We start from the raw sequence: 144179 nt of genomic DNA on the forward strand, positions 1-144179 counted from the left end.
CCGCATCGTAAATCCAACCCTGAATCGGATGCTGCTTTTATTGCATCTTGCAACCCACTAGCATCCCATCAGGGCGGTGACTCTCGCGATTAGCGCAGTCTGCTTGTTCCGAGAATGTATTACTTAAATGTATTGTACCAGAAAATTGTTCGCCAATGACAGTAGTTAAATTAGGCTCAAAAGATAACCTAAATATATTCATTTTTAGTAAAATAAAGATAAAACAATTTTGTTTTTAAAGGCTTATTTAAAAATAAAATTCTACTTACCGGTATCAAAGATACACAAGCTTCTTTATCAAGGTAAAATTTACAAACTAATTCTATCCTATTTTATTTTAACAGCGATTACTAAGTATTACATCGAACATATGGAGCTCATTAGTCAAGTCTTTTTGTCATGGGTACGATTTTTAAAACTAGTTAGGAGTAGAGTAAATATGTGCATGTATATTTGGATAATTTATAGGGCGCCTTTTTTGTTAAAATCACCTCTAGGGCGTTGTACAATAAATAAATATTCCAGCACGTCTTGCAGCTACAGAGCGCATGGACAGTTGAGATTCTTGTTTTTCGTCTCCAATTATGATATATTACAATTATGATATTTAGGAGTCAGAAATCAGCACGTCTTGCAGCTACAGAGCGTGGACAGCAAGAAATCTAGCCCCGATTCACATATTTTTTAATTTTATTTTATTTGACAATAAAGTTTAGAGCTTAAGTGATATTTTAAAAAATGAAATAAAAACAAATTTAACAATTTTACCAAAAAAAGGAGGTATTGTATGTTTAAAATGTATATGTTATTTTAAATAAATAAATTGAATTAAAGTACTTTTTCAACAATATTTTGAGTTTGTCCAAATTTTTGTAGACAAGGACTGGATTCAACCCCCTGTAGTTGCCTAGACTTCTATATTACCTGCTCTTAAATGTTCTTCATCTCTGTTGGAATATGTGAAGTACTTTTTATTTGTTTTTTTTTTGTTTTTTCTTATTCAGAATCCCTTTTGTAATTTCTTAGATTTATAATTTGTCTAATTATAAAATTTTGTTTTCAACGTGAAGAAAAATGATTTTCTTTTATATGATTTGCAAATTCAGAAAAAATATTATTAAGGCACCATAAGTATTCTTTTACTCTTACATCAAAGTTTCTTTTTGTTTTTCCAGTGTAAATTGAATCTCAATCATTAAAATTAAATTGATATGTGCCAGATTCATTGTATTTAGGGGCTTTATCTTCGTGATTTTTTAATAATGTTTTTTTATATTCAGTTGTGTAGAATGCAGGTTTAATGTTTGATGGTAGGGAATGAGATGATTGTCTAGAAATATTGTCATTTATAATAAGAATCCGCATCCATTGTTAACATATATTGTTTACAAATACATTTCTATTATTACAATTTTATTTATGAAATAACTTAAATGTATTCCTTTTATATGTTAAAGGCCATAGAAGGTATAAATAAATTATTTCAAAATTCAGTATTTAATATGATTTTCAGACAATGCCTTCACCTTAACATTGTTTTATAAAAGATAATAAACATCCCTATTGATTAATTGTTTGGGTAAGGTGTGGGAGGAACCACAGTAGCCACATCTTCTTTTAAAGAAATGAGTTCTCGGTCATTTCATTAAAAGAAATGTGAAATGGGCAAAGAGCTTTTAAACGTAGACGGTAAAAACTTCAACTATTTATAATTTTTTTAATTGTTTTTTGCGTAAACCCAAATATCTGAAAATACATATTTCTATCATCGGGCAACTAAAATAAAGTGCTAGGATGATAATAACAGTTTTTAAATGTAACCCGTGCATTAATTGAAATTCGGTGTTTTTCGTTATTTTTTTAAAACTTTACTGATTTTTTTTTTAACTTTAGGCCTTTAGCGCTATAAATGATGCAACGTGGAATTTTATTTGCATTTAGATACCGATGCGCAAATTTTTGGCCCTGTTTGAATTCAATTATCAAAAATCGCCGTCCAAAAAAACATCTTAAAAATGTGAGTTCCCGAAGGAGGTAACAGGAATATCTTATCTAAAATGCTATAAATACGACTTTTAAAAATATGATTATGATTTTCAACGTAATGTTTATAAAACTGTTTCATAATATTTCGAGATAACCATGATTTAAAAAAATATATAAAATACGGTTGCGAGAGGATGCTTTATGGCATCGCTCAGCTCTTTCTGCCACAAATTGAAAGGCACTGATCAAAAATCTCGCTACTAGTTGATGCGGCGATGCGCAAGGAGCTGGGAGCGGGAATGCATGTAAAATGTAAAGCACGAAATTCAGTTTTTGTGATTTTGGCTAGATACTTGCGCTTAAATAAAAAAAAGTACACTCGCGAACTGATCTTATATATCAAGGTATTATTAAACTTTAAAGCGATGAACTGTAATGTTTGCTGTATGCTGGGGAGGGGGGGGGGGGAGAATTCTGATTGAGGGGCAAAAGTAGTATAACTTTTTTTTGTTGATATTTTTTGCATTCCGAGTAATCCAAAAGGCAACATTTTAGGCCCCTTTCATTTCAAAATTCGGAAAAAAAACATCGGCACACCCTACGATACATGTATCGTCTTATTTTTTTTATCCACTTCCATTGGTGCATAGAGCACTTCAAAGACATTCCAATTGCAGAGTCAACCGATAATTATTTGTTACTTGGAAGGTAAAGTGATCTATTTCAAGCTAATATTTTTGTTTAGTAATATGTATCTTTTTTGTCCTTTTAGTCCTCGGCACTAGACGCTACAAAAATGACACGGAATGTGCAAACTGCGACACGGTACAAATAACTAGTAAAAAAGTACACAGTTTTTTCTACAAAACATTAAGTTTTCCCCGATGATTGCTCCTGCAATGGTATCCAAAACGTCGGAACGAATTCTTTTTACACGGGATCACCAAAAAAAAATTGATCATGATAACAGAAACCGTGAAAACCTACGCACCCATTATATGTTAAGTGGTTAAAATTAAAAAAAATAAAAAATAATGTGGTATAAAAATGTAAAAAATAAAATTTCAAAAGCTGTGTATATAAAATTATGCGAAGCACACCCCTGAATATCATCCCCTATGCATTTACACAAGCTTCCATTAGACTACAAAAACATTGTCTGTCACTCGAAATTCTGGCCGACATGCACACTGCATACTGTTTATTTCACGATGTGAATTTATGCTCACGTGGCTGATATTTTACTTAACTGCATAGGGAGAACCAAATATAAAAACATATATGAAATACTATATTTACAAGAACATTTTTTTTTGAATGAGAGATATAAAACACTTAAGAGAAAATGCTTTTTTAACTGCAATCTCTTTTGTTATAACTATAGTGTTGTGATGAAATGTAAGTTTCAAGTGTACATATATAGTTTATAAATGTTTATAATTAATATATATCTCAATGATAATTAGATATAAGTTAGGACATTTATAAATTATAATATTCATACTAGTTTAAGACCAAAAAAAAAAAGATAAGAAAGTAAGATAGAAGTCTAAGTTTACAGGTACAGAGCTTATAATCTGTCGTTGGCTGGTTTAAGCAGTCACTTTACATTTTGTAACATTGACCATCCTGCTTATATTTGAAAATCTTTGTTTCTTCAATTCTTCCGTCTATGATTGAAGAAATGCAGACGAAGTGTTTTTCTTAAATGATTAAGTCATTTTAACGATTAATTAGGAATATATCTCCTTTTTTTTTTTTTTTTATAATAATGGGGTCTATAGAGAAAAATTGTTTACTATTTTTACTGTTTATTTGTATTTCATTGCAATGTACTTATTCTTTATTTTTTTAATGCTCTGTTTAACCTCTTATGTATTGTGTAAAAAAAACAAAAAAGATTATAATAGTAGCTCAAAAAATATTTTTTAATTTATACGCCCCTATAACGTCTTCGTAACGATTCGGATAAATTTTAAACTTTGTTTGTGACGCTGTCACAGTTATCAAGACCTAACACGTCGCGTTTTGGTAGAGACATATTTTTTTTATTATTTATTTTTTTAAAGTTATGTATGAAAATATTTCTCAACAATGTATTTATAAATTTATTGCAAAAAAAAATACACATACTTTATTAAGTATTACTTTACCTGTTATTACAGGGAATCTATATAAAACCAATTAATGTAAAATGAAAACGGAGTGTTCTCTGTTTATGAGAGTCTCCATCTAACATGGCACAGTCTGTTCTAAGATGGAGATTTTTTATCTTTAGAGCGTAAGTAGTCCTATACTAATAAAACAATAACATAAAAAAGAAAAACTAAAACCACTTTATTATAAATGCCTAGCTAATCAAATGTAAGAAATTAAAAATCATTATTACACAAATATAAAGTAAATGTATGTGCCAAGAATACATGTTATTTAAACATAAATAATAAAGTATAATATATAGTAAAACAAATATAAAGCAATGAAATACATAAAAATATAAATAATATGTGTACCAATCATATAAAGTACTACGTTTATTGATTTACATAATTTTTTTTAAAAAATCTCTCGCTACACTATTTATATGTGCAGTTATTTTTATTTTAAAATTTGTTTTACATTTTGAGTCTTTTATATTTTGGCAATCATTAAATATTTTTGGAGCAATTACATTGTACTGCTTTTTACCAAAGGCGGTTGATACAAATGGGACAATACTGTTAATTTGTGTTGCTGAATGAGTGTTTATATTCTGATGGGTTCTTTTGACCTCACTTAATTTATCATAAAATTTAAGTAGTAGGCACCTTACAAACAATTGTCTTACATCCAATATCTTTAACTCAGCGAATAGATCTTCCGTTGAATACCTCAAGGGTTTTTTGAGAATGATCTTCATGATCCATTTTTGTGCTTTTTTACTGGTTCAAAGATTAAACGAGAGCAACCTCCCCAAGCTAAATTGCAATATGATATTTTGCTTTGGCAAAAAGCAAAGTAAATTTGTCTCATAAGTTGAGCATTCAAAATATTTCTTTGGCTTATATCAATATTGATTTTAAAAACATAATTTATTTTTCAAAATCCATTTCATATTTTTTTTTTGGTATTCGTAATATGTGATATTTTCGAATTTCGCTAATAGCACCTAAATAATATACTGAACCAAAATTCTGTCTCTATACCAGTTTTTCGTAAAGTTATCGCTCATTGCAAGTTTTAGTTTTAACAAAAAGAAACTGGTTCATATTCATCTTATTATTATCATTAATAATCATCATTCTCTTTCCGCACTTAATGGTGCATAGGGCACTGCATTGGTATACCAATCGTGGCGTATCTTGATCATTATGTCAAAATAAGATGACCTGTCTAACGCTTCAGGTACCAGTACAGGGACTATGAAATATTCTAGTGTAAAACCTTTTTCTTAAAGAAATATTTCGTGTTAACCATGTCGAGAATCAAACCCGAGACCTCTTGCATGGTAGGCAAACGCGCTGAACATTGCACCATAAGGCCTACATTAATCAAGTTCAAATATTGAAGAAACTTGTTCATCTAGTACAGGTATGAAAGCGTTTTAAAATTGTCGTGTAGTGTAAGAAAAACTATTATTATCAATATATAAAGATTTCATTGCGTTTTTTTTTGTGTTATGTCTATATTAATTCAAGCGTCCAAACATCATATCTTTTAAGGTCCGGTGGCCCTTGATTAGATCTCCGGTCATTGACGTCACTTCCTTCCCGGCGAAAATATAAGAACAATCAATACTTTTTGAAACATCGTAACGAACTACACACGAAAAACCGCATCCTAAAAATTGAAATGAGAAAACATGTCAGGATCAATAAAATAATCTGAAGTGCCAATAAAACGATCGAGTGCTATCCTGAAATAAGCGCCAATGGAAGGAAAATGTGAGTCCATATCATTTCATTTAATAATAGATAAGGGGTAGAAATCCTGTCAATTATTTTCATGACCAAAAATTGTGTTGCTTTTAATTGCCAAATATCTCATTATTGCTTTTATTTATATTTTATTTTTACTTTTTATGTTTTTTATTTACATTTGTTTATTTTTCTTTTTATTACTTTTATTGACACGTATGTTTATTTTTTAAATTATAAATATTCTCTAATTTATATTTGTTCTTCAATTTTTTTATTATTATCAGTATATTTTCAAATTAATATTTATGCTTCAATTTGTATTATTATCGGTATGTTTTCCAATTTTTATTTATGTTTAATTTCTTAATTAATTAGTTACTAATGCTTTATTTTATAATTTGTATTTATACTTAATTTTTTATTATTATGGGTGTGTTTTCAAATTTTAATAATTATGTCTCATTTCTTAACTATTATTGGAATATTTTCTAATTTATTTTTATATTGAACTTTTTTATGTAAATATTATTCTTCGACTAGTAAGCATCATTTAATGAAATAAAATATAAAAACACGTGTAAAAAAGAAGGTCCTTCCTACATTTCCTAGCTAGTCGGAACCTGAAACAAAGGAACTCTGTTCATTTTTAAACTGTGAAATACATAAATAAATAAATTTAATTTCTAAATCGGCACATTTATGATAGCGTATTTCAAAAACCAAACGAATGTAAATAATTTTCTTCAGACGCGTTTCGGGAAAATGTTCACAGTTCCAAATGCATCGAAAGAATAACGAACAAATAGTGTGCAAAAACTTATATTTTTTTCAAAAAAAAACATTAATTACACTATGATATAAAAATGGCCTTTAAATGCATACCAATGGTACTAACAATTATAATATCTCATGTACATATTATTATAGATTTACAAGTCCACTGGTCAATTTGATGATTAATGAAGCTGTTTATATGCATATTACTAGTGCAATGTTCTCGTTAAGGCGTGCTTAATATGTGAATAAATTCTGTTCACACGTTGCGTTCTTGTTACTTGAACATAGTCGCTCTTCACAGGACAAAATAAGGATATATCCTAGCTCGGTTACAACCCAAAGAACAGTACTAGACTACTTGATATGGGAAGATGTTGGTTCAGAGACCCAAACATTAACTAAACACCTGCTGTACCGTAAATTAACGGTTCTAACTTGTTAATACAATCACTCAAGTAACATATACTGTATTTACGTACGGATTTACACTAGGAAAATAATACTCACTTAAATAATATTAAAATCGTAAATTATTTTTCGATATTTTGAGTATGATAAGAAAAAGCGCCTAACTCGTACTAGCGCCTAATTTGTACCATTGTCAAATCTCTGAAACCATGCGACATGTGGCGCTATTTTTGATTGAAAAACATACTAGCCAGTCCGTCATTATGCAAGCTGGTAAATATCACCGTGAGTCATTGTTCGTGGGAAGAATATTCGATTGGTAAGTTTTTTGCAACATTTTTACGAATATCTTTGTTAACTTTGTAAGCTTATAAGTAAATATATATGGTTTTTAATGTAAATAGAAGTATACACCTTTGGAAGTTGTTACACAATGTGTAAAATGGTCACTTATACTTGCCAATAACAGGTCATAAGCCCTGTAATACTTAGACTTCCATATTCCCTTTAAAAAAATGTTTTCCCTTTGTGTTGCAACAAATTTAGATCAGAACATATTAGTTTCCCTTTTTTATGGATACAATATTATGTCTGTACATTTTTATTTGCATTACAGTTTACCGGGATGAACACGTTTAATATTTTTTGTTTTTTCCGTTCTTTTCTGGCTTTTTCAATTTTTATTTTTTTATGAAATACAGAAATAAAGACACGTTTTAAATAATAATAAAATATAGTAGGAACCAGAAGTATGCAAAAAAAACATTTATTCAACATTGTTTGGCGCCCCTCTAGCAACTGTCCGCCTCTCCCAGGTTAAAAACCGCTGGTATCAATACTATTTTATTGAAATTTATTAAAAAAATATTTAGCGTATTTCTCGGACCATGAGACATACTTTTTAACTATAAAAATTCAACTAAAAACTGGGGTGTGTCTTATGGTCCGATGCGTCTTATCGTCCAAAACATTTTTTTTTACTAAAAATGGATAGATACATTTTGGAATGCGTCTTATCGTGCGCAAAATATGGTACGAAGAAGCACAATAGATACGAAGATATTATTTCTATTTGTATTTATATTCTTTGCTTGCGGTTTTGTAAAAATTAACGAAATGAACTTAGTGAAAAAAAAATTAGAAAACAACCTTATCTTATCTTTTGTTGAAAAAAATGGTTTGTTGTCGGAGAACCAACATGGCTTCCGGGAGGGCAAAGGCACTGCCGACGCTATAACTGCTGTCACTCTTAAAATCACTCATAGTCTTGATAGTGGTAAAAGAGTCATCGCAATATTTCTAGATCTCGCCAAGGCATTTGATACTGTGTCTCATTTATTACTTGTAAAAAAACTCAGACACACTGGTATCAGAGAAAAGGCGCTTATGTGGCTAAAGAATTTTGTTACTTATAGGTCACAATCAACAAAACTCCAAACACCACAGGGAATTGTACGAAGTGAGGATTCCAATATCCTTTATGAAGTTCCACAAGGAAGTGTCTTGGGACCTGTTCTCTTAATTCTATATATAAACTCTTTGTGTGATTTGAGTAATGGCAGAAAAACTATAGCGTTTGCTGATGATACAGTTGTTTTGTTTGAGGCTAGTGACTGGAACTCTGTGTTTCAAAAAGCAAATTGTGGTATGAGAAGTGTCAAAAATTGGCTGAATGACAATCTACTAACGCTGAATGTGGATAAAACAAAAAATCTTACAATTAGTATAAGAGATGAGTCACCACCTGAAGCCAGTTTAAAGCTTCATACAAACTCTAGAAATTCGTGCCAATTATTGAAACCAGTTGATACTATAAAATATCTAGGCATTGTAATTGACAGAAATTTGCGATGGGAGACACAGGTTCAGTCCCTGGTATCTAGATTAAGAAAACTGTGTCATGTCTTTAGCTCACTCAGAAATATCCTGGACGTTAGCACTCTTAAAAATGTCTACTTTGCGTTTTTTCAATCGGTGGCTGTTTTTGGCATAATTGGCTGGGGAGGTTGCTCGACAGTTGTCATGAACCCCCTAATCAAGACGCAAAAACTTATTCTTAGAGTTATGTTTCGGTGCCCTCTGACATACCCATCTGAACCATTATTTCAATTGTTAAAAGTTCTTGATATTCGTCAAATTTATATCAAAAGTGTATTGACAGTTTTCTGGTCAGGCAACTATGGAAGGAGGTCCCAACTGCCAACAGAATGCCCGTACGAGGTTTTCGCGGAACCTAAACTTCTTAATACCGAGAACGCGTACGATGTTTGCTCGGAGACACTTTTCATATATAGCTCCAAGAGTGTTCAACGTCTTGGATGAACATATTAAGTTCTCCAAAACAACGTATTTATTTAAGATGAAGATCCATAATTGGATTGTATCGAGGGGTAGATACTACTTTATGAGATTGCTTCGGGAATAAATGCATAACATCGCTGCTGTTTTCATTATTATCCATATAAGTATATCGTATATGTATATGTCATCACTGTCATATGTATTATTATATAACTTTTGATTCCATTTTCGACATGTATTATAAATTTTTGTTATTTTTATTTTTCCATTATTATTTTGTATATTTTTCTATTATTATTTTGTATATTGTTTTGATTATTTTGGATATTGTTTTGATTACCTGTATATTGTTTTAATATGTAAATAAATATTTTTGATTTATATATCGAAGAGTCCGGACTTAACACGGAATTTTCTACCAAGTCGGGACATAGAAAACATATAATTGTGTTTATGTTAAATTTTGTATTTTGTGCATTAAATTAAATAAATTAAAAAAAAACAAATTGACAAAACGCTAAAAATATTTTGGTGCAACTGGGTCTAAGTGATATATATTTTTTATGTTTTAAAAGAACAGTGGAGCAGTACTCCGTTTATTCAAACTCCAGTCATTCGGATTGCAAAAATATCTGGATCGTTATCAGGAAATAAAAATAAAGGAGATATAAAATTAACAAATAAAAAGGGTCAACGAGTTTCTTGGAATAAGCAATTAACTTTGCTGGACATGGAAAGTATTTTTTTAATGTGATTCCAATTCGCTATATTATTTTAAAAATCTACAAAAAAGTGATTTTTGAGTAAATTTTGCGTTTGCGTTTTGCCTTGATTTAATGGTCAATTAAATTATCCAGATTTTTGAATATCCGAATGAAATCTGGCACTCGTTTTTTTAGATAATTGGAGTATAATTGTATTTATTAATTTATACTTAATTACATAATATTTGTCTAAGAATTTCTATTCATTCAGTAAATGATTTTTATACACTGAAAAATACCTTATATTTTTTAAATAAAAAAAATATTAGCATAAAACGGGCTGAGCCATGTTAGATAGACACTGACTTAAGCAGATTTTCTTGTTTCAATTTACTCGACCTATGGAATAGTTAGCTGGGGGGTTATGCAGCATCCATCACAAAGCATCTCATTGTTTGACATAAGTTATAGCTGAGGATCATATTCCGGTGCCCTCCAACATATCCATCAGAACTGTTGTTCTAGTGTATTAAGCTGCTGGATGTTAGAGAATTTTAGCTAAAGAAGTATTATGGTCGAGCAGTAAGTAAAGGTCTCAGGGGCACCTCGCACCGAAAGGTTAAATATTATGGATGAGCGTATTAAGCTATCAAAAACAAAATAAATTTTCAAAAAATACCGAAAACAAGTTTTATTTGGCAGAAAGACACTGCAATACAGTATATTTAAAATATGTAACCTAATAATATTAAAAATACTGAGTCAAATACAGGAGCGAGACGTATGCTGAAATGGAGGTTGATGATTTTTTTTTTTTAATAAGAAAAGAAAATAAACAATTTGCAATTAAAAAAAAAAAAAAAACAATTATTAATGTAGGTTAAGTATGAAACAATCGAAGCAATATATTTTAAGAACCCGCAGAAGAGTTGTATGCTTACAATTCAGCGGGACGTTTATTGTAAGATTATTGTGTAAATATTTTTGAAAAATAAATAAACATTTGTAAAAAAATATAAAACAAACAAAACGGTTCAAGGCTGGAATTTTTTTGGGGGATAGATTTAAGTTGGAAACTTCTTGGTAATTTCTTTTATTGTTAACAAAATGTTTTTCATTATTTGTTCTATCTATTATAGATTTCTGGATTTGCTATTTTTTTGTGGTGTTTTATTCTTTCCGACTCAAGACAGGACGTTAATCCCATGATGTAGTGACTTGTGTCTCAATAAATGCAAGTGAATAAATCATTTATGAATAAATAAATTAATAATTACAAAAAAAAAATCTTTTCAACGACGTGTAGATTAGTTACCAATAATACATACGGATTTGCAATTTTATTATTAATTTTTTTGTTTTATTATTTTATTTTATTCATGAAGCAAACAGTAAAATTACCTAGTTTTATAGTATTCAAAGTTATACTTAACTTTAATGGACCAGTGAAGTTTCCGTTTATATTTTCATTATTTTGAAGGTTATTAATTAACCATTTTTTTTTCCTATTCAAAAAAAAAAAAACAGAAATAATTGTTAAAATAAAAAAAAATCAAAGTAAAAAAGTTATTTTAGATGTTTGAAGTGAGTATTTACATAAATGGAAATAATATTAAAAAATAAGAAAAAAATTAGTAAAAGTAATCAAGAGGTAAGAATTAAAATAAGTTAGAAAAAAAAAACGTGCTTAAATGCAAAAAAATCATATTTATTAATACACATTTTAAGAGATAAAAAGAAATATATGACGCACAAAAATAAATAAATTATTTTTAAAGGTAATTTAAAGTAGTTTAAAAGCATTATAAAAATGTCAAGCGTAGCAGAGAAAAAAGAAAGAAAAACTCTAATTTCAAGTAATCTTTTAATAAAAAATAAAGTTTTTTTATGACCGATGAGTTAAGAAGTAACAAAGTTTATACCCGCCATTTTCTTGCATTAACATTCACAATTTTCCTATGTTTTAATGTTTTTCCAAACTGTTGATGTGACAGGCAATACTAAATTCCGTTAAAAACATTTTTCTAGTATCACTTCTCTCATATTACATAATTTAAATATATGCATTGATGTTACAAATTAAAATTGTTGAAATTGTTGACAAATGTTAGCAACAAGTCCGAGGGACAAAATTAGAAATGAAGAAATCGGACGCTGAACAAAAGTCGCTAACATGGTAGACCTTATCGCTAAATTAAAATGGCATCAGGCGGGTCTTGTTGCGAAACAGGGAAACGAGAAATGGACACCCAGAGTTCTGAAATAGAGACCGTAGGAAAACAAAAACCGAAAGGGCATCCCCAAAAAAGATGGGTAGATGATGTGATCCCAGTCGCAGGAAGGAATTGGTTTAAAAAAGCGCACTATAGAAAAAAATGGAAAATATTAGAAAATGCCCAATGCCCATATATAGCAGTAGAGAGATGGCTATCGTCTATGCACTCGCTAGCTGCAAGGCGTGCTTGTAATCTAGTTCCTATCTGTCATAATTGAAAGAGATCATCATTTGGAAACGAGGAATAAGAATCCCAATAGCCCATAAGATCTGTAGCTGAAAGACATGCTTGGATATTTATTTATTGTGTAACGCCGTTGAGGTGATTTTCACAAAAATGCCGCTGCATAAATTATCCAACCATAATAATAATAATGGTAAGGAGATGGATGGGACAGCTCAGTGAAAGTAGTGATGAGGAACAAATTATATGAAGAGGGTGGCACCATTTTATGAAGAGGGAATACAAAAACTTGTGCCACGGGATGACAAATGACTGCACCATGGTAAAAGTTATGTAGAAAAATAGTTTCAGATCTAAAGACTTTTTCAGATTTTTTTTTCTGAATATGTACTCGTTTTTTTTTACCTATCAAACTTGGAACTTTTAATCTGTATATATCTCGTATGTGCGCTGGTGGGTTTATTTATATAAATAATAACTTCCAGCATCCAAAAAACAGACTCATGTAAGCTGATCCAGGATTGTACTTGTCGATTTTCCAGCTGTTTGTTTAACAAAACAAATAGTAATGATGTAATAACTTATATGGAAATATAAGTTATTACATCATTACAATGGAATTCCATCAAGAATTGTCAATACATAATTTAAATGAAAAAATAGTAGTTTAAATACTAAATAAGAAGAAATAAATTATTGATCATTCCTTAAATAGCATTGATTTTAGAAAATATTTTATATAGATACACCTAAATTCTCAGTTCATTGTTATTAAAAATCAAAAATCCACATTTTTGTTTAGTAAATATTAGTGTTTGTTAAATCGAATAAAACGTTTGTTTTGATTCCCTTGATATAATTTTCGAAATGAATTTACAGTACATTCTGATATTTGTATAGAAAATTCATTTTGTTTGTTTGACATGGAATCTTGTAAGTATTTGATTTGTAATATTAGCTTCTATGGAAATATTTATTTCTTAGCTTATATTATTTGTTTGTTTGACTCTTCAAATACACGAGCGAAAAAATGTCTAAAAAGCGGTAAAAAATTCCCTAAATAATAATGTAAGTGAATGTATGACAGTGATGGTGAAATAAAAAAAAGATCCAAGCAATACTTTTGAGAAAGTGTATGAAATACTCACAGGAAATATAGCATAACACCTTTTAAGTAAATTTAAATGCAGATAATAGATAGACGTAGTTAGTATGAAAAAAATAAGAAGTGCTGTCAAATACAGGAAGAATAGAAAAACGAAAGGCTTTGATAATGTTGCTAAAGAGTTCATAAAGACGAGTGGTGAAATATTTTTTGTATATTAAGGAATTTCGATTATTTGAAATTATATAAACATGTGCTACTGTAAATGTTTTGTTTTATTGTGTTAATTAATCAATAAAATAACCAATTGAAAAAAAATACTGTCTGCGTAAGGAACTTGGAAATATAAATATATTTGTAAGTAATAATATAATGTATTTATAAACATTAATCGATGATTTATCTTTTGTTTCTTTCATAATTATTTTTACTTCAGAATATTTGAATTTCAGAATAAATAGTGAGCAATTATATCAAATTGAAATTTCCTAATATGTCTTAACAAAATATATAGGTTACAGTGAAAATTATTCGAAATATTTTGGTAAAGAAAAGCACAGAAAAAGTTTATAACATAATATGTAGCGTGAGAATCAAACCTTTCCTTTCTTGTCAATCCTTTCATATCAGAAACTCATTAGTTGTTTAGTTCTAACAAAGCAGCAAGGGGTAGCTTGTAATCATCCTTTGCTGAATTTACTGCCCCATGGACGCTAAACTTCTTCATTAACGCTGAATGCTGTTGATCAACTGACTTCATATTATAGGCTGTGTGTGACGTCAATTGAATAAAAAACCAATTTTACACAAAATGATATGGCTCCGAATTATGGAACAGAATGTCCATTGTTTCTATTTTTACTTACATATATTGTATCATAATTTATTTTCTATAAAATTAAAAGATTATTTTTTTTTAGTTATCAATTGAAATATACAATATTTCAGGATCTAACTTGGCCCTCTAGTTGCGTACAAAAACGTTCCACTTCAACTTTTGTAAAGCGCTCTTGAGGTATTATTTTACCTAAATGTCACTCTGTGAATTTGAAAACATTTTAGACAAAAAACAAAATGACATATAGGTACAAAAAATACTTTACTCAAAAAAAAGGTAAATTCCTAGCTAAGAAATTACCAAAATGAATATTTTTATCCACACTTTGTGCCAATCAATTAAAATACTTTTAGCGAAAATATTCCTTTAATTTTTAAATCATTTTCTTAAACCCGGTTACAATAGTTATCTGAAATTTTCGATAAAGTCAACTCGAGTTTTAATCGAAAATATGTATATTTAAACAAAGACTCGATCTCCAAAGATAAACTCGAACAATTTTTTTCACTTTGATACAGAAAATTCAATCGATGTTCATAGACAATAACTGTATTTACTTCCTATTGTAATCAGGGCCCTCGAATAAGTTTAAATACTTTGTTTTGCAAGGGACAAGTGTCAAATATTGTTGACTTTACAGATCCAATATAATTTTGTACACTTTTTGATTATTATTATTGTATTAATTTTTAAATACAATAGTAATATAAACCTAAATAAAAAATGACCGAATTAAGGAAAGATATAAATGAGTTAATAAAAACATTTTTTCTGTCTTGGGAACAAAAATAAGAAAAGGAACAATAACTTACCGAATATTTGAGCTTTTTAGATTAAACCAAGCATGTTTTGTTTGGTTTTTACCCCAGCGGATGTATAGAATAGAAGAAACTTCCGATAAAAATAAGAATATTTAACTTACTGATGTGCCTAAACCTTTCGATTGCCAATTCGAGAGATTGGATGGGCCAAAAAGAGTCACAAGGCAATCACGACTTTTTGTGCCTCTAACTCGAGATGGGAACCTTAATTGTGCCTCTGAATAAATTGAATTCCTCTCCTGCGGTAAGTGATTTTGGAGACAAAATGCTGAATTTAAATTTTTCTTTTTACTCTAACACGCTTTACTCAGAATGACAAGTCTAGATTATGGAGTACCGTTAAAATCAAAAAGATTACCATAAAAACTCGTAGCATATTATTTTAATACGAATTCACAGACTAACATTTCATAATTATTTAATGATTGATCAAAATACTCGTAGCAACAAATATGGAGAACGATTTTGAGAAGAAAATATGGAAGTCTACTCATTTAAAAGGCTTATGACCTGTCATTGGCTTTTTTTTTTCTTTTAAAAAAGAAATATTTGCGTTCTTATGATTTACCCAAATATTTCATTTTGAGGGCCATTTTCAACGAGTTGTAAATAACTCACTATTAGAAAATGGAATCAAGTTGGGGTAGAGTGGGATTCGAACCATGGACCTTTGGTCCGTGAGTCCGAGACACTAGCCACGGGACCACAACCCGATCTGAAGCTTGTTTAAGTGATTACTTTACACTGTGTAACATTGCTGCGCCACGGCGCGCCGCACACTGTTTCGTTTCATACAAGATAGACGCTATACATTAAATGTTATATTTGAAGCACTAATTTTGTGGTTATTAATTATAATAACATAAATGTAAAACAACTTTGTTTTTAATAACTTATTTCCATAGAAGTAGAATAGAAAAATAAGTGATTAAAAACAACGTTGTTTTAAATTTACTTTATGTTATAAATACACTTCAGAATTTTTGAAAGACGACATCATGAAAGGATTCCATGATAACCAGCTTGACACAAACATATTTTATTGGTATAACTTATTCAGGCGTTTACTTATGATTGCATCCTAAATAACATATATTTATCAGTGATTATTTAGTTCTTTTAATCGCTCGTTGTCGCGCTATGGTCAAGGTTCTATTTTTAAGTTTAAAATGTTTATTTTTATTTCACAAAAAAATGAAAATAACTTTAACCGACATGAATTATAGATTAATTTTCATAATTTATTTAGGAACATGATAGGTGCGAGATGTCACTGTAAAAAATGCACAAATTTGGTCATTTTCCGTCCATATTTTTTGCTTTTTTACTTCTCGAAAAGTTTAATTTTGTGTAATATACAGCAACTAATATTCAACTCAATCTATTATCGTTTTATGTAACTAACGTCACCCGTTTGATTTCTGTCAGTGGCAAAAAAAAATCAAGAAATATTTTTTCTCAATCGGTCTGGGTGTTGAGGATTTTTTTCATAATTTCCAACTAGTTCCCATTCACTGATAAGCTTTTTAAAAAGAGACATAGAGACTTACAACGGGGTATTTAAAAAAAAAAAAAAAAAATATGCCTATTTCAGCTATTTTTACATCTGATGCTTTTGTGCAGTAAAAAACTTGAACTTTCATGGATTTAGGTGAGATTTATCTTTCTGTAGAGGATAAAATCTAGTGTTTGTCTACAAACATTTTTACAGATCTAAAATCAAATTATTTTTTTACGTATAAATATGTATATTAACGGAAAAGCATAAAGTCTCTTTTGACGTTTGGACGCTTATAAAGTTCCTTGAACAGGCGCAATAGTGACGTACCGTCGCAGCTATAATTTGTTGAAAATTACACTATCGAGTTAAAATATCGACTGTTTATTGAATTCCGAATCATGTTTTTGTATTTTACTAGATAATATTCTTATTCTTAGTGTAGAAGTAAGTATTTTGGAGGCTCCTGACGTCACTGCAACCTATGAAGATCTTTTGTGACAGGTCCCAGCAAATACTAGATGAGTATTGATTGAACTAAATACTTTGTTTATTTTATTTTTTATTTCATTTTACAATACGTAGAACTGAGATGGACCTTATTTGCATTTTCAAAATACCTAATGCTTTAGGTGATATCTCATCTCTGTTGCAATCAATTTCTTTTCATGTTCCCAACCGTGTCACCAGAAGTTGAAATCTGCTATTTATAAAATCTTCTAAGAGCAACTTTGGTTTTTATGCCCCAATGTCCAGAATGTGTAGATTAGTCAATTCATCACACGACTTGTAATTCTTCGGGATAGATCTTCCGGCTTTTCGTAGATCTCTTTGCGACTTAACCGTGTGGGATGAAGTTGGATTGGCATGGTTTAGCTCAAAGCTTTTGATCTTTCGTTTTTTTTAATATATACTATTATTGTTTTGCCCTTGTTTGTCTTAGCTAAATAGTTTTATGTTCTTTTTGTTCAGTTTTTTGCGTTTATGTTTCTTCATGTAACTGTTGTAATTGACTTAGGCCGTATATATATAATAAATAAATAAATACGCTCAAGGGGCATTTACAAAAAAAATTACAGGTAAGTACAAACATAGTAAGTAAAAATTTTAAAGATAAACGACGCTTTTTTGTATACATGTTGAAACAATAAAAAGCATACTGCTATGCAAAATAAAAAGTGAAACTTTACATAGTAAAAAAGAAAAAAAATATTTATGGATATAAGAAAAGTAATTGAATTAAAAAGCAAATCGTAAATAACTGGTAAAGAATTTAAACAAAAAAATATATACATTAACATATACTTATACGTTTAAAAAAATGGTATTAACAAGTTATTGTTAAAAACAAATAATAAAAAATAGTTAACAGTAAGTATATATAAGATAACAACATAATATCTGGTACACAAAAATATTTGATACATTAATTTCAGAAAAAGAAAATAATATACAATAATACACATTAAAAATAGAGAAAAAACTGTTTGAAAAAGAAAATTTTATCACGACATTAATAATTATTTTCAAACAGTGCATTTAAGAACGTTTTAAAATGAATAATTGTCGTATTAAAAATGTCTATATCACTTAAAAAATGTCTATTCATTTATCCTGAAAATGGCTCCTGCAATGGTAGCCGAAACGTCGGAACAAATTCAACACACATGGTATCATCCAAAAAAAAACATATTGATAACAGTGACCGTGAAAACCTTCGCACTTATTTAACGGAAAAATGTTCAAATTTGAATAAATCGCTATGGAAAATAGAAAGAAAAAACCTGCCACAGAACTATTAATTGTTATCTGTAATAAGTACTTAAAATTCTTCTTTCTTTGAACTGTTCTATGGTCAATAGTGTGATATCCAAACATTTAAGGAAATACAAAAAAAAATATCTAAGACACGAAGTATATATTCTTACAAATTAATAAATTTACGAAATTAAAATCAAATGAATTAAAATTAAATATATTACTTATTATTTTATTGTTCAGCCCTGTTCTACAAGTTGTTTACACGTGATCCGCTCATTAAATGTTGTCAAATCTTTCGATAATTTGTAATAATTTTGCAACCTTGCAACAATAACTTTAATAAATTAAGGCATGTATCACTCGAATTTGGGTACTTTGCCGAGTTAAGAAAAAAAAAGTACCTGTAATATTTTATTTTTATATTATATTATTAAGACCCGTAAAAACAGTAATTGTTAGTTAAATCAGAAAAAAATATATGGGTATACAATATTAAAACAAAATAAACAATTTTATTTACAAATATTTATACTTAAGTTTCCCATTTCGTAAAAGAAAAAAAAGAAAAAAAAAACCAAACAACAACAACAAAACAACGAAGAGATGTGGCTTTTTTTTTAATAAAAATTACAAAAGTTGAATTTATTGTGAAAAACAAAAAAAATGCTTACACTTAACTATTGGTTTTTCCCATGATTTATATCATTGTACTCGTCCAGCATGATACGATAAGATATTATTTAAGTAACTTGACTTACATAACTGTATATGAGGACCATCAGGCTACTAATTCTTCACATTCGTTTGAAAATAGCCTAACAAGTCAAAACGATTGTACGATTTTTGGTTTAAAAAATAAAATAAAAGAAAATAATAGACTAAAATCAGTGCTTGATTTGAATTTCAAAGTCAAAATAATCTTAATAATACTAAACATATTTTGCATTTTAAGATAAATATAGGTATTCTAAAATCTCGTTCTAGAAAGTTCTTTGATCCAAGTAAATCACAGTACATCATTTAATATTACATTACAGTAAGCCAATCGCATTTCAGACTTCATAAACCATCCCTTAACTTCGGTCGGCGTCATTAAGTCTTCCTAAGAAAAGTTTGTTGCAAATCTAGTCACGTGATAAGCAACCCTTTCCCCGCGGATTCCTGGCACCCGGGGTTCGGTAAGCCGAGCTATTGGTAAAAGGGGTTGGGGAGGGAGTGACGTGGGGGTAGAGGCGGTAACGAACCGAAACCCTCGTAGAATAACCACTGAGGCAAATAATCCACGGCACGTCATATTTCTTAGCATCACAAAATCGGAAATCGCGAATGATGTCGATGTCTCTTGATTAATTGAATAAATTAAACTTAAAAAAATGCTCTTCCCTTAATTTTTTTATCCGCATTCAGCGGTTCATAGAGCACTCCATTCATACTGCAATTGTAGAGTGCTATAATTGTGTTATGCATGACGGCGAAATAATAAATATCAATTTAATTAAATTGGTGGTGAAAAAATACCGTACTCAAACATTCAAATTAGCCTGGAAAAAACCCTTCAGTTTCATAATTAGCGCCATAAATTTTGATTTGCATATAAGTTGGAAGACAGCAAATTGTAAACTTGATGTATTTTTGTAACATTGATTCGACATTTTGTTAGGGAATATAATCAATTAAGTCGTAATATTAGAAAAATTAATAATTTTATTACATTGAACAAAATAGTAACTAATAACGCATTTAAAAATTACAACAAAATAATTCTACGGGTATTTACAGTTCGAAAAAAAAAAAAAATGATAAAAATGTTTGTGATATAAAATGTAATATTTTTTTTCACCACAACAGGCCAAAAGGCTCAATAACAGCGGTGTATTACAACACAAAACACCCAGGATTGAGAAAAATCACATTTTAAATCTTTTTGTTCTCACCGGGAATCAAATTTGTAAATTTTTTTTTTTTTAACATTATTTTTATTTTATTAATTTTTCATGCCCATAAGGCTTTTATATACATGGTAATTATTTCAAAGACGAGTATATAAAAACAAGATAAGATTTTAAAAAATACATTTTAAAGCAATAAAAGATAAAACAGTGTTTAGAAATATCGTTGGGATAAAAAAAAAGATCAGTATATAGACAACATAAATTTGAAAAAATACAATGGAAAGAAATAAAGTATAGGAACGTTGTTAAGAAGTATGGTTGTTATAAAAATAAAAATTAAAAGATTAGTGCATAAACAACATAAATTTAAAAAAAATATAATATAAAGAAATAAAATATGGAACAGTGTTTAGAAGTACAGTTGATTTTTAGCAATGCATAAAATAAGTATACGTATTTAATAACAGGGAATCTACATAAAACTAGTGAATAGAAAATTAAAAAAGAGTGTTCTCTGTTTAGAATAGTCTCCATCTAACATGGCTCAGCCTGTTCTAAGATGGAGATTTTTTATATTTTAAAGTATAAGTAATTCTATACTCATATTACAATAACGAAAAAAAATAAAACTACTTAATTATTAATGCCTAGCTAATCAAATGTAAGAAATTAATAGTTGTTAGTGTACAAATATAAAATATACATATGTGCCAAGAATACATGATACTTGCACATAAATAATATAGTTTAACATATAATTAAAACAAATATAAAGTAATGCAATACATACAAATATAAATAAAGATACCAATTATATAAATTACTACGTTTAATAATCTAAATGTATTTTTTTTAAATCTCTCCCTACACTATTTATTTGGGCAGTTATTTTTATTTTAAATTTGTTTTACATTTTGAGTCTTTTAGATTTGGCATTAAATCATTAAATATTTTTGGCGCAGGCTTTTTACCAAAGGCGGTTGATACAAATGGGACAATACATTTAATTTGTGTTGCTGAACGAGTGTTTATATTTTGTTGAGTTCTTTTGACCTCACCTAATTTATCATAAAATTTAAGGGGTAGGCACCTAACAAACAATTGTTTTACATCCAATATCTTAAACTCAGCAAATAAATCTTCCGTTGGATACCTCAAAAGTTTTTTTACAAATGATCTTAATGATCCATTTTTGTGCTATTTTCACTGCTTCAAAGATTGAACGAGAGCAATCTCCCCAAGCTCAATTACAATATGATAGTTTGTTCTAGCAAAAAGCTAAGTTTATTATTTTAAGTATTGTTTTTTAGGTGATAATGAACAGTCTACAGATTGCCTTAACACAACCACCCCATCCCGTTATACGATATGTTGTCACTGATTGGAAGAGTGCAAAATATACATTATGAAGATTGTTGTGGTCTAACACATTTCTTGAATTGTAGAATACATATATTAGTTTTCTTGATATATCAGTTGTTGTGTCTATATGAGATTTCCAGTGAAGGTGTTGGTCAATGACTACTTCAAAATATTTCATGTTTTCTGTCTGATTTATCTGTGGACAAGAACAAGTGCCACTATAATTGTAGAAATTCAACATATCCTTATGACACGAATGCATTATTTATACCTATTATAAAAATGCTGTATCTAAAAAAATAGAGAAACTTCAAATTTTTAACCATTATAAATTATTAAGGGTCTATTGAAAATTTTCTAGTTAGCATAAAAAAATTGTAGTTATTAGTTGCATGTAAAACATATTTTTAATTTCCTCGAAAACGCTTTATTTGCATTAGCCACTCTCGTTACACGTCACGATTCGCATTTAAGTTTGACGTTTTGTCATTACAGCACGTACTTTGTGTAAAAAACCCGTAATTTATTATTTCATTTGCGTTTATTTACATATGTGTATGTATTTTACAACCTTTTTTTGTGGAAAAATACTGTAAAGTATCCAAGTGCACAACGCATATATTATTCATGTAAAATCCACGCGACAATAACGGTCTGTGAAAATAGTAAGCAAAAATGACAAATTTTGTAGACGTAACCGAATTTTAAAGTCACGAGTGGCATGATCGATCATGTCGCGTTTTCGTACAGGTGAATTTTTGAACAATTTTATTTTAAAAATTATGTACGAAAACATTTTTCTTTATTGATTTTGAAAATCAAATACTTTTTATTTTACTAAGTCCATTTGATATGATTTGTAGTATGTGGTATAATCCTGTTAAAAGAAATGACATACAGTGAAAAAATGTATTAACAAGATTGGAATTCCTCGTTATTCAAAGCAGAAAGTTTCTCTATCAACATAGATTTAAACATCTTTCTTATACTCAGTACAGAAAACCGTATTTTCTATTTTACATTTTGTTCTTCCACTTTCCGGATTGACTTTCTGAGATAAAACGACATTAGACTCCGTTGTACTACAAAGACAAAAGAAAATAATATATGCATGCATTTTCAAAGCTCACAGAGCGTATTGATTTTGTATTTCAATACTTTTTGTACTGTTGAAATGCATTTTTACATCGGTCATACAATACATTCTCAGCCATCTTATCCACGTTCCATCTAAAAACTGATATTTAACGACAAAAATTACAAATTTTTGCAGACACGGAATGGCAGACAAAAATATCGCAATTATATATAAAAATTTCTAAGGCCATAATTCATTATTGTTATCAAAAACATTTTTCACTTTATTGTATGACATTTTACACGTGACATTTTTTACATGTGTTTATAAATTTGTATAAACCAATTTAATTTTATACAAATAAATGTTTTCTTATGATATTTTATTTAACTACAAAGTTCTGCTGTCCCTATAAACACCTTGAACTAACAATATTTTGAGTTTGTCCAAATTTTTGTTGACAAGGACAGGATTCAACTCCTTTTAACTTTTTGACTTTACAAACATCAACAGATGAAAAAATTGAAGGAATATACATGCTCAAATATGGGCAGAATGGTGAATGTTACACAGTGTGTAAAGTAGCCACATAAACCAGCCAATGACAGGTCATAAGCCCTGTAGATGCCTAGACTTCTATATTCCTTTCTCTAAAACGTTCACCATCTTTTTTGTGATTTTTAAATTTTGGTATTCAATTGCTTTTGATTTCGTTTTAGCCAAATAAATAGATGGAGTCTAAGTGCCGACCCTGATATATGGAGCGAAGGTCGGTTGGTCAAACTTTAATGTTTCATTGTTTTCAGACTGCCACCCGAAGCACAGGACTGATCCATTTATTTTTATCTAACAGTAAAATAATTTATTTTTAAAGAGTTCAAAATTATATCTCTTTTGATTGCAAAATCGAATATATCAATTTATATGTAGTCAAGTCTATTAAGGATCTCGGAGTTATCATGGACTGCAAACTTACTTTTAATGAACATATTGATATTATAGTCAATAAATCATTAAAACTCTTCGGTTTTGTTAGAAGGACTTAACTAACATGTTTACAGTTAAAGCACTATATTGCTTACTTGTCCGTCCTTTTTTACAATATGCCTCCGTGATTTGGTATTCTTTCTATGCAGCCCGGATAAATCATATCGGTGGAATATCGTCTGCTTTGAAAATTAGCATGGGTGATTGGCCTGAGTGGTAACACTTATGCGCATTGCTCGATGTTACGTCTTCTCAGTACTTTTTTACGGCGTCGAAACGTGAAAAGATCGAAGCCTTTGAAATGTGGTGTTACAGGAGGATATTAAAAATCTCCTGGGTGGACAGAGTCCGAAATGATGATGTTCTCCGACGGATGGAAAAAGATAAAGAGGAACTGAAGACCATAAAGAAAAGAAAACTTGAGAACTTTGGGCATGTGATGAGAGGTAAAAAATATAAAATTTCACAAGTCATTCTACAGGGAAGGATTGAAGGAAGACGCAATGCGCAGGTAGAAGGCGCATCTCTTGGCTTAAGAACTTGCGCGACTGGTTCCATTGCAGCACTCAGTCTTTGTTCAGGGCAGCTGCCAATAAAGTAAGAATTGCAATGATGATTTCTTACCTCGGGGAGAGGAACCATAAGAAGAAGAAAGTAAGACTTACGTATAAATGGAGTCAATGTTAAAAATCTCAAGTCTGCAAAAACGTAAAAATAATATGAATTCTAAATTTGTGTTTAATTTTCTAAATAGCCCAGTAGCTGTACCATCGTTACTGGAACAAGTGGCATTCAATGTTCCAATCCACCGGTTGTGAAATAATAATGTGCTATTTCTTGATCAGCACAGCACAAACTATGGCTTGCATGCACCAATGTCCCGATTGTGTCACATTGTAAACTCGAGACAAGATCTAGACTGTTTTGGTGTAAGTTGTGGCGGCCTCCGTGGTGTAGTGGTCAAGACGCTTGATTCACGCACGGAAGGTTCCGGGTTCGATTCCCGGTGAGAACACAAAAATTAAAAAATGTGATTTTTCTCAAGCCTGGGTGCTCTGTGAATTACCAATGAATTACCTTTTGCATCACTGGGAGCGAATAGGGAAATAATGATGCGGATTTGTTAATTCTTTAACATCTAAATCATTTTTCTCAAAAATACAATACTAAAGCTTAGTTCTTGTCATCGCTGAAAAGAACAATGTATTTAAAATGCACTTTGCATTTTGCCAATCACATTGAATGTGAACTTAGATCCACTGCAGCTCCACATCTTAAGCGAATTATTGAAGTACGAAAAGGCATTATAGAACTTATTTACAAGGTCCCAAAAAGAACCCTCTCTCCAGAAATCTTAAAAGCCTTTGATGTGCCTGAGGTATGTCATTCGTTAAAATTATTCTGCTAAAATAGATATGTAGAGTTTGAGGTGGACATCGGCATCCCTCTGCCCAAGGACATAAATATGTAACAACGGCAAGAAATGACGTCACTGCCAATATTCTTCTCATTAATACAATATTTGGTCAATGCGTGGATTATTTTTTTGCCATATTGAAAAGTAATTTTTCAAAGTAGCCAGAGTCAAAAAAGATCGTTTTTATTTTAGTTTTATTCGTTATTAAAAGATAAAGTTTTTTTTTAAAAATGACGTTGTCTGAGTGATAGTAGACTCTGTCAAATCATATAAATACACTTTGGCAATTTGCCATCATCAACATTCTTATTGAAATAAAGGTTTTTGAAGGCATTTTGAAGAAATGTCCAAAATTTAAGGCAATTTAGTATCGGATTTTGCTTTCTTGCTGGTTATAATTGTGATAACAATGTTATTCTAACATTAAAATTTATAAATTTAGACTTTTCTACCCTTTGTAAAATCACTTTCAATTTTTTAAAATAAATTTCCTATTAATATAGTAAATTGATAACAAACAGTTTTTCAAAAGAGAAATCAAAACTAGGCAAAAGAAAAATTTGGGTAAAAGAAACGAAAAAATATTTGAATTGCATGTGAAATACGCAAATTAAATTTTGAATATCGTACAGTCTTTTTAGAACAGTGGAGAGGACTTTTAAATGATTTTTTAAATAAAAAATATTTCACATCAGTGGTACAATAATATCAGTCATTATTATTTTATTAAATAATACTAAACACGCGAGTAAGATTTGATAGAGGGAGAAAGGAAAGGTGCTCCTACCCAGTTGAAGGTTGACAAAAGAGAACGATGTAGGGGGTTGAAGTGTATTTATTACATGATGAATAAATAGACCACGGGAGAGAGTAGCTGCGTTAACGTTTTACTCAAGTCACTGAATACTGAAACAGACTACCCGGTGAAACTTGATGTGGCTGACCGAACTACATGTTCTAATTGAGTATATGAATGCCGAACTACCTGTTGTAATTGAGAATGTTATCACATATATCTGTGACTCAGAGGCAGATGGATGCAAATCCAGAAGTTGGTAAAATGTTATTCTGATTTTTGTATCCAGTTTATGATCATGTCCGTTGATTTTGTAAAATTTTAGGCCTTATAATAAAAAAAAAAACAATGTATCAGATGATGAAAATACAAATTAATGCTATTTAAGCACTTAAAGTTACATTTAATTTTAATAATTATCCTAGAACCACAGATTTATATAGAACAACAAAAATGCTCACTCTAGAGGAATTAATCTACACAGAAAAAATAAAATTGATATTTAAGATGAAAAAGAGTAAAATAAAGACAAATATTAAACTTAATTTTAACTACAAAATACATAAAAGAATTACAAGACCATCAAATAATTTAACTTGCGAAAAACCTAGGACCAACAGAAAAAAAAACTGTTTTTTGTATACAGCAATAAATTTTTACAATTCACTTTCTAATGACTTAGATTTGTTTTGAACATTTGATGTTTGGATTTGCATCCGTCTGCCTTTGAGGTACAGATATTGTCCTTTGTTAATTTTACTTTCTGATGAGATTTTGAGGTCATTTAGTAATTTCGTGTGTCTCAGCGATTTTATATTCACCAGTATCAGCAGTTTGTTAATAGTCAATTGAATGTTTCGATAATTACAAATACAGGAAAGGTGTGATTTTGTTTCAGCAATGTTTTTAATACAAAAGTAGGTCAGTTGACACTGAAAATTGATTTTTAACTCTCATTAAATATTTATTTTTGATATTTAAGACGCGGAACTGTTTAAAACAGGAAAATGCCAGGGAAGAAATATATGGTAATGCGAATGTATAGCTCCTTTTAATCCCACGAAAAATGTAAACACCAGAGTAAACCCCATATTACGGTGGAAATGGGGGTAATCAAAACAAATTTCTCTCTATTACGTAAACACAGTGATGGAAGTTTGTTTGAAGACTAGGAATGTTGAGTTCGGGCCTTAAACGTGGAGAAGATGTACGGTTATTATGTGTGTTATTTCAGTATTAATGATTTCATAGCCCCAAAGTAATTTTATTCTCGCCCACATCTATATTAATAATAATAATCATACATTTTATTCCAGCAAAATGGCTAAATAGTGCACAGCCAATTATACCTCTAATTCTATATATAATATAAAACAAAAACACCTTTCATTTTAATATAACTTCTTCTTCTTTTTAAGGTTTTTCTATTTAGTTTTATTATTTAGTTTTTCTACTTGCTTTTTCATATTTTTTTATTTTCTCTCTATCTATCCTCGCCTCTGTTGTATACACCATGATTTGGTCTGACACACGTTTTGTATATCCGAATTATGTTTCCAATAATCATGTGTTCATTGTACTATACGACATTTCTTAGGCATCCAGATGTTTTACTAACTGAGATGGATATGTTCTCATCATCACTATGGCAGCATCATCTGCATGGCATGTGATTTTAATGACCCTATCTCCCTTAATATATTTACTACTTTTTTTTTATTCTTAAAAGTGTTTTTTCATATATATTTATTTTGTTTGCGTAAGAAAAGGTTTGAGGCGTATATATATTGTTGTTGTATATTTAGTTATAAAGGTGCTAAACTTGCTTTGTTTCTTTGTTGTTCTCAATATGTGTTATTTTCTAAATGCTTTTATAATTTATGTCCTGAATTGAATTCTCCAATTGTCAGACTTCATCGGCATGGAAACGAGTATGGAGAAATTAATTTGTTTCGTTTTCCGTTTTCAGATTTTAGATTTAAGTACAACAAATTCTTGAAAGTGGTCATGTGAAAAGTCGGAATAATCGACGTGCGTGCATGAGAAGATGTGTGAATGTGAAGGAAGCAAAGGAAGTGTGTCAGGACAGAGTGGTGTGGCGTTCTATCCTCTCTGCCTACCCCTCCGGGGAAATGGCGTGATGGTTAGTTAGTTAGTTAGTTAGTTAGATTTTAGATTTAAAATTCTTACGGCGATAAAATCAAATTATTTGAATGTTGTAAAAATCACTGACTTTTTCTATTTTACGTACCTATCATCATCATTATTCCCTTTCCGCACCTTATGATGCATAGGACACTGTATTGGTACACCAATAACACCGGATCATGATCATTTTGTTACATAAAGATAAGATGATCCGTCTTACGCTTCAAGTACCAGTACTATAAAATATTATTGTGTTAAAATACCCTTTCAAATGAATATTTCATATTAACCAAGTCAGGAATCGAACCTGAGACCTCGTTCGTATACTTAAATAATATAACCTACACTTATCATGGTAATTACGTACTTAAACAGAAATACTATCTACTGTTTACCTAAGTTTCTTGCCTAAAACTATTGTAATTTCTGAAATTATTTAATTCTGTACCTACCTACTTTATTGTAATATTTTATATTTTTTATTTATGTGTGTTATATTTATTAAACATGATGTAATTTGATACATAAAAAAAATGTATTTATTTATTAGACACATATTTACTAGACCCCACGTATTGACTTTTGTAATAAAACGTTTCAATCATAATTGTATACCGGTCATCTAAAAGCCCACTGGGCATATATAATAAATAAATAAATACTATAAATCCAAATACGGCACATAAAATCGGTCACTTTTTTGGGTTTTTGTATGGTCTTAACTCCCGTTAGAAAAAATATCAAAAAAGCAAAATGATTGAGACACGCCAATAATAAATAAGTAAAAAAAATCACATCTGCCATAATCCAGGGAGAAAATACTGGACCACGTTTGTATCAAGAAAGGTGAGACCACGTTTCTTCTTGACGTTGATTTAATTAAATGGGTTTTAATTTGTTGATAATATGGAGTAGAAATTTCGACATTGCAAAATTTATTTTCGTTCCATAGAATTAACAAATTAAAAAAAAACCTTAATCAAACCCACCAACATTTTTTATGTTTAATCTGCTGAATTTGCTCTCTTGAACTCGAATTAATTTAAAAATCGGTCAATATTTGTACATTCATCATTGCGTATTTTTGAACTGTAAATACGAAAGAGGAAGTAATAAATACGTGTATGAATAAGCTTATTAGATCCAATGAAGACCCCAGAGCAAGAAGTTAATAACTAACATTTTTGAAGAAAATAAGTTTAAAAATCGGGTTGTGGTCCTGTGGTTAGTGTCTCGGACTCACGGACCAAAGGTCGGTGGTTCGAATCCCACTCTATCCCAACTCGATTTCATTTTCGTATTGTGAGTTATTTACAACTCGTTAAGAATGGCCCTCAAAATGAAATATTTGGGTAAATCATAAAAACGCAAATATTTTTTTAAAAATAAAAAAAAATCCGTCTTAGATAATTTTCGTATGCTCTTTCTAATGAAACCAAATTAAAAAATTGAAAATGAGAAGAATTCTTCAAATTATAGTCTTCTTAGTCGTTTGCCCTTGGCAGAGCAGTCATGGTGGCGTTGGCAGGAGGGAAGCACGTCACGTCGCGTCGTTACGATCCGCTTCCATTTTCTTCCATCTGCTTCAATATTCAGCGCTGAAAGCCTCCTGAATAGGAACACTAGTCGCTTCTGTCACCAAATCTGTCCATCTGGTAAGACTTTTTCAGCGAGATCTAGTTCCTCTATTCGTACATGAACCGCAATTTTTTCCATTTTGTTCCGGTTTGTAACGTAGCCAAAGTACCAAAGAACACGGAGAGCGTTACGTGACAACAAATGCCATATTGGTTTTGACTTTTGACATACGATGCATGACGTCTGACAAAACTTAAAGCACACAGTAAAAATTGTTTGGTTTTTACGGTCGTCGCAAACAAGCAACTTGTGTGGTTTGGGAAATGGAAAAAGTTGAATTTCGTTCAGCGATTAAGTTCCTTCACAAGTTGACATGGAAAATTCATATCGACAATTTAATTAGCAAAGTGGCGACATTATCGAGTTTTTTTTTTAAATCAAAAATTTCGTTTTAAAAACAGAAAAAAATCTAATGTATGCCTAAAAACTTAAATATGTTGTATGCATCTACTATGGAAAACATGATATCAAAATGACATAAACAGACTACAAAGACAACAAAATAAAATATTAAAGTTAGTATATGACCTCCCCTATCTAATTGCAACCAGATAACTATTTAAACAAACTAAACAATTAAATATAACTGAACTCTTTCATATGACAACAGAGATGAAGAACATTTAAGAGAAGGAAATATAGAAGTCCAGGCTCCTACAGGGCTTAAGACCTGTCAATAAATATTGTTGATAAATCCACCTGGTCCATGAAGAAGCATAGAAATTAAATAATAACGTTTTCAGGCGTTGCCTATTATGTAGGTGAAATATTTCAATTAGATGAATCTCACCCGCATAAATAAAGGTTTCAGCTCTTTTACTTCACAAACATTAACAGATGAAAGAATTGAAGGAATATAAATGTTCAAATATGCGCAGAATGGTGAATGTTGAAGGCGTGTTGGGATGTTCTTCGTATAGCGCTCTTGAGGTGATTTTCATGCAAATGGCTAACTTTCCGTCTAACGGCTTTCGTGCAGTAGAAGAAAAACTCTGTTCAATACCCAGTTTTCGGATTATAGAGACCTAAGTCCTATGAGCTGTCCATGGTATCCGAAACATTCTACGCCAGTCACTTTGGCTGTTAGTATTTGAAGGATTGCTGGTAGAGTTTATGAAAAGCCGGCTGTTTCTTTAAAAATGGGTTAAATGTCCAATTAAATTTTTTTAGCCATAAATGGTATTTTTTCATAATTCAAAGTTTACATTTGAAGCACTAACTTTTTGGTTATTCATTAACATTTTAAAATGCATTTTTTGTATTGTATAATATATTATTAACAAATTTTAGTTCTGGAATTAGCAATAAAACGAATTTTTAAAAGCAAAACGCAAAGGTCTAAATATCTCTAAATTACTTAAATATGAGTAAACAAGTTCCTGCCTTGGAGTTTTCAAATGTTTTTTGTTTAGGCGTAACACTTGAGACCGGTAGCATTTTTGAGATAAGTCGAGTTAATAATAAATAAATATGAATATTTTATCTAAATGGGGAAAAAAAGTTGCTTTGGCTAATAATGCTCTTTAACGTTATACCATTATACCTCTTTTAACAATGACCTATCTGCAAAGGCAAAGATAATTTCAATGACGTAAAATTAAGAAGATACGTCACTAGTGCAAAAAAGGTGGCATTTCGATTCGTGGGTAATTGCCTTTCGTTAGTTTATTCTCTAACGGGTTTCATCATGATAAGATGTCACGGCAATGCTGCGCAGAGATAAGAGCGTAAATAAAAAATACTTAAATTGCAATGCAACTAAAATTATAAATCGAAACCGACATTTTGTTTAATTTGTAAACACAATTCAATTTTTGGAATATGCACAAAATTTGCTATCCACATTTTAAAGTTGACTTTTTAACAATGTCTTAGTGTGTCCAAACGCCTGCAGACCGGCTGGTTTTCCTCCCTAAGGAGTTATTTATTTTAACAGAGAGGAAAAGCATTTGAACCAGCCAATGACCGATCATAAGCCCTGTAAATGCCTAGACTTCCATATTCCCTTCTCTCTGTTGAAATAAATTTACTTTTTAAAATTTCGAAAGCTGCCAGCTAGTGTCGCATCTATGTTATGAGGTACACATAAATAAATATGTGCCATATGTGTATCTTTTTTTCATCCTAATGTTTGTAAGTGTATCATATTTGCTGTCTCTTTATTTCAAATTGTTGAGGGCAACGCAATATTTGCTAAGTATTAGATTCAGTTACTATGGGAATAACGTGTTTTTTTGTTATATGTCAATGTACATATTTATATGTCTAGAAGTAAAAAAATCTAGATCGAGTCTGCAATGCTTTGGACATTTTTAAAATAAATTTAAGACATGTCACATTATTTAAATGTGTATAAAAGAGAGAATTCGGCTTACATTTAAGTTCAAAAGAAAATCTGATTATAATAAATTACACTCTATTTGCACGGATGGTTGAGTTTGTGAACTTTAGAACATTCGTGGAACGGAATATGGAACTATATATATATGTGTGATGTAACTTCATTATTTTGATGAGTTGGTAAACTTTGGGAGCTGTGCCCCATCTCTTATTTGCTAATCCTAAATTATAACTTACATACTTTGAAAATTGATAATAATTATCTTGTGAGAGTATAAATTACCTCGTTAATAAGGAAGTACAACAAACGCTTCTTGGACACCCAAAATATTGTAATTACAGAAACGTTTAGTGAGAGGAAAAAGATTTTTTACTGACCATAGCGTTTGAATACCATTAAACAGGTTTCGAGTTCAATTCCCGACATGAAATATTTATTTAAAAACTATGTGCTCCATTATTCTTCACGTGTTATGTCAGATCTCTCGACATTGACGACTACTTGGGAGAAAACTCCATGTAATAAAATCGTTAAAAATTATTGACGGGAAGTTTGAAACGTTTCAAAACAGAGTTATTCTGAAAAAAAGCAAATATAATAAAGTCGAACAAATGAGAAAAGATTTGTACGGGATAGAAATAAAAAAAGTCTATTGTACAATGTATTTGTATTTATATATAAAGAATTTAATAATCTGATGCCAAAGCATTTTATAAATGAAATTATATTAAATAGAAATGTACATAACTAACAAAACTAGAATTTTATTTATTTAAACGCCTTTTAGGCTTTTACATGTTTTACATACATACATACAAATAAAGACAGACATGTATTTGTAAAATCAAAGAATTAGCAAAAAATATATAAATGATTTTTAGAAGAAAAAGAAAAATATCAAAAATATCATCTTTACGTATTAGTATAAAAGTGGAAAGAACAGAAGTGCATTTTTAAATATGAAGACAGAAATTCATTTTACACAAAGAAAGGAGCAAAAATAAAAATGAATTAAGAAGAGAAAGAAAAATAAAAATTAAATAAAAAAATAAATAGAAATCATAACATATTAGTAGAAAATATATGAGGATACATAATAATACATACATATATTGTAGAGGAGAACAGGAGTACATTTTTGCGTATAGGTTGTATTAAAATAATCTTAAAATTAGAAGAAGTTCGAAAAATACTTATTTAGAATACATATATAAGTCAATAAACGGTAAACAATTGAAATAAACATAGTATTATTTAGGTATTACAATTTGAAGATAGTAAATTGATACACTGCATTTTAAAATTCAAAAGTGTTTTATTCAATATATCTACGTCATTTGCGTATTCATTTGCAAATGTATGAATTTTCCTTATTGGCGAGTGTGCACTGTGGTTTGTTGTAAATACATTTACATGGCATAGTTTATTAAATCGGGTAACCGATAAGGAAAGGAAAAGGATAAAGCTATAAAATAGCTGAATGTAAAAAAGTTTAATAATATACGATGCGATGCCTGAAAGCATGAACAATGAAGGAAACTTAAATGATTTAAAAAAATAAGTTACGTTTGTGGGGTTTATCACACACATGCTTAATCATTTTCGCTGAAATAGAGCGACGACCTATAAAATAAGTCATCGTTTGATATTTAACTCAGTTTCAGCATGTAATTCCAGAGCAGCCAACTAAGCAGTTCAACTCCTCGTCACCTTAATACTCGCGCAATATAATTAATTATTTATTAGCTATATAATAAATACGCATTAAACAGCAACTTCGTGTTTCTGTCAATCTCTAAGTATGGTAGGAGCTCGAACAACCTTCAGCAACCTAATTCCTACAAGTTTATTTAAATAATGTAGTATTGTAAAGTTAGTAGGTATAAAGTAAATGAACTTATTCTATACATCAGTTAATATACATGGTAGAATGAACTTACTTAAGGTAATAAATAAATAAAAGAGCCATGCGCTCCGATTACAACGAGCAATAATTAGTTTTCTTCTGCTATTCAAAGTAAAATCGAAATTTATGTACGAAAATCTGGATGAAAATGAAGTATCTTAGTCGGTAACCTGTAACTGAACATGTTTAGTGAAGTGAAGTTGTGACACTCGCTTGTTGCAAGATGTCGCTATTATGCTAGTTACGTGACGTGGAGGGAGTAGAACCACGTGAAACGTGGCTATTAGAAAAGTACTAAAGGTAAATCATGCTTAATTCAGCGCTCCCTAGCTATGTGACGTATTTCTTTATATTAAACTCTATCTCTACAATAACCCTCCTTTCTTTGGCCACTATCAAGTTATTCCATTAAGTAAAACAAATTGTTTACATATTCTATTTTTCATCCAATTTTTTTTATTCTACTTTATATATGAAATTGAAAGTAACTGTAAACTTCCCATTGTAATGTGGTCCTTTTGAAGACCTTGTGGACACCATAAATATATTAGACCTGGGAAGCGGATAGATATTATATATATTAAGGGTTGTGCACCCTGTCGACCTCTGTTAGAAAGTGTAGAAATTTTTGAATGCTTTTTAAAGGTAATGAAATCATTCATATAATTTAAAAATTCGACATCTAAATTGAATATACATTTTTTTTAACAACGAAGATGCTTCAAAATGTGATTAACTGTTTTTCCAGAATATCTTGTGGTTGATATCTTATTAAAAACAATAGGGAAATATCACGTTTTTTTAAACATTTTTAAAGTAATAATTAAAATATCGGGATCAATTATTGTCGACATAAAATATTCATTTTTAAAAGGTGTTTTTACAATAGAATATTTCATAATTCCTGGACTGGCACCTGAAACGAAAGACTGATCATCTTACCTTCATGTAACAAAAATGATTAATATACGCTGTGATTTGTGTATCAATGCAGTGCCCTTTGTACCTTTAGATGTGGAAAGGGAATGATGATTACAATGCTCTTAAAATCGTATATTGCTCTTTTTTCCGTTACAAATAAACGAACAATGTTACTCTTTGGTTAACTGTGAAGTTTTTGTAATTCAAGCAATTGTGATTGAGGTACTGTAATCTACTCATCTATATCTGCTGTATCTGTCTGCTGAATTGTCTTTGAATTATAACAGTCATCACTTTTGGTAAAGTTTGGGGGACTACTGTTCTATTTGTACCTTACATTGTTAAACCATCTTTGCAAACATTTTCAATGACAATAAAATAATGGAGAATATTTATTTTTGAAAATTATGTTCAATCTTAGTTATACATATTTCAGAAGTGGCTTTAGAAATTTAAATGCCAACAACAAATTTTTTAATTATAATAATTTCCACGTGCGGAGTTTGACAAGGATGTTGTTGGCAGCGTAGCACGTGTCACCAGAGAAATTACTCAATCTGCTAGGTAAACAAACTTGAATATATAATGAATTATTTATATGGTTGCTAAATTAACTTAACCAACTAACGCAGTTTATCATTTTGAGAGCACAAGTCAGCTGGAATTATTTTATAGAAAAATTAATGACAGAAATGAAATGCGAGTGATGCTTTTATTATGTGAAACTTTCTTTTATACAACTATTCATTAAGTACAGTTGTTCTTAACCGGTGCTTCGTTAATCACTGGTGGTACCTGAAAGCAATCAATGTGGTCCGTGAAGTTATATTTTTTTTTTCTAAAACAGGGAAAGGATGGCGTGCGTCTCGTGTCACACAGCATTAAATTTGCAGATCTCGGGATCCAAAAGCGTATTTTTTTTTTATTTGAAAATTTATTTATAAACCCTAACGGATTATTACATTCATTTCACAAAAATAATAAAAACCATTTTTTATTCATACTCTGTTGTTCAAAATAATATTTTTTACATCTTTTGAAAAGTTTGTCTGAGTCTTTTGTTTAGTTTTGTCTGGTAGTTTATAGTATAATTTCAGTCCCTGGTTTATTAGTCATGATTGTCCTTGTCTTGTTTTAGAAAGTTGCAAATTATATTCTTCTGATATTCTCGTATTATGTCCATGTTGACTACATTTTTTTACAAGTTTTAGTTCTTCGTCTACAATTACATTAGTGGCTAATATATGGATTAATTTTAATGATTTAAGTTTTACGTGAGTTCAACTGTGCACCTTTATTGGCTGTTGTTTTTTTTTAACAACGCTCTATTAAAGGTAGCCAATTCCGGTGATCAACAGTTATGATGAATTAACCATAGACTACGAGTCAAAAATAATAAATTATTTCTTGAAAACGTGTCGTAATTGCCCTAATGAATGTCTAATTGTTGTGTACATTTATTTTTCAGGATTTGTCAACTCACAAACGAATAAATTGTTGATTCTGTGCGTTCAAAAATTGTTTTACATATAATTAATCTTGCTTTGCTAAACTACTTTGCAAACTATACACGCATGACTGTCGAATCAAATATGTAAGTGTTTCTGCGTTATGATTAGCAAATAGCCTTTTGTATTAACTATAGCTAAGCTAATGCGTAGCTTCATTTTAGTCCCATATTATTTTATTCGGTCAAACCCCTGTTTTTATTGTAAGTACTACCTTTTGTACCAATAGTTTACTTTTTAAAAAAAAATGAAAGACCGAAATAAAAAAAATACATGACGGAATGACCTTAGTTTATGATATATTTTCCACCAATAAATATCTATAAGAAGTTGAAATATTTTGTAATTTCATGTATTTTCTTCTTTTCTCATAGTTCTTATATTTGAATTTGGAGCTTTAATTTATATTACAATTCAATGCAGGTCCTAATATTGTGAACACTGATGACTTGTATTCAAAAGATTCATTTTTTGTAAGTTTTTTTTCAGTCTAACTTTAATATCCTTAACTCGTAGCTTATTACTTCCTTTGCAATTTAATGCCGGAAAGTTTTAAAGATACGAGTAGTTACACGAAAATGATGAAAGTTGTGAAGTTTAAAATTTGTTTAAAACTTCTTTAGAGATTTGTTGACCATTTTTACCGATTGGTCATTTTATTGTGTTATCTTCCTACCTTCCACACAGGTATTCAATGTCCGATCCCTAATTATAATAACGTTAGCTATCCCGAACTTTTCTGACCAAATTCAAACGAATCACGAAAATATTAATGAATTTTCCAAAATTTATATTCAGTTATGAGTTTGCATTTACATTGTTTAATTTTTTTTAAACATGAAAAAAATAATAAAGTATCCAAAATAATAAAGAGCAGTTATTATTATTATAGATAACTTCGCTGACAAAATATACAAAAGCCGGGTTTTTCTTGGTAATAATCATTATTTTTAAAGCATAATTATATATTTTTTTTGCACCACAATAGGGTGGTTAACAGAACACCCGGGCTTTAAGCGTCTTAATCACTACCCCACGAAAGTCGACTTATCATATTCCTTTTGTAGTATTTCATATACCATAAGATGTGGATAACAATAAAATAGTGGATTTGTTTTTTTTTTAATGAATCAAAAGATTATTTTTGAATTTCTACTATCAACTGCTGAACCAGGATTTGAGTAATTAAATAAATCTTTATTTAAAATTAAAACCTTGCAGAAAACGTAATCACAGTGCGCCCTTTTTTATAAGTGTCTGTCGCTTTCAGCGTTTTCAGTGATTTTTGTAAGCTTTCAGGATGGCCATAAAGCTCCGTGCAACCTCCAAAGTGAAAAAGGCTGTGACGGCAATAAAACACTACCCCATGGGATGACAAGCAATTACTCGACAACGGTCTTCATGGCGTGGTTTGGTATTTGCCGTATACTGGATTAAAACTATTTTCACCCTTTCTCCTGTCAGTGTGAACACCACGATGTACTGGCTAGTTATGTTTTAATGAAGCTTTTGTTTTGTATTGAAATTTTAGGTGCCGTCCCTTGATTTCAATTTCAGTTGGTAGCTGATTATTGAATCGGCTAGCGAAAATGAATGATTTTAAAAAGTGCTGTACGTAATATTTTTCAACTCAATAAAGCATTATTGTGTTGTTTAAATACGATAAAAGGGTTTAAATGTTGATGTGATTAACACACAATGGCTTTACAATATTTGAAAATAAATTTATATTTAAGTTAAATTCACTTGTAAACTGTAGGCGTCAACAAGAGCAAAATAGATTTTTGCATGAAAAATAATAGCGTTTTTTAGTATGTCCAAATGTTTGCAGACAGGATGATTTCCTTCCTAGGGAGTTACTTACATCATTTTTTTTGCAACAGTAAGGGAAAACATTTAAGAAATGAATATGGAAGAATTGGCATTTACAAGGCTTATGACCTGTCATTGACTGGTTTAAGTGGTCACTTTAGACACTGTGTAACATTCACCATTCTGCTCTTTTCTTTTTCAGGATTTTTACCTGAAAGTAACTTTCGAGTCGAAAACACTTGTCCAATATTTTAGTTTTATTTCACAAACAGAATGAGAAAGTTCTGTCTTTTTAAATGTTTTTTTATTTGTTAATAGACTATCAAAATAATTGATGAAATTCTGCTTATTATTTTGATGTATCGTATTATCATCAAGATTATTTTAAATTTTGATTTTTTTCGGTTACTCCTCACGTGACGACATTAGTTCCCTTCGGTGAATTGTCCTGATTGGCGGGTTGGCTTCCCGGAAACCAAAAATCTATCACTTAATCATTGGTTGATTTAGAAGAACTTGTGACGTCATTAAAAGCAGTTCATTTTTATTATTTTTTTCATACATTTTAGAAAAATTTCGCGGTACAATTAAATGCTCTTATTTTTACCGCGTGTTAGAAAACATTTTTGCTGTCCAATTTCCCGTAGCACAGAAATTTAATTTTTAAATTAATAGTTAAAACTAAAAAAATAATAATCAAATTAAACAAACATTATTCATAAGACTTATTCAATTATATAAACACACATCTTGTATATACTTCTTTAACCAATCCACTGTCAAAAAAAATATTTTTTATGCTTTCAATACCTGGGAGTTTGTCCAGCATTGTTTTCAGACAAGAATAGCATAAGTCCTCTGCTTTGAAAGAAGAACTGATTTCTATGCTGATATGAAAATACGTTTACAAATGCCTTCATTAGAAAACCGTAGAACAGAATTGGACCTTATACCTATTTTTAAAATACTAAATTCAAAAAGTGATATTCCTTCTCTGTTTCAAACAATCTCCTTCCATATTCCCTCTCGTGTCACTAGAAACAATAACCTTTTGCATGTCAAATCGTCCAAATCTTACGGTGGCTTTAATTCCCCAATGTCAAGAATGCGTAGGTTAGTAAACTCTTTCAGTGACTTGGAGTTTCTTGGGCTGAGTCTTCAAGCGTTTCGCAGATCTATTGTTAATGTCAAGAAGAATTTGTTAATTTTTTTAATTGAGGAATAACTCGTTAAGCCTTTATTTGAAAGGGTTGTCAGCAGCTTGGAAAGAAAGGATATGGAAGAAATTTATGAATAATATACCGCAATACCAAGAACAATTGAGATAAAAAAAAAAAAGATTTTTTTCTTGCAACTAGCGGGAATTGAACCCGCGCCCGCGTGACCATTTTCACAGTTGGTCGTTCAACCAACTGCGCTACAACGCCTGTTTTGTGGTGTGTCAGTTTGGGAGGATGTCATGGCTAAACTGAGCTACCGTAAGACTTATTCTCTAAACCTTTGTTTTAATTAAATGTCCTTATTTCTGTATTTTGCTTAAGTATTATTTTCAGAATTTATAAATTCTTTTTTGTTTAAATAACATGTGTGTAAACTGTGCAAATTGGGCCATTAATAAATGAATCGAACCAGAATACTGAAGGAAAGTTTTTGACTCGATGGCTGCTCTTAGATAAGTATCCTGAATTGGAAAATCGATTGGATAAATGTCCGCTTCGTAGTGTAGTGTGGTTGGCAACTTCGCCTACCATGTTCGAGGTCCTGGGTTCGATTCCTGGGAGCGTCATGAAATATTTGTTTATGAGGTGGTTTTAATTTATATATGTCACTGTCACTGGACTTTCATCTGAAGCGTTTAACTTTCATCATTATTCTATGCCTGCTCCCTAGTTGGAGCATATGGTGTCTACAAAGAGCCTTTTGACATCCCCACATTTTGAGTTTGTCCAAATTTTTGTAGACAAGGACTGGATTCAACTCCCTGGGGAGTTGTTTATATTAATATATTACAACAGAGATGAAGAACATTTAAGAGAAGGTAATATGGAAGTCTAGGCATCTACAGGGCTTATGACCTGTCAATGGCTGGTTTAAGTGGCCACTTTACACACTGTGTAACATTCACCATTCTGCCTATATTTGAACATCCATATTCCTTCAATTCTTTCATCTGTTGATGTTTGTGAAGATAAGGAGCTGAAGCCAGTCCTTGTCTACAAAAATTTAGACAAACTCAAAATATTGTTGATAAATTACCTGGTCCATGAAGAAGTATAAAAATTGAAAAAATAATATCTTCAGGCGTTGCCTAGTATGTAGGTGAAATAATTAAATTAGATGAATCAAGCATAAATAAAGGTTTCAGCTCCTTAACTTCACAAACATCAACAGATGAAAGAATTGAAGGAATATGGATGTTCAAATATAAGCAGAATGGTGAATGTTACACAGTGTGTAAAGTAGACACTTAAACCAGCCATTGACAGGTCATAAGCCCTGTAGATGCCTAGACTTCCATATTACCTTTTCTTAAATGTTCTTCATCTCTGTTGTAATATATTAATTCTGACATCTCTATCAACAGTTGCGTCTCGTAGTTCATATTAACTGCCAACGAACCGTCAGCAGCGGACGTTCAGGACCACCTCCCCATCCTGTACTGTATTATCAAAATACGATGTACTTTATTTAAGAATGCAGTGCACTATGCATCGCCATGTGGTTTAATAATGACGTTTTTAATTAATACGTCGAATCATTTTTTTTATCGTTAGTTAAATACTAGCAAATCTACAAATTGATAGGTACCTCGGGAGATGTAAAAAAATTGTGACAAAAAGTGGAGAATTGTTAGAAATATTATGTAAATTCTAAACAGTTTACAGTTTCCTGGTTAAAAACGACCAGGCGGTGGAAGATAACGAGTTTTGAAGAAGATTTAAACCAGAACTAGTTAAAAAAAGAAAATAAATGGAATTAAGTTAGAACAAAGATAAATCTTAACTTTATATTAAACATTACGCAAGTTTGTTGTTTAAATTAAGTTTTGATTTAACGTTGTTTTCTTAAATTAAGGAAAAGTATTAAGATTTTGGAAAGACTGTTTTAACTTTCATATTTATTCCAAATGCAAACAGTAATTACTGAAGAACGAAACCAACGGATCACGAAGAAAATAAAAATATTTTACTGGAGTAAAAACGTGTTTGACCCTCAGAGTAATAACACGTAACCTAGAGAGAAGCCCTATCACTTTGTTTCATAGAACGCAAGCGATGTTGGTTTGTTGGTTAGCAACCATTTTGTTTTGTTTGACAACAAACACATAACGGTCTGTCAGTGTGCTTGGATTTGTTTGTAAATGTCTTAGATATTTACGTTATAATAAATAAAAATCGACTACGGCGAATTGCAGTATGTTTGGTTGCAGCAGCAGGAGCGACAAAAAAGCAAAAGGAGTCAGTTTTCACAGGTAATTGATTCCGAATATTTTCCCATGATTTCCATTGATTTTTGGCATTTATTGTCCCAACACGTGTATTATGTCGCTTTAAAACTTTCCTTATATCAACAAATTTACTTCAGATACTGTTTTTTCCTTAATTTAGGCGATACATTTGTGAATTAAAATATGTTTACTGTTGATAATGACAGTTGATTATGGGCAATATGTCAGGGCCGCACTAGGCATCCATATAAAGTTTGAGTTTTTATCGAGTAGAGGTCGTTTAAAATTTTACTCGAAAATAGCAACGTTAACCTTGAAATCGCATCTAAAATGTCGTGACCAAATTTTAAGCCGCTACTGCTCTACATGGCCGAACCAGCGCAGAGGTCCTTTCTTGATTTTGTCAATAATGCCTATCTCAGCCTTGCATAATGAACTCATCATATAATTTAGTTTTAACATAAATCACCACCAACAAGCCACAGAAAATGGTTTAGTGGGATTTTAGTTACTGTAAAAATAAAAAATAAAATACAAATGTTAAAAGTGTAAAAATAAATTTTATTAATGTTCATTTACAATACCTCTAATATTAACTCTTGTGTGGCTGTGATGTCACACTAGTCGACATACTATACAAGACATGATATTGTCGCGTCCCGCGACAAAAATAATTATACCTATAAGATAATCAGAACCGTTATAGCTTAAAAGTAAAATTGAATATAGAAAACAAATCAATCGCGTAAATAAACGCTTTACCCGACAGCGGTCAACAGCGGCGGTCACGTGATACCTCCCACCACACTAGTTTTTTGAACGTAGGGCCGTAGCACTCGGCTGGCGAGCCACCCAGTTGCAATCTGGTTCGCGAGCAGTGTCCACACCGCGCTAGGCCAGTTTTCCCTCGCAAATAACTATGGGAGTTTTGGTATAATTCCCTATGCACCATGTTGAGCTGTGCCCAAAAAAAACTTGTATTCTAATTAAACCAGCTTCCGGTAAGTCTTCAACAACTTTCGAATATATAAGTCAACTTGTTTCGCTTATACAAATTTGTAATTTTTCATTATTGTCCACAGATCGGATACGTATGATCATTTTAAGCTAGAATCCATTATGACGGCTGTTTAGCCTTATACACCACGTAACAACTAACAAATCTCCATTTAGTAAGTACAGTATACAGCACGGAACTGTTGTTTTTTTTTAACTTACTTTCTCGAGCCGTTTGTAAAGAAATACATTTTTTTGTAGTATGGAGAGTCAGGTTACCCCGGAATCTCGCCCTTGAACCTGAGTTGTCGACATTTTCCTTGATTCATCCTGCAGAGGCGTGACTCAGCAGTTTTTCTCCTCAATGGCAAATCGACACAGGACGCCATTTCTAGGATCCTTCGTAATCGCTGGTGTTCCTAGTACTTCCTTCTCAAGTAAAATAATATAGAATGGTTCGAATCTCTCAGAGGATTATGTGAGTACCTCGCGTGCGTCTCTTCATAAAGGTTGGTGGAAATATACTTCGAAAATTAGTGACTCCTAATGTAATACTACAGTGAACTAATGGACACGCAGGATTATTCAAATCTTTATCCTCATTACGGGGAACCGCTGCCCAAATTATTTTCGGTTCTAGGACACTTAGAAGTAATCACATTGTGGGTTAATTTCGAATCCTTTTAATAATGGGCTATTTTCAATTTTAATTCTTACTAGGAGAGATCTCTGCTCCAATTATTATTAATCCTGTTTATTATAATTAAGTTCCTCATAAATAATTGTTGAACATTTTGAGAAACATATATGTCCGTTGTCTGTAAAACTATATTTTACTGATTTGTAATAAATAAACTTGAAATGAACCACTTTATTCTGTCTTTTCCCACCGTTGTTCACAACCAAGCAAGAAATTCAGTATTTTATTAGGATTTTGCAATAATACCTAACGGAAAGTAACTAAGGACCCATGTTATCCTTCAAGGAACCTTGAGATCAAAAAGAACAAGTTCTACCTGAGACTATTAGCCGCAAGGTAAGATTTAATATTAAAAAAGAGTATGACAATATATCTCTCTTATTTTTTAAAATGATAAATTTGTATTTTTTGTAATCTTCAAATGGATTTTTTCGCATCGGATTTGGAAAGCGAAATTTGTATAACTATACTGGATTTTAATACAAAAAATATTTAACCTTGCTACCCGAATATTGATGTCCGCAAATACAGCAAAACATCTGTATTAGAGAAAGAAGGAAGATAGAACACATAACAAGGAAGACAGAAACGCTGTTCTGTAGCCGGTATTGTGTGTAACAAATGCAGTCGGTTCTTGACAGTAATGTGGGACACACGCGTAAATAATGAGAGACGAATTTATGTTTTTTTTAACTGTGCTAGGGCTAATTATAATGTTTATTTTTATAAATAATGGAAACGGAATCATTAAACTGTTTGCCTCCATGTTTTTTTTTTCAAATGTCTGAGCTTTAGAATATTCCGTCTTTTGCTTGTGGTAACAGAATATTATATCACCGCGCACAATGGGATTATTTAACACAGTCTTTTAAGAGTAAAAGAAAATTAATAAAACAAACATCCTTGTAATTCTTTAAGTTGTGCCGACAAGTTAGGCATTTAGCGTTTGTGCCCATTTTCAGTATAATTATCTTCTGTGTTCATGTATTGCATATAGAAAAAAAGGTCATTTATGGTAAACTTTGCTTTTTTTATTTGCATTCATATTTAAAAAATATTAATTATGACCACCTATTTCGCGCCCTCAATGGTTTAGTAAGTGCAACGTCTTCTTAAAAACGATATATATGTATCTTTATTGAACCACTTTTAATTCGTTATCTAATTTACGGTTCAGATAAGGATTAAGTACCCCACTTGCATAATCAGGCTTCAATCTCATTGATTGCGCTACCTTATCTCAGTAACCGCAATAGCCGAAGTAGCATAGCCCAAATTACAGCGTGAGTAAGATGGATGTAACGGTTCCCAGCACATATGCGTTGGCTGAATAGAATAGGAACATTAGCACATTGCTCAGGACGCAACTGCAAGTTGCAGATCCAGAATCCTGAGTGGATAACGATCTGCCACCTAACTGGACAAGTTGCAAGGATGCGTTTACCGATACGTTGCATTGCATTGTGTTGAATACATTACCCTGAATTCAAAGCGTACATTAAACAGCCAATTGAATATATTTTATTTTACTCGCAAGTTATCTCAAGTTGCTTCGTAAAAAAATAGTGCGAGATTTATTTATTTTATTAACATAAACGGCAAATCTGCTTTTAACAAAAATTAATTATACTTAAATATTCGGTTTAAGATATATTTTTTTTTATAAAAAAATATTTATTTATTTAACACTTTATATACATATACAATATGATATAAACATATAAGGGCGGGCATATTGCCTTAAGGCAATTTCTTCCTACCTACCCAAACCAGTTCAGTTTGAGATAATTACAAATAAATGTACATATTTAATATTACAATTTTATACAAAAATTAAAAAAGAAGGTTTACAAAATAAAAAATATTTTAAAAATTAACACTATACTACGAATATAACAAAAATAACACTTTACTTTGAAGAGAGGAGAGGATATGGGAAGGAAAAAAGAAAGATAAAGGAACAATTTAAATATTTAGATAGTGATATTTCAATCTTGACTTAAATATAAATAAAGAAGGGGCGGGGCGGGGCGTCTCTAACATTAGTGGGTAGATTATTCCACTACTACTGTGAAAGAGGGGGCAAGAAAATAAAAGCGATGACAGGGTATTAAAAGGGTTCTCTCGTTACTCGAATGAAGAGATAGATAGAGAACTTTTACCCAAGATTTATAAAAAAAAATAACCTAAAAATTAAACAACATATTTAGTAGAAAGTTCAAACAATTTAAGAATAAATGTCAAAAACAAATTACATAATAAAATATTTTAAATTAATCCAACAAAAAAATCGTAATGTTTCTTACAGCTGGGCAAAGTGAACAAAAAACTGTATTTATTATGAAATGTATTTTATTTTATTTTATTTGGGAAATCAACAGTTCTACATACATATTTATAGTAAACAAACAGATATAGTGTATAAACTCAGAACAAATGACAGATTTCCAAATAGTATACAAAGTTAGTAAAGAAAATATATTACATATCAAATAAATATATACAATTAATTTTTATGTATTTATTTGATTATTAGTTATTTTCATCTACTCAATAATCAAAGATTGTTTAAATATTTATTTTAAGAACAACACGAAGTTACTGTTAATTGGGTGGGATTAGGACAAGAATGCTGGAAGAGAGGATAAGGAGGGGAAGGAAGATGTACATATTTATTATTATAATGTCTAATAAGTTACATAATGCATTTTTAGTGTAAAATTTTAAATCTGACAGAGTGATGTTTGTGTAATCTATATTTTTAAATTTTGTATTGTACACTGAAAAAGTCCTACGAAAAAAAGCATTTTTACCATACGATGTTTTACTAATTGGTACATGAAACAGGTGGTATCGTCTACAAATCCTGGCTGGCACATGTATTGTTATTAAACCAAGCAGCTCTGTACAGTCAACCATTCCTGTCATAATTTTAAAAAGCTCTAGTTGGTCCGCACACACTCTGCGGTATTGTAGAGAAATGATTCCATGGAAGGTGGAGGCAGTGAGAGTTGATACATAAGAAATACCGGTTTTGTATTTAAGGTACTTTATAAAGTTGTTTTGAATATTTTTTATTCTACTTATATATATGGCATACTGGGGATTTCATATCTGAGATGCGTATTCCAAATGGCTTTTGACAAATGTATAATATAATGAAATTAGGGCCTTTGGATTATTAAAGTGTTTACTCTTAGTGTTGACCTTAAGTGTTTACTAAATAAATAAATAAAATATAATTACCGTTCACTATCTTTGAGAACGTTCAAAAGATTTGTTCTATAGGAACAGTACTCTACACTAAATATATTCGATACGTGAGAATAACTATTGCCGAGTTCATGAAGTCTGTTCAATACGGCATTACAATTATACACTCTCGGTGAATTGTTACAACAAAACGGTTGCACATGAGATTTAGAAATGTCTTCAATTATTTATGTTTTAAGACAAAGAGGTACATTAAGAGAATGTCACGTAGCTTTAATATTCGCATTAAAAATACACACACGATACTTTGAAATAATAATAGTTTTTTTATAGTTTGCCCATCATCTTGTAAATTCAAATTACGATTAAATAGGGAAATGTCACATACGACGAATACCGATAGAAAAATATGAAATGGATTTAGAACAATTAGTTGTATTTTTAAAATCAATTTGGATATTATGAAGAAATGTTTTCAAGTAAAAAAGTTTTGTAAAAAAGAAATTTAATTAAAATACTTTGCAAGAAAAACGCGACGTGTTTGGCCTCGGTTGATGTGACGTCAAGGTTAGTGATAATGCTCTAGACCAATTTAATGGCCGTGATCAAATAAACATGAACCGTGACGTATTAGAGGCGAGGTCAATGGAATGACCGAATTCAAAATTACAAATTTAAAAATGTTTTTTATGCTTCTAATAATAAGCAAAAAAAAAGACTTTCACTACATGAATATTAAAAAAAAGTTATGTTTCCCTTTAAAAGATACAGGAATTTAAATTTTACATTCAAATACTACAAAAATACTTAAATTTAGTAACATGGAGGTTTTTCATTTAAAAAGGTTTCAAAAAGAATATTCATCTAATAAATAATAAAATATCTTTTCAATATAGCCCACTTTTTAAATTAAAAATTAACTAATTATAAAACTTTCAACCTCTTAGCCCCTCTTCTTCTCAAACTTCCCAAACTTCCCACTCCTACCCACTCCTACTCACTCTGCAACATACTTCTAAATATTATTCACCAATTTTTTAGTTTTAGTTTAAACGGCCTTGTGGTGTAGTGGTCAGCGCGTTAGCCAACCATACATGAGGTCTCGGGTTCGATTCCAGACATATTTGACATAAAATGTATATTTATAAATTGTGTTCTTACACTAGAATATTTCTTAGCCCCTGGACTGGAACCTGAAGCTTGAGAATGATCATCTTACCATCGTTTAATAAAAGTGATCAAGATGCACTGCGATAGGTGTAACAATGCAGTGCTCTATGCACCATTAGATACGGAAAGGGAATGATGATGATGACGATTTTTTTTAGTGCATTTTTGGACACGGTGGTGATTGCATCCCTATAACTGTGGTAAAATTGGTAAAAGCGAACGTGTATTAAATTATTTGCATGTTAGTGTAAAGAGTGTCCTGACGAAGATTTAGGTACGTCTTAAAACCGGTAGGTATAAAAAACCGGTAAGTATTCATAATAATTCCTAATCGGAAATGTCATAATTCCTACATTAAAAATAGCAACAGGATACTAACAAAAAAGACTTACTTAGTACTTAAATAAAAGACGAGTAATAATTTGATTCACAGATTTGGAATATCTAGTGACCGGTTTCATCGCTTTCGCGACATCTTCGAGACTGGTATCTTTATTAAAGAGTTCAATGTATTTATGCAAAACAGAGGTAAGATATAATATATAAGTTGATAATGATCCTTAAGATAAAAATAAATTTATTTAATTTACTCTCATATAATTTTGAATTATCTATCCTTAACTCTGTTTTGAATTAATACATTGAACTCCTTAATAAAGATACCAGTCTCGAAGATGTCGCGAAACCGATGCAACCGGTCACTGGATATTCCAAATTTGTGGATTAAAGTATCACTTGTCTTTTATTTAAACAATAAATTATATTTTCACTAACAAACTTAAATGATTTTTTTTTATACCCTTTTGTCCAGAATGTGTAGAGTAGTCAAATCGTCACAAAACTAAGAATCCCTTGGGATAGATCTTTCGGCTTTTTATAGATCCCTTCGCCACTAAAATAGTATGAGATGAATATGGATTGACAGCGTTTAGCTCGAAGTCTTATATGTTTATCGTGTTTATGAATATATTGTATACGTTAACATTTTACAACAGAGATGAAGAACATTGAAGAAAAAGTAATATGGAAGTCTAGGCATCTACAGGGCTTATGACCTGTCAATGGCTGGTTTAAGTGGCCACTTTACACACTGTGTAACATTCACCATTCTGCCTCTATTTGAACATCTATATTCCTTCAATTCTTTCATCTGTTGATGTTTGTGAAGTTAAAGAGCTGAAACCTTTATTTATGCGGGTGAGATTCATCTAATTGAATTATTTCACCTACATACTAGGCAACGCTTGAAAATATTATTTTTTCAGTCCTTGTCTACAAAAATTTGGACAAACTCAAAATATTGTTGATATTGTATAAATTATTTTATTGCTTTTCTTTGTCTTTGATACACAGTTTTATATGATTTTGTTCAGTTTCTTGTATGTATCTGTTTCTTCATGTAACTGTTGTAATTGGCTTAGGATACACCATAAAAAAAAAATATTTGTCTGAACTCTGATTAATAAAATAAACATATAAATAGAGTCAGGATAAGAAGTTTTTTAAAAGGAAATTAAACATGATATTAACAAATTTTTTTTATTAATTATTTTATTTAAAGACATCATATTTTCAAGTTTTTTTTTGTCATTTCAAAAAATATCAATTAAATGATAATAAATAAAAAAAACTTTTATTGTTTTTTCAAATTTATGATTCTATTTCAGAGGCATGTCGACGAGAAGGGAAGTGTATGGAATTAATTATAAAAAATACACCACAACATTCCAAATGAGGAAAATCTCGAAATTTCCAGTCTATGTTTGACCAACTACATTTCCTCAACTCTTCCATCTGTTGACCTTTGTGAAATCTCAAGCTTTCATTGATAAAGGTAAGATTCATCTGGCTGAATTATCACACTTTCTGGGCAACATCCAATTTATTATATTTTTTTTTTCTTCTTCTTGTTATATTAAATCAACAATATTTTGAGTTTGTCTAAACGTTTTAAGATCAGGTTAGATAAAAATCCTGCCTTGCCTACAAAAAATTAAACATACTCATAACGTTCCTGAAAAAAACCCTTAGATTTTTTTACTGCCGCTTAACTGGCGGATATCGAACTGGTGACGCCAGGTCACAGTTAATGACTAACCGACTGCGCCATTAATATTTAAGATTTCTCATTTCTCGATTTTAGCAAATATTTTTATAAAAAAATATTGACTCGACTATTTTAAACCTATAATATGGTTTATATCAAAAAATTAAAAATCAGGCTGAATAAATTTACCAGAAATTTTGTTCTTCAGTCAAGCAATTGAACATATTAATTTTACATACTTAAATAAATATTTAAATTTACACACATTAGAAACTAGAAGAAAATTAAACAACATTTTACTTTTCCGAACTGTTTAAACTAATTAACTTGCGAGTGCCCAACCGGATTACTCGATTTAATAAACTCTTCTAGATAAATGTATCTACAACAAACTACAATGCACACTCGCCTATAAGGAGAATTCATATGTTTGCAAATAAATAACAACATCTTTTAATTTTAAAAAGGCGTATCAATTTACTATCTCTAAATTAAAATACTTAAATAATTTTATGTTGTTTTATATTGTATATCTTTTATTACCGTATATCTGTATTCTTAATTATTATTTTTCTACATTGTTCTAATTTGAAGATTCTTTTAATATAACCGATGGGAAAAATGAACTTCTGTTCTCTCTACTGGAGAATATGTATGTATGTACTATATGTAAGATAACTTTTCATATATTTTTATTTTTTTATTATTATTATTTTATTTTCAAATTTTTGCTACTTTTCTGTAAAATATACGTCTGTTATTTATATATAAATATATGCAGAAAGAAACAAGTAAAAGCCTACAAGGCGTTTAAATAAATAATGAAAATAAAAAGCAATCAGCTAATCTAAGTCGTTATCGTCTGATTTCTTCCTCAATCCAGCAATACTAGGCGTCTTTATGTGTGGCAGTGACGTCACAATGCGGTTTCAGTCCGGACGCGAAGCCGAGTCCTTTTGTTAGCTCACTTAAGCTAACGAAGCGTCGGCTACTGGTAATTTACTCTACTCTAGCTCTGGCTGAGTGGTTTTGCAGGGTGTAGGAATAGCACCAAGAAATAGAGTACTTACTTTTGCACGTAGCTAGTATTGCATTTTCCACTATTTGACTTGCGCAGTTAAGTGTTTAGCCCATTTTAGATAATTATAAAAATCCACACAGAACTATAAAATTATTTTGATATTTTATTTATTTTGTACATTGCCAAGCTTATTGCCAATATGCTATTTCTTTCAACAAACAGGTTTATAATTAATGATTACTTTTAAATGGGTTAAAGAAATTTTGCTCACTGACTATAACATTTACCATTTTGTCATATAATAACATATAAATTTCCGAGTTCGATTCAGGGTGGAACACTAAAAACATAATCGCAATCTTGGTGTTTTATGCTTTAATTTACTACAGTTATTGGGTTTTCTGGCCTGTTGTGGTGTATACAAATGTCTGTACAATAATTAGTCTATGGTTGTTGTATACCATAGGATTAAGAATAGTCCAGAAACCGCATACGCACATCAAACAGAAGGCGACTCAACAACTCATAAATGAGTTGGTTTACCTTTTGACCCATTAGTTTCTTTGTAGACGTCGCTCAGTACGCAACTCCTGATTTGAATTCAACTATGCCGTGTCGTGTCTTTTTCAAACAAAACAAACGAACCATCACGCCATTTTCCATAAGGGTAGGCAGAGAGGATAGAACGCCACAACACTCCATATTTGCATACAGATCTCGCTTCCTCTACATTCATACATCTTATCATGCACGCGCACCGATTATTCCGACTGTCCTCAAGTATTTGTTGGATTTGGTCATGCCATGTCTTTCTAGGTCTTCCTCTATTTCTGCATCCATCAATATTCGCATTGTAAATATTCTTATCCGTTCTTTTGTTGTCCATTCGTTCTACATGTCCAAACTAGCGCAGAGCTCCTTTCTTGATTTTGACAATAACGCTTGTCTCAGCCTTACATAATGTACGGTTGTATTATTTTAAAGTGTAGAAATACTGCTAGGATCTTAAAGAAGCAGGATGGTATCACATTTTGTGTGTAATAAGCAAACGAATGTTTATTTAGCAAATGCATTACTTAAAAATTGCATTATTTTTCCATCTGTCAGATTGTCGAAGAAACAAAATGGAAATTTCATTACTGTTGCCAGGGTAGTAATTTTTTTTACCCCACCTTGCTTATCTAATGAAAGAACTTATGAAAATAAGACCTCAGATTAAACAACGCCGTGGGGGACATTTGAATGACATTATCTTCAAAACATCAAATATTATTTAACATGATAAAAAAATATCCGTTTTATGTAAAATAGAATTTGTTTTATATTTTAAGTTCAAAGTTCATAAATTCAATTACTCTTATTAAATGACCTTTTACTTATCTACTCTGCTGTGTCAATCAATGTTTCCGCGTGCACAATAAAATTCAAAAAGAAATCAACAAATTGCTTTTTTTTACCTTACAAACTTTGGCAGCTTCATTCCCTTGATTGAGCGAGAACAAACATAGGTGTCATAGATGCACTGAAGATCACTTTCGTCGACTTGAAATTCCATTTTAAAGGCTTGTAATAAAATCAAATATTATGTGTAACGTAAAAGCCAACACAATAAAAAAAAAAATATGGAGCAACAAATTTTATTTCGACTGACGTACAACCTTGACTTTTTTGTTTCACATCTCATTTCAAAATATTCGAGAGCTTTTTTTTAAATAATTTGCATGTTTAATTTTAAAATAGATTTATTAATATTTATTGAGGCATGTAATAAAATACAAAAGGTATCATAAAAACGTCTAGGATAAAAAACTACGTAAGCTAAGCTGGTTCTGTAGCTACGTTTGATAAATTATTATTTTGTGGTCAAACTCTCGAAGGTTTCCATAAATCCACTGTTTATTATTTTACCAGTACGTGGAAGAAACTTGAAAAGATAAACCCGGTCTGACAAAGCAATTTGCGGGAAATTTGAAAGGATAACGGGGTGGTTATGTTGATATAAACTGAAAAACTTCAATACTGACAGACACCGATGAAGTAGATAAGCCTCTTCTTTTGCCTGAAATGTAGAAACTTTTGGCCATTGTGTGTATAAGAAGAAAGCTTTTTATAGAACTTTTTTACAGATAAAGACTATACTCTTTTACTACCTTCGTCTTTCGGTAAAAGTGAAATTCTGCGTTAATCTTTGCATTCACCTTTTGATTATATTTTGAAATGTGGCGCTAAAAAGCAGGAAAATGTTCTTAATAAAAATGTATTAAATCCACCAATTTTTAAACGTTTTTATAAAATAAAAGAGAACTTTGTGTGTTTATTTTTTTTAGTTATTTAAAATAACGAAGAAAGATGTAATATAATTTTGATATGATAATAAAAAAACGCTACAAAGAATTGCTGAGCTAAAAATGAATATCATATTTTTTTCATTTTTAATATGCAATCAAAATTTAGCGCAGAAAAATGTTTGTGAGTCTTCAAGTTTTTCTTCATTAATATTTTTATAGTTTTCATCATCATTATCATCCCTTTCCGCATCTGATGGTGCGTTGGGCGCTGCGTCAGTCTTGTGACGGTCAAATACTGAAATGTAAAATCCCCTTAAGAACAAACATTTTACGTCGACCCTACCGGGAACCGAACCTGAGATCTCAAACATGATAAGTGAAGGCATCAACCACTTTACTACGAGGTGGACTTTTTCCGGATTTTTACCTGAAAGTACCTATCGGGTCGAAAACAGTCATTCAGGATTCTAGTTCTATTTCACCCAAATATTGTATTCTTCATCCGCTTGGGCACAGATATAAATTAACTCAAATATCACTTAATTATATTTTTAATTTAATTTTTATTCTGCTTTCTACAACGGATTTTACAAGGAACATTTTTTAATATTTCTTACATTGTTTCTTCTGTTTCTGGTCGTTATACATACTCCATTTAAAGTATAAGGAATGGTGATAATTATATTATTGTGAATATTATTTTACACCCCTTTTATGTAAGAATACTTTTTTTCATAAAATGCGAAGTTTTCTATCAACCTTCCTTTTTAACTCGGCAATTCATGATATAGTTTTCTTATTGTCATATTAAAGTTAAATAACATCTATCTTCGGCGTTTGTAATAGCTAGACTTCTATAACCCCTTCTCTAAAATGTTCTCCATTTTTGTTGTAAAATGTTAATATTAACCGCTCCTTTTCAGCTTTCAAAGACAACAGCTGGAGGCGCGATGCAGAGGCTTGGGTGAAGATCTATGCGACATCTCATCGGTGATAGGTAATAAAGAACTCACACGAGAGGTAGTATCATACATGATAAATATAGCGCAGGAAACTGGTAAAATAAACCAAAGTAGGGAACAAAATGCCAAACACTCCACTAGTGGAACGGAAGGCCTGTTGACTACTGCCAACAGGCCGGCTTCTCCTGAAGAGTTTTAAGTGGTTTCCTCTCCACGTGTGCAAATGCTGAGAAGTTCCTGATTAGCCCACATTAATATATCTCTCCTGATCCCAATAGTTTAGATAAATTTTAAGATATTTAATTGCAGAAAAGTCCACTTTTTGAAATATAAACCTTGTATATTATAAACAAGGTAAATAATAAAGCAACTCCCATATAAAAAAAAAAGCTCTCTAGGGGGTTAAATCCAGTTCTTGTCTACAAAAATTTGACAAATTCAAAACATTGTTAATAAATTCAACTGGTCCAAGAAGTATAAAAACTGAAAAATATTTTCAGACGTTGCTTAGTATGTGGGTGAAATAATTCAATCAGATAAATATCACAAAAATCAACAGATAGATAAATTTAAGGAGTATGGATATTTAAATAAATGCAGAACGGTGAATGTTACACAGTGTGTAATATGGTCACTCAAACCAGTCAATGACAGATCAAAAGCTCTGTAAATCCCTAGACTTCTTCATATATTCCTGTCTCTGAAATGTTTTGCATTTATGTTGTTATATGTTTAGCATAAATATAAAAAAACCAAACATAAAAATAAGGATATAACAATTCATCATAAATATGAATACTAATAATGATAAAAAAAAATCAACAATGTTTGAGTATGTCAAAATGCTTGCGGAATGGCTGGGTATCCTTCCTGGAGAGTTGTTCATATTTAAATTTATTTCAACAGAGAGGGAAAACATTTTTGAGAAGGGAATATGGAAGTCTAGGCATTTACAGGGCTTATGAACTGTCATTGGCTGGTTTAAGTGGCCACTTTACACACTGTGTAACATTCACCATTCTGCCCAAGTTTGAACATCCACATTTCCTCAACTCTTCCATCTGTTGACTTTTGTGAAGTAAAAGAGCTGAAACCTTTATCACGACATAATCAAACATTGTTGAATCACTACCTGGTAAAAGAAGAAGTATAAAAATTGAAAAATTGTTTTCAGGCGTTGCCTAGTAGGTGATTTGGTTCAGCCGGATGAATCTCACCCACGTGATAAAGGTTTCAGCTCTTTTACTTCACAAAAGTCAACAGATGGAAGAGTTGAGGAAATGTGGATGTTCAAACTTGGGCAGAATGGTGAATGTTACACAGTGTGTAAAGTGGCCACTTAAACCAGCCAATGACAGGTCATAAGCCCTGTAAATGCCTAGACTTCCATATTCCCTTCTCAAAAATTTTTCCCTCTCTGTTGAAATAAATTTAAATTATAAAATTTACACCAGTTTTTATTATATACACTTAAACAAAACTTTAATACAATTATTGTTATTACCTTATACTTAATGATTTTAATTTAAACTCTTTTATTTCCGTAATTGAATAAAATCATGATTTACAACCCCTGCTTGCACTTGTATATAACATAGAAGTTGGTTTAGTTTCCCACCAGTCTGACGATGTCGGTCACTAAAAAACCCGGTCAGTGGTAAAAATTTATAAATAATAGTAGAATAAAACTATAAACGTATTTTTTGTAAATATTATCACTAAAATTGATTTTATTCAGCTCCACATTTATTTTATATATTTACGAAAGATGGTGGAGTTCTATAATTGAAGATATGTTAGCTTATTACTCAATTGTACAATTTTTGTGACAGTATGGTATTGTAGGATGGGGTGGTGCATATGCCAATATATTAAACTCTATTAAAATACTACAAATATTAAATATTAAAGTAATTTAAAAGAAACCTTCCACATTCAATACGGAAAGTCGATATAAAATATTTAAGGTTCATACAGTAGACACTCTTTATAAAATAAATTTTATTATACAAATTCATAAAGAAAAAAAAAAGAATTTGAGATGAATAAGTCACTCAGATACCAACATAATATTAAAATTCCTAAGTTCCATACAAGTCATGGTCAAAATAGTTTTGTCTTTGAAGACCTTTGAAGGTGTAAAAAATTATAATAATCTTTCCAATGACCTAAAAACTATTAAAAATAATAAATAAATTTAAAGTTAATCTAAAGAAATTTTTTGAACACGTGCAAAAACAACATCAAATTTTAATTAGTATGAATGTATTATTGTTTCAGGTTTTTTCTTTATATTTTATACGTTTTCATATCTCTTTTTCATTTACTCGTATTTAAAATTATATGAACTGCTATAAAAAAACAACTGAAACAGTGTAAGTCACTCTCCAAGCACAAGAATTAGTCTCTTTTTTAAAGTTACAGTTAAAACGTTTACTAGATGTGTAAAAATAATGTTTAGAATTTTACAAAAACATGTATTTTTTATGAAATTTAATAAAAAAAAAAAATTTAAAAAATCTTTAAAAAATGTCACAAATGCTTTCTTAAAAGTTGTATGTATTTAATGTATCATTGTTGAACTACCAAATAAAATATTTTAAAAAAAACTTTAAAAGTATTTAAATTGAATGAGTTGATTTCTCAAGAAAGAGTAGGTAATTTTCTTTCATGTAGGAGATGATAGATCTTAGTTGAATTAAGTTCACCAATGCAGTGCCCTACGCACCGCGGGTGCGGAAAAGGGGATGATGGTTATGACGATGACTTTTTTTGAATAATAAGACACCGTCGTAAGTTTGTATCACGCTTGTATTAATCTTGGGTACCCCAAGGGTTAATGTAAATAATGGTCACATGACCACAAGTCTACAAAGACAATAGAGTTAGGGAGGGTGATACAGTGGATGGTTGGAAGAGAATAGGGGGTGAGCAAGTGGACAGTGACCACAATGAATAGAACACGTTTGAGATAAGGCAGAAGACGTTTCTAGAAACTGGGCTACAAATTATACTAACAATAATAATTTTAGGTATCTCAATACAAGACTTTATGCATCATTTAATATATTTCTTGTTTATAAAAAATAAAAAATATTGAAATTGTTTACTCTTTACTTATTGCAACTGAGAGAGAAAAATGTTTTAAAACTGTAATATGGATGTCTAGCCATTTACAGGGCTTCTGACCTGTCATAGGCTGGTTTAAGTCTAAATTTCTCCGAATCTTCTATTTGTTTACTTTTATACATAAAAGAGTTGATACCTTTGTAGGTGTGGGTAAGATTTTAGAGACTGGCCAACGGTTCAGGTTTTATATTTTTATATTTCCTATACTAGTGAGTCTAATTAACAATGTTTTGACTATGTCCAAATGTTTGTAGACACACTGGATTTCCACCCTAGAGAGTTATTGAGTTGAGGAAATGCAGATAATTAAACTTAGGCAAAATGGCGAATATTACTTAGTGTGTAAAGTGGCGACTTAAATCAGCCAATGACAAGTAGGCTGTCAATAACTTGACATCCATATTCCCCTCTCAAAAATGTTTTCTGTTTGTTGCTACGAATTTGGATGTCAATAATTTCCTTAGGAGCAAATTTAGCGTGTCGAAAAGCATTTGGATATACTCAATATATTGTGAGCTAAATGAAATTGTACTGAGCAAAATGTATTTTTTCTAAGAAATATAAAATACTTTCGTTTTAATAATTTACCGAAAAAATTTATCTTTTAAGGCCACTTTCAAGAAGTCGTTTATAACCAAATATTCGAAAATGAGACCCGGGGTTTGAACCTCGGGCCTTTATTCCGTGTGTCCGCGATACTAGTCACAAAACCACAATCCGGTTTCAATCTAATACAAATATATCATCGGAAATCTAGAACAGTTTGGTAACTAACTTTTCACTAATTGTGTGATATCGCACTTTTAAAGTTAAAAGCTCATCCCAAATCAACTATTTAAATAAAACCATAAGCAGAACTTTATGAAACTTTTTTTTTATATAAAATGTGTCATATCGTTATTTACTTTTTCAACAAAAATTATTTGGAGAAATTTGTAGTTACCAACTTGTTGCAGAAACCCGACGATATAATTATTGCTTATAAATTGTGAATGAAAACCGTTTTCTTAAATATTTATTCATTCCTGTATAACAGAAAGTATTAAAATTTTATACTTCCATTAGCCCAGAGTAAAAAACCTATTTCGGGATAATAAGTTTTTATCCCGAAATAGGTTTCATAAATAAGTTTTTTTTGTACAACAACAGGCCAAGAAGCTAAATTACAGTGATGAATTACATCACATAACACCCAAGCTTAAGAAATGGCATATTAAGACAAATTAAGATAACAGGCATTTATGAAATCAAAAGTAAACTACCTTTTAAAACGTTAAGATACATATTATATACGTCGCTCATTGAATCGATCATAATTAATGAGTGCGTGTCTGGGGTCTCACCTTTCAGTCTCATCTGGGTAAAATTTATGATATTCAAGTGAGACTGCTAAAAAAGATAGTACCGAATAGCATAATCCGTGAGGCGAAACGTATGAACGAAGATGTTTATTTTTAAATTCTGTAATGTCCTGCAGGTAAAACAACTTTGCGACTGCAAATTTATTTTAGGTCACTTTGTTGATCCGGAATATAAAAAAAGCACCAAACAAAAATACGGCTTTCGTCGTGAAGCGGTTAAGAAGGTTGATTTACGCACATAAGATTCAAGGTTCGATTTCCGATAAAAACACAGAATTTTTACTTGATTTTCTTCAACCCTAAATGTTCTGTGCAATAATTAACTTCTTTAATTCGACTTCTTGGCCTGTTGTGGTGCGAAAAAAGGTTAAAAAAATGTCACCCTAATTTATATGTTATTTTTCAACATAAAAAAACATAACAAATGTTTGTAAATTTTAGTATATTACCACTTGCCGACTATTGTAAATACTATGTTTACTCGTAATATGGTGATATTGATGGTAAAAGTATGTTTATTATTTGCATGATGGTGAAGTGAGTGTCCTGCCAAAGAGGTGGGTATGTTTCGGTATAAGCGGTTTTATATTTATAATTACTCACATTAGTTTAAACCTTTATCTTCGTGTTTTATTTTCTAATACATCAATTTGAATTAATTAAGATATCTTTATTCATCGTGTCCATTATCTTTCCTCTTACTTTTCTTCAAACATTTTAGAAAGTCTTTTAAATGAAGATGTTAACTTCCGAGTACGCTAAAGTAATTACCACAGTCCTTGCACTAAAATTTTCTGCAACAACCGTAAAAGATGGTCTCAAGGAGATATCTGAAAGGTACGATTGGACGTGATTGGCTAATAAACCAGATAGAAAAATTAGGTGGTTTGTGGATTGTCCGATCCGAAATTGGATAACGGACGTTTACGTTTGACGGCAACGGAAAATATATTTAACGGTAATTAATCATTGTTCATGACGCGACACATTTCACGAAGATGATATTTTTTCACGACAATAAAAAAAAAAAAAAATAATCTATTTTATCGTATTCAATTTCATTTTATTGAATTCATTGATAATTAATGCACGAGGGATGTTCAGAAAGTAAGTGTACCAGATTATCATATATTTATAGAAAAAGTGTATTTAAAAAAAAAGCAGGATATAGTTGATACACTTTTAGACTAATTCTTCACAAATTGCTTTGGTTGATTTGAATGTTTTGAACCTACCCTCGTATTTATCTGACTTGATGCCTTCAGATTATAATTTTTTCACCTCCCTTAAGAAGCGGCGCACATTAGTAGAATAGAATTTTCAACCTACAAGCAGGTGCAAAAAGGGGAAAAAAGCTGGCGGGATAGTTCTTCGAGGAGGGCACAAATAAACTTGTGCCGCGGCTTACCACATGCATTGAACAGGTTAGCAATTATGTGGAAAAATATTCAACAAGTGTAACAACAAAAACCTGTAGTTTTTAAAAATACCAAACACTGTTTTCTAAAAAAAAAAATTAATTCAAGTATTTACACTTGCTTTTTGAACATGCCTCGAACATAACAAATTTAATTTTAAGGTGAGCAAGATAAATAAAGAAAAAATAACGTAATCAAATTTTGTTAAAGAATTAGGAGAATCCTGCTCTGAAAAACCTCTTTGGAGACATTTAACAGATCCAGAGCAATATTGTTCAACATAGCGGAAGCCCTTCCAACGGGCTTTACTATTGGTCCTGTATATTGGAATTTGAAACAATCTATGCTGACGCTGACTTTGGTCATTATCGGGAACATACGAATCAATGATCATCATGATCCTAAAAGTATCGACCATACTGCGCAGAAATCGATATAAAGTTTGTTATCAAATCAATTCTTTAAAGTCTCTAATCTGTTGTAGAAACTCGGTCGGGTATAGCCAAGGATAATACCCGCAGAGATATCTACATAACTATTTTTTTAACGGTTCATTTGAATAACCCGCATTCTCCCAAGCATTAAGTTGAATGGTTTTATTACAGAATTGAAAATAAGCAAAATCATTATTTGTGTTGATGTGATTTCTGTTTTTTTATTTGAAAAAAATGAATTCAGCTGATCGAAAAATTTAGAGAAATTTAGTTTTAGGTGAATTATAAAGCGTTAATAACTCACCTGGCATAGAAAATAATAATCATCATCATCATTCCGTCCCCGCACCTCATTGTGCATAAGGCATTGTATTGATATACCGATCGCAGCGTAACTTGATTATTTTTATTACATATAAATGAGATGATCAGTCTTTCGCTTCAGGTAAAATTAAGTTTTCTATATTTTCAGCAGAATATGAATGCATTTTTTTTTTCTAAACATATTCATTTAAAGGTTACCGACGAAGATACTTTAAATGTTCATGCAAATATACTTATTTTTGTACGTAAATACCGCTTTTCTTTATAGACAGTCGAAGATAACTCTGTTAACTTCCCATTGTAATCGGAGCCCAGGGACAGGAAACGTGTAAAAACGCTTTTCCAAATAAATATTAAACATCAATCATGTTGGGGATCAAACCCGAGACCTCTTGCATGCTAGACAAACGCGCTGACCACTATACTACAAGGCTGATAAAATATACATTGTATTTAATATGCTATCGGTGTTTAGTTTACCAGGCTATCGAACATGTTTGGACCTACTTAGTTTTTAAATATTAATTTTGCAGTCAGAGATATTCAGACAATTTTCGTTGTGTTTGAAGAAAGACAGACCATTTGTTCATATTTTTCTAAAAAAACAAACGATTGAGACTTTTTAACTTTTCTGCCCATGCTAATAATCCATGTGTGAAATAGAACCAGAACTCTAGATGAGTGTTTTTGACTCGATGGCAGCTCTCGAGTTAAAGTCTTGAATAAGGAAATTGAGTGGAGATAAGTCCGCCTCATTGTGAAGTGGTTGGTACATTCACCTACCGTTTTTTAGGTCTCAGGTTCACTTCCTGATAGGGCAGATGTAAATTAATTCTAAATCTTTTTAAAATAAAAGGTACAGATATTCCATTCATGACTTCAGTCAAAAACATAAGCATTATCATTCATAAGCATTTAGGGTAGCACAATCAGGTTAACGAAGTTAGTAGTAAACTTTACAGCTGTTTACACTCACTTAAAGTATTACTGAATTTCTTGCCAATTAATGTTAAGCAAAGATGAGTCCAGAGCTTACTACTTCCACTCCTTGATTATGCAGATGTATGTTATCCAGATGCTAACTCTGAATTACTTTATAAGTAATAACGATTGCAGAATGTCTGTATACGTTATAGATTTTATCTTCACGCATTCGACCACATAACCGAATATCGCACGCAACTACACTGGCTCAGTATTAGGCATAGAAGAAACATTAACTTACGTCACTTTTTCACAATGATTTAAATAATCCCACTTCGCCTGTTTATCTGAGAAAGCTCTTCCAACCTCTATCACAACACGGACTATCTCTTTATTCTAGTAACAAGAAAGCCCTTTTAATAGCTGCTCGATTGTGGAATAATCTACCCACTTATGTTAGAGACGCCTCTTTACTAACATTTAAGTCAAGATTGAAATATCGCTATCTAAATATTTAAGTTATTCCTTAATTCTTCTTCTTTCCTTCCCATCTCTTCTCTTTTTTTCATAGTATAGTGTTATTTTTTTTTTTTTAGTTAATCTTTGTTTTTAATTTTGTAAAAAATCATAAGATTTAATATGTCGATGTACTTGTAATTTTCTCTAACTGAACGGTTTGGGTAGGTAGGAAGAAATTGTCTTAAGGCAATATGCCCGCCCTTTTATGTTTATAAATTGTATATCTATATAAAGTGTTAAATAAATAAATGATAATAATAAATATGACGTCAAAGCAACTTTACGCTAAAACAATACTTACTTATAGATTAACAAATTACAACAGGGATGGATACCTTAAATAAGGGCATATGGAAGTCAAGGCATTTACAGGGTTTATGACCTGTCATTGGCTGGTTTAAGTGGCCACTTTACACACTGTGTAAAATTCACCATTTTGCCTATGTTTGAACATCCATATTTCTTCATTTTTTCCATCTGTTGATTTTAGTGAAGTTAAAGAGCTGAAACCTTTATTGTTGTGAAGAGATTCATCTGACTGAATTATTTCACATACTAGGCAACGCCTGAAAACAATTTTTCAATTTTTAATCTTCTTCTTGGACCAGTTGGTTTCATTACAATATTTGAGTTTGTCCAAATGTTCATAGACAAAAGACTGGATTTCACCCCCTCGGGGGTCATTAAGCTTAACAAATTACAACAGGGATGGAGAATACCTTAAATAAGGGAATTATTAAGGTATTCTCCATCTCTGTTGTAATTTGTTAATCTTAATGACCCCCGAGGGGAAGGACCCTTATTTTAAGTATTCTCCATCCCTGTTGTAAATTGTTAATCTTATTGACCCCCGAGGGGGTGAAATCAAGTCTTTTGTCTATGAACATTTGGGTTAACTCAAATATTGTAACTCACTTATAGATTCAAAAACTACCTTTACTTAAATGAAAGACATAACCCCTACAATACATCACATACAAATTATATAATCACTAGATCCTCAACACAAAGACAACTTAAACAAATACAAACTAATACCACTTTCGAACAAAGGGATTTTGAGTATTATTCAATAAAAATCTATAATCTACTTTCACTATCTATTAAAACAATAAGTAACGAGGAAATGTTCAAAAAGGCCATAAAAAATGGATAGTGGAGCTAAGTAGAAGTAAAATGAAATATCTCATTCACCCAAACCAATATTGAATCATTTGCTCCACAAGTGTATGGCTAATGTTAGGTTATTCTTCTTTTATTGTGCGTTTTGTAATATAAATAATATAGATGTACATAAATGAATTATAAACATAAATTTGCAGTGTTTAAAACGGTGTCGGTTAATAAGTTTGTCATCATGTAAGTTTCAATATGTCATGTAAGATTCAATTGTAAGATTTAATATGTCCATGTATTTATAATTTTCTCAATCTGAACGGTTTAGGTAGATAGGAAGAAATTGCCTTAAGACAATATGCCCGCCCTTATATGTATATTTATTGTATGTGTATATAAACTGTCAAATAAATGAATAAATAAATCTTTGTTTATTCTCAAATGAAAAAATATTTCAAAAAAAAGTATAGTGTTAAGTGTCCTCGGCACGGGTAACCCCAGTGAAGTCACATTTTTTTATTTTGATTTATAGTTTGTAAGAGAAAAAGTGTGAATTAATAAATAAAAAAATAAATATAAAAAAATACTTGTTAGATAAATACGTTGTTGAAACCACAATATTTTATTATTCGTGAACTGGCGCTTGAAACGGTAGACTGGTCATGTTATTTCCATTGGCTTACTAATCCAGTGCCCTAAGCACTTCTGGGTGTGGAAAAAGAAATGAAGTTGATGATGATGTTATTTGCTCAGAACTGTATGATTCCTATAGTAATATATATTTTTTTATATATTATTACAGCATATTTGCTTAAGCGAGTCATTTCTCTAAATCGGATGCCGTGGGCAAGCGAATATAGCGTAAGTCAGTTCTCATCGTAACTTCTGCTGCAGATAAACTTTATAAGTGCCCAACGAAGATAGGAACAGTTGATTGGCATCCTCGAAGGACGAGTACTAGAAAAACACAAGTATTCAAGAATTAATCCAAACTTTATTGATTACAAAAAGTCCTTGCACCGAGTTTTTCAGGTTTCGACTTGACTTAAAAGGATTGATGGTAGAAGAGTTTCGTTTCGATTTGGCTTTGCGTGGGATTCATCACGTTATTAACGTATTTATTTATTTATTTTACAAAAACAAACAGTCAACAATGATATAATAACATAAAAAAGATACGGTTTAAGGACAGACCAGTGAAGTTTCTAAATAAAATCATATGTATTGAATTGTGGTACAATAAAAGGGTGTATTTATGTATATTTGTATAAGAGGAAATGTATAGGTGAATTTGCGTGTACGTGGGAGTAAGTATTCAGGTGTGTGTACGTGTGAGCATCATTAAATAGCAAGTGGAATTGTATCGCAGCCAGAAAGAGTCAGTCTTAATTTATTTAAAAATAAATTAAGGGGCGTGTTAATAGATAAAAAAGGTATAAAACTTTCAAGTAAATTTCTAATTAAGTTTGTCCAAATATATGTGGCCAAGAACTGGATTCAACCCTCTTGAGAGTTATGAACATAAATAAATTACAAAAGAGATGAAGAACATGTTATAAAAAGGAATATTTAAGTCTAGGCATTTACGGGGCTTTCGACCTGTCATTAGCTAGTTAAAGTGGCCGTTTTACACACTGTAAAACATTCACTATTCTGCAGCATCAATTTTATTATTTTTTTTTTTATTTATTTACTTAAAAGTTGTTTATTACACATTATTTGAGACACAAGTATAAACTCCATGGGAATAAAAGATAATATAAGTTTCAGCTCTTTAACTTAACGATGATCAGCAGATGGAAGAATTGAAGGAATACAGATGTTTAAAGATAGGCAGAATGGTAAATAACACTGTGTTTAAAGTGGTGACTTAAACCATTCAATGACAGGTCATAAGCCCTGTAAATGCCTAAACCTCTATATTCCCTTCCATAAAATGTATGTTTTCTCTGTTGTAATATATTTAAATATTGTTTAATAAAATTAAAATGAAACACTTTTTTTTAATGCACAAAATATTTATTTATTGGCCTTCTGGTTTAGAATCTACACATTTTGAGGTTTTCCTTGCTCCCTTACCAAGGCACAATTTATTCATTATTATTATTCTATTTTATAATTTGAACAATGTCTACAGTTATTTAAAGTATTGAATAAAGCCTGTTAAAATAAAAATTACATTACTTAAAAATAAAACATTACACATAAGGTAGCTTTGGTATTTTTCAAACTGGTCCGTAATTAAATAAATATTAATTGCACGGATCAAAGTATTTAATTTTAATTTCATAATAAATAAACACAAAGTAAGTGATTCAAATGTCATTTTTTTGTTTTTATTTTTATTTAAGAAGGAAAACATGAACAGAAAATATACAAAAAAAAAAAAAGAAACCCACAAGAAATAGAAATTTAAAGTAGAAAAGAAATAGAAATAAATATAATTAAATAATAATATATTTAAATTTTGTGCTTACTTTTTTACGGTTTACGAGTTCCGTCTGTTCAATCGTAATTGCATTTGAGTATGCTGATGATATTGAAAATGTTACGATTGTATATAGTTATTATGGTTATTTGTTTTATTTATTATTTTTGAAAGCCATTTATCAACTACTTACTTTTTACATTCATGTGATCTGTTGATTAGAAATGTGCATGTTCTTTCTTAAAATAAAAAAGTATTAAACACCAGCATGATGTACATGTTATCAGATTGTTGACATCCTGGACGTCCATTTTTGACAGATTGTCGGTAGTTCATATCAAAAATTAATTATCGTGTAACTGTTTTTTGGGTGACATACAGGTATTGGTAGCAGACACAAACCATAAGGCCGTTTGATACCATATACAAAATATTACGCTCCGACCAAGGAGTGAACAAAGAATTATAATATTTTTTAGGCCAAAAAAAATTAATTTACACTTTTAAAAAACAAAAATTATATACGACAGGTGGAAACCTAAATCCATTTGGTTTAAAAGATAGGTTTAATAATGGGCCGGTTTTCTTGTTTTTGCAATATCGTTAAACTAAAGTAGAGTCTCAGTTATCCGACCTTCGGTTATCCGACTTTCCGAGTTATCCAACCTACCGGAACAGTTTTTGAAATCCAAAAATTTGCCACGGAAAGCAATATTGCTTCTTGACAATGCTACGTGCCATCCTGACAAGGACAAAGTTAAAGATAAGAAAATAAAGACAATGTTTTTGCATCCAATTGTGACTTCCTTATGTCAACCTATGGATCAGGGGACCTTAGAGACGATGAAGTGGAATTATCGAAGAAACCTGTTTTCTTCTTTAATTGACGCTATAGACCAGAGAGAAGACATGGTAAACAAATTGCGTCATCTTAATTTGAAAGACGTGACTTACTACGTGGCCCAATCATGGGAGAGTGTTGGAGTAAACACCATTTTTAAATCTTGGAAAGTTTTGCTTTAAAAAAATTAAGAATCTCCGGGTGGTGAATATATAAAGAAGGAGATCGAATCAGACAACACCAGCCTACTTCTATTGTTACAACAAGTGCCGGGTTGCGCAGACGCAACAGAAGAGGACGTAAATGAGTGGATTGCCCAAGACACATGTTCAATGTCGTTTTTATAATTTTCCGTGTTATCCGACATTTTTGCTTATCCAACCTTGCATCTCGCCGGTTTAGGTCGGATAATCGAGAGTCTACTGTACTATAGTTAAACTGAAGATTTGTTCCAGTCATTGGTACATCATGACAGTTACCGTGGCGTAGTTGGTTAGACGGCCAACTGCAAAACTGGCGTCGCGGTTGGTTCGATTTCCGCCAGTTGCAAAAAACAAAATAAAAAAAAAGATTATTCTCAAATGCTCTGGGTATTGTGGTGAATTTTTAATGATTTTCTATCATATTTTCTTTTTTCCGTCTTCTGACAAGCAACCAAAAGAGAGGTTAAGCGAGTTATTCTTTTAAATAATGAAATAACAAAAAATGTCAACCTGTTGCTTATTTTAAAAAAATGTAACTAAAGAAAATATCTAAATTTAAGATTGTATAAAAAAGTTACTTACCTAAGGAGCCCGAAATCAATATTTGAATTGATTTTTTGTAGTTTCAGTACCAGGATAGCATACGATTCAATAGGTTTAATGTTGATCCACCAACCGGGTACGTTCTCAATCTAAGCGAGCTTCGGTTGCATTATCTGGCTTTTTCGCGCTTGAACGCGTCCAGTCTTTAAACCGCTAAAATCGCCTGAAAAGCGTTTCCTTCTAAAAAGATCTTTTCTTTTATACACATTTCATTCTTAAAACGGCGACTTACTGTTAAATTAGGTCACTGAGCTTTTATAACAATATTTAAATTTTGTCACTGAGATAGAGAATACTATCGTTATCTAATATTTTGTGTCTTTTAATTATTTAAGACAGGAGCCACACGTGAAAAGTCACACGTTTTGACGAAGGTATTCATAAAAAAAAACATAATTTTCATTCGCTCTTATGAAGATTTATCAAAGTCTGAAAATATAATATTGCATCAAAGATACATTTCTTTTTTAAATGCAAGAAGGTTAAAAAACATTTGGCTGGCCAGAAAGCCGGATGGCAGTGGTGAATTCCAAGAATTTTCAAGCTTCACAAAAATCACAATTAAGTTTTGTGTTATCACCTGGAATTGAATCAAAAATTTTCCGTACGCGAATCAAGTGTCGTAGTCATTACACCACAAATGTTTTTAACTCTATATAAATGATAGATCGAGTTACTTTACTGTCATTTCTGATAAGAACAACATTTTAATTGAAATAATAAAATGAACAAATTTGATGATACTTCACTTTTATTAAAATTTTATTTACATCTGTTTTTTTTACATACTTAATAACATACAAATTTAATTCACATACTTTCAACCAATACTAAAATTTATTAACTTAATATTTATTCCAACCCCGGTGGTAAGTACAAGCTTTAAGAGTTTATACATATAAAAAAAGAAAACGTATCATGTTTAACAAATAAATCAAATATTAATACAATGAACATAGGAATAAATTGATGATATTGGATGAGGTCGCGCCGAGAGAGAAACATAAGAGAAAAACCCATCTCTTACTCAACCTTGGAGTTTGATGCATACAAACCTCTTCTGACGACATCAAACGCTCTTTGACTGCTGCAAAACCATGAATTTTTGCTTCTGCCAACATGTTGTAACATAAATAAAAATACATCAAGCTTTTATAAACTATCGAAAAATGTTTGATTCAGCTGAAAAACGGGCTGTTACTGAAGCACTTCAAAATGCCAGAGCTGATTCTAGATACATTAGATTAACGAAATTCATCTATGACAATGCTAATATTAATGTCAGGATTGATTAAAACACAAAAACTGGTAAAATCATATTTGAGAAAAGGTGTCAGACAAGGGGACACGGCATTTGAAACCCTAAATTTGGGAGAATTAGGGTGTGAAGATCGATGGCATGTACTTGAGTCACCTCAGATTTACAGATGATATAGTGTCATAAGTAAAGACATGGATGAACTAGGCGAAATGTATATGGGACGACATAAAGCTTTAAAAAGGATTGGTTTGCAAATAAATATTCATAAAATAATGATTATGAATTCAACAAGGAGAGACATTTTTATAAACAATAATAAAATTCAAATGGTTGATAAGTTCATATATTTAGGACACAAAGTCAAACTTAGTAAAGGTAACCAGACAATGGAGTTGCCAAGAAAAATAGAGATAAGTTGCTCTACTTTCGGCAAGCTTAAATCTATTTTTGAAAACAAACAAATCTCTGTATTTGTATGTAGGTTGATATTATTAAAAATATCAGCGTTTCACATAATATTTTCCCTAAAGATGGCTCCTGCAATGGTGCCCAAAACGTCGGAGCAAATCCGACACACACGGTATCACCCAAAAAAAAACGAATTGATAACAGTGACCGTGAAAACCTTCGCACCTATTTGAATCTCTGTATGCTTCAAAATACAAATCTATGAATCGTGCATATTGCCGGTGACGATATACGGACTAAAAACCATGTATATAACACAGAAAAGTAGCCAAAAACTGAAATGCACCCAACGATCCATGAATATATAGATGCTCGGTGTATGTCTAAGTGACTATAAGAAATTAAGAAATAAGGACCCGAACCGGAGTCGTAGGATTTATGGATTGTGCATCAATATTAAAATAGCAGTAGGCAGGACACTTGGCGAGGCAAAGTGATTGCAGGTGGACACCCAAAATAATAAAATGGAAACCATGGGCAGCAAAAAAAGTGTTGCCGACAGAAAAGATGGTTTAATGACATTACCTCGATAGCTGGTAAAACATGAATAATGAAAGCGGGTGATATGAAGGAATCGAGACGTTTGAAAGAGGTCTTTATCCAGTAGTGAAAAGAATAATAAGGTTGAAGAAGAAAATCCCTGATTTCACTTGTATATGACATAAGAATTTGTTTGTCTCCCACAAGTCTGATAATGTTGGTTACGATAAAACCCGGTCACCGTTAATAAATATAAGCTTAATACAGTGTTTTTATTATTAGGTATAATAAATATTATCTTTTAAAGCTTTCTATAAAATTATTGTGCTTATTAAAGTACCATATTTCCTGTAAAATATATAAAGCTAAGCCATGTTTGCATAACTTATCTAGAGTAAAAAAATATGTATTTATGTTACGTGAATCGTAACATAAATACATTTATGTTAAAATACGAAATTGGAAGATTAAATATGGGTTATAAAAACAGAAAATAATAGATTTGATGGCATTTTATTGGATTATTTGTATTAAAAATTGAATCTGTTTCGTCTACATCGTTAATAAATAAACGAAATCCTCCATTGTTTCGGTATCGGAATAAATAAGCAATAAAATCGATTAATTTGTAAAACAAGTTTTTCTAACCAATGCCGCAAAATAATCCCGATCTTCAAGATTATTTATGAATTATGCATTATTGAACAAATAATAAAAATATAAAACACAACAATATGAAGCAAAAAAAATTTAAAACACAAGAGTTAAAACCATATTATGAATATTAAATTCCAAATTGATTATTTTTTTGGAAACGGTGCTTATACGAGTAGGTAGGTACCCAGAATCATTAGCAGAGAGATACATGTACATCGCAGACAACAATAAGGAAGATAAAGCTTACAATTCAGCTGAACTTTAAAACGAATTTTAAGACTGTTATGTAAATATTTTTGAGAACTCAAAAAAAAAGAAATACTCAATGAAACGGCCATTTTTGTATAAACTAGAATTTTATTTAAATTGTTGCCTTAAGAAACAACCCAAACGTTTGACATTAATTAACAATGTATCTACTACGCATATTTAAAATAAAATAATTGAATTATTTATAATAAAACAATTCAAACATCGTTTTTATAAATAACTCAATTTTGACCGTTTTAAAACACATACGCTTTAAAAAAGACCTTGGGTGCTATGAAACGGACATAGGAATGATATGAAAGATTTATCAAATTTAGGTGGAGTATTTTTGAAAAATTACAAGGTTGGGGAATAAAACTTAAAGAAGGGACTATGGAAGCGTTGGCATTTACAGAGCTTATGACCTGTCACTAACTGGTTTTAGTGGCCACTTTACACACTGTGTAACATCCACCATTTTGCCTATGTTAGAACATCCATATTTCTTCAATTCTTCCATTTGTTAACTTCACTAAAATCAACAAATAGAAGAATTGAAGAAATGTTTGAACATCCATATTTCTTCAACTGTTCCATTTGTTGATTTTAGTAAAATCAAGAGCTGAAACCTTTATTGTTGTGAAGAGATTCATCTGGATGAATTATTTCACATACTAGGCAACGACTGAAAACAATTTTCCAATTTTAAACTTTTTCTTGGATTACTTGATTTTGTTAGAATATTTGAGTTTGTCCAAATATTTGTTGTTCAAAAGGGTTTTGGTTCTTGCTCTAAACAAAATCACCGATTCATAATTTCGGTAGTTACGAGAATAAAAAAATCTTAAAATTTCTGTAAGTTTTAATTATTACCCAAATAAAAACGATTAAAACAATAAAAACTCGCATTTTAAACCGTAATACTCACGTAACACTAATTTGCTAACAGAACTCACCATTCATTTCTCTCATTTACTTTACAAATTACGTGCCTAGGATCCCAAAAAACTACGTGATTAACGCATGTATATTTTTAAAACCTTCATAGAAAAGTTTTAATTTTTTTATCTTTACAGCTTGCCCACCACAATTCGCTCGCCGCATCTAAGGACATGAGTCACCTTGGCGGAGCCCACACACACAGAAAAGTTGCTCGTTGCCGAAGGAGAAAAGCTGCCCGGAGGAGCTCTCTGTAATCTGGGAGCCTTAGCATCGTTGCGTTGAAAGGAAGTAATCTTTATCTTTACAGAGTCGACTTTTGATATCTCACCATTAAGTTTAATATAGACCGAAAGTATCGCTGTGCAAAATTCATCAACTCTATCATTTCTCGTATAAAAATAATTATTCTGTAACGTCTGTCTTTAAAAAAATACCGTTTGATTTATTAGACAGTAACAAGGTCCCGGAATGCGTCTTTCGCAAGGGTCGTTGAAGCTGAGAAATAAATATCCGTCCGCTTAGGCAATCGAGAGCCTATTGTTCTTACCGAGAAAGTACCTGCAAAAACCGGCCACATGTTAATATTTGTGAAGCTCAGGACAATTTTAAAAACGCGAGTAACAATAAGTTAAAAATAATATTTATATTTTAAAATTCACTTTATTTACATCAAAAACATATTTTAATATTCCCACCTTTTTATGACAAATATAACGGCAACCATGACGTCGTTTCCCCGTAAGAGTAGCCAGAGAGGATGGAACGCCACGTCACTCTATCTCTGCATATAGATTTCGCTTCCTCTTCCTTCATACATCTTCTCGTGCACGCGCGCCGCTAGGTTAATTTTATATTTAAGTTTATTAGAATAAGTAAGATTTTCAGAATAAAAGTGAATATGGGAAAGAAAGAATTTGGCGGGAAAGGAAGACCGCCCCAACCGAAGCGTGCGCCTGCCAATCAGAGCGACGAGACCAACACGGGAAGGGGGTCGCTTAAAATATGATAAAAACCGTGACACCCGCTTCCCGAAGTCTCTCTTCTCGGACTCTCTCTCTTCACCGAACTGTCTCTCCGGACTCTCTTCTTCTGCGTCAGTTATCTTCGAGGGTCACGGGCGGGTGCCTTGCCATCCCCGTGGCCCAGTCAGCAAACCAGGAGAGAAGCCACCGCGCTGGCTAACTAACCCTGACGCCGCAGCCCCAACGCTGCCGCCTACGACGCAACCCACGCGCTCGAGTCGCCGCACCACGGTGACGTAACCCCCTCGCCCCACGCGCCCACTCACCCATGCGCCATGCAACTGGTATAAAAAGAAGTATAAAAGATTTTTTTAAATTTCAGGCGTTGTCTAAGAGGTGAATTGGTTCAGCCAGATTATTTTCACCCAGATGATAGAGGCTTCTTTCCTTTTTTCCGTTTTGAAATAAAAAATGCAGAAATTATCGCAATCAGCTATTTTATACATGAATTAAACACCAAAATCTATTTTAGTCGAAAAATTGCATTTTCAAGTTGAAATTAAAATCTGAAATCCACTTTTTTTTATCGAAAAAATACCAGTAGTCCCAAATATGCTATTTTTATATGTACTTTAATTCAGCAATGTTTTAAGTACGTAAAAACGTTTGCAGACAGAGTGGATTTATTCCATAGGGAGTTACTTAGATCCAAATTTGTTGCAACAGGTAGGAATTATTATTTTTTCGATTGTAATATAAAAATAAAGGTATTTACAGGGCTTATGACCTGTCATTGGTTGGTTTAATTAACCATATAACACATGTTTAAACATCCACATTTCTTTAACTTTTCCATCTGTCGATTTTTGTGTAGTAAAATAGATGAAACCTTTATCATGTGGGTTAGATTCATCCGGCTGAACCAATTCACCTATCTACTGGGCAACGCCTGAAAACAATTTTTTAATTTTCATATTTCTTGTACTAGTTAGTTTAATCAGCAATGTTTTGAGTATGAGTTGCAGACAGGCTGGTGTAAAGTTGCCACTTACACCACCCAATGACATGTTAATACCTAGGCTTCCATATTCCCTTATTTAAAATGTTTTTCCTTTCTTTTGCAACAAATATTGTCCTATTGTTATCAAAATAATAATTATTTTTATGTTGAAAGTTATTTAAAGATTGAAACTCTCTTATTTCGTTCAAAAGTTATGATATTTAATAAATTGAAGAGTAACAAAATTTTGTTTCCATGTATTTCGTTCTATGTGACTCCCATGGTTTATCCTTTAAGGTACAAAAAATACCTTTAAATTAATTAAAAAGAACAACACATATTTTAATATGGGTTTTATATAAATTCTTTCCACAGCCTGGTAACGAGAACGTGATGAATATGGAAAATATTTTTTAATAAATATACGAATGATGAGGAATTCTAATTTTCACATTTCAAATTCAGGTAGCGACTCACGCAATCCCAAAATTTTGTAATTACGTAATATATTAAGTAGTAAAATAATAAACATTTTATTTTTATTTTCTCTTTAACGTCTTTTGACGTAAAGTAAAATTATATTTTAGGCATGTTTGGTAACGAATTTTCGAATCAGTTTGTTGTTCTGAGGTAGTGTTGTGAACTCACGAATCAAAAGTCTTTAATTCTTGTGTGGCTGTGATGTCACACTAGTCTACATAGGATACAAGACTTGATATATCACTTTTATTTTTTGAAATTATGAAGTTGAGTTTTTTGAAATCTTAAATTTATTTACAAACATACAGGTGAAAGGTATTACAAATACTTCAAAAAGTAAAAATAATTTTATATTACATAATGCTACTTCAGGTTTGCCTGCTTTACAAGGCATCGGGTTCTCGACGTCCTGGACGTCCGCTGCTAATTTAGTTGGCAGTTCATGTCAGAACTACGATATGCAAACCTGACTTGCGAGGATGCACAGGACCTGGCGGCCGACCGAGATGCCGGGAGAATCTTTGTGAACGCCATATGCTCCAACTAGGTAGCGGACATAGAATGATGACGATGATGATACTGTAGATTGGTCAACTATCAAATAATTGGTAAAAATTTGTTGCAAATACCTTTTTTCCGCTATTTTGATCAAATGTATTTGATGTTCAAACATGTATCTTGGAAAATATTGGTCCGAAAAAAAAAAAAACGACTTTTAAGTAAATTTTATTTTTTAAGTCTTTCGTATATTTTTTTTCTATAAAATCTATAGGTAAGGAATTAAACACAAAAAACTGTTTTTTTTTTCGAAATGACGGCATGAGCGGTGTTCGTTCAAGGTCACAAACTTAAGGTTTTACTAAGGCTCCTTTGTCCACTGACCTGAAAGTTTCAAAACATTTTAACCATTTTTATCTAAACCTAGTTTTCACTGTCACGTAACGTGTCATAAAACAACGCTACTCGTATTTGTTATATTTTCAAAAAATATTAATTAGTACGTCATATTCGTTTTTTACCGAAAATAATCATAAAATACCGTATTTTACAAAAATCTGGTAAAATACCAGGGTAATTTTACCGCCTTGCATCTCTATTCGAACCTCGGACCACGAGCGTTGAGTCCGCGACCCTAGCAACGGGACCGCAACCCATGTACCCATGCTTTTTCCGTAATAAGTTCATAGTTCCGCCGTCAATTAATTTAAGTTGATTTAATAAAAACGACACGAGAAAGAAAAATCTGAAAAATTAAAATAAGTTTTAGAAAATAAATTATTGTTTTTAAAAAACAACTCAACATAAGCTCAAAAACGTACAAATTATTGAATTTTAATGAAAAAACTTTGCTAACTTTTTAGATATGTTGATTAGACTAATTTTAATCAGAGGAAAAATCCGAGTTCACAGATCAATATTAATTTCTACTGGAACTCTGTATTTTATAGGCCAAGCAGATTTACTCAACACATAAATTGCCAACAAACAGAGTCTCACTCCATAGAGGAAGTATTTTAAGTCGCCAATGAGAATCTTGGACGCTTGCCTAATACAGCAATAAAGGCGATTCATGTATTTTTTTATCTGTTTATACGACGCAATTACTGAAACAAAACACACTACGAATCAAATTGGAAATCAGCCCGCATATTTTGCTGAAGCCGCCCATACACAAAATGCCTGTTGGCCCATATTTATTAAAATATAAGTTGGTAGGGGAAATGGAGGTAATATACCACACTTATTTGACTCATATGCATTATTTCGCCGTAGCGCCGCAATATCTCTTAAACATACCTACGAAAAAAACTGGCTAAGTCAGAATTCTTGTTTGTTGGCAAAATAAGATAGAAGTTTTTACACTCACAAACTAATAGTTTTGCTATTAGTACACTTTTGATTTTGAGTTTATTTTTCTTTGCATGTACAAAAGATTAGCAATATATAGTTTTGTATTAGTATGTAAGTGTTTTGATTTTGTCGATATTTCCTATGGCAGATACTCATCAATTAACCCGATCAATGTACAATTATCAATATCGTAAAAAAAAAAGTGGACTCGGTTTGTTTTTGGCAAAAGATATCACCCAGCACTAAAACTTGAGGAAAAAATCTAAAAATTGCAAAATATTGGCCAGTTTGTCTTGTATGCTCACTCAAAGTACATCCAAAATATGGTATATTAAGTCATTGGAAAAAACAATCTACATTTAACTTCAGAACGAATGATCTTTACTTTTTGTTAAATGGTATTTTATTGATTCTTTGTAATATCAAATATGGTTCTTTTAATTGTCACTGTTTTATAATAATACACAGTATGGTTTTCTTTAAATCCTATTAAATAAATTTACACATTTTTAGAAAAATCATCTATCACTACACCTATACTCATACATATATATATATAAACAAAACATAATGTAACTAGGCCAGTAACTATTTTATTTCGTTCACAGCATAACGTTACAAAAATCACAGAAAATTTTGTAAAATGGAAAATCACGTATCGTTTGTAGTTTTTTTGACAATTTACTATGCGGTAAGTGTTTTGTGACATTTACATAAAAGAAATGTATTGCAAAAAAACTTGCGAAATAAAAAACAGTGGCAAAAATTTAACTGATTCCTATTTATAAAGCTGCTTCTGTTTTAAAGTGCCCGTGTCTCCCCTACTACTCATAAAACTGGGTCGTTATTCCTACAAGCGACAATATTCACCAGGGGTACGCTCCTGATTCGGAACTATGCTTTACGATTTCGTGTTAAAATTTCTTTCGATATGTTGAAACCCATTTTCCTGCTATTTGAACTTTCGTCTACTTTAAAGACATACTGCTTTTTTAAACATAATTTTCCTTTGTCTTGGGAAAAAGTTATTTTAAACTCTGGACCCTGAAATGAGAAAGATTTATTTAGTCGTAGAACTGACAGGTTTTGATTTTAATATATGTCTTAATCAATGTCGTTAAAACTGCGAAATGTTGTGAAAGGGTTGCTCTGTATGAGCTATTAAATTATGGCTGGTGGGAAGGTGGCAATGGCTCTGGTCTACCAGCTCAGACTTTGTTCTCATGATCCACTAACAAGCAAATGAAATAATTTACACTTTCACTGTCAAAATTTAGAAAATTATACTAACGGTGATGTACGAACTGACTATAATATACTAAAGTGCACTGCAAATGATAGGGACGTTGAAACCTGTAAATGTAAATTCTCAGTAAATTGAATCTTTTATAAATATTATTATTTATTTTTTTAGTAATTTTATTTAATTTTAGAGAAGATATTTTTGGATTTAAAACGTGGCTAGAAAACCTTAGGAATAGATTCGGCTAAGTAGAGGGGGTCAACAATGCATAGGACCCAAAAACGAAGATAATAAACAATGCATAAGACCCAAAAACGAAGTTAAGAAAAAATGCATAGGACCCAAAAACTTAGATAATAAACAATGCATAGGACCCAAAAACGAAGTTAAGAAACAAATTTATGTACATGTTTCATATACGATTCATTGACTGGGTTATCGGCAGCAAAACAAATGCTTTGTTTTGAAATGTGTAAACACAAATTGTCATGAACTGTTTATAATTTTTATGTTTTGACTTTACTGGGGTCAGAGATCTAAACAGAACAAAAAAATATTTATTTTTCTATAATGAATAAATCAATTAATCAAACAATCTCTTTTATAAGAGTTTTATATTTGTATATTGAGTGCTTTTTATGAAAGTGGTCGAAGACCGAAATTAAATTAATATTAAAAACTGATTTATCAACTATGTCTCAAACTTTTCTTATTCATAAGAAGTCTTTTCCGAACTGTAATAATAAAAAAAACATATTTTTGTAACATAACATAAAAAATATAAAGTCCAGGCATCTACAGGGTTTACTACCTGTCATTGGCCACTTTACACTTTACACACTGTGTAACATTCACCATCCTGCCTATATTTGAACATCTATATTCCTCCGACTCTTCTACATGTTGACGTTTGTGAAGTTAATCAGCTGAAACCTTGATTGTTCGGGGTAGTAAATATAGGCAGAAAAGTGAATGTTACACAGTGTGTAAAGTGGCCAATTTAATTAGTCAATGACCGGTCATATGCCCTGTAGATGCCTGAACTTCTATATTCCCTTCTGTAAAATCTCATTCTTCAAGTCTGTTGTGGTATGTTCATATTAACGGCTGCCTAGGGGGTAGAATCCAGTTCTTGTCTACAAAAAATTTGACAAACTCAAAATACTGTTGATATTTTCTTAAGTATGTATTTTTAACCCTTTATTTCCTTCCTTGGTTCTTCTTTCTATCTTCTTCCAAACACACTATCTGATCTCCCATATTCTTCATCATTTAACATGTATGAGATAATGTACTTTTTAAATTTTATTTAAGTTAAAATGTGCAAGCTTTATTTCTCAATTAAAAAACAATGGTTATTTTTGGTGGTTTGGGTTATTTTACATTTTATCTATGTACCTATCTTTTGGTATAAACTGATGTTTTTTTTTTAGTACAAAACTTTGATCAATCTCTTCTTTTTGACTAATCTGTTTTTTGGTTGGCTGGAAGATATTGCTTTTAGCAATTAATCCGTAAAGTACTTTTTATTTGTAAATAAACAAAAAATTTTTTATTTATTTTTGTGAAACATTCAGGCTGATTTTTTTCGTGTAAGTCGGTTTCGTGATTTGTGTTATTTTATGAAACGTTTTTCTAAGGTAATTTTCTTTTGACGGAAGAAGTAGATATTATGAATAACTATATAAATAGAGATAGTTTTGCATTTCAACTCTTCTTCATGTGCTCAATCTGCCGAAAAATTGATTTGTCATCAACTTTATTGAGAAATAAAAAGCATCATATTCATAAATTTCTTTTGCAAATAGCATCAGTGATCTCATATTTTCGATTCGATTATCTGAATACCATAGTGCTAGATTTGAGCATTTGAACAAAAAACTCTATCGTCCAATCGCATATCGCTTTATTCCAATATTGTATTATATGAAAACGACCAGTCTGATAAAAGGGTTGAAATATATGACTTTATTATTTCCTCTTCAAAAATCGATTCTGGCGTCATCACAACTGTAAATATTTCACATTTGTCTGAAATTCAAACAGATTTTCCCCTCTATTTGATAGGGAAGACTGCAATTCTAATATCAAAGGAAAATATTTTACATTTTGAGCATTGCAAATGCAATGCTCGTAGCATATTTGAATCATAAACAGTCGAAAATGGTTCGCATTATATTTTTATAACAGGTATATCCGTTGCATCCAATGGCCGAGTCAGTTGCAAACCCAAATGGATATAGTATTTTTTTATATTTCATTTATTTATTACAAGAAAATAACAATAATAAAAAAAAAATATTTACAAATAATTCAAAATTACAGGCCAATTATAGTTTTCTATTCTTTACTCAATATAATGTCAAAAAAAAGAAGTAAAAAAAGCATACCTTTATAAAACCACTTCCATCGTTTACACGGAAATAAAATAAAATATTACAATACTAATGAAATAATAAAAAAATAAAAGAAAAAGTTTTTTTTGTTTACTCGGACTTAAAAGTCCTTTCGCCGGCAGATCCATACGGAATAACCCCAAATCATCCTTCCCTCTTTTCTTCTTTCACACACGAGGAAATAATTCAAATATTAAAGTGTACAAAAAAATTAATTAGGTAGGTACAGTTAGATTATATTAAAATGATTATTTCCAATTAGGTTCTGGCGTTTTCTTTAAATCTCAATAAATTTGAATTGTTAAAAATGGCCCTCAAAATTAAATATTTGGGTTAATCACAAGAACTATAAATGATTTTGAAAGGTTCATTATAACAAGGCATTTAGTCAATATGCAGTGCTCTGTGAGGTCTCTCGTGATAACCCTCACTTGATATCAGCTAAGTTTCATTAGGTCGAAAGCTAACCTCTACTGTGCATATAATGAAATCGGTTAGTTACAAATACGATGTTCGCTAATAAGGTAATCGAAAGGCATATTGACTTAGGATTAAGGTAAATAAGAACAAAACAAAACGAAAAGGTTTATTTTCATTTTATTTCATTCCCACTTTGGATTTTGAGGGCTCTCCGATTCCAATTCAAACAAATCTCTCCGTATAAACCCTTTTCCAATAATATACCTCTCAATAATAACAACGCGCTAATTGGTGTGTTTCCAATAAACGCAGAAACATGGGAACTTTTTGCCTCTGGGAGTTGTTGGCAGGGCCTAAACATGTTATAAGAAGACTTGCCATTGTACTTTTTTTTAATATAATAATAATAATAATGCTTGATTATGTCCAAATACTTGCAGACTGGCTGGATTTCCTCCCTAGGGAGTTGTTCATATTTAAATTTATTTCAACAGAGAGGGAAAACATTGAGAAGGGAATATGGAAGTCTAGGCATTAAGGTTTCAGCCCTTTTACTTCACAAAAGTCAACAGATGGAAGAGTTGAGGAAATGTAGATGTTCAAACATGGGATGAATGGTAAATGACACAGTGTGTAAAGTGGCCACTTAAACCAGCCAATGACAGGTCATAAGCCCTGTAAATGCCTAGACTTCCATATTCCGTTCTCAAAAAATTTTTCCTTCACTGTTGAAATAAAATTAAATAATAATAATGGTTCATTAACAAAAATAACAAATTCTTCAGCAACTACATACATACTTATGTAATAGTTTTCTCTGGATTATGTCTAGTCTGCCTAACTAGGTACAACCTGTTTTAAGGCAGACATTGTCATTCAAAAATAAACAGTAACATGACTACCTACTAGTTAATTTATCATAAAGTTATACAATCTCTATACCATTTATTATTATAGAATGTTTTTTAGCAAGTTTATACATTGAAACATTTCAAAAATGGGGATTAACGTTCATGCACTTTTTAAACTTCTTCTTGGACCAGTTGGTTTTTATAACAATATTTGAGTCTGTCCAAATGTTTGTAGACAAAAGACTGGATTTCACCCCACCGGGAACTTAAATCAGCCAATGACAGGTAATAAGGTATTCTCCATCCTTGTTGTAATTTGTTTATCTTAATGACTTCCAAGGGGGTGAAATCCAGTCTTTTGTCAACAAACATTTGGACAAACTCAAATATTGTCAGTTTAAATTGTTTAATAGGCAGTGTTTTCTTTCAATTTCATCACTCTGCTGACTTTTGTTGATTCACTTGTTGATTTTTGTGAAGCAAAGGAGCTGGAATCATTATTTATGACAGTCATTATTCAAACAAAAGAACATTGGTACTATTACGAGCATCTTTCGGTGAATGCCGGTACTACAAATCGCGTGGTACGAGCTATTGCGCCGCAGTGCCCCTAGCGGCAGAAGCAAAAACAACTGTGGACGTGGTAGAAGAACTGACCGGCAGTGTGGCCATAATTATTGGTTTGAACAACAAACACTCAAGATTGCACGAACATCGTTGAAATGTTTTGAAGGCTTCTATTATACCAAAAATACTCCAATTTAACTAAATGTAAGTAATAATTAGATTTAAAATGTTGTCACTTTTGACTTTAACTATAAATAATTAAGGCAATTGCCTGTGAATATTCAATTTTTCCGATTTAAAGTCTCTCATTTTTGCACGTGTAATGACTTCACAGCACCGTAACGCGTGGATGTTTTCGGCACATAAAAGGAAAGATAAAATAGTAGGAAGCGATATTGTATCCCTTTTAAAACAGTTACCAACAGTGTGTTTTTAATAAAGATTTACTTCAAATCATCATATGGTTTCGAATTAGAAGCGAAATATTACAAAAAAATATCAATGTAATGATATGTGTCCCTGTGAATGGATCTTATGAAGAAAATGTATGGTGAAACGTGATATAATATAAAATCGATCATTGTTTTTCTCTCACTATGGTTTTATTACCCTGACAATGAACAACAGTATTTTGAGTTTGTCCAAATTTTTCTAGATAAGGACTGGATTCAACTCCCCGGGCAGCTGTGAATTTAATTTATTTAATATTTACATATTACAAGAGATCAAGAACATTTTAGAGAAGGTTATATAGTAGTCTAGGCATCTACAAGGCTTATGACCTGTCATTGGCTGGTTCAAGTGGCCACTTTACACACCGTGTAACACTTACAATTTTGCCATATATTCCTCCAATTCTTTCATCAGTTGATGCTTGGGAAGTTAAAGAGCTGAAAATTTTATTTAGAGATGAGGTTAATCTCATTGAAATTATTTCACCTACATACGAGGAACGGCTGAAAATTTTTAACATTCAACTCTTCATTTTTAGAAGCACGACTATTTTTTTAAAGTTATTGAAAGGATACGAGTATATTGAAGTATTAAATTGGCCGGCAGTATTGGCAGATGTGTTGAGAAAAGTTAATTCATATTAATTTACCGTAAAGCATTTTCATCATTTATTATATATTTTGGATATTAAAATAATTATGTTTACTAACGCTGTATTCTTCCTTTATCTCTTCATCCCTTTATAAAACGGCTCCAACAGCCCTCTGTATTGGGAAAAATACACGGCAAAGAAAATTTACTCTTATGTCAGTATTTGATTCAGGCAGAGGAAAGCTCGTCAAAATCTAGAGTGCCCCAAACATTAAGCTCGGGGTTCGGACGTTTGCAGTTGCTAGGCTCTCAGCCTGGAACCAATTGCCTTCACATTTGCGAATCATCGACAGTCACAGTCGACTCAACTGAAATTTCTCTTCTTTCGTTTATCGTATCCTTAATTTACGAAATTTTAGCTGAGTAGGTTAATGTATACAATTGTAAAGCGCCACTGAGATGATTATTCACAAAAATGTCCGTAATCAAATCAACAAAATATTGTTATTATTATCATTTTGGTGACATTGTCGTGACTTTTACCAGTAAAAAAACTGGATTGATGGTCTTATTAAACCTAATTAAATTAAAAAAATAAATGAAAATAGCATAATTTGGAAAATTATGACATTTTCATATTTTTTTCATGTACTTTCCGTCCGATTTTTCGAACTCTATGTGCATGGGTCAGCAATCACTATGAAATTGTAGGGTCCATAGCCTATAATTGATGACGCATACGTGTTAAATTAGTTCACCTGAAGTTGACTATCGAATTCTATCGAATCCAATACATACGTATAATGCAATTCTATGAGTATTGCACATGAAATCGGAGGGCATCGTTCTGTAGTACATTCACATCGTCCCTTCCATGAGGAAATGAACTACAAAGAAACGTCATCTATAGAGAGACCATAGGACGCAACGCTAGCCAGTCAGCCCAACAAGTTAAGTTCACTTCAATCCAGCTCGACGACGTCAGTCAGTTCCAGCACGAAGTTCAAGAGTAGTCTCTTCAACCCATCATTGCCGCTACGCTAGTGCTACACAACCAAGTGCTGTATCTTATTCGCCATGATGTTAATACGCATCAAACAGCAACCTCGTGTCTTTTCTGTCAATCTCTAACTGGGGTAGGAACTTCAACCCCCAACAACCTAAATCTTACAAAATTATTAAAAAAACATTTAGAATTTTTTTTTTGTAAAGTTTTGAAGAACTTTTGTGTAGTGTTATATGTATTTATAAGATATGCATTAATCATATAAAATTATTATAAAATTAAAGCAAAAAAAATCGTATTCAATTTTTTTAAAAAGTAAAAGGGTATTAAAAGGGTTCTCTCGTTACTAGAATGAAGAGATAGTCCATGTTGTGATAGAAGTTGAAAGAGCTCACTCAGATAAACAGGCGAAGTGGTTATTGTAATGTTTGTATGCTACGCTTTACTAATCAATTATTTATGTTCTTTTAAAAAATAAAAACTTTATACTTGATAAAAAAAAAGTGTTGTGTGTCAAAATTTATGTAAGTTTGTTTAATAGAATTAAAAATAAATCTGGTTTTAATTTATTAAGAAGCTATTTTTAACCACCGAAACTTTCTAACGTTGTATTTTAACAAAAGAGAATTTTCTACTCACTTGGGTTTGCAATTCTAGTCCTTTCTGTAGTAAACATGTGTCCTGTACAAAGGATTCAGATTTTAAAAAAGGTCACCAAAGAAAATGTGAAACACGAGATCGTACTTTACGGGGGAAATAATGCACGAACACGATGCTAGTTGGCTGAAAACCGAACGCGCATGTTTACTTAGTTTCTTTGACCGGCGAAACATAAATGTGATTAATTTTTAGAAAAATCGGCACCCAATCTGAGCAGTGAAAAATATTTTAATTTGTACGAATTCATTTGAATTCTAATAATATTTGTTATTTGACAAGTAGTATCGTTTTTTTTCAATTTTGAAAATTAGCACCAAGAGTAAAACTAAATGATAAATGTTATACGTCATTTGAAAGTTCTACTGTACAAGATTGTAGATTGTAACTGGTACTCGAAACCCACAAAACTGACATCTCTCTCTCATTAATAAGCACAACTCTCTTTAATTATTTTTTTTTCATTTTTATTTAAAAAAATTAAAAAAATAATAAAAAACGAGATAATTTTAATTAAAAAACTTTTTGTAAAATGCATAAATATATGTTCCAAAGTATCAAGCATAAGCATCTGTGCTTAGAATATACATGAATGAAAAAATCTGTTATATTTTACCTTCCAGCATTTGTCATTTGTTAGGCAACATGTAAACTGCGTTAAATTTAATAGAAATGCCATGAAAATTCAGCTTAAAAATAATTGCTTATATCTGAAGTTCAAGATTAATTTTAGAAAGCGCAATCAAAAATCTTATTTGAATGTCTTTGAAGTTCACGGTCATTTATTTCTTGGCTCCAAAGCAAAGATCGAATAATCTAGGGGCCTTTAATTTGGCTTGCCATTTCAATGTATTAAAACTTATTAAATAACAGTGATAAAATTGAAATATCGAAACGATGAAAGTTTTTTTTGTTTGTTTAAAAAATTAAGATTTTAAATTACGTTTCATGAATAATCATAAGAAATACATAAATTAAAAGCCGTTTATAGAAAAACATTTCTCGAATATTTACAAAATCACAGATATTTCTTCGAAAGAAAAGTATTTGCGTCATTATAATTTACTTAAATATTTTTACTTTTTGGGCTATTTTTATCGAGTTTTTAATAAGTCACTATTCAAAATATGAATTTAAATTAAGTGACGTTTGAATCTCCGACCTCGGATCTGTAAGTTCAGGATATTACCACGGGACAAAAATTGGTTAAATTAACATTTGATAATATATTTATTATTTATTTTAAAACACACTTTATAAACATATACAATATATTTACATATACGGGTGGGCATATTGCCTTAAAGCAATTTCTTCCTACCTACCCAAACCGTTCAGTTTGAGAAAATTGCAAATACATGGACATATTGGATCTTACAATTTTATACCAAAATTAAAAAAAAAGATAAACAAAATAAAAAAATTAACACTATATTATGAAGAGAGGAGAGGGCATGGAAAGGAAAGAAGAAGGATAAAGGAACAATTTAAATATTTAGATAGTGACATTTCAATCTTGACTTAAATGTAAATAAAAAGGGGGCGTCTTTAACATCGGTAGATAGATTATTCCACAATCGAGCGGCTACTACTGTGAAAGAGGAGGCAAGAAAATTAGAGCGATGACAGGGTATTAAAAGGGTTTTCTCGTTACTTGAATGAACAGATAGTTCGTGTTGTAAAAGAGGTTGGAAGAGCTCTCTCAGATAAACAGGCGAAGTGGAATTATTTAAAATATTCGGAAGAAGTGATAAAATGTGAATGTTTCTTCTATGCCGGAAACTGAGCCAGCGTAGTTGCGTGCGATACTCGGTTATGTGGTCAAATTTGCGAAGATAAAAGATATAGCTTATACAAATATTCTGCAATCGTACAATCGAAAGATATGTGTATGTATAGACGTACAAAACAAAAACAAAAAACAAATATTATAATGTAAATATACACCATAGTAGTTTCATAGGGGTATATGGCTAAATTTGCATGTTGGTGTAATTAGTATTCTGACTAAGAGAAACCCGCGTAAATAAAGCTTTCAGCTCTTTAAATTCACAAACATCAACAGATGAAAGAATTGAAGGAATATGGATGTTCAAATATGGACGAAATTGTGAATATAACACAGTGTGTAAAGTGGCCACTTAAACCAGCCAATGACTGGTCATAAGCCTTGTAGATGCCTGGTCTTCTATATTACCTTATCTAAAATGTTCTTTATCTCAGGCGATGCCTAGTAGGTGATTTGGTTCAGCCGGAAGAATCTCACCCACGTGATAAAGGTTTCAGCTTTTTTACTTCACAAAAGTCAACAGATGGAAGAGGAAATGTGGATGTTCAAACATGGGCAGAATGGTGAATGTTACACAGTGTGTAAAGTGGCCACTTAAATAAGCCCTGTAAATGCCTAGGCTTCCATATTCCCTTTAATATATATTTTTTAAACCTGAGAAATCTAAATACGAGTATGTGTATTTAGTACATAGAATGAATAAAAAGGGATTCCAATACTTTTTCTTAATACAGGTCTTATTTCCTTTCAGGAACCGAACCCACCCCTAAATAGATTACGACCCACCCTGGCTCTCTAAGGGCTTCAAGGATATGAGAGAAACTGAATACAAATCCGATTTACACTACGATAAAGCCTTGTCCGTGTTCACAGTTCAAATCATAAAATGGACGTTGAAAAATTATGCTACATAAAAAAATATTTTGTAGGAATCGAAAAATATACACTGATATTTGTAATAAGCTTTTAAGCAAAAACGATTAATAAATAGTATTTAAATCTGGATTGTTTTGTCTAAATGGATGACATTTTAAAGATGCTCTGGAATTAAATGTTGTAACTACACAATAAGCAAATCTATGTGCATCATTCGGTGTGATTTATTATATGGTTAAATTTCATAGAATTAAGAATAGCCCAGAAACCGCATACGCGCATCAAATAGAAGGCGACTAAACTTCTCGTAAAAGAGTAGTTTTACATTTTGACACTTTAATTTCTTTGTAGACGTTGCGTCACTCAGTATGCAACTTCCGATTTAAATTCAACCATGCCGTGTTGTGTCGTTTTAAAGTGTAGAAATACTGCTGGGATCTAAAAAAACACAGTAGAATTACATTTTATGTGTAATTAGCAAATGCATGTGTAAGTAGCAAATGCATTACCAAAAATGTAATTATTTTTTCATCTGTCAGATTGTCGAAGAAAACAAAATGGACATTTCGTTAGTGTTGCCAGGGTAGTATTTTTTTAAACTTTACTTAGCTCATCTAATAAAATGAAAATTGGACTTTGGATTAAACAACGCCGTGGTGAACATTTGACCAACATTATCTTCAAAAATTCAAATATTATTTAACATTTTATGAAAATATCCGTTTTATGTAAAAATAAAAATTGTTTTATATTTTAAGTTCATAGTTCATTAATTCAATTACTCTTATTAAATGTCCCTTTTCTTATCTACTCTGTTGTGTTAATCAATGATTCCACGTGCACAATTTTATTTTAAAGAAATTAAGAAATTGTTTTTTTTAGCTTACACTGTAATGATTATATTTTTTTCCATCTGGTAACATTACGCATTGATTTCATGAATGCGCGCGGCGTGAGGCGTAGTGAGGGGATTTTTAAACACACTCCGATGAATTCAAATATGATTCTTCGCCTTCTAGACTATTCTTAATTCTATGTTAAACGTGTATCTTTCTGCATTTTTCGAAGATAAAAGTAGGTATGATTTTAGTTACAGAATGTAAAAAAAAAGTATGTTTCCGGTAATAACAGAATAATGTGGTATTTATTTAAATACCCTCTGATTTTTCCTGTTAAATAATTTTCCTTTTTTTTAGTTTGTAATTTTAAACAACTTTTCTACGTAGGTCAATTATTTAACACACCACTGGTCAATTTCAGTAGAATATATTGGCGACTTGAATACGTTCTTGCTGTCTTTTGTTCGACGTCTCTCGACTTTAAAACCGCACGGCATCCAATTTACTTGCTTTTAAATTATTCCTAATGCTTTTAAACGTAAAGTTTATTTTGCATCTGACATGGATCTTAATCGAGTATTGCTTCCAACTCTTTGTCCTCAAACGTTTCCAGTGGGCCAGAGCGTTTTTTATCGTCGACAAATCAACATTTTAAAAACGTCTCAGTAAAATTCCAAATAAAACCTCTTTTATTTTTACACGAAATTCAACATGTTTCATCATCATTCCATGTTTGCTCCCTAGTTGGAGCATTTGGTGTACACGAAGATCCTCCAGGCATCTTTTTCAGCTGCCAGCTTCTGTGCATCCTCCCAAGTCAGGTTCGTGTCCCGTAGTTCTGACATGAACTGCCGACGAACAGTCAGTAGTGGACGTCGAGAACCTGATGCCTTGAAAAGTAGTAGTAGTGATTAAGTCTCTCAGCAGGCATCCGCAGTACATGGCCAAGCCAACCGTATTGCCTCCGCTTGATGACAGGTGTCACCGGAGTTTGCTGCGTCCGTTCTTTTATTATTTCATCTTTATATATTTAAGATTTTTTTGAGACACCGATTCTCAAAACTCAGTATTTTGCTGTTTTGGGCCCTAGTGAAGTGCTACGATTCGCATCCATAGAGGAGAATAGGTGTTATGCATGCGTTATATAGGTGGCAATTAGTTTTTACTGAGTAAATATTCATTCTCCAGACAGCCTTCATACTGTTGAATGTGACGCCTGCTATTCCTAGCCGCACTCCTAGTTTTTTTTGAAGAGTAAAAAAATCCTCATTAATAATTTTGTTTATTTTTAAAATAAATATATTAGATATTTGCTAACAAATAACTGATATTTATAAGGGTTTTCACATGTTTCCTAATTAGGAACTTCAGCCCTACGGGAAACTGGATACAATAAATGTTTTCTTATGCGCGGAACAGATTGGAACATTAAATTTTACCGCAAAGTTTCCTGAAAATGCATGAAAATAAAATAATAAAAACATCTACTTTGAACAACGTCATTAGTTCATTAGAATTAACCAATAAAAGAAAAGTTTTTTTTGCACCACAACAGGCCAGGAGGTCCAATTACAGTGGTGAATTACATCACAGAACACCCAGGCTTGATCACATTTTTTAATTTTTGTGTCTTCACCGGGAATCGGAACCTTCTGTGTGTGAATCAAGCGTCTTGATCACTACACAACGGAGGCCGCCTACGTTATGAAAGATTTCCGGTTTGCTCGCCGCGAATGGACCAATGGGCAGAACTGATCGAGAATAGCGGAAGCGAACCTCTGACGTTACACGCGAGATATTTGAGAAATACACAGCTTTAAAACATCATAGCGCTGGTAATACGATATATAAAAGTTTAAAAAACGCTCAGTTCAAGTCAGTCAATTCCAATATGTAATCCAGTTCAGCCATTCAATCAGTTCTCATATTTGCCGTTACTCTTGTGCTTCTCAACAAAGTTCGGCATATTTATTCACCATGCATAAAACAAACATTCAACGCCAACCTCGTTTTTTTCTATCAGCCTCCAACTGGAGTAGGAGCTTTAACATCCAGCAAAATCCTACATCATTTCTGATTTTATTCTTGTAGTATGATTTATTTATTTTTTAAGCTTTTAATCGTCTATTAATAAATAAAAAAATATTGAAAAAAAACACTGAATTATGCGTAAAATGTAACGATCATAAAGTTAAAAATAAATTGTTTAGATAGGTTTATTAGAATAAGTAGGATAACGCTGATTAACTCTGTAGAATATTCTATATTCAATGTGAATTTACATAATGTGTATTACATAATATCCTGAAAGAACATACTTTCGTTTACTGGTCAGGAGAATGTAAAATAAATTGGGTGGAAAAGTATTTTACGGGGGTAATAAAGATACAGTCGTTAACCCTTGAACGACATCCACAGAAACGGAACACCGCAAGGTCAGATCTATGTATTAGATTTTTACGCATAATTAAACCACATGCCCATTACTTTGTACTGATTTCAATAGAAGGTTTAATGTATGTACGTGTACCTATTTATTTATTTATTTATTTATTTAGCATTTCACAGTTTTAAAATGTACATAGTTTATTTGTTTCAGGTCCCGACTAGCTAGGAAATTCCTGTGTTTAGGAAGGACCTTATTTTATTCATGTGTTTTTTTTTTTTTTTTTTAATTTCATTAAATGATGCTTAATAAATTCAAAGAATAATAATAACATTATTAAAAATCAATATAAATTTAAATTAGAAAACATGCAAGTAATAATAATAAAAATTGAATCATAAAAATAGATTAGAAAATATGCAATTAATAGTAAATAAATGAGACACAATTATTATAAATTATAAAACATACCGATAATAATAAAAATTGAACCACAAATACACATTATAATATATAAAATGAGTAATTAAGAAATTAAACAAAAATATAAATTGGAAAACATACCGATAATAATAAAAATTGAAGAACAAAAATAAATTACAGAATATACCATTTATAATTTTTTTTTAAAAATAAGATACGGTTAAAATACTAGTTTTAAAAAGAAAAAAAAAACATATGTAAATGAATAAACATATAAAGTAAAAATGAAATATACATAAAAACAATAAGAGATTTTTTTCAATTAAAAGCAACACAATTTTTAGTCATGAAAATAATTATAGGATATAAAAAGGTCTACCCCTAATCCACTTGCTCACCTTCTTCTTATAAACATTGTAACTGACAGACGTCTTTATGTCAGGGTCCAACATGTTAAAAAACCTAGGGCCCAATACTGCAAAATGTCTCTGAAAAAAGGCAGTTCTACTTAGAGGTACCCCAAAGTTTATGCTCATTGCATATCTTGTTTTAATATTTTGTTGTGTTCTATTTTTTATTGAAGACCAGAAATTTGTAAGGACTTCTCTAACATAAAGTTGTCTGACAGTTAGTAAATTTGTTGTTTCAAATAGAGTATGAGAGGGGTAAGTAGATGGCAGTTTTAGCATTATTTTCAATATTGTTTTTTGGAGAATGACCAATGGATTTAGTATGACCTCCGAACAACCACCCCATCCAATTATTCCATATGACGCAACCGACTGGAACAGTGCAAAATATACCGATTTAACTGCTCCGTAGTCTAAAACACCTCTCAATGAGTAGAACACATGTATCAGTTTTCGGAGTTTTTTGACAGTCATAGAAATGTGAGATTCCCATTTAAGATGGCTGTCAATCATAATTCCCAAATATTTAATTTCATTAACTCTTTTCAAGGGAGAGCAGGTACACGGCACTTTATCTTGTCCAGGAATTTGGTTTAAACCACAAGTATGAAGCATAACATTGAAAGAGGTGACTGGTTGGGTAGCTCCACTGAGGCTAAATGTTATGTAGTTTGTTTTATCAATATTGAGGGAAAGTAAATTTATGTCTAACCACTTTCTCACCATTTCCATTCCTTCTGTGGCCTTACAAAAAACATCGTTCCATGAGCATCCATCGAAAACGATTACGGTATCATCTGCGAAAGAAATAATGGCTTTGCCAAGTTCCATGTTACAGAGATTATTAATGTATACAAGAAATAGTATTGGACCCAGTACACTACCTTGGGGCACACCGTTTATGACTGGTTGACTTTTGCTTCTAGTTTCTTTTCCCGTCTCATCCGTTATTTTTGTAGTTTGAGTTCTCCCTGTCAGATAATTTTCAAACCATTTTAATGCAGTTCCATTGACTCCTATTTCTGATAGTCTTCTACACAGTATCGAGTAGGACACAGTGTCAAAAGCCTTAGCTAGATCAAGGAACACAGCTATAGTTTTACTTTTTCTATCTAAACATTCGGACAGTATCTTTGATAAATTTGCTATCGCATCAGATGTGCTCTTTTTTTGTCTAAAACCGTACTGATTATTTGATAAAATGCTATTGCTCTCTAGGAAGAAATTAAACCTTGTTTTAACTATCAATTCTATGATTTTAGAAACTACACTAAGAAGAGAAATTGGTCGGTAATTGTTAACTGAGCACTTATCTTTGGATTTAAAAATAGGAATAACAATAGAGTTTTTCAGACAATTAGGGAAAAATTCCCTCCTTAAAGCTGCAGTTTATAATATGTGTTAGAGGAAAAGCGATTATGTTTTTTAGGTGCTTAACACATTTAGTAGTAATATTGTCAGTACCTGAAGAGCAACAATTCTTTAGCGAGGAAATAACCGCATTAAGCTCAACATGATTAGTGGGTGAAATATTAAATGGAGGGTACGGTATATTAGAGCCGTTTATTCGCGAAGCCAATTCTTGTTCGGAGTTTTTCAGTCTATTTTTGATAATATTAGCTAAATTAGATCCTATGTTAGCGAAAAATTTGTTAAAGTGGTTGGCAATTAGGTCAGGGTTTTTCAGTACGTTATACGGTTTTTCATCTATGTTAATATCGTTTATAGAATTTCTTGTCCCAGATGTATATGAAATTTCTTTTATGATTTGCCATATTCTTTTTCCATCACCTTTAGCATCGAGAATCTTATTTCTATAGTATTCCTCTTTAACATTTTTTATGGTTTTGTTGCATCTATTTCTATATTTCTTATAGTAATAATTTAAAATTCGATCAGTAGGATTATTAATAGAATATCGATGAAGTTTGTCTCTTTTTCTAACACATTTGATAAGTCCTGTTGTTATCCAAGGTTTGATTTTACGTTTCTTTGACGATGTTCTCCGTGTGATGCTTGTAGCATTTGTTATATGTGCATCGAGTATATTAACAAAGTGTTTGCAAGAAATATTTGGGTCGTTGTTTGAATATACTGGAGACCAGGTCTCTTCAGTTATTTTTTGGAATAATAAATTGTAATCAATATTTTTACAATTATATTGTCGCTCAGGTGGAGGTGGTGTCGAGGTTGCTACACTGATAATGTTAGCATAGTGATCGGTTATGCTACATTTGTAAACAACTGCCCTAGTGTGTAGTAAACTTTTTAAGAAAACGTGGTCAATGCAGCTACTAGTTGTTTCCGTTACCCTTGTGGGTACCATAATTGCCGGATAGAATCCATATGTACCAAGAAGGTTCAGGTATTCATTGGCTTGTGGGTGCATATTATTGATTATATTGATGTTTGTATCTCCTAAGATAAAAAAGTTTTTTATGTTCTTGTTAAGTTCCAAATATTCGTTTAACGATGATAAGAAAGACGTTATGTTTGTGTTGTGAGGAGAACGGTAGATAGCTAGAATAGTCATCATATTATTAATTTCAATTTCAATACAATTGGAATGTGGAAAGCATACTTCCTTACTTGTAAAAGCTAGTTTACTTTTTACAAATATAACGACACCGTCATTTTGTAGTTTATTATTACAAGAATGACATTGGTTGTAGTTTCCAATAGTTTTAGGAATATAATATTCATTTATCCAGCATTCTGACAGTATGATAACATCTATATCACAATTTAGTTCAGTTAAAACAACCATTAGGGCATCAAAATTTTTGTTTATGCTTCTAATATTCATAGAAAATACCTTGATGGAAGAACCATTATTTAAAAATTGTTTAGCAACATTTGATTCTATGGTTTCCATCAGAGGTATAGGGTCAAATTCATCAAACGTACTATGTGGTTCACTCGCGCCCTAGAGAAAACAGTACTACAATGAGTGATACAAAAATAATTGACGGATTTACAGAATTTACAAGATAATTCAACAGAACAGTTTGAATAAGATTATTTTCAGTCGTTAACTCTTTTGAGAAAAGCTTTATATAAAAGATTATAGAGTGAATCGTAGCACTTGCAGCATCCAAAAAAATAATAAACATTGTCATAGTCATTATAGAGATTACTGGGAGTGATACTATGTAGATCATTTTATACGGTAGCAGAGTCATAGAAATTTTACAGCATATACTTAAGATACATACAGTGAGAATTTTACAATTATTTAATAGAAAGTACAGATACATATATTTAAAAATGTAGATAAGAGTCAGTATATAGTATAAAAGAGCAAAATAAAAATCATTGTAATTATTACATTTATGACAAGAAAGTATAAATGCAATATTTAAATCCTGGTATAAGAGGTAAATTGTGGAGTCATTTAAATTAACCTTAAAATAAACCGTAGTTATAAATATCATGATATACAGATATAAAAAGTGAGCTGACAGAGAAAAATAGAACATGCTATAAAAACAATATAAAAACTCTGGTTTAATAAATAGAAGCACAAAAGTAAAGTTATATGTATATGAAACTAAGATGATATTAAAATAAATCATTTTTAGAATTGTTAAAAAGTAAGGATACAAAAAATATAGGCATTCTTCACAAAAGTAGAGATTCAATGTAAATAATATAAAGAGAAAAGTAAAATCGTTATAAACATAGGTATAAAGGGTGACAAATTTTACAGTATTTAGATTCATTTGGTTAGAGTCAAAAGTGTTCAAGGTTATAGTAGTATATAAATATGTAAAATTCAGTGTAGTCTCATTCAGTGCTGTGTAATCTTTTGCCACACAATACGAAAATGACAGTATAAAGAGTACGTAAACAAAAATAAAACGGTAGCAATATAGTAAAATACAATAATAAGGACATACTTTAGCATTGTAATAACGTAATGAAATAATATAGTTTAATTTTTCATGACTTGTATATATATGACGTAATAGAATTATACAATGAAAAAATAAGAAAACAATAAAAAAGTAGCATGAGATAGAAAAATAATGTAAAACTATTTCTCGTATCTGAGGTAGAAATATAGTATATTTACAGATCAGTAGCATAGTAATCCAATTTGATTCAAATATAGAGGAACGTAATTCCATATCCATAATATAATTTGAATCTAAGAAATTGAATTTATAAGTATATGAATAGTATAAATAATATGGCCATTTTTTTAAAACTTGGAAGAAAGATAGAATTTCGTATGAACATATTTGATTAAAACTAAAAGTAGTTTTTTTATTCTGATTCTCTGGCATATAAGATTTTAACACAGCAAAATAATAATACGGCACGAGAAAGAATAGAAAAATAAATATATAAATAATGAATACAATAAATCTATGGTTTAAAATAATTTGTTTTTGAATTTCTATGAATTGACTATGACAGTTTGTCGTTCTATGAATATATTTGACAACAATACTATTTCTGTGTGCATTGCTCCAGTTGAATTGAAAGTGATGTAATGTTGTTTTATCATTATATAATAAAAACAATCTCTGAGATCTCTTTGGGATTGTGTGTCTCGTGAATATAGAACTTGCTATGATACACTGAAAGTTCTTTAAATATTGAATAGCACAAGTAATCTGCTCAATCTTATCTAAAATACTATAACATATTATGAGACTTATATCAAGCTTAACAATTAGCAGATGTACATGCATAAAGATTAAAGGTAAAATATTATGACGTTCTGCATTACAATACAATAGAAAGATGGATATAATTATGTACAATGCTTTATAAGCCGGAGAATAGTTGACCATAAGATGAGAATTATGAGTAAGGTTTGTAATGGTCGACATTTCTTTAATTATTTTTGTAATTTTATAAACAGAGACGCACAAAGTATATTGAGTGGAGCAATGAATCATATTACAGTGCGGAGATTTTATATATTTATAGCTTAAGTAGATCTGTCTCGCTTTTAACCCGAAAACATCCTTCACCTTCTGCTTTACGAGTAAAAATATTTCCGTTTTTGGTCCATACATACTTTATTCCTTTGGTTTTAGCTAACTGTTTGGTTTTCGCCAGCAGAAACTTGCACCTTCTTGTCAATTGTTCCGTGATAAAAATGTTTGTATGTTTTATGTCCTTTAAGCCGATAAGGGTTGAATTTATACACTGTTTTTTATTTTTTATGCACTCCCTATTGTATGTTTTGATTTTTTGCAGGAAAGAGTCTTTACCTTCTTTGGTACGCATTGTTAAAACAATGGAGCTTGGAGTATTTTGTGTTGGAAGCCTCCTCGAGCGTTCTATGGATGCGATTTCTTGGCCCGGTTCCCAGCTTATTATCGTAGCTATATTATTGATGATTTTCGACAGATAACTATTTGTTTCCTGGGGATTATCAGGGCATCCTCGGATTTCAATATTATTTTGTATTTTTATTTTTTCCTCTTCGTCTAATTTTCCTTCCAAATAATCCACTCTCTTTATCAATTCTATTTGATTTTGATGATTTTTTTTATTCTCGTTTTCTTTTCCTTCCAGTTCTGTCAGGCGTTTGCTAAGCGTTTCATTCTGTTCACTGACAAATTTGATGGCCTCCAGAATAGTTGCGTATTGGTTGGTGACCTGACTTATCTGCTGATGGATTATTTCAAAACTTTTACTTAGCCGATTGACCTCTGTCTGAAGGGCAGATAGCGCGTTTGCCAACTCCAAGTTAGCCTAGAAGAGTTGGGCGGCTGCAGCTGGTGATGCTGGAAAAGGTTCAGTAGTCTTTAATTTTGAGTCCTTTTTTGGGGCCATCTTTAAAGTAGGTAGGTTTTTTGGGAATCTTTAATCACTCTTTTCTTCAGCACAGTTCAGTATAAGAATAAACAAAAACTATTTTAAATATTTAAAATCACTTCTTTGCACTATTTAGATAAAAATTATGTTTATTTTAACACTTAAATTTCTAAAATTCTTGATTTGTTTAGAGGAGTAAATTTTTGACGTTTGTAATTTTGACAGATATCAAGTTGATTCAATACAAAATAAATCAGATCATTTTTAAATATCAAATAGATTTTACTATTATTAATATGTTAAGAAGTAAGTCATTGTGTAGTGATAAGAGCGTCACGTGAAGAGTCTCGGGTTCAAATTTAGACGATTTTGATGTTATAGCTTGCTTGAAACAATATCATATCGACTCTAAAAAGAAAAAAGTTACCAAGCGACATGTAGCTACTTTACAGAAGAGCCAATTAAAGTTTAAAATGTTTAGTCTTCTGTAAAGTTTATACATGGCGCATGGAATATTTTTTCTTTCCAGCGTCGATATATATATTTTTTCTTCAATTGAATTTAAAGAATTTATTCATCTATAAACTGTTTTGCTTATAAAAGTGACTGAACTTTTTAATTTTTTTATTCAACTTTTTGTCTAAAGCATTGGCGGGTTTATTGTCGAATGGTTATTTCTTCCAACCAACCAATTTACATTTATTAAAAATTGGAATTTCAATATGGGATTGCCCAGAATTTTTATCTCTCATCAACTTCAGGGAGCTTGAAAGAATTATTTGATAGGTGGTGGCACTGTTTTGTAGCAACAATTCACGGGCAATGTACACTTGTACTGCCGCATCAAACGGACTCCAGAAACTTGGCAATAGATATTCCCACGTAACGGGTATATTTAATGTAGGGTATTGTTTTTATAGAACATACCTTTTGAACCTTATCAAGGATGGTAAATGGTAATTACACCTTAAGTATGCTTTTAATATGAAACAGCAACATTATAAATTTCTTTATATATAATCTTTAACAATAATTTAGTATTTCTGTTGATTTTTAAATTGATTCTAACTTCTACTGAATACTTTGTAATTTTGATGTTTAAATTTTACGTCTAAATTTTGGGTAAAAAGAAATTCATGTTTTTTAAAAATAATATAGCCAAATATGTTCAAAATAAAAGTTTTGTTATGGGCGATTTTGTCATATGTGTTAAAAAATAATAAATAATGCATGTAGCTTAGCTTATTTAAAGGCTATTGACTATTTTAATTTAATTCAATCATAGTGAAAAGATTGTTAAAATGTATTTATGGAAAATAAGTTACCGAGGACCAAATGTATAATTTAATATTAGTGCCTAGTATTGGATACGGCAGATAATATCAAATACTTCAGAGTAATTATTGATATAAATTCAAAGTTCAAAACGTAGATTGAAAATGTTGTAAATTAACTTCGAAATATAATTAATGTAAAATAACTTTTTTGGCACAATTCAAAATAAAGAAGATTCATTTTGAATTGTGCCAATCAATTTTAGAGTATATCATAAATAAATGGGGTGGTGCAAGTGACGCAGTTATAAATAGTGTATTTGTTGCAGAAAAATCCAGAATTAAAATATTATTTAGTCCCAATACAGACATCTTAATAGATGTCATCTTCAATAGAGACATCTATTAAGATGTCGACATCTATTAAGATGATGTGATTTGTGCAATATGTGTAAGACATATTGCACAAATCACAACCTACGACACCAAAGAAATAATACGCTAAAACAATAATCGCTTACATATTCAAAAACTATTTTCACTCAAACGAAAGGTACAACCCCAACAATACAATATATATAAAAAATAAAATCACTAGATCCCCAACACAAAGACAACTTAAACAAATACACACTAATTCCAATTTTAGAAAAATGGATATTGAGTATTATACAATTAAAATCTATAACCTACTTCCATTGTCAATTATAACAATTAGTAACTAAAAAATGTTAAAAAAAGGCAACAAAAAAATGGATCGTAAAGCTGGGTAAAAGTAAAATGGATTGTTGTCTCATTCACCTAAACCAATATTAAATAAACTGCTCATTAATAAATAGTTTCTGTTAAAATTTATTTCTTGTATTTTGCATTTTTTAATATAAATAATTAAGGCTTACAAAAATGAAATATAAACATAAATACTCAGTGCATAAAACTGTTGGAATATTTTGTTAATTATCTATGTATATTAATTATTCTTTGCATATTTTTACATATAATTTTTATGTGTATTGGTAAGTCTCCTCAACACAGGTAACTTCAGTGAGGTCACACTATTTTTATTACTAATTAATGTTTATTATGTGGAAAGATGATGCATAAATAAATAAATAAAATAAATTCGAAATTAAAACGGAAGGGGAATTTAAGCTTCGATACTTCTGGAAAGTAACGCCACCGTTCAACGAAGGCTTGGCGTAATAAAATACAAAAGATACAAGGAGTAAAACAGTCAGTACGTGTAAATAATGATCTCAGCCTTACATGTGTAGAAGCGATTGCAGATCATTGAATAGAAGATAGGAGAAGAGTTGGAAGAAAAAAACTTTAGTGCTTTACTTGATGGAGAATAAAATGGCCGAGGAGTTAAAAGAAAACGGAGATTGATGGTGCCGCTGACTCTCTACAAACAAAACGGAACAAACTTTGCTACGAAGGGAAAGAGAACATTAGTAAAGATTTGCACAGTTTCCCAAAATTTACTTAGATACACGTGAACAGCAGCATTTAGTATTTCAAATGCTGAAATCACTTTCTTTGCCGAACATTATTAATCAACAGCATAAAATAAAATTACTTTGTCTTTTATGCACCCCTTTGTTTTTTTAAAACTTATTAACCAACTAGTTTTGGTAACGCATTGCCTTCTTTGAGGTTAATTACACACTTATACAATATATTAACTCTTGTGTGGCTGTGATGTCACCCTAGTCGACATACGACACAATACTTGATATATCTCTCTTATTTTTTAAAATGATGAACTCGTATTTCTCGTAATCTTCAAATGTACGTTTTCACACCGGATTTGGAAAGTAAAATTTTTATTACTATGCTGGATGTTTAAAAAAAAATTATTTATCCTTGCTACACAAAGAATGAATGTCCGCTAATTCAGCAATACATCTGATAATAGAGAGCACAAAGATAGGACTCATAACAAGGAAGACGGAAATGCTGTTTTATGGCGTGTGTTGTGTAAAACAGATTCAGTCTTCAGTCGGTTGATGACATTGATGGGGGACGCACACGCGTAATATGAGCGGCGTATTTGTGGTTTTTAATTTATTTTGATATAATAGGGCTTAACTTTATATTTATTTGCATAAATTATGAAAAAGGAATCATTAAACAATAATTTTGTCTTCGTGTTTTTTTTAAATTGTCTAAACCTTAGAATATTTAGTTTTTTAATAGTGGTAACCGCGCGCAAAGGGATTTACAAGTCTTTTAAGAGTTAAGGAGAAGTTGTTAAAAACTTGTTTCGGGTTCAGTTTTCGAAGGGATTCAAATGAAATATTTATTTTTGAAAAGGTGTTATAACACTAGTATATTAGTCAAGTCAGTAATTAAAACAGTCATACGCTTTGGATGTCAGTCCAGAGACTATGAAAACAATTCAATTAATTATTTTTATAATTATTATGGTTAATTAAATACCTAAGTGACTCACGATACTGGCACTGCAGATTGAACAAACACTTTGCTAGGATGAACCTTTCCGATACTTTTAGATGTAGGTTCTGCAGTGCAGATGAGGAAACACCTATACACATTCCATGTGAATGTGACGTTTTATATCATAAAAGAAACTGCATCCTCGGAGGACCACTGGTTAAACCTAAAAATGTTAAAGAGCTCGCCCCCTATCTAATGGCCCTATGCTTTACGGATCTGGGCATGGAGAGGAAAATTTAGCTGAATGTAAACTCTCGCTTTCCACACAGTAGACAGGCTCTTTATAGATCTGGGCTTGGAGGGCGAGAACTTTTCATGGGGACCCGTCACAATAGATCTTCACAGGTCGCAGTGACGTCAGGAGCTTGCATAGCACTGACCCCAACCACTAAGAATAAGAATAAGAATATTTTAACAACTAACTGTTTAACAAGTTTTCCGCCAAGGCAAAAAACTCTACTTGTTTCAAGCAAAGATGCAAAATATCAAAGGACTTCTTCATCGAAAATCAAAACTTTTGAGTGTAAAAATGTGTTAAACTTTATTTTTATTTTAATATAAATTTGCAGTATTTTTTAAAAAAATATTAACACTTATTGTTTTATTTTTGAGTGGATTTGTTTTTTCATGATAATTTCTTCTAATTTTTATTTGCATTAGAAATGCGCCGACAAAGTTTTATTTGTTATTAATTTGGCGCGATCTAAATTTTATCTAACTTTTGTCTTTAAAATTTAATTAATGTAATATATATAAAAATATAAAATATACACAGTGAGGGGAGGGAAATGTGGCTAAAGAAGAAGTGAAGGGGGTTCATGTATGGGTTTAGGGAAAAGGAAATGTATTCCAAATACGACTATTTCATGGACATAATCATAAAGTTTGATAAATAAGATAAATCAGGTATTAACAGAATTCTTACGACTGCAATTTGTGTAACATTTGAAAAAAACACCATGTTCATTAAAAACTATAGTTTAAGAACATCTGAGATGTCTTAAAAACAATTTTTTTTTGGCGTTCAGAGACCATATCCAGACAATCACTCATTTGACTTTAAAGAGTTTCGAAATTTTACACGCAAACAGAAATGGATGTGCACTAAATAATTCAGAAATATTCAATATTTGAAAAGCAGAAAATAAAAATAAAAATATGATTAATTATGAAATTAATCAATGCAATCGACTAATTGTGAATATATTTTAACTCCCTAAATCTACTCTCCCTATCTTCTCCCTTCGACACACTCATTCACCCCTCACTGTAAACATTTTGTATTTTATACACTCGTATTATATTAGTTTGTGATTAAGCCTGAAGAAGGCAATTGTTTCCAAAAATAGTTGCTTTATAAATAAAAAATATAAAATTCTGTGGAGAAAAAGTAGTAATTTTATTTTAACCTATTGGGTAAATTTTATGGATATTTTATATTTTTCATCGCCTTGCTAATACATTACATTAAATGTTTAATCATCGTTTGAAATAATCCACTTATGGTTCCTTGATAGGGATCCCGAAAACTGCTTTGAGATAGTCACCACACCAAAGCAGTAGTCTTAATATCAAATTACTGTTACATGTAATGCATTGTATTTATCATCGTGGGAGTCAAGGTCAAATTCTACATGATTTCTGATTTTATTCTAGTAGTATTTTCAATAATATTTTCATACCAACACAGGGTTCTTGGTCTCATAGAGTTTGGGATGCTTTTTTTTGTATTCTATATGTTTTCGTGTGAATTCATAAATAAAAACAAATAAATAAATATACCAGTATATTTATAGGTATCTGTGCAGATGTCGGGCTATCAGGAGCTTGTCGGTAAATATTTATTATGCTTTAATGAATGTTTTTTTTTGAGGTAATAATTTTTGTTTGTGTATGTTTAGGTATCTTTTATTTAGATACAGGTATCCATTATTTACATATAGATAAAACAAAGATAAAAAATATTTTTGGTGATATTTTGTTTCTAACAAAATTTTGGCAGCGTCCTTGGTGTAATGGCTAAGACACTTGATTCACACACAGAAGGCTTCAGGTTTGATTCCCGATGACAACACAAAAATGTAATTTAATCTTTTCCAAAACTAGGTGTTCTGTTATGTAATTCACCGCTTTTATTGGGCCTCCTGGTCTTCTGTGGTGCAAAAATATACAAAACCAACATTAGTTGTCGTTTGTTTTCCCGAGGAGATTCTGAAAATAAAGATTCTGTGAGTTTATTAATATGCAATAATCTTTTTGAGGTCCCGGGTATGACTTTTTGCACTGTTGATGGAAATATTAGTTCAAATTATGTGTTTAATAGCAATTATATAGTTCCTGGATTGGCAAAGAAGGCGTAAACTGATCAACCTGCATTTTATAGATAACTAAACGCACTGTATTTGATATTATAAATAAAGTTCGCAAAAGGGTTGATTGAATTAATTTTATATTTCCTTTTTTAGAACGGAAAATAATAATAATCATCAACAATATTTTGAGTTTGTCCAAATTTTTGTAGACAAGGACTGGAGTCAACTCCCTGGGGAGCTATTTATATTAACATATTACAACAGAGATGAAGAACATTTAAGAGAAGGTAATATATAAGTCTAGGCATCTACAGGGCTTATGACCTGTCAATGGCTGGTTTAAGTAGCCACTTTACATACTGTGTAACATTCACCATTCTGCCTATATTTGAACATCTATATTCCTTCAATTCTTCCATCTGTTAATGTTTGTGAAGTTAAAGAGCTGAAACCTTTATTTATGCTGGTGAGATTCATCTGATTGAATTATTTCACCTACATACTAGGCAACGCCTGAAAATGTTATTTTTTCAATTTCTATACTTCTTCAAGGACCAGGTAATTTATCAACATGTTATAACAAGAATATTACACGGTGTGTAAAGTGGCCACATAAACCAGCCATTGACAGGTCATAAGCCCTGTAGATGCCTAGACTTTTATATTACCTTCTCTTAAATGTTCTTCATCTCTGTTGTGATATGTTAATAATAATCATCATCACCACCCCCCTTTCTGTGCCATAAGTGCAAAGGTCACTGCATTGAGAAACCAAATGCAATTTAGTTCGATAACCTGTTTAATGAAGGTAATGTGATCAGTCCTACGTTTTAGGTGCTAGTTCGAAATCAATGAATGCAGCTGAAAAAAATCGTTAACATCAAACATACTGTGTGAAAAAACTGCCTCGAGTCACTGTGTGGAAACCTGAGGTTACCCTGGGTTAACTTTAGATAACCTGAGGGTAGAAAATGATCGCCTGATAATCACTGTCTCTTTTAATCTCATTAAAAATATCTTTGTTTCTTGCTCAGTGGTCTAATTAGATAAAGTCTTTTTCTCTCAAATTAATGTTTTATATATTTGTCTCAGTGTACTCGATATTTTGTAATTTTTTGAGATCCCTATAGACAAAATATTTATTTAAAAATGATCAAATATACTTAAATTTGTAATATATGTATATTTTCTTATGTGTTAAGGTTTAATATTTTCGAGCTATTCAATAAAAAGGGAAAAATAACTTTTTTTACATTTTTAAAGTAATAAAGGTCTATGAAATACTGTCCAGTGAAAAAAATATGTTTTGCTACTTATTAGCAAAAAAAAATATTTTTAATTCCCGCAAAAACGGCTATTCCATTGGCCACGCCCCCAATACGTCACGATTCATGTTTATTATGTTCCTGACCATACGAATTTGTCTAGAACATTGTGACGAATCTTGACGTCAGAACTATCAAGGCCAAACATATCGCGTTTTTCTAGAGACTTATATAAAAAAAAAAAAATTCTCTACAATATCCATATTGATTTTAAAAATGCAATTAATTATTCTCAATCCATTTAATATATTTTCATCCATGTGATATTTCCCTATTGAAGGCAATTTGTAACGCCACGCCCCGCCGGTTACATCACAAGAACGGGCAGGTTAAAATCAACATTACACGTTCTCCTTAACAGGAATCGAATGCAATCCCTGAGGAGATGAGACAAACGCGTTAACCGCTACTCAAGGAGGTGGACTTATTTACACTCGGTTCCCTTATTTTAGATTTTTACCTGAGAGCCGCCATCGAGTCGAAAACATTTGTTAAGGGTTCGGGTTTTATTTTACAAACATAGTTGTATTATTATTCCACCTGAACACAGAATATATGAAATCAAAACGCGTTAATAAATGTTGAGAACTGCAGTATTCACAAAAACAACAGTTGTAGGGAGAGTATTGACAAAAGGGGCACGACGAAAAAGGAGATAAAGAGAATGTTCCCTCCAAAGATTGATGCTTTAAAATCCAAGTTTTCTTCACTTTGTTTATATGCGGATAAAGTTCTGTAAAGGGCGCATTTTACGACTCATTTGCATTTATATAAGTTGCATAATATATGCGCATAAATAATTTAAAAGAGCACAAAACACCCATTTACATTTACAAAGTAGTGGCTTACGGACGGGCGCGAGCGGTCAACGTTTGCTTTTTATAAAAGAGAGTTCAGATTATTTATTGTTATAGGAAAAGTGCAAAAAGAAAACGAAGCAGCTTTTTTTTATCACCATCTTTTCCCCTTCCGCACTTAGTGGTGTATAAGTCACTGCATGAGTTTTATCGATTCGATAGCTTTACAAATCACAACTTATGACACCAAAGTGCTAAAACAATACTCACTTACATATTCAAAAATTACTCTTACTCAAATGAAAGACATAACCCCTGCAATACATTACATTCAAATAATATAATCACTAGATTCTCAACACAAAGACAACTTAAACAAACACAAACTATTACCACTTTCGGACAAAAGGATTTTGAGTATTATTCAATTAAAATCTCCAACCTACTTTCACCTATTAAAACAATTAGTAACAAGAAAATGTTTAAAAAGTCTATAAAAAATGGATATTGGAGCTAGGTAGAAGTTAAATGGATTGTTTCATTCGCCCAAACCAATATTGAATCAACTGCTTCACAAGTGTATAGCTTATATTAGGTTTTTGTTTTTTCATTGTGCTATTTGTAATATAAATAATATAGATGTACATAAATTAATTATAAACATAAATACATAGTGTTTAAAACTGTCTGAACATTTTGTTTATTATCTCTGTATATGAAGTTAGTCGTCTTTGTTTATTCTCAAATGTACAAATATTGAAAAAAAAGTTTATTGTTAAGTGTCCTCGGTATACGGGTTACCCCGGTGAAGTAACATTTTTTTATAATAAATTAATGTTGGTAAGAGAAAAAATATGAATAAACAAAATTAATTGTAACATATTTTATAATTTTTTGTTAAAAGTTACACGGATCAGTCTTACACTTTAGATATAATAGTGATCTAGAAACAATGAAATTTTTAAATAAAAAATCACATTTAAAATCAATATTCTACGTGAACCCTGCTAGGATTCGAACCCAGGAATTCATACATAATAGGCGAACGCGCCAACCACTACATTGTAAGGCAGGCGTTTTTTAACTTGATTTTATTTTCTAGGAATTTTACCTGAGAGTATTTATCGAGTTCAGTTTCAGAGCTGCAGAACAGCGTTTATTTTATATTTTTTATAAAAATATTCCAATTTTTCACCCACGAAGTCTAAAGACTTTTTGGCCAGACACACGACTGCAATATGGTACAAATTACTAGTATTTAAACACTCACTTTTTGTATACAAAACACTCAGCTTACCCTGAAGACGGCTTCTACAATAAGAGCCAAAACGTCGGAACAAATCCAACACACACGGTATCACCCAAATAAGAAAAATATAGATAACAGTGACCGTGAAAACCTTCGCAACGAAGATAGCCACGTTTGTTTTTTAGCGCCACGGTGTGAATGTTACACACAATGGCCGGTCATAAACCCTATTATTAAACCCCCTTTTCTATGTTATTCTCAATTATTATAACTATTTTGTGTCTCCGTATCATTTACCTGTTTTATAAAGCATTTTGATGTCAAACACAACAACAATTCAGAATGAAACACCATTTGATAAAAGTATTTGTCTTTTATTCTTGCAAAGTTCCCACAACTTAAATACAAAACATTTCCGTTTTATCTTTTAAAATATAAACTACATTCGGAAAACTTTTATGAGTGTGAACATTTGTATCTTTTTGAGAGAATGTCTACCGAAAACACTGTTGAGATATTTATTTAATATTATAAATTAGTACATGATTCTAATAACAAATATGTCATTAAAGCGGAGAGGTTGTTATTATTATTATTATAATTCGATAATTAAAAAAACGCTAATTTTGTAAAATTCACCTCGTCAAATAAATATTCTAGCACGTCTTGCAGCTACAGAGCGCATGGATGGTAAGTTACCAGCTGCCATTCAAATTATGTTTTAGTTCAACAATGAAGTTTAGTGATTGAATGATATTAAAATAAAACTGAAAAATAAACTTATTTTAAAAATAGGAGTACATAGTAACAAGTCGAATAGACTGTTGACATTCTAGACCCCATTTACAAAATTGAAGTGTTTTATGGTTAATAACATTTACATATTGAAGCAATATTACAGATCGTCTTGCGCATGGACAACTGGAATCTTAACAACTAAAAATTATATCAATAAATTTACAAAAAATAAACATTGAACATAGTAAATAACAAGTATTCATGCTAAAAAGTGAACGATTCAAAATAAATAAATAAAGCACATTTTCAACAGTATGGTTAACGAACATAGAAAGATATCCGAAGGGTAGCTTTTGTAGATAGAAGGTATCATAATTACTGCCAGATTTGTGGCTAATAGGCTGTTCACTGATTCCTGAAAGATGGTCTGCATATATGTGCAGTTACCGAGGGATGGTGCGTATTGTTTCAGTAACTCGGTGCCCGTTTTGGTCTGAATTGTTTCGTTTTAAGATGGGTACGTAACATTCCCGCTCAGTTATTTTTTTTACGATAATGTAAGACAAATGCGGGTATGAAAGTAGAATAAGTACTGTGTCATTCAAATACCTAGATGTAGAGATCTTCAGCAACAGTGATCTGTAATCTGTACTCCGAAATTGGGGAGCAGACCAATAAAGCCACTGCCATATTTGTATATACTGAAGCAGCAAGTTTAACAGTTTGGAGGAATTAACACATGCTTACAGAAAACAGAGTACTGATATAATATATGACATAAATAAGACCAACCATGTAGTAAAGGGTTGAACTCAGAGCTGAGACAACTGGACAAAGAATCTGCTTAGAGTACTGGAAACGAAAACTCCATGGAAATCACAGGACAACGCTTGAAGACTGAATCCACAGAAAAAAATATTAAGACCCGCGGCATCGAAGATGTTATGCGATGGAGCAGGGCAAGAAGAATATTTGAAAAAGATCATGTAAACATAATGGACAACTTCAGAATACCTTACTTGTCAACAACAACAACAAACCATCACGCCGTTTTCCCGTAGGGGTAGGCAGAGAGGATAGAACGCCATAACACTCTATCTTGGCATACAGACCTCGCTTCCTCTATCCTCCTTCGCGTATGTGGCCCGAAGAAAAAAAAGGTTAAGTGTGGCTGGTCTAAAAGATGGACAGGAAATTGGATTTTGACGTCCCAAGAGTAGCAGTTTTCTGTCAAAACGTATCAACAGATATAATAATATAGTAATATTTAACTAACAGAGCCACACATATAAAAAAAGAGATAAAGAATTACATGATTTTCAATGAGGAGAAAAACGAAAAAGTCTCAAAACTCGCTGTACACATACAAGAGTTCAAAATTCAACAAAGAGTTTCCTGAAAAAGTAAAAGAAAACATAAAATTCATTTTATATTTTAAATTCGTTCAAAAAAAAAAGTTTTCTGTGCATTTTGATATTCAATGCAATGTTACAAAAAAATATACTTGTTCTTAATATGTTACAAAATAATTTTAACAGGCATTTAAAAATTAAAAGGGTTTTTTTCGTTTATTTTTTTTATGCCACAACAGGCCAGGAGGCCCAATAATCGTAGTGGAACACAGCACAGAACAAACAGGCTTGAGAAAAATCACATTCAGTTTTCTTGTTCTCACCGGGAATCGAACCCAGAACCACCCGTGCGTGAGCTAAGCGTCTTGACCACTACACCACGGAGACACCTTACAAATTAGCATTGCTAATATAGAAAATAATGCAACACTCAATTTTACTTATATATTTCTATTCACTGAATAATTATGTTTTTAAGTACAACATGGAATAATTGTTTTATATTGAAAGAGATAAGTTCTAGAACATCCTAGCATGATGTTAGAAAGCCAACTAACAAAAAAGAAGAAGAAATAACACATTTAATCAGGATATTGTTCCTTTTATTGTAAATTTGTGATTGTGATTTTTGTGATTTTTAAAAACAATTATCGAAAAAAATGTTGATAAAATAAGTATAAAATTACAAACTAAAGGCAGATTTTCAAATTTCCCGTTTACTTTTAATATTCAGTAAATATAAGAAAATAAATAAATGTCTTATATCATTTCATATCATATTTTTAGGATTAGTACTTGGCCGATCGCAGCGCTTAGGAATAATTTTCATCAATCCTGTTTTCCCGCAATCTGGGAAGACACCTTCGAAAAGGCAAATATTAATCATGGTAAGGAGTTCAAATTGAGCCAAGGACCAGAACCTTTTTACGAGCGCAGGATCAATTCGATCTAGACTGGATGCTTTATTTAGATTTAGCTTAGAAACGATTTTTCCAAATTCTAATGAAGAGATAGGTGGTGACGATGAAAAGAGCGGAATTGTTAATGCATGTTCTCTAATCTGTGTATGATGAAGAAAATTTGAAGCTGTGTCATCAAAAGGGATAAGTGCATCAAGCAGAGCTGAAGCCGTGTCTACGGCAGTGAGTGTAATGACACCGGTCAAAGGATGTTTAATACCAGTAATGGGCTTATCTTGCAAATTATTAGTGGAAATAAATTTGTATAGAGCACTCCAGGGATCAGATTTTGAAAGTTGATTTACTAGGTGGCGCCAACTTAGTCTTTTGGCTTTATCTATTGCAGTTTTGTATTGATTGTCTGCCATTCTAAAATTCTTGAAAATCTTGAGAAATTTAAATTATTTGTAAAAAATGACTACTTGATTTGGATTTAATGAATACGAGAACTGTCTTGAGACGGTAACACCACCAAAGCTGTTGACTTGTTTGTATAAAATTATTTTTGCATTTCATATTTTGTATTTGTATTCACACAGTGTCTCGATGAATATATTATATCTCTGGAACGACCGGTATTTAAGTAAAACTACTAGACAGGTAACTAAACTATTTTTTCTAACAATCTTTCATGCTTTTGATTTCAAGAAAACGCAGCATGTTGGCTACGAGCTGACTCAAATCTTTACAGGCTACGGATGTTTTATGAGCTATCTTCAACGTTTCAAGCTCTCAAAAATCAATAGCTGTCCATGTGATGATGAGACACCCCAAGATGTCCCTCATTTGGTGATGCATTGTCCCATTTTCAGCTTAAAGCGAATGCAGCTGGAGGCGCGATGCAGAAGTCTGGATGAGGACCTAGAAGATATCGTATCAGTAATTAGTCATAAGGACTTATCAAATGAGGTAATATCATACATGGTGAAAATAATAAAGGTGATTGTTACAATAAATAAAAATAGGACACAAAATGCCGAACGCTCTCAAAGTGGAACGAAAAATCTGCTTATGCCTGTCTATAGGTCTATAGCCCGGCTTCTCCTGTATGAGTTTCCACCACGAGATCCTCACACTATAGTCAAAAAATTAGAAGGAACATACCATTTGCAGTTAAAATAAGTCTTGTTTATAAAATAAGCAAGGCAAAAAATATGCAACTCCTTTTAAAAAAAAAGAATATGTTATATCATATACTCGTATATTTGGCATTTGTGCGGATGTTGGGCCACCGGGAACTGACAGTGGCTTGTTACTTGACCTAATGTCTGCACAGTAGTTAAGTATGTGAGCTATACTAATTATTTAATTTTGTTTTCTTTTTCTTCGTTTCTTTTTTTTCCTTACTATTATAAATGTTTATATATCTGTGTGGATTTAAGTATGAACATGAATTATTTGATGTTTATTTTTTAGACACCATAAGTTTATATTAAATAATTTAAATAAATGCCTCAACACGGGTTGTGGCCAGTGAATTAAAAAAAAACGTGTTACGTAAAACGTGAAATAAACAATAAAAAAATAAATGGAATGTGGAATAACTGGTAAACGACCAATATGTATTTATAAATGTAAAATGTAATAAGTGGTATCATGTTTTAAGTGTCAATGATATGTACAAACTTACTACGTATTTTAAAAATATAATATGAATATGTATATGCGAATATACTTGTATATGTATATATGTGTGAATGCCCCAACTTTTCTAGCGAGTCGGGGCAAGTTCACAGGCATGGGTCGTTCCTAATTGTGCCCCTATAAACTGTGTCTCTGTACCGTATTTATGTATGTAAAATGTCATCAATAAATAAATAAGAAAATAATCCCTGTTAATGCCTAGAATTCCATATTCCATTCTAAAAATTATTTGCCCTCTCTGTTGCAACAAATTTAGATCTAAATAACTCCTTAGGAAAGAAATCCAGCCAGTTTGCAAAAATTTGAACATACTCAAAACATTGTTGCGTAATTATTATCTTAGTTTGCAAATAAAATAACTTTCATTTCAAATAAAAGAAGCATTAAAATACAAAAAATACATAAATCGTTGTTTTTTGCAATATTGACTGTTTGTCTATTCGGAAAAAACAAAGTTTTCTTCCACGCTCATTTTTCGCAAATAAACCGAATAGTGAAGCAAAGTAAACGTATTGGGGTAGGTGCTCTGTACGAAAAGATGACAATCTGAAAATAAGTTTATTCTTGAAATTTGATAGAGTTAAGCGATACGGAATCAAACTCTTTACAAATATCGAAAATAAAATTTTCAATTCCGTTTCTTTATTTTATATGTAAATTGTTTGTGGACACCATAAGCTCCAACTGGGCAGCAAAGATAAAATTATAATAATGACGATGAAATATATTTTTCAGATTTTTGCTAGTAGATGCAGGGAGCTCCTACCCCCGTTGGAGATGACAAAAGAAAACCGCGTCATGCTTTGATGTGTTTTTATTACTGGATCTGTAACGGGGAGACGAAGAACACAGTAAGGTGTGTGAAATAAAACCAGAATCCTGGATGCGCGTTTTTACTCAATAGTTTCTCTCAAGTAAAAATACTGAAAAGGGAAATCAAATTGAGATAAGCACGCCTCGCGGTATAGTGGTTGGTGTGTTCGCCTTCCATGATTGAGGTCATGAGTTCGATTCCTGGAAAGCTCAAAATTAAATATTTGTTCATAAGCTGGTTTTAAAAAAGCAATATGAGTTAATTTTTTTTTTCTTATTTATTTTTTTATTTATTTCTTAAGTTAGCTTATATTAAAACTAATATTAACTATTATGTACATTTACATCATCTATATATATTTACATTTCCTTACAGTAACTTATACATTTATTTTTAAATTCTTTCAGACACTTTTCATTCTTCATACATTCAGGCATCTCATCATACATTTTTAAACCCTTATACGTCAAACAATTTTGCGACTCAGCTCTTTTCAATGTTGGTAGTCTTATTTTATTATTTTGTCTAGTAGCATACTCATGACAATTTTTGTTTAAGACAACTTTATCCTTAAAATATTTTGGTAATTTATCGTGAAAAAAATTATGTATAAATATCAACATATTAAATTTAAGTCTCCTTCTTACAGATAACCATTTAAGTTCATCTCTCATTTTTTTTACATTGCTATATTTATTTTTCTTAAGAACTATTCTCATCGCTTCATTTTGTAAAATTTCTAGTTTATTTAAATTTCCTTCGTTTGCTAAAAATAATATTGTTGAGCAGTAATCTATATGTGGAAGAATGATTGTTTTGTAAATTATTTCTGCAGTATCTTTATTTAATTTATTTCTCAATCTACTAAGGAAAAATATTTTTTTTGATATTTCTTTATTAACGTGTTCAAAATTTGCATTTAATGTCAATTTTGAATCAAGTATTATCCCCAAATATTTCATTTCATTAACCTTTTCTATGGTTTCATTATCAATAAGTACATTCATCCTTGGGTTTGGCTTTTTCCTTCCTAACTCCATGTATTTTGTTTTACCAACATTAAGCTGAAGTTATTATTTATGCACAAAAACAAAAACTCAGAACTGGTTGACGCACCGAAAGAAAAAAAAAAACATTTATTTTAATGAGTTGAAAAAATATGTTTCTAACAAATAAGTTAGTTCTGAAAAAGTGTATTGTATATTGAATTATATTGATGGTATATATATGGTTTAATGGTAATCAAATTCAAGATAATTATTTTATTCATTTATTTACTTACAGCTTGTCTTACATTTTTTGAGGCAAAGTTTATAATTCCATGGGACAAAGTACATTTGTAGTATATAAGATAAAATAAATATTTCACTGTCTCTGGATTAGCACCTAAAGCGTAAGACTGATCATACTGTTCTGCAACACTGCACGTATTTTTCCAATGTAGTGCCCAGAACACCACTGGGTGCGGATTATGGTTTGATGATGAACGAAGAACGAGACTATGAACTGTTCACTCCTGAACAACTGTTCTAATAGAATTGGTCTAGTAACTACTCAAGTTACTCAAGGGTGCCTACTGCTTTTACAATATAATGGTTTTCCTTAGTATTATCTTTGCTTCCGGGTGGAAATAGAGGTCATCTTCTATTTCCATTTCTGTCCTCAGCAATTTGACATCCGTACCTGTTAATCAGTATTTTTGATGTTTTGATTGTTTTTTTGTTTACATACTGGAAATGCATTGTTGAGGAGTGTACATGGTGTGAAAAAATACTTTGTCCCGGAGGAAGAAAATTTACAGTAGACTGTATGAATGGTAAAGGAGTAAGGTTGCGCAACTCTACCAACCATATCTTAGAATATTTGCTCCAGAAATACTCTGCAAAGACGGGACTCGAACGCCCATAATCATTTCTTCCAGTAGAGTGAAGGCGTTTTTTCTTAAGAATGCTCTTGATACATTTTACTTATTAATTTTTTTCACTCTGTCTATTTATGTTGTATTTTTTTGAACGTATTTTGTGTATGTTCTTTTATAATTTTACATAACTTTGATGTAAAAGCGTTTTTATTATTATCATTATTTTTATGGGTAACTTGTTAAGTGTAATTTTTGTTATATCATACCTCAAGGGCGTTTTACAAAGTGATCCCATAGATGAATAAATTTACATAATTGAAGCTTTTAAATTTGTATTTTTTTTTTTTAATACTCGTATTATGCAATTACATGCATCACTTTTAGTACTCATTTAAATAAGATTTAAATTTGTGATGTGACGACGGCAAAAATGTTTTAAGTTTGTCCAAATTTTTGTAGACAAGGGCTGGATTCAACTCCCTAGGGATCTCTTTAACTTCACAAACGTCAACAGATAGAAGGGCCGAAGGAATGTGAATGTTCAAATATATTCATATTTCTTTTGAATTTTTACACAACAATTGGTGTGAAAGTATCTACTATTATGTACAAAATATATAGTACACAGACACCTGTGGGCCAGTGGAGTGGCTACATCCATAAATAATAAGGAAATTATATTGAATGTACCCATTGTATAAACATTTTTTTGTAAACTATGTATCTGTAATATATTTTGGATTAAATAAATAAAAAAAATATATAAAAAAATAAAGGCAGAATGGCGAATGTTTCACAGTGTGTAAAATGGCCACTTAAACCAGCCAATGACAGGTCGCAAGCCCTGTGGATGCCTATTTTCCTTCTGTAAAATGTTCTTTACGTCTGTTGTAATATGTTAATATGTGATGTAAATAGCTGCTAATATTATTTTTTAATTGGGTAATAAAAAAATAAAAAATAATGTTCCGTTTGGAATTGTGTTGCAAAACGGATTCAATCTCTACGTAGGCATATTAAATCCTCACAATCTCCCCCTCTATCGTAATAAAATGACAAATATATAAAGATTTCGCATACGAAAACTGTGAGGACGTCCCCAACGAGCGGTCTACTTTTATTATGCAAAAAACGGATTTTAGTGCTTTTGGAATTCGATGAAAAGATAAAAATAAAAAATGTGATAAAAATTCAACAATTTTACAAAAAAAAATTGTGTGAAAATTTTAAATGCATAAACAACATTGGAATTTCTTGTCTCTGTAATTAATAAGTGAGCGCGATGAAATCGGTTATTGGTCCGTCAAACTGAATCAAATCATTATCATCAAACCTAACCACACCTTATGGTGCATAGGGCGATGCATTGAAAAAGTTAATTCAATGTATCATTACAGTATGGTAAGGTGTCAATAAAATCAGGTCAAATATGTCTTACGCTTCAGTACCTGATTAAGGGACAGCGAAATATTCCAGTGTAAAACCACCTGATAAACAAATGTTTCATGTTGACCCTCACAGGAATTGAACCCAGGACTCTAATCATGTTAGCGAAAACGCCAATCTCTACACTACAAGGTAGATTGTTCTCCACTTTATTTTGTTGATCAGCATTTTTACTCGAACGTAGCCATCGAGTCGTAAATATGTACTAGTCCAGTATTGTGTCAGAGACGGGTAGAAATAATCGATGGCTATAAAATGCCGTACCAATAAAAAATAATGTAGTTCGTAATCTTGCTAGATAATTTTAGATTCGTGTTATGTCGGGACTGTATAGACAATCATTCTACTTTTAAAAAAAAAAGGCTTCACTTGCTTTTATTTACTGAAATATTTTAATTTTCAGACCATTTCCTAAAAGTACTTCATAACTTTTACTGAAAAAATGGAAATCGAGTTGTGGGTATAGTGAAATTTGAAACTCAGACCTTCTGTCTATGAGTCCACAACTCTACAGGACCACAACCCGGGGACCACAACCCGGTTATATACATAGATATTAGAGTGGGCCGATGATGTATGAAGTTTCTTATTTTTTTAGACACCAAAGTGAAAGGGGTCTAAAAAGTTGCATTTTGAATCACATTGAACGTAAAAATTATTGAAAAAAATATTTCATACTTTTTTTGGCCCTCAACTGAGGTTTGAAGTTTATCAGTGTCTGAACATTTTGTCATTTATCTATATTGATAATTTTTTTTTTGTTAGTAAAGATATAACTTAATCTCATTACAAATTCGAACACGTTTTACAACTACCGAAATGCAAAAAGTTTACACTTAGTGGAACTGATTCCGTTGAGCACCTGGCTAATATTGACGAAAACAATGGCTCATTAAAACAATGCTACCCATTTATAACAAAAAAAAGTGCAACTCACGCCCTTAGATGCTTATTTAATAAGGTTTAATGCAACAATGTTTGATTATGTCCCAATGCTTGCAGACTGGCTGGATTTCCTCCCTAGGGAGTTGTTCATATTTAAATTCATTTCAACAGAGAGGGAAAAAATTTTGAGAAGGGAATATGGAAGTCTAGGCATTTACAGGGCTTATGACCTGTCATTGGCTGGTTTAAGTGGCCACTTTACACACTGTGTAACATTCACCATTCTGCCTATGTTTGAACATCCACATTTCCTCAAATCTTCCATCTGTTGACTTTTGTGAAGTAAAAGATTGTTTTCAGGCGTTGCCTAGTAGGTGATTTGGTTCAGCCGGATGAATCTCACGCACGTGATAAAGGTTTCAGCTCTTTTACTTCACAAAAGTCAACAGATGGAAGAGTTGAGGAAATGTGGATGTTCAAACATGGGCAGAATGGTGGATGTTACACATTGTGTAAAGTGGCCACTTAAACCAGCCAATGACAGGTCATAAGCCCTGTAAATGCCTAGACTTCCATATTCCCTTCTCAAAAATTTTTCCCTCTCTGTTGAAATGAATTTAAATAGGTTTAATGCACATTATAAAATTTAATTGTACTGATGTTCGTACCTAAATACAAAATGACAGCCGGTTTAGCGCAAAAAATTGACTTTTTCGAAAACTTCAAGCTCTGGTTGAGGATCAAAAGTAGTATCGAATATTTTTTTTGAAATTTTTGGCATTCCAAGTAATCCAAAAGTAAATTTTTTTGAGTCCTTTCATTTCAAAATTCGGAAAAAAATAGTATCGGCCTACCCTAATAGATATATTGATGTACTATTATTTGGACAAACGCGAATAAAATAAATAAAATAAACTGAAAATTAAAAAAACAGATATTATTTTTATCCAAATGGTATGAATTTTCAAAACAAAAAATATCGAAAAAAGTACCTACATATTGGTTAAAATAATTTGAATGAATTTTCTCATATACTTTTTCTAAATTTGTTTCATGGAATGTCTCATAATTTTCAATAGAATACGTTGCGACGGAATGTCTTGAATTTTTTCAACTAGGAATGTTGTAAGGGGATGTCTCATATTTTTTAGCTGAAGGTGTGTTGTCGTGGGATGTCTCATTCATTTTCAACTAACGGTGGTGTCACTGAATGTCTATTACTTTTTCAACAGGGGGTGTTTGCATGGGATGTCTCATATTTTTTCAACACCCTTGATAAAATGACCGACCAGCTAGATAAAAAAAGTTTGTCGAAGACATTTGTCGCTCATCCCTTCAGAAGGAGATGAAAATCGATTCAAGTAAATGTGAACCGTCTAAAACGTCCTTTACTTCATGGCTGCCGAATTCCCGTCATATCTGATATTGATAAGATCCGAAATTGAGTTCTAGAAAAAAGTTACCCCTAGTTATGTATAGAAGAGAATAAGGGTGTATATTTTATGATCGCAATGCTACAGAATGAATAAAATATCTCGTCTGTCCGTTCGTATAGTAGGTACTGCGTATATTTACATAAAATATTATGTGAGTGAACGTAGAATAAGGAAATTTTTATAAACAATTTAAAATATTTTTTTTGGGTCTATGAAATACTGTCGAGAAAAAAAAAGTTTTTTGTGTACATATTAGTAGCATAAAGAAATATTTTTTAATTTATAACTTCAAATTTGTGCGAAAACGGTTTATTGCATTGGCCACGCCCCTGCTACGTCCCGATTTGGTTAAATTTTGAACTTTGTCTGTGACCGTTTAAATTTATATAGAACATCGTCACAATTGCAAAGCCATACGTGTCGCGTTTTTCTAGAGACGTGTTTTTAAAAATTTCTTTTTTAGTTTATGTATGAAAACATTTCTCCAAAATATTAATATTAATTTTAAAAACCCGATGAATTTTTCTAAATCTATTTTGCTTATCTCTATAAATGGATTGTATTTATAACGTCCTTACACATTGTAACGTATTTAATTGCTTAAAAAACAACTTTGTTTCTAACCACTTTATATATACTAATACTTCTGTTTCATCATAATCTCCCCTTTTAAACCCAGTGGAGCATATAGCACTGCATTGTTAAGCCAGATATAGTGTTGTTCGATCATCGGGTACATTGGTGATCAGTATTACGCTTCAAGTGCCAGTCGAAAAACAATGGAAAATTGTATTTTAAAAGCCAGGAATCGAACCCAGGGCCTCAAAAATAGTAATCGAACACGCAAACTATCATATATCTACCAATTAAATAACTATGAAACCAATTCAGCATATAGCCTCTAACTCCTAACAAATCTAACTTCTTTACCAAAATTTTATGAAAAACCTTGTCAAAAGCTTCTCTTAAATCAGTGTAAACCAAATGTACTTGACTTTTTTTATTATAAGCATTAATTATATCATTTTGGTAAATAATCAGATTTGTTAGAGTTGATTTGCCGATAGTAAAACCACGCTGAACTGGTGATTTTGCATGTTTTATTTGAGAAATTATTTTATCAAGTACAAGGCTTTTTAAATAGTTTTTTTTTTAAATATTTATATATGTAAATCATGTTAAAGCCAAAAAGGCGTTTAAATAAATACATGTATTAGAACAGAGACGAAAAACATTTTACAAAAGGAAAACAGAAATCTAGGCACTAACACGGCTTATGATGTCTAGACTTGACTTCTTTGTTCCCTTCTATAAAATAATATTTAATCCTATTTAAATATATTAACAAAATGGTTAAAATTATGAATCATTTGAAAGGAAATTTACTGTTCAACAATAAAATGTTAACAATATTTTACGTTACATGAATTATTTTATTTAATTACAAGCCTATGGCCAACATGGAATGTCAAAAAGACGAAAGTGAGTATTTTAGACAATTTTTTCTATTTGCGTTAAATCGAGGGAAGTCTATTCACATCACATAAATTGAATGTTAACAAAACAATGGCTCAGTTTCATATAGAAATAACTAAAAATGAGTGACAATGTTTTAGGTTTTTCCAAATTTTTGTAGACAAGAATTGGATTCAATCCCCTAGGCAGCTGTCAATATTGACATATTACAACAAAGGTGGAAAAAATTTAGAGAGAAATATAGACGCGTTGGCATCTATAGAGGCTATTACCCGTCATTGGCTGGTTTCAGTGGTCACTTACACATACATTGTACATTGTGTACGAAAGGTTCCGGGTTCGATTGTCGGTGAGAACACAAACAATAAAAAAGTTAATATTTTCAAGTCTGGTTGTTCTGTGATGTAAGTCACCACTGTAATTGGGCTTCCTGGCCTGTTGTGGTGCAAAACTTAAACTAAAATAATAAATAAATATTGTGCAACATTCACCATTTCGCTTATATTTGAACATCTGTATTCCTTCAATTCTTCTATTTGTTGTTTCATTTTGTCTGCAAACATTTGGACAAACTCAAATATTGTAATAAAACCAACTGCTCCAAGAAAAAGTTGGAAAATTGTTTTCAGGCGTTACCTTGTATGTCAAATAGTTCAGTCAGATGAATTTTTTTACAACAACAAAGGTTTCAGCTTTTTTACTTAACCCAAATTGACAAATGGATGAATTGAAGAAATATGAACGTTCAAACATAGGCAAAATGTTGACTGCTACACAGTGTGTAAAGTGGGTACTTAAACCAGTCATTGACTGGTCATAAACCCTGTACATGCCTAGATTTCCATACTTCCTTCTTTAAGGTATTCTCCATCCGTGTTGTAATTTGTTGATCTTCATGACTCCGGAGGGGGTGAAATCCAGTATTTTGCCTGCAAACATTTGGACAAACTCAAATATTGTAATAACTCATACGTTCTTTTGGTCTTATTACCCATAATTAAAAAATAAATCAGCTATTACATTCCACGTACATTAAAAAAAAAAACCCAAATATAAAGCTTATGTCAGGTAAACAAAGTACATAAAATACATACGTTAATTTAATATTCAATTCAGGTACAGTCTGGAAAAACTTCCTAGAGTCACTGCGTGATGTTACCTTAGGTAACCTGAGATTAAGATTTGATCGCTTGATAGTCATTGTTGCTTTTAATGTTATTGAAATTATATGTGTGTCTTCTAAGTATTATTTTTTTAAGAGGAACTTCTTTTTTGTGGCCCCAAAGAGTTAATGTCATGGATGAACAAGTGATGTTAAGTTCTCCAAAAAGTATGCCATTTTCAGAAAAAGTGTACAACTTTGGATTTTTTCTAAGGAAAAAGACGATTGCAGGAGACTGCTGCTAGATATTGCATAGATTAAAATACTATTTAGCGTGTTTTCCAGATGTTTATTGAAATATAGGGTTATGAAATATTTTTTAAATTTTTGCTATCATATAATAATGTACATGCTTTAACTTTCCATCATGCTGTATCTCAACTCAACACAGAGCTTATGGCCTCATAAAATTTGGGATGCGTAATATATTTTTTTAATAATATTTATGTATTTGTATGAAAAAAAAATCAATTAAAAAACATATATACTTAGATTATACTTTTTGTTTGAAATAAATGCTTTATATTATATATGTTTTATATAATGGATATTTTATAATTTGCGGAGATCCTTATGGACAAAATATTTAATTAAAAATTATCTTAAATGCATGAATACATGATTTTTTTTCTGATTTCTTGTGTGACTGTGATGTTAAACTAGTCGACATTAAACACAAGACTTTATATATCTCTCTTATTTTTTTAAATTATGAACTCGTATTTTTTGTAATCTTCAAATGGACATTTTCACAGTGGATTTAGAAAGAATTTTTATTATAACTATGCTGGTTGTTTTACAAAAATATTTATTCTTGCCACGCAAAAAATGAATGTCAATGAATGAATAGAACTCATAACAAGGAAGACAGGGACGCTGTTCTGTGGCGGGTGTTGGTTGAAACAAATTCAGTCTTTGGTCGGTTGATGACATTAATGGCGGACGCACACGCGTTATATGAGCGGCGTATGTAAGATTTCTAATTTAGTTTGCTTTAACAGGGCTTAATAATATGTATGCTTATTTGCATAAATTATAGAAAAAGAATGATTAAACAATATTTCTCCATGTTTTTTTTTGCACACGTCTGAACTTAAGAATATTCCGTCTTTTACTAGAGGTTACACGATGTTACATTACAGCGCGCAAAAATATTATTTACCACAGTGTTTTAAGGGTAAAAGATAACAAAAAATGTATTGTGGTATTATTTGTAGTAGTTGCCGAAATGTAATTTTATTAAATGCAATTTGCAATGCTAGTTATATCACAGGAACGGGCGGGTTAAACACAGCTTTTTCATTTAATTTAATTTACTGTGAAATTGTATGGCTGGATTTGTAGTTGCATTAATCGACCAGAAAGAAATTATTTTTAGAAAGTCGAGCGAAGTAATAAACGGTTCTTGTATATTTAATAACGGCTGAAAGCTTTTTAAATGCGGTGCAAAGACATTTGAATAAATTATGAAGCACTTCCAGATAAAATGGAGGGTTGCAGTTGATGAAAACTAGGAAGGCTGTTCTAGTCAGATGTTAATTTATTTACTGTAACATCGTAACGTAATACACACTAAAACTTTCTTTTTAAACTTCACGAACAGAGTTGAATACTCTGTGTTATTTTCTCTAGACTGTGAACCACGTTTATGAATATTCAAGCGTTTGACTTTTTGAAAGTTCGCTGAAACTTTCGATCTTTTCAATTCCTTAGAATTTGCATTATCTTAAGAAAATGGTTGAAATTTAATTTTACAACTTTTCACATTTCTAACGTTAATGAATCGGAAAGGTGAGACGGGCCGAGCTGTTTTGGTAGTTTGAAATTGACGATCGCTAAATTAAATCCAAGGAATTTACAGTTCAACATTTTTGGATTTACTATAATAATAAAGACCTTTTTTTATTATATTTTTATTTTTATCAAAAACATTTATCTCTTTTTTGCTTCGACATTTATTATAGTTTACAAACAATAAACAGTACATTTGACATTGGTATATCAATTAAAAATAATTATTTATACTTATTGTTCATCAATTATGTGTGAACACAGCATGCACAAATAAATTTAAAAAATATAATAGATTTTTACATTCATTTTACAATTATTTATTTATACATTTGTACAAACCACTTTACCTGTAGAGTTATACGTCAACCAGTTTTGAGGTAACTTCTTTTTAACCTTACACTGCCCAATGTAGACAATCTCCTACATACCGATAATCAGAAAATAAAAGTGATTTTTAACACTTTTTTTGCTCGGCGCCTAGTGTATTATATTGTTAAAATACTTGTTATTTTAATTTATTTAAAAAATAACCACCAAGGTAAAATTGTTCCATAAAATTTGAAACCCAAAACTAATTGCAAGTGTTCTGTCAAAAGTGTGAAAAAGGTGAAAGAGTTGAGAAAATGTGGTAAATGTTACACAGTGTGTAAAATGGCCACTTAAAATCAGCCAATGACGAGTCGTAAGCCCTGTAAATGCCTAGACTTCCATATCCCCTTCTCAAAAATGTTTTCCTTCTCTATTGAAACAAATTTAAATATAAATAACTCACTAGGGAGGAAATATAGTCAGTCTGCAAACATTTGGACATCCTAAAACGTTGTGTTCAATTAATATTCAAATTGTGTTCAACATATATATATTTTGGCTTATTGATAATGTCTCACAACGCTGTAAAAGTTTTAAATTAATAATATATCATTTTAAACGTCAAATACATGTAAGTACTAATTTTAACACGTTTTCATTGGAATATTGAGGGAAAATGATGCTTCATTTTATATTTATCGAAAGGTTTTTATGGGATTTAAGGTTTCACGCTTCCACCGACTGTTTTCAGGTGATAAAAGTAATGTACCCACGTAATGCTAGCATCACCTGAAATGTCCTGTTTCCGTTTCAGGGATAAACACGTTTCAGCGCTGTGTCTTCAGCAAGGGTACCGGTTTAAAGATCTAAGTTAAGGGTAGTACTTAGAGCGGAGTATTGCTATGCTCTGATAATTCAAAACAGTTTTACAGAATCTCATGCTTGGAGACTAGCAAAATGGCCATTTGAATTACATTTAAGATAAGTATTGTTTACTAGATTTTACGCTTCGGTGGATTTATAACAAAATACTGTAACATACATAATCAAAAAACCAAACTTATTTTATCGTTTATAATTTTTTTTTACAAACCAGCTGTTAGTAGGATTGACATTAATCCTCAACTTATATATATCTGAAATATTAGTAAAGTGTTTTAAATTGTAGGTTACTGTTTTAAAATGTTGTTTTAATTATTCAATATAATATGTTTTCTATTTGCACTCTCAAATGTAAAAAAAAGTATCCTGTTATTATTTTTACAGAAACATTAGTATTCTATGGTCAGTGCGTTATTCTGCTATGCAAGAGGTCTCAGGTTCGATTCCCGAATCGTTAATATGAAATATTTATTTAAAAGTGTGTTTTCACACTAAAATATTTCATAGTCCCTGGACTGGTACCTAAAGCGTAAGACTGATCATCTTACCTTGATGTAACAAAAATGATCTAGATACGCTGCGATTGGTGTACCAATGCATTGTCCTATGCACCATAAGGTGCGGAAAGGAATGATGATGATAATGATATTGTTATCATATGTCGAAATTTTAGTAACCATTTTCAACGAGTTGTAAATAACTGACTATTAGAAAACGGAAATCAAGTTGAAAGTGGGGATCGAACCTCGGGCCTCTGATCCGTGAGTCCACAACACTAGCCACCGGACCACAACCCGATTAAAAGTTTAGTATTTCGGCAAGGGTTAAGCCAGTGAGAATTTATTATTTTTTATGTTTTATACTGTACGTTATGCGAAGAAAATTAATAAACAAAAAAGACAAAATTTTCGTATTATTAATTTTGTAATAGAATTATACAATTTATAAAAATATATTTACTACAATAAAACTCAAATTATTCGGATAACTCAGTGTTAGAAGTCCGGACATGCAGAATTTCAGATTGTTGGATTAACCTACTAAATAAAGGCAATTTTTCAAAAGAAAACGCAAAAACTATTTTAACATCACTTTTGAAATAATAGGGCGAATTCAAATCGCATTTTAAATTGTCATATCCGGCAAAATTAATTATTTTGACGGAAAAACTTGTTTATGAGCAGCGCCTTTTTTATTTGTTATTATAACACCCACTTTATGTTTTATTTGATATTTGCCATATGATATTAGATACTGTTTGATTTTTGTTTGATTTGATCATTTAATATCTGATACTTGGGAAAACAGGGATGAAAGTAGGCTGAATGCTGTCGAAATGCAATCTCTCAGGCAAATGTATGGTAAAACTATATACGATAGATGCACACATGTTGAGATCCGTACATTATGTAACGCTGAGACAAGCATTATCGTCGAAATCAAGAAAAGAGCTCTGCACTAGTTTGGACATCTAGAGCGAATGGACAGCAAAAGAACAGCTAAGAATATTGACAATGCGAATGTTGATGGATGCAGAAATGAAGGAAGACCGAGAAAGACATGACTTGACCAAATCCAACAAATACTTGAAGGTGGACTTGTCAAAAGTCGGAATAATTGGCCTGCGAGGATGAGAAGATGTATAAATGTGGAGGAAGCGAGATCTGTATGCAAAGGTAGAGTGATGTGGCGTTCTATACCATTACGGAGAAATGGCGTGATGGTTTGTTGTTGTTGTATATCTGATCCGGAAATTTGGCAATCCGGATGACTGAAGTTCGGATAAACGGTGTTCTACTGTACCTACAGTACCATTAATAATTTATTATTTTAATTATGATGATAATATAATGTAGCCATGTTTTATCATTCATCATCATCATTTTCCGATCCGGACCCAGTGGTGCATAGGAAACTGTATTGAGACTGTCAATGCAGTGCATTTAGATAGTTTTTATTACATGTTAGCTAAGGTGATCAGTTTTAACTTTCAGAAACCAGTCTAGAAACAATAAAAAATACATTAAAATATACGTTACCCCCGCAGCTGTTATAGAGTCCTAGAGAAATTCCTTTCAGCCGTGCATAGAGGAAAGTTATTATATATATTCTTAAGGGATACAAATTCTATGCAGATTAAGTAGGGGGGAGGGAGATGTATGGGCAGTGGCCAACACATCATCCCCACCCCTCAGGATCCCATCAATGTCTCTGGTTTTTTATTAAAAAATAATGTATCTACAAAATTTACAGACGATTAATACAAAAAAACGTATCAAAATATACAAAAATAATGACTTGAAACTATAATAACACAAAACACAGTAAAAAAAAATTTTTTCAATAAAAAAATCAACTACACGGATGGGAAAATTTTTTTTTTTAAAAATTATAATAAAACAAATAATGAAATTTGTACTGCTGGAAAAAAAATATCATATTTATACATTCAATATTAAATTACAACAAACATGATTAAAAACACGGTTATTTACAATGAGAGAACGGCCTTGAATAAAGACTCCTTGGAGGATGAGAGACAGAGGATCCAAATACTAATCTCGTCAGGGAAGGGCAAAACAAGATATTTAAATTATTACAATGTGTAAACTTCCTTTAAAACCAAGATTTCACATCTACTCTGACAAGAATCAAATTTAATTATGGACAATTGCGTCAACTATTAAAAGAGGTATCTATATCTTCACTCAGTTTCCCTTTTCCGGTATTTGAAAGAGTCAAAGACGCTCGCAAACAGTTTCGATTCTATAAAGCTGTGTGTGTTTTTCCCATAAAACTAAGAAAGCTTTTTATAATCATAATTTTTAAATTTCACTTATAATAACTTAATAACATACCTGTACGTACCTTAAATTATACTCCATACAAAAAAAAAGTCTAATGATATTTGATAGTACTACATGAATCATAATATATCGTTTTAAAATAATTACCTAATTCATAACATTCCAAAATTCCCTGTACACACGTTCTTAAATTTCACAGCCTGTATTTAAACTTCATAAAGACCTAACAAATTTGACAATGTCGCGAGAGAGATGTAACCGGTTATTTGTGCATCAAAATAAGGTATTTATTTTTATTTATTTAATGTAACAATACGCCGAAGGGGCATTTACAAAAAATAAACAGGTAAATACAAACATAGTGAGTAATCATTTAAAAATAACAATAACAAAGCTTTTTTTTACAGTTAGAAACAATAAAAAACATACTACTATGCAAAATGAAAAGTGAAACTTTACATAGTAAAAAAAATAAAATATGTATATCAGAAAAGTGATTGAATTAAAAAGCAAATTGTAAATAAGTTGTAAAGAATTTTAACAAATACAATAAAAATATATACATAAATACGTAAAAAAAATGGTATTAACAAATTAATGTTAAAAACAAATAATAAAAATTAGTTTACAGTATAATATAGATAATAAACATTGAGCATGTTAGGTTTCATAATTCGAATGAGTAAACACTTTGATAATCCAAAGGCCCTTATTTCATTATATTATACATTTGTCAGAAGCCATTTGGAATACGCCTCTCAGATATGGAATCCCCAGTATGCCATATATATAAGTAGAATAGAAAATATTCAAAACAAATTTATAAACTACCCTAAATACAAAACCGGTATTTCTTATGTATCTACTCTCACTGCCTCCACCTTCCATGGAATCATTTCTCTACAATACCGCAGAGTGTGTGCGGACCAACTACTGCTTAACAAAATTGTGACAGGAATGGTTGACTGTACAGAGCTGCTTGGTTTAATAACAATACATGTGCCAGCCAGGATTTGTAGCCGGTACCACCTGTTTCATGTACCAATAAGTAAAACATCGTATGTTAAAAATGCTTTTTTTCGTAGGACTTTTTCAATGTACAATACAAAATTTAAAAATATAGATTATACAAACATCACTCTGTCAGATTTAAAATTTACACTGAAAATGTATTATGTAACTAAGGAGACATTATAATAATAAATATGTACATCTTTCTTCCCCTCCTTATCCTCTCTTCAAGCATTTTTGTCCTTATCCCGCCCAATTTACAGTAACTTAATGTTCTTAAAATTTATATTTAAAAAATCTTTGATTATTGAGTACATGAAAATAACATTTTTATATGTATAAATTGTATGTATTTATTTGATATGTATTATATTTTCTTTACTTACTTTGTATACTATGTGGAAATTTGTTATTAGTTCTGAGTTTATACACTATATCTGTTTGTTTACTAAAAATATGTATGTAGAACTGTTGATTTCCCCTTATAAAATAAAATAAAATAAAATAATATAATATCTGGTTCACAAAAATATTTGATACATTAATTTCAGAAAATTTAACTATTTATGTAAAAATTGTGCATAAAAAAACATATCAAATATTAAAATGAGTAATCAAAAAAGATCTTCACATGCCTAGGCAATATAATGTTGAAAAACAACTTTTTTAACCGTTTAATCAAGCAATTTCATTTTCTTGCCTGTGTGGGTTTCGCTAAGTTGTATAAGGAAGAAAGTTGTTGATTAAGTTCTAAAACAGAAGAGCCGGAAAGTAATGTTCCCGGTAAGGTAAGAGGAATCCACTTATAATTTATGCAAAGAAAAACAATTAGTAGAATTGCGTTAACAGTTAAAAACTGGACTAAATAAACAAATCAAAAAGTTTTTACGAATTTATGAATATTTTGTGAGGCTGTTTTTATAATTTATTTTGGCGGGGGCAACTGAGGTGGTAAGGAAATGACTAAAAAATAAATAATTCGACAAAATTCAACGCTTGAATTTATTTTACTGACAAGTAAAACATTTTTGAGAAGGGAATATGGAAGTCTAGGCTCACCCACGTGATAAAGGTTTCAGCTCTTTTACTTCACAAAAGTCAACAGATGGAAGAGTTGAGAAAATGTGGATGTTCAAACATGTGCAGAATGGTGAATGTTACACAGTGTGTAAAGTGGTCACTAAAACCAGCCAATGACAGGTCATAAGCCCTGTAAATGCCTAGACTTCCATATTCCCTTCTCAAAAATGTTTTCCCTCTCTGTTGAAATTAATTGAAATATGAACAACTCCCTAGGGAGGAAATCCAGCCAGTCTGCAAGCATTTGGACATAATCAAACATTGTTAAATTACTACCTCGTAAAAGAAGAAGTATGAAATTGGAAAATTGTTTTCAGGCGTTGCCAAGTAGGTGATTTGGTTCAGCCGGATGAATCTCACCCACGTGATAAAGGTTTCAGCTCTTTTACTTCACAAAAGTCAACAGATGGAAGAGTTGAGGAAATGTGGATGTTCAAACATGGGCAGAATGGTGAATGTTACACAGTGTGTAAAGTGGCCACTTGAACCAGCCAATGACAGATCATAAGCCCTGTAAATGCCTAGACTTCCATATTCCCTTCTCAAAAATGTTTTCCCTCTCTGTTGAAATAAATTTAAAAAGTAAAATTGTGTTTCATAAACATGATTTTTTGTTGTTAAAAGGAATAATCCGCTAATCCTTTTTTTAAAAGCTCATCAACGGGTGGGATAGAGGAAATACTGAAGGAGTTATGAAAAATACACCACAACACCCAGACCGATAAAGAAAAAAATATTTCTTGAATTTTTCTTCGCAACTGGCGGGAATCAAACCCGCGACGCCAGTCTCACAGTTGGCCGTCAAATCAACTGTGCCACGGGAGGCGTCTGTCGACTGATTGTATAATACAAATTACCTACAAAGAAACAGGGATTTATTGCAATATTATTATTGACGTCTTATTCAATGCCAGCGCCAAAAGATCTAACGAGATCGAATCTAGCGGACGACCTTTGTATTATGTCACCCTGGATATTTTGTATTACACTAGCAAAACCTAAATTTGTATGAAAAATATTAGATCTGGTGAAACTGTAGTTTGAGAGGGATAGATTATGCTTCACATCGGCAAAACATAGAGGGACAAGACTCTATGCATAATCCGCGCAGTGTCGGCGCATGCGTAGATACGTAGTTTGCCTAAACATGCGTACTGACAGAATATTGGTAAGGGTCGGGCCGTTTTGATAATGTGTCACAGCATAAACAAATTTCTACACCTGTTTCCTTTTCTCTCGTTAAATTCAATTCTGTCCCTTGCGCACATACATGAGGTTTCGAAAACCAAATTAAAAAGTTATTATTTGTCACTTGGTGTTAGTGTCTGCTTTTAACTCGATAAAAGTACTTGGCAAATCGATTTCGGAACAAAACGCTTCGCAAATTATAAAACGAAATTAACAATTAACCAAAATAAATAACTGTGAAAATGAAAACGAAGATACCAACAGTGCGGAGTATTTCCGCAGTTTTCCAGAGGAATAAGAAAATATTCGTAAGGTCAGTCCATTTCACTCCATTTTTTTACCAACCCATTGGCGCTGTAACATAGCAAAATTTCATATATCTGCTATCGGGAACTAGTTTAGCTAGTATGAACGCTTCGCCATTTTCGGTCCGTTCGGCCGCATATTGTCACATTTTTCGATTAGTTGGTAGAACTTATTTTTTATCTTTGTAATTCACATCATATTTGAATGTCAAAATAAATAAGAAAAAAGACGATAGGCTGGTCCAGCGACGAATGAATAGCCTTCAGGAAAAAAGTATATTTTACACACGCGCAAAGTTTATATGATCGTATGAATAATATCGAACATAATAGTTTAAAAGAATCCTTGGCTAACGCTTCGACTATCGGCCTAATAATAACGGCTTTTTTTTCTACTGTAGATGTGCAAATAGAATTAATAACGTCAAATTCTGATGAACCGGAACATAAAACAGTTTTAACATTTGAAGAATTATATGCTGAGATAAAATATACGTTTCAAAAATTAAGTTGATTGCAAAAACAAGTTAAGAAAAACAACTCAATTGAGGACGCTCCTCCCAAAAATAATAGTTTACTCCCGCGTTTACAGTTATGCGCTTTTGACGGTAAACTCGGTAATTGGCCGATCTTTTATGATAACTTTAGAATAATGATTCACGAGAATAGTAATCTAACAGATGGAAAAAAAATACAATATCTGTACGGAAAATCAATTGGAAAGGCAAAAGGTATTGGTCAAGGAATCATGCCAAGCTCGCAAAATTATGAAGTTCTTTGGAATCCATTCGTTGGTCAATAAGTTCAACAATCGAGGTGTTGTTGCCGCTACTTGTTTTGACCAAATTTAAAATTCACCCGCGGTCAAGAATTATTCTTTATTAAGTTTAGAAAATTTCATTGACACATTCTCCGCCACGACGGCTGCGCTTAAACCATTTAAATAACACAGTCTTGAGGAATATTTGTTTATTCATATAGCTTGCAAAAGAATTAGTATAGATACAGTTAAATCTTTCGAATTGTCGATTAGAAACGAAATAGTGCCTAGTTCATCAGAATTCATAGAATTTGTTAGCGATCAATGCCGCATTATGCAACGGGGCAGACAAGTGTAGAATTAATTATTACGCCCTTAATAGTTAATTCAAATACCCGTACCGAGCTCGTCAGGTGAATCGCAATTTATGCCCAATAATAATGATTCGTCAACAAAACTCAACGACATTTGTTAAAAATAACAAACAAACCAACAAATCATCACGCTGTTTCCCCGTAGGGGTAGGCAGAGAGAATAGAACGCCATAACACTCTATCTTAGCATACAGACCTCGCTTCCTCTACATTCCATTGAAGAAAAAAAAAAAAAAAAAAACTATCCATGTTCTCAACTACCGAACTGTTCAAAGAATTTTATGTTTTTAGGGTGGAGGATATCTACGGAAAGTGTTGTTCCAAGTGCATAGGGAGAGCCTCGTATCGGACCGTATTACTGGAAGGTTAAGAACAGGATGCCTCGCTCTACAGATAATTAAAACTACCACGGCCAAACATCCTTATACTTATATGGGACGGAAGCTTTTCAATAATTTACCACAAAATCTACGTCAAGAAATAAATTACGGAAAACTTAAGGATAAATTAAAGAAAAGCTTCTTGACATAATTATCATTAACTGTATTTTGAAAATAAAGATGTATGTTTAATATATGCCTGTGTTTATCAGTGTTGTGTTTTTATTTTTTAAAAAAAATTCTATATTTTATCATTTTTTAAAATTGTTTAATTTTTTATTTAATTATTTTTTTTTGCATTTTCGTTTCTTTTTAATGTAATTTTGACTCTTTTTTGGAAAGTTCAACCTTAAGTATTCTATTTTTTTTACTGAATGAATTGTTTATTTTTGCTAATAAAGGTTTTTATAAAAAAATAAATAAAAAAAGTATCTGTAGAGTTAGCGCCCCTCTCTGGCGTCACCATATAGTATAGTTCATATATGAATCATTTTCTTTTATATCAGTGTGCAAATTTCACTTCCATAACGGCGCGGCACGCGAACGCTATAATTTTGTGAAACTCAAGAAATTGAGTATTAATGTCAGATGCATGTCATTTCGAACTGTAAATTAAAGAAAAGGTGTAAGATTTGTTCTTGCGCTCATCATACGAGTCCGCGTTTTGACACAAATAACGCAAACCCTTATGCAGATTCAAACAGTGCGATTTTACGGAATAGTCATCACAATACGCAAATTATTGAAATTGACATAAATAGGACAATAAATAGAATGAATCAAGAGCGGTCGCACTGTGTGCCGTAGGCTCTCGAGGCATGAAAGAATCAACAGTGTTATTAGGAACAGCATGTTGTGACGTCATTGACGGGTCCGAGAAAAAGCACACGATTAAGGTTTTAGTCAATAGCGCTTCGCAGAGAGACACAATAACCTAAGATTGCTGTGAGTTACTAAAACCAAAAGCTAGTTTATTTTACAACCGGAAAATTAGAACATTGAATGCTACTTATTCCAGTAACGAAGGTACATCAATTAAGAATTTTAGTAAATTAAACATAAATATGGAATCAATGTTATTTGTACGTTTTTGCGGACCTAAAATTTTTGACATCGACTCCACTTCTCCGTAAGTGTAGTCTTGCATTTTGAGGCCAATCGTCTATGCCACTTTTCTTAGCAAACGATGTTGCAAATATTCTAAATGATTTGTCTGGCCTTCATTGAAAAGAGACCAGATCACGAAGGCATATTCTGAAAAACGACGAAAAAACGAGCGATAGAATGCTTTAACTGTGAACATATTAGTAAAATCACTAGATGTTCTGCTGACAAAACCTAAGAGTTTTAGGGACTTATTAATTATAGTATCAATATAATCATTAATGGTAAGTTTGCAGTCCATGATAACTCCAAGGACTTACTCTAATAAACTTAACTACATATGAATTAATATATTTGATTTTGTGATCAAAGAATTAAGGTTTTTAACATCATAAAAATACATTGTTTTAATTTCTTTAATATTCTATTCTAAATTACTCGCTCTGCAACACATATTAAATGAATTTACACAACAGTATGATAATTAATACATTTATTTATTTATTTTTGGAAAACCAATGTTTTTATATTTTATCGACCAAACGTTTTCACTGGTTCAGGAATAAATTTTATTTGAATTTATTTTCTTCAGTTCTACAAATTATTTTGTTCTTCATGTGGCAGGCAATATAGCGTTATTTTACTGTGAAAACTTTGTGTCCATAGTACTGCAAAATGATTACTAATTTCTACTTATCAAAGTTTACAAAACAAATTGAATTTACCAATTAGAGGGAATGTAGCCACTTTAAGTGGCATCTTCCTATCAACAAGGACAATTAAGATAGGAGAAGGAAGTGCTCATTGACTTTACTGGTTCTTCCTTTACTACGGCACAGTTTTTCAATAAAACAATCTTAAAGAAATGCTGTGCTGTTATAAATATTGTCTGCCTTCAGGCAGATAGAGTCTAGTTTTTGAAATAGTACCGGAATAATTTATTTTAGTTTATTTATTTTATTTTTGTTTATTTATTTTTCATAAAACTTTATATTTTTTTCTTTTCCATATGAACACCTCACTAGGCATAACCCGTGTCGAGGAATTCATTAACATTTTTTTATATTTTGTTCCAGTTCTTAATTAAAAAAATATAAGATAATAAATAACACTGTATAGATATAAACATAAATTATAAATAGCAGAAGTGCAACAATAATTCCGAGTTCAAATAGACTGCTGCCTGTTGGAAGGGCTACCGCTATGCTGAACAACATCGCTCTGGATATTGATCTGTTCCATGTATCCGAAGGGGTTTTCCGGAGCCGGATTCTCATACTACTTTGACATAAGTCTCTTTCATCAATTTTGTTCTTTTTTACAATATGTACGTATTGAATATATGTTTGTAATGTATATGCTATTTTTAAAATAGAATTATTGAATTGAATACTGTTTTGATGGGGTGACCATTTCAAGGCAGTTCTCGGGACTCAAATTAAGAAGCCATTTTTTAACAAATAATTTAAATTTCTGTTTATTTGTATTAAATTTTAAATCAAGAGGTAGAGTCTTGTAAATTTTGGGAGCAAAGTACATGTGACTCCTCTGACCAAACGATGTTGTTATTTTAGGTGGCACAAATAGTTATCCCTTTTTAGATCTTGTTTCATACATTGTATAATATTTACTCCCACCATTTGTATGTATGTGAACAAGAAGTGCCCTAACGTACAGTTGCCTGACGTTCAGAATACTTTCTCGTTCAAACACCTCCGTTGTGGATGTCCTGATAGGGACCCCGAGCAGAGCTTTGAGTACATAATACTTTTGTGCTATTTTCATGGAATGCATGGCACTTCTGCTGGCTCTACCCCATGCAATTATTCCGTAATGTATATTTTTATATTTTCAACTTAAACGCAACAATTATGTAAAATATTTATAAAAGAAATAAATAAAACTCACTCCATCATTTTTTGGATGCTGTTTTTATCAATTCTTGAAGTAAATCGTGTATTAAAAAAATAAATAATGTATTTTATACATTTGTAGGATAAGGATGCTGAGGGTTGTGGAGCTCCTACCCCAGTTAAAGATTGATAAAAGACACGAGGTTGCTGTTTGATTCGTATTTATTACATGGCGAATAAATAATGAATTAAATTATGTCGCGTGAATGTTACGGCGATGAGGTGGTGAACTGGCCGCACGTTGCTATGTTACTGACTGGGCGTACGTTGCTATGGGACTGAATGGGCGTTACCACACACTGTTGTCTCTTTATGGACCGCGTTCTCTTGTGCTTCGGGTCTCCCTAGTAGGAACGATGTTAGCGTACTGTAGGACGTTGATCTCGTCGTTATGTGCAATACTGTTGGTCTTGTATTTAATGTAAAATGGTGACTCGTTTTGTTAGTTATTGCTTTACTCAGGTAAAATTAAGCAGTGTGAAAGGACGTAACGTACAGCTTTAAATTATTCAGGATAAGCGGCATAAATAATCACTTTACATTCAGAGAGACTGGACCACTGTGCACGTGCAAACCATGAGCCCACTGCGTGATATCGCATGATTGACCCAATTTACACGACGGCAAAAATCTTTACGGTAATATTAAATACAATACGGTGGATCAATATTTATTATATTACATTTATTTAACTATTTAATTCCTGACAAACAAAATAACCAGTACTTAATGAGACCGAGTAATCTCCACTCAATATCCTTTTGCAGAATTTTTGCCTGAGAGTACTCGCTAAATTTTAAAAATGTTTAAAAAAAAAATATCATGAAAATCTTTATTGTCAACTTTTCCTATATTATTTTAATCAGTCTGTGATCCCGTGGCTAGTGTTGCGAGCTTACGGATCAGAGGTCCGAGGTTCGAACCCTACTCTACCCTAACTTCATTTCCATTTTTTAATAGTGAGTTATTTTCAACTAGTTGAAGATAGTCACCAAAATTCAAATATTACGGTAGTTAATAAGAACGCTAATATTTTTTTGAAAATATATACATATATATATTAACTGAGGCGTTTTTAATAATATTTTTATTAAAGTCGTTAATTATGAACTTTTATGTATAATATATTTTTTTTAATATAATCAAATTTGTATAGGTACTAAAGAATCTAACAAATGTTCATCCACCATAATTTTAGCGTGCCGTTAGGATTAAGATGATATGTGTGAAATAGGCAATTTTCCGTTGGGTACCACGCGGCTGGTTTGTTTATTTGGAAATTCTTGTAATAATGGACAGACTTTAGTCTTTACTTTTCGTTTTGCACCACTGTTATTCGATAATTTTCAAAACACAATTTCACTAACCGACTTCTTATGTCTACTGGTTTCAAGACGTACTCGTCTCTTTGTCAGGACACTCACTACACTAACATATATACTCAAATACACTTTCAACCCTACCATCGTCGTAGTATATATAGTATTTACGAAAAAAATCCTAAATTACATGCAGAATAAAAGGAGATGCAAACACCACCATTTCAAAACATGCACTAAAATAAGGTTAATAATATTTAACGACATATTGTAAAATACGTGGGGGGCAGGTTAGAAAGGAGAGGGGCTAGGAGGTTGAAATTTACAAGATCGTTTGTTATTTTGTAAATCAAAAAGTGGGCGGTAAATGTATTTGATTATTCATTAGCGGAAAGATTTTTTAATGTGAAATGCAAATAAAACCTGTATGTTGTTTAATTATTTCAGTCTATTTTTAGTATTTGAATGTAAAAACGTTATTTTTGTATCCATATGAAAACCGTGATTTGAATTTATAAGATGATTGGCAATTTTGTACTATAATTTTTAAGAGTTTGAGTGAAATAGGTATTATGTATACTTTGGTGGTGGTAAAGGTGAAAGTGTATTTCAGTATTTGCATATTGGCGTAGTGAATCCTGACGAAGAGACGGGTACGTCTTGAAACTGGTAGACATAAAAAGTCAGTAAATAATTATTTACTAATTTTCACTAATATTAATTAAAACGTTTGACTACAAAGTTAAGGTATTGAACAAAAACAATGGTAAGTTTATTTTTATCACTAAACAAATTTTCTGTTTAAAACTAAATATAAACATTCCAGACACTCGGAGTGTAAAGCCGAGAAGTAAATCAAACAATGAAATTCTAAACTTTGATTGGTTTATTGAAAAACGAACCATTTTCTAAGAATTTCTGGCGGCATGTAGGAGTTAGGTAAGAATATATATAATATGTACCTATATATCACAATGTCTTCTTCTTAGTAGAGTACATGACGTAAATACCGTCTACCACAGGGTGGGTACAGCTGATTCGTTTAAAATCAAATCAAAATATCTTTGCAGTTACAATTTTTGCAATTAGAAATTAAACTTTATTTCTTCTTTTACATTTTCGTATCCATTCTTAAATTGAGCATATTTACATCATCTAACGTCTCCGGGAGATCCAATAGCTAGCCATCATTTTAGTTACATCCCATGTCAATGCCGCGTCAAATATTTCCTCTGAAAAAATATATACCTCAGCGAAAAATTTCAACGCTTAACAGTTTATGGTTGACCAATTGAACGTAGTTATTTAGAAAACAGCCAGTCGACGATTTTGAAAAAAATAAATGGTGTTATCGGGTGCAGTTAAGTCAATTCTATGTTCTGTTGAAAACAGCCAGACCACTTTTACATAAAAATACTGTAATAATCACCATCTGAAAATTGTGTCAATCACAAAAACGGCATTTCTCAATTTGTAATAAACACCCACAGCACTACAAATATCTTACGGTACTTAAAAAAATCATTAAAACTGGTCAAATATATCATTGGATTTTTATTTGTTGTACAAAAAAACTCATGTATTCATTGTTTATCATTTGTCGAAGTCAAAAACATTTCAATTGTTGCGTAGATTTGATTTACTATTTACTATTTACTATTTTCACAACGGTGCTATTATTTCAGTTTCACTTTTCTATGGCTGGCAGTTTTCTGCACTACTTCGTTGAATTCGTTGAATTGAAAAAGCTGAAAGATTGTCATTGATGGTCTTTCAGGACGGCGCGTGGAGGGAGCCTGTAGGTTTAAAAAAGAGGCAGCTTAGGTTACGAATCTCCCAAGGCATCCGCAGCACGTGTTCAAACCGGGTCCACCGCCACACCCGTAAAATGTGAGAAATGTTTTTTATTGATGTCAATTTATTTATTTTATTGGGTAAACAAACAGTATTACAAAAATATTGACAATTTCTTTGTATATTAGTGTAGGATACTCATGCACACACCAAAAAAATGTTCACAATCAATACAATAATTTAAATTATGTTAAATATAACAAATGTAAAATAAATAAAATGAAAAAATTTGAATAAAATAATAAAGTTAAATATCCGCTTCTCTCAAAACTTCTATGATTTTTGACCCAAATTTACATACATCGTCACAAAAAATATCAGCCTCGGTAAATCTATTGTTATATTGGTCGCATATTCTAGGTATGGTAAATTGATTAAAATATTTTGCTGACGCGTTTTCTGTGTAAAACAGAAGATTTTATCATGTCAGTCTATTTGGCACACGGAATGAAAGTCTTTGAAGTAGGTTAGGAGAATCAATTTCATTATTTTTTAATTTGTATAAAAATAACTGGTTTAACATTTTTCTTCGATTTTTTAGAGAGTTTATCACATGGTACAGCATATTTTCAGCATGGTTAGAAAAGTTAATGTTAAAGTTAACCGGTAGTTGAACTGCTTAAAAAAAATTACTACCCTTTCTAGTCTGTTAATACTTATATTAAAGTAAGGGGACTAAATAAGAATACTAGCTGGGGACGAACAAATGTTTTGTAAAGTTTTTAATATGTCTCTGTATGTTTAAATGGTTTTGATACTCGCATAATAAGTCCGACCACTTTATATGTTTTTTTCAGGACTGATTCATGTTAACCTTATTCTATTCTAAATTTAATCTGTGTCTGGGTGGATGAAAAATAAAGTTATGTGTTCAAAACAGAACTAGAATCCTGGACGAGTGTTTTCGATTCAAATGCTGCTATCATGTAAAAATCCTGAAAAAAAAATCACGTGAAGTTCAGTCGGCCATCGAGTTGGAAGTACTTGCCCAAGATTCTAGTTCAATTTCACACACATAACTGTATTTTTAATCTGCCCGGACAGAGATAATAATGACAGGTTAAAAACGTAAAACAAACTAAATGTATTGACATTGTTTTTTTTTCAACAATAATTAATTTACAAGAAAAAAAAATGGATTCAGTTTTAAAAAATTGCAATAATGCAATTCGTCAGTAGATTTAAAAAAACCTAAACCATCTTCCTATGGGTACATATAGACGCGTCCTGAGTCCTAACAAATTATAACACTTAACTCATGCCCAAAATCCAAGTATTTCAACAAGTATTTACTAATTCTTTAACCGCCAGCCGGATGTGACGTGAGGCAGACGTTTAGAATCAGAACTAAAATGCCTGCTTGTATCGTAGAAGCATGTAAAACCCGTTCGAATAAACATTGTAAAAACGATCGTGTAGCATTTCATTGGTAACTATTTGTTTGTAAGTGATAAACAAAACATAAAATAATTCAATTTCAAATATCAATTTTGTTTTTTGTAAATGTCAAACTACGCCTAGTGGTAGTATACTAGCGAAGCTCTTCTTAGTAGCAGGATTGTTTGGTATGAATACGTTTTTAACTTTTTTCAAGCACTCTTTTTAATTAAGTTAAAATAAAAGAATGAGTTGACATTTAAACTAATTTGTAAAATTTTATCCGCCAAAAATGGTTGTTGTTTCTTAATATTTAAATACGAACTTTTTTAATACCCTCCCAGTTTTTGGTTAGTAAACAAACTCGGTAATTATAAGTATGTTATTGTCACTATTTTTTTCAATATTTTATTCAAGTATAAAAATATTACCGTAAATAAATATATACAAATACAGGTATGTATCGAAATTACGTACAAGATCATTCTCAAATAGTACGAACCACCCTATGCAGGAACTGAGATGGTTCTAGAAGTTAGTAGAATAGTGTATAATCAAGGGGTGAGTGAAATTCTCATGATGGGGTGAGTAATACTCAGAGGGGGTGAGTATTACACTAATTGAGATTGGTATGAGCCTTATCATACGAATTGCTCTGCACTTAATGACTAGCACTTCACTGTAGATTCTGAACATTTGATGGCGCTTTTTACTTCTGCAGAACCCCTTTTTCGCGATGCCCTTTTTCCTAATTGCTTTTGATACCACAAGATTAGATTTTGCACTTACTTCTCTATTTTTTTCCAGCACAAAGATGCTTAGGTTACCAGATTACAGCAAGATCCTTTGGGGAGTTTTTCTCGTTCGGCAACGATTTCGATTTCCTACATATTCGTCTAAGAGATCGCATTTCGACCATGTTCACTCGGCTTTCATCCTTCCAGTCGTATATTATTTATGCATAATGAGGAATAGTGAAATGCGTTCTCTCTTTATTATTATCTTACAACAAAACTACACTCCATCGATGTATGTATCAACGATTCAATCAAAATAAATTTGTTTCTGTGGTCCTGTTTTAAAAAAAAGACTGTTTTAAAAAAAAAAAATTCTCGCAGCCATTTCTAACGAGTAGGAAGTATTATACAATACAAGTTGAGTTGTAGTTAGACGGGCTTTGAAACTCGATTTCACGATTTCGCTAGTCAACAACACTACCACATGAAAAAATCTTATTATAATAAAGTTCAGAAGCGATAATACTTTTTTTAATTGAAAACAAAGACGTCTTTTGTGATGAATTATTGTTTTTGCAATGCAATTTCATGTTTCTTTAACATCGTGTTTATTAAAAACGTATTTCTCGGAAAAACTAATTTTATTTTGCTTAAGCTAAAGTTTCTTGCGCAAAGAACGCCGAAGTTACAAGGCAAACTACGTGTTTATCAATCGAAATGAGTAGTTCTTTGTAGAAAAGTTAGTAGGAAATAGATACTGCAGAAAAGAATAGGCAACAAGACTGGGCACGTTTCTCTGCGATTGAAAAACTTTTCCTCCTCTCTGGTTTAATAGGAGAATGGTAATTTCGAAAAAAGTTTAAGTCATTACCGTCTAGATTACAAGAAAATTACGCTAACCTTTGGGAGAAATCGAAAAGGAAGCAGGGAGTAAAGCATGTGGTTTGATTGCAGGAAGGGATTAGGAGAAAATGTGGTCAAAGTTCGGTTAGATAAATAGCCATCAATATACTTATTCTTCTAATCGGAGGTCCCCCTGGTGATTTGTTTTACATAAATAATACAAAATGTCGATTTTTTAAATGATTTTTACCAGTACTAGCCTTCATCTGCTGATTCTGGGCGTTTGCTCACTTTGGTAAGAAAATATGGTAATACGAAACGAGTTGGAAAGTTCAAAAGTCTTCAAAAGTTTCTTGTGATATCTCCTGACCATTTTTATTGATTTCTCATTTTACGTACCATTGCAAGTTTTTCATTTAGATTATGTGTTTAATTAAAAGGCCCGAAGAAGCAATTCTTGATGCCCAAAATCCTTATTGACTATGACCCGTAGGGCCTATAAAATGAGACCTGGGGGGCCAATTACATGAGGCCTGACGGGCTGCATATTCTACCTTGTAACGTGCTAGTTTGAATATGTAGATTTTTTGTCACTCTCGCAGACGCCTCCTTGAAAACTGTACGAAAGATACAACTACATGCTGGACTGATTGTGCCCAACTAAAATCGACAGAATTGGAGACACGCACTACCGCTCCCCCCCCCCCTTTCAAAATTTCAAAACATAACCGGTTTTGATTTTTTTTAAAAAAGGTAAGAATGTATAATTCAGGAAGAAAATACGGAAATACGCTTGTATGAAGAAAAGTCAGACCACGTATCCTCTTAACATGGATGATAAGTATAAAGATTTTAATAATATAAACACATTAAAATATCTTTACACATCTCTAGTTAGAAGCCAACTAGATTATAATTCTCCAATATGGTCACCTTATCAAATCACTTTCTCAGATTATATTGAGAGAATTCAGAATAAATTTCTTAGATATATTAATTTTAAGATGGGTTTTTCTACTAATCAATTAAATTATAACAAAATTTTAGACTCTCTTAAATTAACTAAATTGCAAGAACAAAGAACATCGACCGATCTTACGACTTTATATAACATAATAAAACCAATGTTTGATACCCCTGATCTACTGAAATTGATTTCATTTTATGTACCACCTAGGTTAAGCAGAACGTCTACAATATTTTATTGTCAAAATTCTCGAACGGTAGCTCAATATAACTCACCTATTGTTAAATTACAGAATACCGGGAATGAATATGCATCACATTTTGATATATTTAGTTTATCTCTGCCTAACTTAAAACATAAAGTGACCAACATATTTTGATCAAAAAGAGCAAATCATCTTCAGAAGATTGGATTGGAATAGTTATAATTTGATTGGTTAATGTATTTTTATTTTTTAATATTTTCATTTCTAAGCACTCTTTATACCACAAATATGTAAATGGCAGAAATGCCGTATATAAATAAATAAATAAATAAATAAATAAATAAATAAATAAATAAATAAATAAATAAATAAATAAATATATAAATAAATAAATAAATAAATAAATAAATAAATAAATAAATAAATAAATAAATAAATAAATAAATAAATAAATAAATAAATAAATAAATAAATAAATAAATAAATAAATAAATAAATAAATAAATAAATAAATAAATAAATAAATAAATAAATAAATAAATAAATAAATAAATAAATAAATAAATAAATAAATAAATAAATAAATAAATAAATAAATAAATAAATAAATAAATAAATAAATAAATAAATAAATAAATAAATAAATAAATAAATAAATAAATAAATAAATAAATAAATAAATAAATAAATAAATAAATAAATAAATAAATAAATAAATAAATAAATAAATAAATAAATAAATAAATAAATAAATAAATAAATAAATAAATAAATAAATAAATAAATAAAAAAGCAATATAGCTCCATTTCCGGGTAGATGAATAATACATTTCTGTATGCGGAATAGAACCATAACGATTTACTTGAACTGCAAGTAACGACATAGGGACTGAAAAACCATGTCTGTAACTCAGAAAAGTAGCCAGAAATTTAAGTGCAAGCAACGGTTCATGGAAAAACAGATACTCGATGAATGCCTTAAAGTCAAAACCCACTAGGGTGGCACTGCGCGTCACGTCACGGCAACCAAAAAAATACAGTACACGAAAAATATAAGAGGCAATTAAAATGCACAAACACCCAAACAATATAAACAAAGACAACGGCTGAAATTAAATTCAACATGGTTCCCGGCACTACGAACTTCACAAATGAGACGGAATGTGTCTGCTGCCACCTATGACACGGTACGAACTAATGGTACATCAACAGTTTTTTTTTCCTATAAAACACTCTGTTTACCCTGAAACTGGCTCTTGCAATGGTTTCCGAAACGTTGGAACAAATCCAACTTACACGAAATCACCCAAAAAAAGATACATATTGTGCTCTAAGTAATTTAATTTTGTTCTAAAATAATATAACCTTCCAAATTAATCTAATAAATCACAGAATTAACTATGTAATATTTCTAACCAAGTTCTAATCAAGTTTCAATAACTTTTCTATATATAGCTAAATTACTTATAAAGGGGTTTAAATATAATAATTATTCTGATTCCGTGTTATTAACGAAGGGTGAAGTTTATCAACCCTTCCTTGGGTTACATATTAACTTGTAAATTTATGGAAATTATCACATCCCTCTTGCCTCGGACCTCGGATATTTATTCTTAGGACGAAAATCTTTTTTTGAGTTAAGACTAAGAAAATTTATAACTCTCAAAACGATTAATTAAGAAATAATTGCTTTGATTTTAAGGGCTTTTGATAAAATTCGACTAAACATTTTTGACAACTTTTGGAATTTTCTCTTTAGGAAAAATAAATAAACGAATTTATATTATCAAGTGTGACATTCAATTTTTTGATGTTTTTACAGGTATTTAAATGTAGCCTTTAGGGTTATATGTAGAATATTAATGTACTTATTCCATGAAAAATTAACAGAAAATCTTTGCGAAAAAAAATTGAAACTGCAATTAAAAAGTTACCCCAGAAACATGAAAAAGTTAAAAAAGTTTTTTGAAACATTTAATTTTATATCTACCTATTTTTATGCATTAAAAAAAAAATACAAAAGTACCTACGTATTAATTCGTTACACCGGAGAGAGAAAACCTTGTTGGAGAAGGGAATATGAAAATCTAGACATTTACAAGGCTTATGACCTGTCATTGGCTGGTTTAAGTGACTTCAAATGTTTAACCCAATACCTAGTGAAAATCGAGAGGAAAAAAACTTAAGTCCATTATAAATAGTCATCAAAAATTTATTCAATAAAAACAAGTGAAATTTAAGTGTTCACATAAACATTTTCGTCATTTTTTATTTAACTCTATACCTACCTTTTATAAATAAAAAAAGATGAAATGTAACCCGAAGACAAGCCTCGGCTTTGCGGGAACAACAATACACTTATGTGAAAAAAAGTGGCCACTTTACACACTGTGCATCATTCACCATACAGCTTATGTTTAAACACCCACATTTCCTCAACTCTTCCATTTGTTGACTTTTGTGAAGTAAAAGTGTTGAATAGGCGAATACAGAAATTTAATTTTCGCATTAATTTTTAAATAAGCAGTAAATAAAATATCATATAATACATCATTCTTAGAGAAAACTCGTCGTTTCCAGAAAAAAAGCCAAAACCGAAGAATCATTGGCTTGTAACGAACGACCGAAAACGGAACTTATATGATTAATTCCGAAATATTTCCTGAAATTCGCATGTGTGCGGTTCTAACCCATTGGAGGCACGCTCGGGATTCGAAGGGTTGAAATTTAGTGGACGGAAAGGGTTTTTTGTTCATCGGGGCGAAATATCCCGATGACGTATTCATTGTACCCTATCAAGAAAAGGCTTATGAATCAAATGTCGTATAAATAACCGAAATAAAATTTGCGACTGAGATAAGTTTTCGTTTTGGCTTGAATGTATCACAGTGTTGACTTGTCTCGTATAAAGAGTTCGAAAGCGGCTTTTGTGCAGAAATTTCATATAATACAATATATTAAAAAGAAGATAAAAATACGACAAATAAAACTAACGAATATAATTCATTCACTCTACCTCAAAAGAGTAGGTTTTTATGGTTTTGTCATTACTACTACTACTACCATCACGTCATTTCCTAGAAGTGATGGGCAGAAAACCTATCAATCACCATTTGCATCTGCCCAAAACTGTCAAAAAGACATGCTAACAAATTCTTTAGGAACGGTGTTGTTACGTCGTGTTACATTTAGCAAAAGGCGGAATATTCTTTAAAAAAAACATTGAGACATAATTTT

The sequence above is a fragment of the Micrasema longulum genome, unplaced genomic scaffold (genome assembly GCF_059751315.1).
Source record: "Micrasema longulum isolate JH-2025_06_02 unplaced genomic scaffold, ASM5975131v1 h1tg000867l, whole genome shotgun sequence".
NCBI classification, from domain to species: domain Eukaryota; kingdom Metazoa; phylum Arthropoda; class Insecta; order Trichoptera; family Brachycentridae; genus Micrasema; species Micrasema longulum.